Below are 144,179 nucleotides of genomic sequence, written 5' to 3' on the forward strand. Positions count from 1 at the left end.
TTGCATGATCCTACAAAACATCAAAATGCAACCTTGTCACATCATGTATTAAGAATCAGCAATTTGGAACTTAATAGAGTTAGACAGTAGATTTTACCTGAAGCATAGTCAAACTTTTTGATTCTATCTTCTTTCAGATCTTTCAGATACTTAGGGCAACTTCACTTCCAATGTCCCTTCAAATGGCAGTAGAAACAAATGGCTTCTTTTGCATTGGCACATGAGACAATCATAGACTTAGCTTTTCTCTTTACCATTTGGTCAATCGGGTTAACTATGGCCGATCCCTATCTATTGGGAAGAGAAATATTTTCTGGACTTCCAATGTTACCATTGTCAATGTCCATGGAAGTTTGAGAAGTAGATCCTCCAATCCAATTTTCTTTTCCAGTGCACCAAATCATTGCTGATTCGGTAGCAACAAGAAAATAGGTAAGATCAATAAGGGTCATGTCGTGGTCTGTCATATAGTAGTCCTTAATGAACTCACTATATGACTCGGGGAGTGATTGAGGAACCCAGTCAACAACCAACTTCCTTGAGACAACGACACCCAATACTCTCAGACTGTCAATATGTGACTTCATCTCCAAGACATGAGCACACACAGGTCTTCCATCTTGATGTTTCATTGCAAGTAGGGATTGAGTGACCTTGAATTTTTCAAGTCCTCGAGCTTGTGGGTTAGGAAGAATAATTGGAGGAGGTGGAGGAAATGAAGTATGATTTCCACTCCCACGATCCAACAGTGGGACATCATCTTCAAGAGGAGAGCTTATTCCAAAAGATTTCGGAAGACCATAGTTGTCTGAACTAGACATCTACACGGGAGAAATTCAAGTTAGTTGATTTAAGTCCTTAATATAACACCCAAAATGAAATATTAAGGCTAGGACCCAATACAATATTCTACAATTCGGAAGAGTGATGTCGTAATCCAATTGCAAAATATTTGAAGGTAGGTAAATGACGATTTACCAATTTCCACCATCAAAAACGAAATTGATAATTAAGTATTAAATGGATTGAAATTCCTATATCCTTTGAGATTCATTGAAATTTTCAATGGCATGTTTAAATCTCGATCGTGCCCTTCAAGTTTGTGACTGGGATGCCGAGGATCACAAACAAGGTGTGAATAACCATGCAAATGTGCTTGGTACTCTTAATGATACAAAACACCTAGTCAATGTGCCGGTTAACCATACATGCTCCATTGATCTATGATTAACATTAAGCTACTCTTTTCTATGCACTGTCAGTCCCAGATTAGTGTGCTGGTTAACCACACACGCTCCACTAACGACTTAACAAGGTGCAAAGGGCAATCTCATGGGTTAGCACCAAATTCACATTTTTCCTAAAGTAACTAAGATTGAGAATTTAATAAAAGTTTAGTTACTTTATAGTTATCATTATACTTTTAATGAAAATTAATGTCCTGTCAAACCCGTTCGACTACCGACCCTCCACCAGTCAAGGAAGCGGTGGGTGAGAGTGGACACCCATTAAACTGCCATTTTATAGGCAGTAACCTTATAACCCCCCTTATAGACCGACTTCGTGAACGAAAGCTACTAATGATAAGACTGACTTTGTTCTTATATATATATATATATATATATATATATATATATATATATATATATATATATATATATATATATATATATATTAAACCTATAATATTATAATAGTATAAGGTTTGAATTTTAAACTTTTAAAATTCTAGGGTTTGGAATTAAATGTTTCAAAGTGAGACTTTACATTTACAAATTCCAAAACTTGAGGGCAAGTTTTAAAACTTGTCAAAACTCTTGGAATTTCATAACTTATGAGTTTAATAAAGGTTTTATGAAAAGGACTCTTGAATTCCATAACTTGAGGACAAGTTATGGAGTTCATAAAAAAACATTTATGAAAGACCTTTCAAGTTCTATAACTTGAGGACAAGTTATGGAAGACTTAAAGCCAGTTAAGATGAAATATAAAAATGAGACTTTTCACTTTCCATAACTTGAGGACAAGTTATAGATTTCATCAAAACATTTAGATCAAATATTCTAACTAAAAAAATCAAACAATTTGTCTATGATATAGATTAAACTCATAAGTCAAGATAATCCACATCAACTATTTACAAGAAATTAGTCTATCATATAAACTAATACAAATCTTGAAACTATGACAATTATCTTTTAATTGGACAAGCATGATCATTACCATATGAAAAAACACATTTCATGGTTCAAAAAACAGTTTGGGGTAATGACCATAATCCAATTTCTGGCCAAAAGTCGAAAATCTGCCCACTGGAGCACCAACTCGGCGTGTACATGAACTGGACTCCTCTAGTTGGCCATTTAAAGAAGGGACTCGGCGAGTCACCCAGTGGACTAGGTGAGTTCACTGGGCAGAAGGCAGAAAATTCGATTTTTTTACTTTGAAAAACAATAAAACATCATGTATAATAGAAAACAACCCTAGTCTCTGATACCACTGATGGGTTTTGGTATACTACAACATCTTATGGTGCATATACAACCCTAAATTCTTTGGATCTATGTTTTCTCTAATTATACATGCACTATTGTTTCCAAAGCATTAAGCCTACAACTAGCATACAAAATGATGTAATCAACATAAAAGAGAGTTATAGAATTACCTCTTTTGTTGTAGCTTGTAGAACTTCTTGAGTTTGGCCTTTAAGAACTTAGTGCCCCAAGTGTTTCACCTCAAATGGAATCACAACACACCTAGGACAAAGAATGACTTTTGAGAGAGTTTCTTCCACTCAAATCGGCTATAGTGACTCCAAGAACACTAGTGTACCATTTTGGATGCTAAGGGGCTTCTTATATAGTATGGCAAGATTAGGGTTACATCCATGTAAACACTAATGCCCATGACCTTTCATATTGCCTAGGATCCATGGGTTAAACCTCCGTGGACTATCCATGGACTACCATATTGGTTTAGCCCATCCTAAATAACAATTGGCCCAGATTATAAGAATCATTGATTTACCAAATCAATCCCCATATATTTAATTAGTCTCTTTTAATCACAAAATTAATTCCAAAATAAGTCTTGATCAATACTAATTAAATCATATGATTTCATATTAATATATTAGAACTTATAATATATTAACAAATCATAAATAACCTCTTCTCAAAAGTCCATCCTATCAAATTGTCTAGGTGATATGCAACCCAAATAGACCATGCTACTCTCGGGTCAAGTACATACCAATTATAGTTATGGGCTTAGACACCTAATCCAACAGATCATTGGTGGTTGTAGGTGTTGGTGTTTGGAGCCGTGTTTCAGGAGTTTGATATTTCAATTCCGATCGACATTGTGAGGTGAGTTGTCCTCAATATACTAACAGGTTCGAAGGCACCAATGCCGACCCTTTTCGGATTTGTATCCGGGTTTATTGCATGATGATATTCTTAGTGACCTGTTAGGTCGATATCTTGGTATATAGGATGATCCTATGTTAGTGACCTGTTAGGTCGGTATCCTGGTATATATGATGATGTTATGATTAGTGATCTGTTAGATCGGTTTGACTGTTTGTATATGCTAGCTAGAGTTCGATATGTATACGTGTTGATTGTTATATGTGGAGTTGGGTTGAGTCGGACCTACTTTGTGCTGAAGGCCAACAGACCCAGGGCGAACCGGATAGACTGCAGACCCTAGGGGCATATCAGTCAGGCCAAAGTCCCGGAGAACGGTCTAGACAGGCTGAAGGCCGGGGTGGGCGGACCATACATGTTGAAGGTTCTGAGAGTGGGCCAGATAGAATGCAGGCTCAGTAGGAGGCAATCCAGTCGTAATGTAGTCTCTATATGCATGCTGTTTATTTGCTATGATATGGTTATGTTGTATGACGTTGGTATTTTGGGGAACTCACTAAGCTTCGGCTTATAGTTTTGGATTTTGTTTCAGGTACATCGGATGATCGCGGGAAGTAGAAGGCGTGATCATACACCTCCTTGAATTTTTATGATTTGATTTATGGGATACTCTGATATAAAATTATTTTGAAAACATTTTGTAATAAATGATGGTTTTCGAACGTATGAAAAAGTTTTAAATTGGCTTGAATTTTATGGATGTTACATGTGATGGGTTTTTGTATACTACAACATCCTATGGTGCACATACAACCCTAAATACCTTGGATCTATGTTTTCTCTAATTATACATGCAAATGTGTTTCCAAGGTATTCAGCTTGTAACTAGCATGCAATTTGACATAAACAATACAAGATACTAGATATGGTAACATACCTTTTATGTGGCTTGAAGTCTTGATGTATTTGATGTTACTAGAAAGACTTTGGCCTTTAAGAACTTAGTGCCCCAAGTGTTTCACCTCAAATGGAATCACAACTCACCTAGAACAAAGGTGATTCTTAAGAGAGAAACTCCATGCACAAAAAACCACCATGAACTCCAAGAACATTTCAAGTGTATATGGGTGGAGATTTTAGATCATGGTGCATGTATTTATATGTGTGGATTCCAAGGGTCATGGGTATAACCCAAATCCATACCCATGGGTTTTATGATCCATGGTTCATGTGGCCCAACTCTTTATGTATCCATACATAAACTTGTTGGGTTTTGAGCATTCTAACACTTCCTAAGTGTACATGCAACCCTAATAAACCTTGGATCTATGTTTGTCTAAGGTACATGCAAAATATTATTTTCCAAGGTTTATAACCTATCTAGCATGGCATGGGGTACTTTTAAACATAAAATAACTAGATGAATTACATACCTTTTGTTGATTGTTGATTCCTTGGAGTTTGAGAGCCAAGCACCAATAATGTGAATGCCTCAAATGGAAATCACAAATCACCACAAACTTGGAAAATGTATGAGAGAGTATACTAACTCTTAGATTTCAGCCACCACTATTACACACACACTAGGGTGTTATTTCATGCAACATGAGCTTGTTTATATAGTGTGCATGGTTAGGGTGAAACCCTAATAACCCATGTCTTTTCCTTTCCAAGGATCCATGGGTTAAAAGCTCCATGGATCATCCATGGACTTCCACATAAGCTTAGCCCATTAACAAATGAGTATTAGCCCACACCATATAAATATAATAGCCCATGATTTAATTAGTCTTCCTTTTAATCACTAAATTAATTCATAATTAATTCAAGATTAAAACTAATTAAATAACATGACTTTATATTAATATATTATAACTTATAATATATTAATAAATCATAAGTATACAATTCTCATAAAATTATCCATAAACAGTTTGGGTGAAGTGCAACCCAAATGGACCATGCCGGGTCGGGTCAAGTATATACCAAATAAGTTATGGACTTAGACACCTTATCCAACAGTCTCCCACTTGGATAAGTCTAATAACTGTATTTGCGTATGTTACTTCTGGAACCAACCAGCAATCGTAGCTCTCGAAAACTCTGTTGAACTATGAAGCGCCATTTTAGATAAGTGATCATATAATCCTCTGTTCTCATGATATCAGCCGGACAAATACATGGAACAACGTCGTACTTATTGTCCAGCAGTTTGTGTCTCGATTTCCGATTTGTTTGACAAAGAACTAAATTGAACACATCAACTAGGTTCTGACCGGGCCCGGTACATAGGTCAAAACAAAATCATCGAGGGGCCCAGATATCGCTTCTAATCCTCCAAGGACTAGAAGGAACAGATAAACTTCGACTCATATACTTGTTTCTACTACTTGTTGAATTATACACAAAGGCACGTTTTATAACATCAAGTTACTGATGCGTTTACGTGCAATCAATGCACAACCAACTCATAGGTAACAACTCATATCTCTAGGTTTGAAGACTTATATGATATTACCGTCTCACGATCACTCAAGATAAATTCCATGAAGTGATACAAGTGAGCGTGGGTTAATTCCAATACTCATAACTTATGAGTACTCATGAATGTTGTAGCAACCATTTCTATGTCTAAACACGTTTAGCCATCTACAAACTCGATTCTTGACAGTCTTAATTCATACCTACTTCCAACATATGAACAACTGTGGAGTGTTTAAATAACTTAGTCATTCGGAAAGAATAACCTAGCTATTCTGGAAGTCAAAACATGCAAAGTGAAACACAATAATAATCGAATCCAATATGGTCTCAGAACCCTTTTGAATATAAATAGAACCACCTTTTATTTATCACCATATTGATTACACATTATTCATTGTATAATGTTTCAAATAATCAACTTAATACTTGAACAAAAACAACAGTTGTCCCATGCACCTAGCATGTACACTTTGTTTTTCTAAACAATAGTTATGCCATACTCCAAGTATGCACACTATGTTTGTGTATGATCTTTACTTTGTGAAATAGATCATTTGAACATGATTCCAATGATGCTCATTTCACAATCCCAAATCCTTATTGTAAATGTAAAAATTCCTAATTCCTACCATTTACAAAAAAACTGTTAGATTTTAAACTTTTATGCAATGTTCCTCTTGTAATGATTATGCACAAAGTCACAAAACTTGTCAACAGTCATTACAGAGTATTCCAAAGGAGATCAACTCTATGGAAACGAAGTCTCATATTCAAAGTACATTGCTTTGAACATCCTTCTTGCACTAAGGTTTTCTAATCTTACACAGATTGAATAACTTCCACCTATGGAGAAATTTCCATAGTCCCATTTTGACTATCACTTCCGAACAAGAGTTACCGCTTTTCAGAATATGTCAATATGGTCCTTTCCAACAATTTATATCCTACTTCCAACTGTCCCCGAGCAACCAATCTTTGGAGAACCTTAGATTGTCCTCGACAATTGCTTAATCACTTTAGTCATATCCAATTCTAGACTTTTCCCTTATTAATGCCCTAAGCATTTGGAAAATTTAGAAAGGATAAATATTATAGCACATGAAATCGATCCTATATCCGAAGCATATGGGACACGATTCATGATGTATTATAGCACATGAAATCGATCCTATATCTGAAGCATATGGGACACGATTCATGATGTCTCACATAAAGACATGATACTAGACCAGTCTTTTGCTACAATAAGGATGAATATTATAGCACATGAAATCGATCCTATATCCGAAGTATATGGAACACGATTCATGATGTCTCACATAAAGACATGATACTAGACCAGTCTTTTGCTACAATATTTTTTATTTGCCATGTTTTCAAAATTTAACTATGAAGAGGGATGCCGTAATCATAATCGAATTTTGATAACGCAATATATATAGAATTTCTTTAAGTTGAACCATTCCAACATAAAATACATATATATATATCCTTGACTAAAGATGATTAAAAACTCAATCTAAGCTTTTAGAATTGAAATGAAGTATAATTTCCTCTCCCTTAATTATAGCAAAACAACTTTTTCAACCCCTACAACTTTACGAATTGACACTTTTGTTTTCTATAATTAACATTGCTAACTTGCAACACTAAACATAATAATCATGCTCCCACTAACATGATGATTATCAGCATAACACTTATGCTCCCACTAGCTCTGACATATTTCCAGAAATCAGCTGGACTCCTGAAATTTAGATTCGTACACCCTTTCTTAGATAGCTCACATGTGTGTCTAAACAATTTCCAGAACTATGAAAAGGGATGCCGTAATCATAGTCTTAATTGTTTAGACCTTTGCCATTTCTCACAAGTCCATGTTAGTGTGCCGGTTAACCACACACGCTCCACTAACGACTTTGAGAATGAAAACATCACAATTGCTATCTACTTAAAATCTTCTTAGTGAAAGCATTTCCTCACCATCATTTTCATGAATCGGAGAGAAACCTTATGACACTTAGATTTTATAGTGTATGAGTTTCTATCCATGTGAATTTGTCAAAACCATAATCACAAGACAAGGTTAGTGACAAATTAGCCTTACATGGATTGAACTTGTTCAATCTTAATTTCTTGTCACCTGGTAGCACAAGGCCCACCAATGCTTCCAAGCTGTTATGCACACAGTTTAGAACTAACAAAACTCATATGCATAGTCAACTTAATAGGAACAGACACAGAAACAAGAATTATGTCAACTTAATAGGTTGCAAACCTTAAGTCGTGTGCTAGTGATAAAAATCAGGTTTTACTCTTGATATCCTGAAATCCTTTCAGGATCTTAAAGACTCCCACTATCCTCTTGACATATAATTTTCCCTAGTCAAGGACCATTCCTTGCCAAAACAAATATTCAAGGAATAGTGCGGACTCTTATCAAGATAAACACTTCACACAATTGGTCTTAGTTGGTCTTTGTCTTATCCAAGACATCACAACTTACCAATTTCAAATGTACAGGAGTAGAAAACATTTTACACTACATTTGATAAGTGTTTTAAACCTTACTTTATGTCACTCAATGTTACAATCTTGGAGTATTACTCTAAGAATTGTTTTTGGAACGAAGTATGATTCATCTTCTTGATTTTAACCAATCCAACAATTCATGACTCCTCTTCTTAGTCATAACAATGCACTAAGATGTCCTTAGAGTATGAATTTGTGATATGGTTTCATAATCATTAAGATGATCATAAAACATGATACTAAAGTACTCTCCTATCTTTTCAGATTTGAGAAACTTCTATCTTTCTGCCTAATTTAATTTTTCTCATCCGTTCTGCCATACATTGAAACCTTTCCAATGTCACAGAATTATACTTAACCTTATAAGTATAACCATATTTACTAATCACGACGAATCGATCTTTGTGATGGACCTTGACCAGCACACACCCAGTGTACCTAATTCCTTAGTCCTTCAATTGCCTCATATATGCATGTGATCAATGAATTAGTCTCAATTTTACAAAGATGAAAATTCTCATTCATCATACAATACAACTTGTATGATTCCAAGTTTCTGTCCAACTGAAGCTTGGGTGATGAGAACCTTTCCTCATTTGGTAAATTCAGACACTACCACAAATGAGAGAACCAAACTCATATTTCCATTATTGCTAGAAACATACATACATCAATTTTCCATAAATGCCATTGTAAGGGGATATAATATAAAATAAACTAAACTAAACTTTTATTTCTTTATTAAAATGCGGAAAAATATTCCTTACAATGCAACTTTAATGAAAACTATGCTATTACATATTTCTTAGCAATCTATCATAACTTTTAAGTAGTGGCTCAAAAATCCGATCCTCGAACCATGCGATAGAAATCCATCTTCGTGATCAGATTCAACACACTCTTCTTTTAACCTTCCTTTTGCTCGATCCTGCTAAACATCAAGATGCAACCTAGTCACATCATGTAATAAGAATCAACAATTAGGAATTTTAACAAAGTTAGATAGTGGACTTACCTGAAGCCGAGTCAAACATTTTGTCTCTACTTGCTTTCAAACATTTCAGGTATTCAGGGCAGCTTCGCTTCCAATGTCCCTTCTCATGACAATAAAAACATATAGACTCTTTGGGAATGGTACACGAGACAATCACAGACTTAGCCTTTCCCTTTACCTTTTCGTCAACCGGGTTGACCAAGGCCGATCCCCTTCCATTGGGACAAGAAAGCTTTTCTGGACTTCCAATGTTACCATTGTCCATGTCCATGGAAGTTTGAGAAATAGATTTTCCATCAATATTTGCTTGACCATTGTGCCAAATCATTGTTGATTCAGCAGCAACAAGCAAATAAGAAAGATCTATTAGGGTTATGTCAGGATCAGTCATATGGTAGTCTTTAATAAACTCACCATACGACTCAGGAAGTGACTAAAGAACCCAGTCAACAGCGAACTTCCTTGAAATAACAGCACCCAACATTCTCAACCTGTCAATGTGTGACTTCATTCCTAAGACATGAGTGCACACAGGTCTTCCATCTTTATGTTTCATTTCTAGTAGAGCTTGAGTGATCTTGAACCTTTCAAGTCTTTGGGCTTGTGGGTCAGGGAGAATAAATGGAGGAGGTGGGGGGAGTGAAGCATGATGTTGAGGGACATCATCTTCAAGAGGAAAGCTTGTTTCAAGCGATTTGGGAAGATCATAGTTGTCTGAACCAGACATCTACAATGGGAGAAAATCAAGTTAGTTGATTCAAGTCCTTAATATAACACCCAATATGAAATATTAAGGCTAGGACCCAACACAATATTTTATAACTTGGAAGAGGGATGCCGTAATCCAAGCTATAAAATATTTGAAGGTAGGTGAATGACGATTCACCAATTTCCACCATGAAAAACGAAATAATTTATTAGGTTTTAATTGGATTTGAAACTCCTAGATCTTTTGAGATTCATTGAACTTTTCGATGGCATGTTTCAATCTCGATTGTGCCCTTCAGGTTTTGTGACTGGGATGCCGAGGATCACAAAACAAGGTGTGAATAACCATGCAAACTCACTTGGTACCCTTAATATTATCACCTAATCGATGTGCCGGTTAACCACACACGCTCCATCGATCTATGATAAACATTAAGTCACCCTTCGTGATCCTTACTAGTGCAAGTTAGTGTGCCGGTTAACCACACACGCTCCACCAACGACTTGGTAAGGAACAAAGTGTGAATTTCATGGGTTAGCACCATGTTCACATTTTTCCTAAAGTAACTAAGATTGGGAATTAATAAAAGGTTTAGTTACTTTATAATATTCATTATACTTTTAATGAGAATTTAAAGTCATTGTCCTACCCGTTCGGCTAATGACCCTCCACCGATCAAGGAAGCGGTGGGTGAGAATGGACACCCATTAAGTTGCCATTTTATAGGCAACAACCTTATACCCCCCTTATAGACCGGCTTCGTGAATGAGGCCTACTAACGGTAAAACGACTTGATCTTATACATATATATAATAATTAACCATTAATGTTATAAATAGTATAAGTGTTGAATTTTAACTATTAAAACTCTAAGGGTTGGAATTAAAGTTTATTAAAGTGTGTGTAACTTTACAAATTCCAAAACTTGAGGATAAGTTTTTAAACTATTCAAAACTTTTCATTTCATAACTTATGAATTAAAGGTTCATAAAAATGAAGACTCTTCATTTCCATGTAACTTATGTGTTTTAAGTGTGTGTTTAAAAGAAGTGACCTTTGGATATCCATAACTTGAGGACAAATTATGGACTCCATTAAAACACATAAATGATCAAGAATTAATCCTAAACAATTCAGCAAATAATTCCTATCATCTTCTAAATTCATAAGAACATGAACATGATCATCAAAGTTTCAAGAATTATATGAACACATACAAAGCATGAAATTTTGGTATAAGCTATTGTAAATGGATTAGAACAACCATTACACCAACTAAAACAAGTTTTAAAACACCAAAACAATTTAGGGTAATGTTTCTAGTCCATTTCCAGCAGCAAAAGTCGAAAATCTGCATTCTGAGGCTCCTACTCGCCGAATGCACGAACCTACTCGGCGAGTAGGATGAGTTTACACATGAACTCGGCGAGTCCCCCCATGGACTCGGCGAGTTCATCAGTCAGACAGCAAAAAATCGACTTTTTATCACTATTTTGCATCAAGTATCAAACAAACAAGCCTAGACTCTGATACCACTGTTGGGTTTTGAGCATTCTAACACTTCCTAAGTGTACATGCAACCCTAATAAACCTTGGATCTATGTTTGTCTAAGGTACATGCAAAATATTATTTTCCAAGGTTTATAACCTATCTAGCATGGCATGGGGTACTTTTAAACATAAAAGAACTAGATGAATTACATACCTTTTGTTGATTGTTGATTCCTTGGAGTTTGAGAGCCAAGCACCAATAATGTGAATGCCTCAAATGGAAATCACAAATCACCACAAACTTGGAAAATGTATGAGAGAGTATACTAACTCTTAGATTTCAGCCACCACTATTACACACACACTAGGGTGTTATTTCATGCAACATGAGCTTGTTTATATAGTGTGCATGGTTAGGGTGAAACCCTAATAACCCATGTCTTTTCCTTTCCAAGGATCCATGGGTTAAAAGCTCCATGGATCATCCATGGACTTCCACATAAGCTTAGCCCATTAACAAATGAGTATTAGCCCACACCATATAAATATAATAGCCCATGATTTAATTAGTCTTCCTTTTAATCACTAAATTAATTCATAATTAATTCAAGATTAAAACTAATTAAATAACATGACTTGATATTAATATATTATAACTTATAATATATTAATAAATCGTAAGTATACAATTCTCATAAAATTATCCATAAACAGTTTGGGTGAAGTGCAACCCAAATGGACCATGCCGGGTCGGGTCAAGTATATACCAAATAAGTTATGGACTTAGACACCTTATCCAACAAAACTTAGTCCAACATGGATCATAAGCCCAACACATATAAATATAACTAATTACCATAATTAGTCCCCATAGATTTAATTAGTGTCTTTTGATCACTAAATTAATTCCAAATTAATTCTTGATCAATACTAATTAAAACATATGATTTCATATTAATATATTATAACTTATAATATATTAACAAATCATATATAACCTTCTCTCAAGAGTCCATCCTAACAAAATGTCCTGGTGTTATGCAACCCACATGGACCATGCTACTCTCGGGTCGAGTACATACCGATAATAGTTATGGGCTTAGACATCTAATCCAACGGTCTCCCACTTGGATAAGTCTAAAACTATTATTGCAAGTACGACTCCAAAATCCCGACTAGCAATCATAGCTCTTAAAAGCCGCTGTCAAACTCTGACTTGGTCAATGACGTGTCCATTAGATATGGGATCATCTATTCCTCCATTCTAGATATCATATGGACTGAGACATGGATTATAATCATACTCTCTGTCCATCTGTTTTTTCCTGATTTCCGATTTGTGACGACCGACTAATTGAATGTGACAACCCAGAACTTTTATCATGTATAATTGGTCAATCATATCAATATTTAACTCAATTTTATCATCATTTAACACCGATTAAGGGTCTAATCAAGCGCTCTAAGCCTCGTACAATCAAAGTTTGGGTCCTAGGTTGAATAATACCAAGTCATAGTACAAGATTCAGGCCATACACCCTCTTGGGAGGAGTGTACGGCCGTACACATGGGTGTGCGGCCGCACACCCACCCCTCAACTGTACACCTTCCTCTATATATAGGAGGAGACCCCTTCATTCATTCTTTTCCCCTTTTGGCTGCACACTACTTTCTCTCTCTAGAAACTTCATCCAAGAACACTCTAAGGGCCTCAAAAACGTGAAGTACTTCATCATTCAGCTTGTTATACTGGTAAGACACCTTGATCTAAGCCTAAAACTCTTTATGTTCTTTGTGTTCCTCATCACTTGAAGGTGCACGGCCGCACACCTTCATAAGGTGGCCGTACACACCTTAAAGACCCTCCAAAGTTAGAGTTTGACCCCCTATCTTCTAGTTGGACTTGGTTTGAACCTTAAAACACTGGAAAATCGACTTTTGGAGCATAAATGAAGAGTGTACGGCCGCACACCCCAGTGTACGGCCACACACACACTCTGTATGGCTGCACACTCCTGTGTGCAACCGCACACAAATCCTGGCCGCACACTCTGGCCGCACACGCACTCTAATGGCCATACACCTTCCTCGTTCGATCATTTATGGCTCCGACACTTAGTTCAAAGCATTTCCAAATCCTTAGGGTGGTTTCCCGTCATGTTTAGTCATGAAATACCCTAATTCTAATACACATATGTGTTACTATATGTTAATAGGATCCACTTACGTACGAAACATCAGTTGACACTCAGCACTCGTAACCGATCGTACACCCGAATTCTACGTTAAACTGTGAGTTCATACCCCTACTCTTTTATAAGTTTTTATAACGTTTTCAAGGGGGGAATACAAGCCAAACATAAAGGTTTTCACAACTTAAAAACTGATGCAATTACAATGGTTTTACGTTAAACATGTAGATACTTTATCCCTTTTGTAAAATGCGGAGCATAAGGGCGTTTTCTAAACATAATTGCATAGTTTTCAGAATAGTACATGAACACAACTTACCAATCAAACTATAATAGGTATAGTTTGGGGATTTCATTACCGGTTTTACAGAATCAAACTCCATGCAAAGTCAAACATAAAAACTATGACGGATTTAGTTTATCCATACATATAACAAGAGTATGTTACTAAATAATTATTTTGTGTATAATTATTTATATTCTACAACATATACAACGATTTCGAACTCGAGAACAACTAAACTACACGTAAACTAGTTAATACCGGATTGTGAGACTTATCTTCGTTATGCCCTTCGGGGTACCAATAAATCATCTCCGTTAGTATAACCAGAATCTCTTGGAGGGAGAGCGTGGAATTTGTGAATAAATCTATTCGGGATTGACAATCCCACACCTGAACTGTTAGCTACAGTCAGTCGGGCATGCCTGGGGTGACAAATTTTGTAATCGTACGACGCCTGAAGAAACGTCAAGGAGGTCACAGGTCATATTAGTATGGTTATACGACTCACAATAAGTATAAATTGTAAGGTCCTGAAAAGGATCTTTACCAATGATCAAGCAACAAACAATCACAGTAGAAGAAGAAGAAGAAAAGAAATCGAGATTGCACACGTTTATATTCAGAAAAACGTCAGGTACAACTCGATGGAACACTCTGTAAACGCAATGGTATCAACAACCACACATAGACCTGCACCTCCACTATTTATACTAGACAGGACCGCAAACTGGGTTTACGACCGTAAACTAGGTTTACGGCCGTAAACGTGTTTACGGTCGTAAACTCTGTTTACGGTCGTAAACACACTTTCCAACCGTAAACACCTAAACAACTTACAAAATGTATTACAAACTTATACTGAAATATTACATTGAAATCCTAGACCAAACCATTAACTATACCCTTCAATCTCCCCCTTGGTTTGGTGATAGCTTGGACTCAGCTTTTGTCGACCACCATCACATCAGATTTTCCCATAGCTCCGTTCCACATCTCTTTCTCGATAATCTCAGCAACCATCGAAGTGTACTCCTTTGCAGCGGACTCAAAAAGTTCTTCAGCCATCACGATCTGATGAATGGAGAGATGATGTATATCCTACTTGCCAAATTGAAGCAAATCCCTCTTGTCATACAAACGGATACAATCGTCTTTAAGCTTGATGACAGCAAAAGCAGTAGATTCATCGAACACCCAGTATAGCATAGATGCGAGAGATCCATCTGGATAATTTTGAAGAACGGGAATCTGCTTAACTTGAGCAGTAGCGGGCCACATTACTGACCGAAGTGGCTGACTTGTTTTAGGATCAATGACGCTAGGCTAAATTTTAATGATAGACTCTGCAGTCTTCATTGAAGGGAAGCCCTTAGCCACTTGATCTTCCAAAAATGCCTTCAAACTGAGTCGCCTTGGGATTGTTTGATGGATTTGAGAAAGGAGCTTTAGACAGCTCCGTAAGATCAATCCTAGTAAAGGAATGAAAATTGTGAGCATCTTTGAATAATTCAGTATTGCCGCTCTTTCTTCTCACCATAAACATATTCATAGTGTCATGGAATCCCCACGAGATGATTCCTGACCTATCACCATAAACGTCTCTGAAACGATGTTCGCCCAGATCCGTAACGGTGATCTGTGGTTCATCCCAGGGGGCATGATGATCTACGCTCCTTTTGAATAGAAGTTGACCCTTTTCAGCTGACTTGGCCAATTTAGCACGCTTCAATGCCACTACACTCGGAGCCTGAGCTGGTTCTTTTTCAAAATGGTTAACAACGGTGGTCGTTCTTGTAGGTTGTGGAACTATGGGAATATCTTGATCAGGAAGATAGATCTTCGGCTCGTCAACGGATGACTTGAATTTGTCGCCAAACTCTTCTTCCAGCTTCTTTTTAAGATCATAGTAGCTGGCGGTTAGTAAGCCAAAATGTGTCTGAAGATCCGTAATTTGCTTCGTCTTCAGAGCTTTATCTTCGATAAGTTCGACCACTTGAATATTGAGCTTTGTATTTTCAGTCTGAAGGTCTGCGACCTTGATATCCAGCTCAATATTTCTCTGATCTAAATCAACATTCTTCTGATTCAGTGCATCGATCTCCTTCTGAAGTCCAAGTATTGAAGGATTCTCTTCTCCTGAGCTGCTACCCCCAATAGAAATTCCTTTGCCACGTGAGGGAGGCGTTGAAAATTGTTCTCTGGCCAAATGCCTAGCTAGCCTCAAAGAAGCAGCCTCATGCTCTGGCCTGGGAGGAGAGAAACTTGTGGGGAAGGAAGAGCCACCAGCTTCATAGAAGGTACTAGGACCTTCACTGACAGGTTCAGATGAAACGATAGCAGGAGTTGTTGTTGGTGGAGTTGTAAAACTTTGAAGTACACCCGAGTCAAGAATTCCCTGTCTAGGGTCAAGTCTTCGTCTTTTGGTGGGAGGTTGAGAGGTCTGTGTGGTTGGGTGATCACTTTCCAATGGCTCAGATGTCACACCCCGGCCATCGGCAGAAACACCGGGCAGTGTAACGTCATTTCTCGTATCATAGTTATCAACTTCCTGAAAACACATGCAATTTAAAAATACGTCAACATAAAGTTGGTGAGTCCACAGGTTTTGACTCCATATAAAAATAATACATTTTCCAAGTTCAAAAGTATAGTTTTGAAAGTATCATTTTGACTCTCCAACATTTAGTATATATATCCTAGGTATAAATTTTTACTTACCAAATAAATAGTTTACCTATAATTCTCATATACTATGAATATAAGTGTTTGTAATTCCATACAAACGAAAGTTGCTACGTGTAAATCTATTTCAATTCTATACGAGTAAAACCGCTATGTATAAATCTATTTCAATTCTATACGAGTATGTGTGTTAGGTATAATTATCTACTTAATATACAAGTAGTACCTAGGGTATAAGTAGGGGGAAACTTATACTTAACATTAATACTTGTATAACGACAAAGTATAATGCTTCTAACAATTTGCTACCATGAGTCCGTAACCGCTGCTTGACAACAAAACCTCTAACAGAACAATACACTCATGATTTACCATGAGAAACAATACACTCATGATTTACCATGAGAAACAACACCGCGCGCTTCATCGACGCCGGAATAAAAATAAAAGAACGAATCGTCACTCGCTTGTCTTGGGTTGTAACTAACAACCACGAGTGGGGTAGTCAACCCGTATCTTATTCATACACGACTTCCTCGCTCACACGAGATTAACGGTTACAGGTCAGAGGACTTCCACTAAGATCCCCAATCTTAGTTGATGAATAAGGTAGCTCATGTAGACTTTGACGGCTTCCTATAGCTCTAACAACAAAAGCATTTTCATGTCTAAAACCCTAAGTCACTAGACTATGCTTTTAAACATTACTCCTAACTTCAAGATCTACATTAGTACACTACTATAACAATAACATACTAACAACTTTACGATAGTTCTATAATTTCATATACGAAATAACTATATCCCGGTTATTATAACTATCTACGTTGATACTAATATACTATCATATAGACATAATAATAACGTATATATAATATTTAGCATGCGTTTTCTCCCGAAAACATTAAAAGTGGGTTCGTGAAACTCACCCTAGTAGCGTGATATATAGAATCTAAACGGACAGAAGCTCGTCGTAGTGAGGCTCGGGAAGGGAAACGGCCTTCAGAAACGAGAGAGAAAGAAAGTAGAAGGTGTAAGGAATGAAATGGTCTTGATCGCTATTTATAGGGTGTTCTGGGCCATTCCACGTCGTGGCATACCTAGGGTCACGTCGTGGCCATCCATGAGTCACCCCGTAGCTTCAACACATGTTTTCTAGCCCCGATTAGTGTCCCAGACACGTTTCACGTCGTGGCCTTAATTGCCACGTCGTGGCTTAAGGCAGCTAGGGTTTCTTGCCACGTGTCATGCTCTAAGACAACTGCATCTTCGGAAGGTCATAACTTTTGCATACGAACTCCGTTTTTGACGTTATTTATATCCACACGTAGCTAATTCCGAGTAATACAACTCTCTATTAGGTTTCAATAGCTAATTCTAAGCCTATTTTAAATTCCTCATATTATAGAGATTTTATAGTGTTCGGTTTATCATAACTTCTTCACGCGAAGTCAGATTTAGATGTTCTCTATATTTTTGGAATCGTATGGACGTATACTTTGATTTATACTATAAAGTATGTATGAAAGTTCATAATTTAACATGAATTACATAGTAAGTTTATCACATTACTAGTTTAACAAAATCACATTACATGATTGGCATAATCACATGTGATTGTTATTGACCTAATTTTGACGGGTGTTACATTCTCCCCCCGTTAAAATAATTTCGTCCCGAAATTTATCTTGTGGATGGGGTTTTGTTAAATAGTTGGGGGTATTATTCTTTCATCATATCTTCACATTCCCAAGTAAATTCAAGTCCTCGTAAAGAGGTCCATTGAACTTTCAGTATGGGAATACGGGTTTGTTTTAATCGTTTAGCGTATCGATCCATGATTTCGACAGGTTCTTCTAAAAATTTGAGTTTGGTGTTGACTTGTATCTCGTAGAGAGGTACAACATGAGTGTCATCGAATAGACATATTTTGAGAGTTAACACGTGAAAAACATCATGTACATTGCTTAGCTCTTAAGGTAACATGAGTTGGTATGCGACATAATCAATTCTTGCTAGAAAAGGTCCTATATACCATGGGTTTAGTTTGCCCCGTTTCCTGAATCGAATTACGGCTTTCCAAGGAAAGACCTTCAACATTACTTTATCTCCAACTTGGAATTCCAAAGGCTTACGTCTTACGTCAACATAGCTCTTCTGACGATCATGTGCTGCCTTTAATTGATCCTTAACTTGCATGATCTTTTGAGTTGTCTCGTGGATTATTTCTGGTCCACTACGTAAGGTATGTCCTGTACATTCTCTGGCCATCTGCGTATCTCAATCTTCTGCCCAACACACTGGGGAACAATATTTTCGTCCATAAAGAGCCTCAAAAGGTGCAGCCTTGATGCTGGTGTGATGACTATTGTTGTAGGAAAACTCAATTAACGGTAAATGAGTATCCCACGCATTTCCAAAGTCTATTACACAGGCTCAGAGCATATCTTCTAAAGTCTGAATGGTCCTCTCACTCTGACCATCAGTCTGTGGATGGTAAGCTGTACTCATGTCTAGACGTGTTCCTAAGGATTTTTGTAGAGATTGCCAAAATCGTGAAGTGAATCTACTATCTCGGTCAGAAATAATAGAATTTGGAACTCCATGCAATCTGAAAATTTCCTTAAGATAAACTCTAGTCAGCTTCTCCATCTTACCATTCTCCTTAATTGGTAAGAAATGGGCGGACTTAGTCAATCTATCGACTATTACCCAAATAGTGTCGAACCCACTAGGAGTTTTGGGTAACTTAGTGATGAAGTCCATTGATATCTACTCCCATTTCCATTCAGGTATTTCCGGTTGTTGAAGTAAACCTGAAGGCTTTTGATGTTCTGCCTTTACTCTAGAACAAGTCAAACATTTGCTCACATAAGTAGCAATTTCGGCCTTCATGTTTGGCCACCAATAATGTACTTTTAAATCTAAGTACATTTTGTTAGAACCTGGATGCACGAAATATCTGGACTTGTGGGCTTCTTCTAAGACCAAGTCCCTGGCTCCACCGAACTTAGGCGTCCAAATTCGGTTCATCGCGTTCCGTCATGTTTTTGTATAAGTTGCTTTTCCATTCCTCGCAAAGCTTCGTTCTTGATGTTTTCTTCTTTTAGAGCCTCAAGTTGAGCTTCTCAAATTTGTGCGGTAAAGTTAGAATGGATAGTTATAGTTAATGCTCGTACCCGACGGGGTTTAATATATTCTTTCCGGCTCAAGGCATCTGCTACCACGTTTGCCGTTCCGGGATGATAATGAATCTCACATTCGTAATCATTCAACAATTTGACCCATCTTCGTTGTCTCATATTAAGATCTTTTTGGTTGAAGATGTGCTGGAGACTCTTGTAGTTGGTAAAAATAGTATACTTAGTACCGTATAAGTAATGTCTCCAAATTTTTAGTGCAAAAACTACAGCTCCCAATTCAAGATCATGGGTAGTGTAATTATTCTCATGCACCTTAAGTTGTCGTGATTCATAGGCGATAACTTTTCCTCTTTGCATCAACACACATCCCAATCCTTGATTTGATGCATCACATTATACGAAGAAATCTTATGTTGGTGTCTTTGGTACTTCCCAAATCTTGGTTGCTTCAATCTTGGAGGGATAGGCATGAATCCCTTTGTTGCGAACCACATGCTCTAAAAATTTGTACCTCTCTAATCCAAAATTCACATTCTGAGAATTTGGCATACAATTTTTCTTTTCTTAGTAGTTCCAAGATTATTTGCAAGTGTTGACCGTGTTCTTCCTTGGTTCGTGAATATATCAATATATCATCGATAATTACTATCACGAATTTATCCAAGTACGGTTTGCAAACACTATTCATGAGGTCCTTGAATATTGTTGGAGAGATGGTCAATCCAAAGGCATAACTAAGAACTCTTAATGACCATATCGAGTCCTAAATGTTGTTTTCGGAACATCGTCTTCTTGTACTCCGAGGTGATGGTATCCTGATTTAAGATCTATCTTGAATCTTCTAGAATCTTCGGGTGTTTTAGTCTATCAAACACCGTATCCAAATTTAGTTGTGCATCGGTGTGACCAAAATTAAACATAGGTGATCAGTCTACGTTTAGTTGTGGTTCGTACCATGTACAATAAAACTCGACTAAGGAGTTTGACCTAAAACATTGTGTTGAATTCTTATAGAGGGTTTGGGTTTTCTACGTTTTTGGGTTATACATGTGTTCTCATCGCGGGACTGAGTTCATACATAACTCTATATCTTTGTGTTTGTTATGTTCATGGGTATTATTAATTATTGTTTGTTACTTTAGGTCTAGCTGATAAGGCACCGGCCAGTCAGGACAGTCGGTGGGCAGGATCATTTTAGCATATAGCCGTTCTGAAATCTAGCAACCCAAATCGACATGTCTATCCTTGTCACCGCTCCCATAAGTAGTCCTTCAGTAGTATAATTTAATAATACTTTTTATTTGTAGGTTAAGGGATATACCTAAACCTAACAGAGTAAGCCCTAAACTATAGTCGTGCTTTCGTACGAAAGTACTAATTCACTATAGTTAATAGCTCTGATACCAATCTGTCACACCCCGGCCGTCGGCGGAAACACCGGGCAGTCTAACGTCATTTCTTGTATCATAGTTATCAACTTCCTGAAAACACATGCAATTTAGAAATACGTCAACATAAAGTTGGTGAGTCCACAGGTTTTGACTCCATATAAAAATAATACATTTTCCAAGTTCAAAAGTATAGTTTTGAAAGTATCATTTTGACTCTCCAACATTTAGTATATATATCCTAGGTATAACATTTTACTTACCAAATAAATAGTTTACCTATAAGTCTCATATACAATGAATATAAGTGTTTGTAATTCCATACAAACGAAAGTTGCTACGTATAAATCTATTTCAATTCTATACGAGTAAAATCGCTACGTATAAATCTATTTCAATTCTATACGAGTATGTGTGTTAGGTATAATTATCTACTTAATATACAAGTAGTACCTGGGGTATAAGTAGGGGGAAACTTATACTTAACATTAATACTTGTATAACGACAAAGTATAATGCTTCTAACAATTTGCTACCATGAGTCTGTAACCGCTGCTTGACAACAAAACCTCTGACAAAACAATAAACTCATGATTTACCATGAGAAACAATACACTCATGATTTACCATGAGAAACAACACCGCGCGCTTCATCGACGCCGGAATAAAAATAAAAGGAACGAATCGTCACTCGCTTGTCTTGGGTTGTAATTAACAACCACGAGTGGGCTCGTCAACCCGTATCTTATTCATACACGACTTCCTCGCTCACACGGGATTAACGGTTACAGGTCAGAGGACTTCAACTAAGATCCCCAATCTTAGTTGATGAATGAGGTAGCTCATGTAGACTTTGACGGCTTCCTATAGCTCTAACAACAAAAGCATTTTCATGTCTAAAACCCTAAGTCACTAGACTATGCTTTTAAACATTACTCCTAACTTCATAACATTTAGGCAGTATAACAGCTATATCTTGGAGTAAAACCAGGTTTTATATTGACCTAAAACCAATAATAACAACATATAACGTTCCTAGTTTTATCTTGACATAACACTATCAATAGCAATACTAAGTTTTATCTTAACATAAAACTAACAATAACAACATATAACATATCCAGTTTTATCTTGACATAAAACCAATAACAACAACATATAACATACATGGTTTTATCTTGACATAAAACAAATAAGAACAACATATAACATACATGGTTTTATCTTGACATAAAACCAACAATAACAACATATTTATCAATTAACATATAGAACTTCCGAGTATAACTCTGAAACTATATCGCACACATAATATATATAGAATCCTAAGTATAACTCAAGATCTACATTAGTACACTACGATAACAATAACATACTAACAACTTTACGGTAGTTGTATAATTTCATATACGAAATAACTATATCCCGATTATTATAACTATCTACGTTGATACTAATAGACTATCATATAGACATAATAATAGCGTATATATAATATTTAGCATGCGTTTTCCCCCAAAAACATTAAAAGTGGGGCTGTGAAACTCACCCTAGTAGCGTCATCTATAGAATCTAAACGGACAGAAGCTCGTCGTAGCGAGGCTCGGGAAGGGAAACGGCCTTCGGAAACGAGAGAGAAAGAAAGTAGAAGGTGTAAGGAATGAAATGGTCTTGATCGCTATTTATAGGGTGTTCTGGGCCATTCCACGTCGTGGCATACCTAGGGTCACGTCGTGGCCATCCATGAGTCACCCCGTAGCTTCAACACGTGTTTTCTAGCCCCGATTAGTGTCCCAGACACGTTTCACATCGTGGCCTTAATTGCCACGTCGTGGCTTAAGGCGGCTAGGGTTTCTTGCCACGTGTCATGCTCTAAGACAGTTGCATCTTCGGAAGGTCATAACTTTTGCATACGAACTCCGTTGTTGACGTTCTTTATATGCACGCGTAGCTAATTCCGAGTACTACAACTCTCTATTAGGTTCCAGTAGCTAATTATAAGCTTATTTTAAATTCCTCTTATTATAGAGATTTTATAGTGTTCGGTTTATCATAACTTCTTCACGCGAAGTCAGATTTAGATGTTCTCTATATTTTTGGAATCGTATGGACGTATAATTTAATTTATACTATAAAGTATGTATGAAAGTTTATAATTTAACATGAATTACATAGTAAGTTTATTACATTACTAGTTTAACAAAATCACATTACATGATTGGCATAATCACATGTGATTGTTATTGACCTAATTTTGACGGGTGTTACATCAGAAGTAGGTAAAACAACATCAAGGGGGAATCCCTAATACTATCACCATAGGAATTGCTATTTCCGCCGTTGGATTGGTAGGAGGAGGCGTGGCTTCGAGAACGTCTTCATTTTCCCTTGTCTCTGTTGTTGGATGAGCAACTTCATCGACATTGTCAAGCAACGTGTAGAGGCTTTCACCGGTCATGAAGCCTTCATTACTACCAAAATTCTAAGGAATTTCGTCCTTATCGAACCCTGTGAGATCGAGGCCTTCGTACAAATCAGTATTCGTTCCGCTTTTCGAAAACCCCTCGTTATAATCTCCTTGGACCTGAACAAAAGTCAGTTCGTGTTCCTCAGCTACTTGTGCATTAAGTGCTGGATTTTCTTCGTCATCATGATCTGACGCTGTGATGACATCTTCAGAAACAACTCTCTCGGAGGAAGTAGGCTCAGATGACATCTTGTCTGAAGTTCCAAGAGATTCGGAGGATTCATTAATCTCAGCAAATTTTCCGAATTTCATCAGAGGATGTAATCCTTGGAAGAAGACTTTGCCCTTGCGATTTTGCTTAAGAAGACCAATAGTGTGGGGACCCAATGACTTTATGTCTAATGTGTCTCCATCTTTGACCATCTCCGGGAATTGATTGTCAACGAACAGCTGAATAAACCTCGGATACAGCAAGAAAGAGTCTCTAGTCTCCCGAGATATAGCATTGATGTTTACCAAAAAGTCATCCAGAATGAACTTTGAGAAGTTGAATTTGATGCCGGCAGCCAGTGAAACAATTGCTCCTGTGTTCCTGAGCGAGATTTCATCAGCTCCTGATCTCCTACCCGAGATACAGCTCACGAACACATGCGCTAAGAATCGCCAGTAGGGTGGAAAAAGCTTTTTCACCGTGGGAGGGTAGATTCCCTTATATCCTATCCTTTTGAGAATCTTTTGTACATCATCAATCCCAATTTCAGTAGGAAAATCGGGATGATCATCGATCAGCAATGTTTCTCTGATATACTGCTCAGTGATTATAATCTTGCATCCTTTAACTACAGCTTTAACGGCGATCACCCCATTATCTTTTGACATCTTGGCCATCTGCCAGAACTCCGTGACAATCTTCTGATGAATGACTGGATTCACAGTGATGGCAAAGGCCAGGCAGCACTCTCTTAGTCTGTAGATCATTGATTTGAAATCTCCATGAGCAACAGGAGGGTCATCCAGTACAATTACTAGGTTATGCATGTCAGCAAACTTAAGACTCGCCATTGATCTGCACTAAACCAGGCCAAGTAAGAAAACAAAGTGTTTAAACAATTAAAGCTTTAAGTTTTCTTAATTAAAAAATTTTATTTTGGCCAAAAGAAAAAATTATTTTGATCAAAAATTGGAGTTTACGGTCAAACATGGTCAAACTTGAGTTTACGGTCAATATTGGTCAAACAATAGTTTACGGTCCGAAGTGGGTTTACGGCCGTAAACCCATTGCAGTGGTCACCTGACCGTAAACTGAGTTTACGGTCGTAAACACAAAGGGAGTTTACGGTCGTAAGCTCAAAAAGAGTTTACGGTCGTAAGCACAGCCGTAAGCCCTCCCCAAACCGTAAACCCTGCCCAAACCGTAAACCCCGACGAACACAAGAACTTCGATTAATCCTCCAGTTTCAGTCGAATCGATGAACAAACAGCTTTTCCCCAGTTGGTTTTAGCATACCTTCGAAGTGGACTAACTGATTTCGCAAAATCTCACAAAAATTTTCGAGGATGAGAGAGAGTAGAGGGAGTGTTTGCGGCCGCAAGGAGAAAAGGGAGGTGAAAAGGGTTTACAACAGTAAACCCCACCTTTTATACCTTCTTAGAGTTTAACTGTCTCCCACACAGTATTATGCACAATCCAAATCCCGATTAAATTTTCAAAAATAAAACTTTTTGAGGATATTAAAATAAAAGTAAAATTAAAATTAAACTAAAAATAAAATAAACTAATTTCTAAAATTTAAGAATTAAAAGATTTAAAAATTAAATTTTTGACAATTATAAAAATAAAATAAAATAAAATAAAATAAAAAATAAATAAAATTAAGAATAAACACAGACAAAATTTATCTCAAGAATCACTGAAAATTATCTTGTGATACTGGGATCAAAGTTGTTAGACAGCCTTAATCCACTTGTCGGTACCTTCTATCTTCACGTCTTTGTCTGGTCGATCGCCGATATTGTTGTCCACTTAAACACGAAAAATTGTGACAAAATTAGAACATACTATTAGTTATAAGACAAAGTGATCCTAAGTTCCTAGAAACTATTTCTTAAGGATCATTAAGCTGACGACGACCAGGGATATTGTTGTCCACCTAAATTGAGCAGCGAGATCTATAGACAATCTGTAAGTGTTCAATTTTTTAATTATACTAGAACATGGTTCCCGCTTCCTGATATGCTCCAGTAATCAAGGACTTCCAAAATACTCCTTACATCGGGTGAGCAGACAATTATTGAGAGAGAAGATAGATTTAGAATGCATATGTATACACCCAGGTCGGATCTCTTCCAATCACGCAGAGGGTGAAACATATGACTAACTGAAGTTTTAGAGGGATTGAGAAGTAGAATGGTGCATATACTGTGTACCAGGTCGGATTGTGAGTCACGCAAAGGAGACAGTATATGGCTAACAGATAGAAAGAATTGCATAGATAGAAGATGCAGAGAAATAGACTTGCATATGTTACAGTCCAGGTCGGATCTCTCGATCACGCAGAGGAAGCAACATATGACTAACAGACAGATAGAGAAAAAAACAATTTTCTACAGACCTAATTCATCGGAATTTACCAGTCACCCATCAATACCAGAATTAAGGACAGAATCCGCACATCGAGGAAAAGTTAATCCACGGTTCCAGGTACGGGTTCTTTTAATGTGACCAGTAGATTCCCATATATATCTCCCTGCTCAACCTATCCAAGCGTCGTATTGTCAGGCTAAACGGATCTAACTAGGTCAAGATTTGTCAAGTCTATGAATTCCTTAAGTTCAACTCTGCCTAGTCATGTCCATTTAGAATCTTTCGTGCCTACCAACGCATCAAACCCAGAGCATAGACCCTTCAATTTTGGGTACATTACGCAGACTCAGATTGCCTGTTATCACTTGATAATATCACTTCCCAGTACTATATCAACAAGCAAAACTATAAGCGATAATATTTTTGATTTTTTCTGAATTTTTAATGTTTTTGGATTTTTGATTGTTTTCTGAAAAAAAATAAAACAGAAGCACGATGTTTTTGGATTTTTAATTTTTCAATTTTTTTGTTTGATTTTTGTTTATTTCTCCCCCTAAATTTGTGCATGGGTGAGAATGAAATGACTAAAATGCGCAAATTTAAAACTAACCTAACCTAAAATAAAAATTTAATCCTCAAAACGAATCATTTTTACAAATCCCACAAGCACATCGAATCGAGCTTTGTTAAAAGGCTTGGTGAACATATCCGCCACATTATTGGCCGTGGGAACCTGTTCTAACCGGATGAGCGAGCGCTCATAACAATCTCTGATAAAATGAACTTTGATATCAATGTACTTGGTTTTGGAATGTTGGATAGGATTTTTAGTAATCTGAATTGCGGCCTCATTATCACAGTGAATTGGGGTTTCTAGATAGTTCAAACCGTAGTCCAACAGCTGATGTTGGATCCAGATAACTTGAGAACAGCAAGCAGATGCAGCAACGTATTCCGCTTCTGCTGTTGAGGTAGAGATGGTATGTTGTTTCTTGCACTGCCACGACACCAGCCTATCTCCAAGGAATTGGCACCCTCCTGATGTTGATTTCTTGTCAAGGTCACAGCCTCCATAATTACTGTCAGCAAAAGCATATAAATCAAATTCAGAATTCTTCGGATACCAAAGACCCAATTTTGGGCTGCCTTTGATATATCTAATGTCACACCCCCAAACCAAGGATGGCGGAAACGTCCGGGGGTGGAGGACTTCATGTATAGTATCATAACAACAATTGTAATAGTAATTGAAGCAAACACAACCAACATATATATAATTGAAAAAGTGACATCATTGTATCAATTACATGTTTACGAATCAATTACAATATGTTGACAAAATATGAAATAGTAGACGCCTTAGCGCCCCATCCTCAAAAGCACTTGGTTACCTGTTTAATGATTTCCTGAGAATACAAGTTGTTTGAAAAAGTGTCAACAAAAAGGTTGGTGAGTTCATAAGCTTTTGTTTGGTATTATTAAAAGCCTTTCATTTGTAAAAGTAGTATTTGTGTTAGAAAATCCAATATTTTCCTTAATGTGTAAATGTAGTCTTAAACCCAAAGACCGAAATGTACAAGTAATTTGTCATATTTATAGTAAAACAATGCAAGTTTAAATCGACATAAACTCGTTAAATTTTAATGAAGTTCCCGTAAATTCCAATGTTTATTAATACTTTATGTGAGTTTATTATAACCATACTATGACCAAGGTTGCCTAAAACGACGTTCTTCAGGCGTCAGAAATGTTATGACATTTGTCACCCCAGACCTATCGGTCTAACTGTTGCATGTAGTTTAGGTGTGGGTTTGTCAAACCCAATATAGATCTATACACAAGTATCACGCTCTCCCTCAAGGAGACTCTGGTTACAATACAGGACTTAATGGTAATTTGAAGTAAATGTCTCACAAAGTCATTAACGGAATTACGTGTTATGAAAACTTGGTACCGTATGGTCGTACCTTGCTTAATGAAAATATCCTTTGTATAAATGTACCCTTTTTAAATGTATGTGTTATGTAATGTATCATAAACTATACCTATTATAGTTTATCAACCAAGGGTAGTACGTAGTAATGTATGCAAACTATTCAAAATAGTTTATTAAATGTTTGAATGTATCGGTTGTACTTTGATTATAATCACTTGTTATTCTTTATATTTTATATGTCCAAATCCATTTGTAAACTGATGTGTGTCTAAATATTAAGATAAAATGTCATATATTGCAATAACATATAATCACATAAAGATATACACCTTGCTCAACATGTTACAAGGTGAAATGAAATTGACAGCAACTTTTCGTTGAATACAGTTTCTGTTACTGTTCTTAGAAAATTTATAGAAAAATCATCAAAGCTCTAAATCCAAATCCGCAAATTTTGAGAGTTTGGAATATGAGTCTAGTTTGTTCGTAAATTTTATCATGATTTTTAGTGATCTCTAACAGAGGTGAAAATGTTCATAATCACAGACTGGTCCAGGTTTGCCTCTGAAATGACAGGCAGTTTTGTAAAAATCACCATAAATTGTAGAACAATCATATGGAGATGTGCAAGTACCCATTTCAAAGCTAAGAGTTTGAACTACTTGCACCTGGAATAGTTTTGAAAACTAAAATATTTAAGTTGACCAAAACAGTCCGTGATTAAAGTCCATCTTTTCTGATGTAATCTGTTAGAAAAAGTTTAATTGTGTTCTTGATGATTTTACTTGTATTCCCCCCTTAAAACTTAAGAAAAACATGTAAATGTAGGGGTATGAACTCACCTTATGTGGTTTCAGTAGATGAAAGTGAGAGAGAGGAAGTATTCAACCCAAGAACACTAAGAAGATGTCTTGATGATTCGAGAATCTAACACCGAATAAGATGGAATTTGTGTAAGATATCAATGATTTGAGTAGAATGGAGTGTAATAATTATATGAATGATGAAGATACTTACTAATTGAAGAAAGAAATCCCTGAAGAAAGCCTTGAAGTTCTTGAAGTTGAAAGAAAAGATGAGAGAATTTTGGAGAGTGTCCTTTGGTTGCTAAGTGTAGAATGAAAGAACTTTATGGAGAATGAGGAGAGAGGATCAATCCTCCAGCTATTAGAACGTGGGAAGAGCTGGAGATTGGGTGTAAAGGTCCACTAAGGTGACAAGGAGTAGTGGAAAGAGTGGCTAATCATAGAGTGAGGTGGTGGTGGTTTGCTTTTGCCATAAATTAAGGAAAAGCAAATATTCCCTCAATAATTAGTTCAACCACTAATTCTTTTAATATATTTTTATAAAAACCCTGGAGATTTATATATTTTGGGGCCTTAGTTTATAAAATAAAGTTTTGGGTGAAAATTCCACGTTAAAATAATGAAAAACGGAGTTAAAACGAAGTCGTAGTCGAAAACCGGGAAAAAAAGCTGAATCTGCGAAGTTGCTCGGTCCTGGGCCGAGGTTCGGACCTGAGGCTTCGGACCTGAGGCTTCGGTCCTGAGGCTTCGGTCTGAGGCTTCGGTCCTGAGCATTTCAGTCCGAGGCTTCGGTCCTGAGCAGTTCGGATGCGAGGCTTCGGTCCTGAAGCTTCGGTTTTGGGTCCTTAAGGCTATTTTACCCGTTTTTACCCCGTTTCAACTGGTTTTTGACCCGGTTAAGGGTCGTGATGACCCGAATGATTACAAAAAGTTAAAGGAACTTTTGAGAGAGATTTGGGAGAGATTTCTAATAGAGAGAGATTGAGTGAAAGAGATTGAGAGAGAGTTCTTTTGAGACCTTTTTGAGTGTTTGGCTTTGAAACGCAAGGTCCGTAAACCCCGTTAAGCCATGATTTAGTGTCCTACACAATCCCGATGATTGTGCAATAGTGTTTTATCGCTTTGGTTCGTTGTTTAGCACTGTTAAGGCTAAGGAAAATCAAACACAAGAATTTTCCAAATGATGTTTTCTCATTAAAATAGCGAATTGTACAGTGATTACATAACGTAAACCCTAACATACAAGGGTTATTGGAGTTGACCGGTTTGACTTGTTGACTTTGTTTGACTTTGACTTGACCGAAATTTGACAGTTGTCACATCATCCCCCCGTTATAAGGAATTTCGTCCCGAAATTTTCATTTTGACTGGGATTTCAAGAGTTTGGGAAGAGATGTGGATACTTTTGTTTCATCTGATCCTCGCGTTCCCAGGTGAATTCGGGTCCTCGTTTAGCGTTCCAACGGACCTTCACGATGGGAATACGACTTTGTTTCGTTTGTTTGATTTCCCGATCCATGATTTCGACTGGTTCCTCCACGAAGTGGAGATTTTCGTTAACTTCGATTTCGTCGAGTGCTATTACGAGTGTCTCATCAGACAAACACTTCTTTAGGTTCGACACATGAAATGTGGGATGTACTTTGTCGAGTTCCTGAGGTAATCGAATTTTGTATGCTACTGGCCCAATCCTAGCAAGGATTTCGAATGGCCCGATGTACCTTGGATTTAGTTTCCCGCGTTTGCCGAATCGTATCATTCCTTTCCAAGGGGAAACTTTTAGTAGTACTCGATCACCCACCTGGAATTCCAAGGGTTTGCGTCGTATGTCTGCGTAACTCTTTTGCCGATCGCGAGACGCTTTCAGTCTTTCTCGAATTTGAACGATCTTTTCTGTGGTTTCCCTTATGATTTCAGGGCCAGTGAGGGTGCTATTAGAGACTTGCCCTCTAGCTAGCTGTGTATCCCCCACCTCAGCCCAACACAGGGGTGATCTGCATTTGCGACCGTAAAGAGCTTCGAATGGAGCGACTTTGATGCTAGTATGATAGCTGTTATTGTAGGAGAATTCGATAAGCGGCAGATGGGTATCCCATGCTTTACCGAAGTCTATCACACAAGCTCTTAACATGTCTTCCAACGTTTGAATGGTTCGTTTGCTCTGTCCGTCGGTTTGTGGGTGGTAGGCCGTACTCATGTCAAGCCTAGTTCCCAATGATTTTTGTAGAGACTGCCAAAACCGTGAGGTAAATCTACTATCTCTATCGGAGATAATGGATATCGGCACACCATGGAGTCGTACAATCTCTCTGATGTACGTTCTAGTCAGCTTCTCCATCTTGTCGGTTTCTTTTATCGGTAGGAAGTGTGATGATTTGGTCAATCTGTCTACGATTACCCATATGGTGTCAAGCCCGCCCGATGTCTTAGGCAGCTTGGTTATGAAGTCCATGGTTATTCGTTCCCACTTCCACTCAGGTATATCCGGCTGTTGTAATAGCCCGGATGGTTTCTGGTATTCGATTTTGACCTTGGCGCAAGTCAGACACTTGCTCACATAGGTAGCAATCTCAGCTTTCATGTTCGGCCACCAGTATAATTTCTTGAGGTCCAGATACATCTTATCTGACCGAGGATGGATGGAATATCGAGTCTTGTGTGCTTCATTCATGATGACGTCTCGGAGTCCACCGAACTTCGGTGTCCAGATTCGATTCATGAGATAACGTACTCCATCATCCTTGACTTCTAAGTTTTTATCCATTCCCCTTAATGTCTCTCCTGCCACCTTTTCTGGTTTCAAAGCTTCTAGTTGAGCTTCCTTGATTTGTATGGTCGTGTGGGAATGGATCGTCATTGTTAAGGATTTTACTCGGCGGCCCGAGTACTCCTTCCTGCTTAGAGCATCAGCCACTACATTGGCCTTGCCCGGATGATAACGAATTTCGCACTCGTAGTCATTCAGCAACTCTATCCATCTCCTCTGTCACATGTTGAGCTCTTTCTGATTGAGGATATGCTGAAGACTTTTGTGATCAGTGAAGATAGTGCATTTCGTGCCGTAGAGGTAGTGTCTCCAGATCTTCAAAGCGAATACCACTGCTCCTAATTCCAGGTCGTGCGTAGTATAATTAACCTCGTGCGTCTTAAGTTGTCTTGATGCATACGCGATAACCTTCCCTCTCTGCATGAGCACACATCCGAGGCCTTGATTCGAAGCATCACAGTACACTACGAAGTCCTCGGTTCCCTCTGGGAGAGACAAGATCGGTGCGCTGCATAGGGCTTGTTTTATCGTTTGGAAAGCAGTTTCTTGTTTATTTTCCCACTTGAATATCACACCTTTCTGCGTCAAGGTGGTGAGTGGTTTCGCAATCTTGGAGAAGTTTTGTATAAATCTTCGGTAGTAGCCAGCAAGCCCAAGGAATTATCGAATTTCGGTTGGCGTCTTGGGTGCTGACCAATTCTCGATTGCCTTGATCTTGGAGGGATCCACATGTATGCCTTTCTCACTTACCACATGTCCAAGGAAATCCACTTCTCTAATCCAGAATTCACACTTAGAGAACTTAGCATAAAGCTTCTCCGCTCTTAGTGTCTCTAGCACTTGGCGTAGATGTAGGCGATGCTCTTCTTCGCTTCGCGAGTAGATCAAGATATCGTCGATGAATACGATTACAAACTTGTCTAGGTAGGGTCGACACACTCTATTCATTAGGTCCATGAATACCGCAGGTGCGTTTGTTAAACCGAAGGACATCACCACAAACTCGTAGTGCCCATAGCGAGTTCTGAATGCAGTTTTGGGAATATCTTCTTCTTGAACTCGTAGCTGATGGTAACCTGACCTTAGGTCGATATTTGAGAAGAAATTTGCTCCTTGGAGTTGGTCGAAAAGGTCGTCGATTCGGGGTAGAGGATATCGGTTCTTGATGGTGAGTTTGTTTAGTTCCCGATAGTCGATGCACATGCGAAAGGATCCGTCCTTCTTCTTTACAAAAAGGACTGGTGCTCCCCAAGGTGAGAAGCTTGGTCTGATGAACCCTTTGCTCAAAAGCTCGTTCAACTGACTGGACAACTCTTGCATTTCTGTTGGTGCGAGGCGGTATGGAGCTCTGGCTACGGGGGTAGCTCCGGGTATTAAGTCAATTCTGAAATCGACTTGTCGTGCGAGTGGTACACCAGGAAGATCTTCTGGGAACACATCCGGGAAGTTACACACTTCGGGGATGTCTTTGATGTCTTTCACGTCTTGTTTCTTGTCTACTACGTGGGCCAAGAAGGCGTGGTACTCCTTCCGGAGATACTTTTGGGCTTTGATGCATGAGATGATTTGTAAATTCGCACTAGGTTTGTCACCATAGATGAGAAGGGTTTCATCATTTGGTAGATTGAGGCGAACGGCCCTTTCGTAACATAGAATGTCGGCACGGTGAGGAACTAACCAATCCATCCCGATGATTACGTCGAAGCTTTTTATGGTGACCGGCATCAGGTCAATTTTAAATGTATGGTTGTCTAGAGTGAGAGTACACTCTGAGTATATATCGCTAGTGCGTTCTACTTTCCCATTTGCCATTTCTACTACATAAGTATCCTTTAGTGATTGGGTATTTTGTTCAAGTAATTGTTTATATTGGTGGCTCACGAAACTCCTCTCCGCTCCACTATCGAATAGTACGCATGCATAAGAGTTATTGAGGAGAAACGTACCGGTAACCACCGTGGGATCCTCGACTGCTTCCCCATGTCCTATTGCCAGGACTCTTCCTACTCCACCAGCATTAGGGGCTTGTGCTTTGGGGCAGTTTCTTTTGAAGTGACCTGCGTCTCCACAGTTGTAGCAGGTTCGGGTTGCCCCCGTACTGGCGACTTGGTTGATTGGTCGAGCCGGCGCTTTACAGAAACGAGCAGTGTGCCCCTTCCTGTCGCAGTTGTTACAGTGCATCTCCCTACAAGCACCATTGTGGTGAAAGTTGCACTTGTTGCACTTGGGTAGGGTTCCAGCATATGGCTTCGGTGGTGCAGTAGTGGCAGCATTAGTGGCAGCATGGACAGCAACAGTTTGTTGCTTCTTAGCGGGGTCCTGTGCTGGTTGGCTCTTCTTTTGGTTCCAGAACTTCCTTTTGTTGTTTCCCCCTTTTGATTGATCATTGGTGGTGGTTGTAGTATTATGACCGGCTCGGTGGTCAACAAGTTGTTGTGCCAGTTCCCTGGCACTGTCAAAAGTAGTTGGCCTTGAAGCCAGGACACTACTTTGCACTTGGGGAGACAGTCCCCAAAGGTATCGCTCCACCTTTTTCTCCTCCGGAGTAACCATTGTTGGGCAGAGGAGAGCCAATTCATTGAATCGGGTGGTGTAGGTTTCAAGGTCGGAGCCCGTCATCCTGAGGTTCCAAAGTTCTTGTTCCAGCTTTTGAATCTCACCTCTCGGGCAGTACTCCTTCATCATCGACGTTTTTAGTTCTGCCCAGGTTATGGAGCTAGCCACTTCGAGAGTAAGTGAATTAATCCGGCAGTTCCACCAAGTAAGGGCCCGGCCGGTGAAAGTGAAGGCTGCGAACATAACTTTGCTCGCTTCGGGGCAAGAGCACACTTGAAAGACTACTTCAGTCTTTTCAAACCATTGCATTAAAGTGATGACTCCCCCGCTCCCATTGAAGTTGTCGGGTTTGCCATTGGTGAAGTCTTTGTAGGAACACTCTCTTGCACGCCACGTACTGTCTCCGTGGTTAGAGTTTGTAGCACCCGATCCAGAACCACCAGCTCCGTTTGTCCCTATCTATGATATTGCGGCCGCTACGGCTGCTGTTACTGCAGCCTGGAACATCGCAGGATCAAACTGTGGAGGCAGCGGCGGAGGAGGTGTTGTTGTGTTGCCGGAAGGTCTTGGTCTTCTCCTTGGCGGCATGGTTCTGTCATAAGTTGTAAACCAATGTACTTTTAGTAAAAGTATATTTATAGGAAGAGAAATCTTTTATACATAAAGTATATTATTACGTTGTTTTCCGGTATGTTTACGATACATACAATTTTATACTTTTAATTGACCCAATACATTGGGTTATGAGGTAAAATGAAAGTATAAAATATTTTATTTGAGTTTCCTTGTTTCCAAGTATATGACTGTTTGTAAAAGTTTCACATATACTAATTTAGTCGGGACATAATTAATATATTATATTTTAAAATGATCTTTATCGGTTACTTAATTAGTTGCAAAGTGCATACCAGTCATATGTGATTAAGATATAATAGTCCTTCGAATAGATGACCCTAACTCCAAGACCACAACCAAACAAGGACAGGAAGTGAAACAAAGATACATAAATTCTAAGTCTATAGCATCTTAGTTACATATGACCTTAGCGCATCCACTTAGCAGCTATTGATCTATAAATAAAGACCTATTTAATTCTCAGATAATTTATTATAGTAACACAAAATACTCCTATAGTATTTGTAAATGTTTAGTTTTGAGTTCTTAAAGTATCCTTTGTAGTCTGTTATTAGGTTTGTTAGATTTGTTGCCCATCCTGACCATCCCCCGGTATATGCAAGTCAATTCCCGGACAGATATAGTTGATCAGGCTATATCCTTCCCAGATTCAATCCACATATACTAAGGCATACTCAAAATGTTCAACTCTTCTTCTTTTGCGTTATATTTTCGCTAGTTATGATACCATGCGAGCATGTAATGTATGTATGTATACTTTAATCAAGAAAATCATTTATTTTCTAAGAGTATATTTATTTGAAAAATGCACAAATCAGAGACTATTAGTCCCAATTGTGTTTATAGTTTGTATATCTTATGTGGTTTGATATACTTAATTCACTATAAACTGTGCTCTGATACCAATCTGTCACACCCCCAAACCAAGGATGGCGTAAACGTCCGGGGGTGGAGGACTTCATGTATAGTATCATAACAACAATTGTAATAGTAATTGAAGCAAACACAACCAACATATATATAATTGAAAAAGTGACATCATTGTATGAATTACATGTTTACGAATCAATTACAATATGTTGACAAAATATGAAATAGTAGACGCCTTAGCGCCCCATCCTCAAAAGCACTTGGTTACCTGTTTAATGATTTCCTGAGAATACAAGTTGTTTGAAAAAGTGTCAACACAAAGGTTGGTGAGTTCATAAGCTTTTGTTTGGTATTATTAAAAGCCTTTCGTTTGTAAAAGTAGTATTTGTGTTAGAAAATCCAATATTTTCCTTAATGTGTAAATGTAGTCTTAAACCCAAAGACCGAAATGTACAAGTAATTTGTCATATTTATAGTAAAACAATGCAAGTTTAAATCGACATAAACTCGTTAAATTTTAATGAAGTTCCCGTAAATTCCAATGTTTATTAATACTTTATGTGAGTTTATTATAACCATACTATGACCAAGGTTGCCTAAAACGACGTTCTTCAGGCGTCGGAAATGTTATGACATTTGTCACCCCAGACCTATCGGTCTAACTGTTGCATGCAGTTTAGGTGTGGGTTTGTCAAACCCAATATAGATCTATACACAAGTATCACGCTCTCCCTCAAGGAGACTTTGGTTACAATACAGGACTTAATGGTAATTTGAAGTAAATGTCTCACAAAGTCATTAACGGAATTACGTGTTATGAAAACTTGGTACCGTATGGCCGTACCTTGCTTAATGAAAATATCCTTTGTATAAATGTACCCTTTTTAAATGTATGTGTTATGTAATGTATCATAAACTATACCTATTATAGTTTATCAACCAAGGGTAGTACGTAGTAATGTATGCAAACTATATTCAAAATAGTTTATTAAATGTTTGAATGTATCGGTTGTACTTTGATTATAATCACTTGTTATTCTTTATATTTTATATGTCCAAATCCATTTGTAAACTGATGTGTGTCTAAATATTAAGATAAAATGTCATATATTGCAATAACATATAATCACATAAAGATATACACCTTGCTCAACATGTTACAAGGTGAAATGAAATTGACAGCAACTTTTCGTTGAATACAGTTTCTGTTACTGTTCTTAGAAAATTTATAGAAAAATCATCAAAGCTCTAAATCCAAATCCGCAAATTTTCAGAGTTTGGAATATGAGTCTAGTTTGTTCGTAAATTTTATCATGATTTTTAGTGATCTCTAACAGAGGTGAAAATGTTCATAATCACAGACTGGTCCGGGTTTGCCTTTGAAATGACAGGCAGTTTTGTAAAAATCACCATAAATTGTAGAAAAATCATATGGAGATGTGCAAGTACCCATTTTAAAGCTAAGAGTTTGAACTACTTGCACCTGGAACAGTTTTGAAAACTAAAATATTTAAGTTGACCAAAACAGTCCGTGATTAAAGTCCATCTTTTCTGATGTAATCTGTTAGAAAAAGTTTAATTGTGTTCTTGATGATTTTACTTGTATTCCCCCCTTAAAACTTAAGAAAAACATGTAAATGTAGGGGTATGAACTCACCTTATGTGGTTTCAGTAGATGAAAGTGAGAGAGAGGAAGTATTCAACCCAAGAACACTAAGAAGATGTCTTGATGATTCGAGAATCTAACACCGAATAAGATGGAATTTGTGTAAGATATCAATGATTTGAGTAGAATGGAGTGTAATAATTATATGAATGATGAAGATACTTACTAATTGAAGAAAGAAATCCCTGAAGAAAGCCTTGAAGTTCTTGAAGTTGAGAGAAAAGATGAGAGAATTTTGGAGAGTGTCCTTTGGTTGCTAAGTGTAGAATGAAAGAACTTTATGGAGAATGAGGAGAGAGGATCAATCCTCCAGCTCTTAGAACGTGGGAAGAGCTGGAGATTGGGTGTAAAGGTCCACTAAGGTGACAAGGAGTAGTGGAAAGAGTGGCTAATCATAGAGTGAGGTGGTGGTGGTTTGCTTTTGCCATAAATTAAGGAAAAGCAAATATTCCCTCAATAATTAGTTCAACCACTAATTCTTTTAATATATTTTTATAAAAACCCTGGAGATTTATATATTTTGGGGCCTTAGTTTATAAAATAAAGTTTTGGGTGAAAATAATGAAAAACGGAGTTAAAACGAAGTCGTAGTCGAAAACCGGGAAAAAAAGCTGAATCTGCGAAGTTGCTCGGTCCTGGGCCGAGGTTCGGACCTGAGGCTTCGGATCTGAGGCTTCGGTCCGAGGCTTCGGTCCTGAGCATTTCAGTCCGAGGCTTCGGTCCTGAGCACTTCGGATGCGAGGCTTCGGTCCTGAAGCTTCGGTTTTGGGTCCTTAAGGCTATTTTACCCGTTTTTACCGCGTTTCAAGTGGTTTTTGACCCGGTTAAGGGTCATGATGACCCGAATGATTACAAAAAGTTAAAGGAACTTTTGAGAGAGATTTGGGAGAGATGTCTAATAGAGAGAGATTGAGTGAAAGAGATTGAGAGAGAGTTCTTTTAAGACCTTTTTGAGTGTTTGGCTTTGAAACGCAAGGTCCGTAAACCCCGTTAAGCCATGATTTAGTGTCCTACACAATCCCGATGATTGTGCAATAGTGTTTTATCGCTTTGGTTCGTTGGTTAGCACTGTTAAGGCTAAGGAAAATCAAACACATGAATTTTCCAAATGATGTTTTCTCATTAAAATAGCGAATTGTACAGTGATTACATAACGTAAACCCTAACATACAAGGGTTATTGGAGTTGACCGGTTTGACTTGTTGACTTTGTTTGACTTTGACTTGACCGAAATTTGACGGTTGTCACACCGAAAAATCCTTTTGACAGCAATAATATGTGAAAGCTTAGGATTAGCCTGATATCGAGCGCATTGACAAACTGCAAACATGATGTCGGGACGACTTGCAGTAAGATACATCAATGATCCGATCATCGATCTGTAGTGTGTCTGATCTATGGATTCGCCATCAATATCTGTATTCAGCAGGGGTCTTTCAGCCATTGGTGTCGATGTAGGTTTTGCGTCTTGAAAGCCGAACTTCTCAAGAATATCCTCCACATACTTAGCTTGATGTAGCAGGATTCCGGTTGAATTTTGTTTGACCTGAAGCCCCAGAAACATGGTCATTTCACCCAGTGAACTCATCTCAAACCGCTTTTTCATCACACCTTCAAACTCTTTACAAAGCTGTGGACTGGTAGACCCGTAGATAATGTCGTCAACGTAGATCTGGACTAGTATATGATCATTACCAACATGCTTGATGAAGAAAGTTTGATCAATAGTGCCGCGAGAGTATCCATGCTCGAGCAAGTGCTTTGTTAGAGTCGCATACCATGCTCGAGGAGCTTGATGTAACCCGTACAACGCCTTGTCCAACTTGTAGACATGATTAGGAAACTTTGAGTTAACGAACCCAGGGGGTTGATCAACATAAATTTCTTCCTTCACCTTGCCATACAAGAAGGCAGTCTTGACATCCATTTGGTAGACCGTGAAGTTCATGTAGGAAGCATATGCGAGAAAGATACGAATAGCCTCCAATCAAGCCACGGGAGCATAAACCTCAGTATAATCAAGACTCTCAACTTGTCGAAACCGACGAACCACCAACCTTGCTTTATTGCGTACTATTACACCAGAATCGTCCTGCTTGTTACGATAGACCCAACGCGTGTCAAGAGACCTTTTGCCCTTTGGTAACTCAACCAATTTCCAAACCCCGAGCTTTTCAAACTGATTTAGCTCTTCATGCATCGCATCTACCCAGCTGGGCTCATTCAAAGCCATGTCAACGTTCTTGGGCTCTATTTGAGATATAAAGCAAGAGTAGAGACATGCATTAACATCTCCACTCTGACTTCTGTTTTTAACTCCATCGCCCAGCTGTCCAATGACGTTATCGATCGGATGATCGCGTTGAATTCATGAAGGTATGTCTTGGCTGATATCATTGAGTGAAACAGGAAGAGTGTGGATGTTGAAACTGTTGGATTAGGTGTCTAAGCCCATAACTATAATTGGTATGTACTTGAATTGATAGCAGCACAGTCCTTTTGGGTTGCCCTCAACCTAGCAACTGGACAAGGAAATTATGAAAGGAGAGATATTAATTTATAAGATTAATAAATTAATACATATACATATATATAAATGATTTATTAATATGTTAATGGATTAATATATTAATTAGAAATCATTATGTTTAATTAATTGTTAGCCAGAAATTAATCAGAATTGATTTTGGGGTTAAAAGAATTAATTATAAGGTGCATGGACTAGTTTGCAATTATCTAATAGTTGAGTGGAAGGCTCTAGAACCCCCTTGGAAGAGGGTGGACGAAATCTTTAGGGGAAACCCTAATAATTTCGTCCATAGGGGCTTGGATAAGGCCCTTGGGTTTGCTTAGGCCCTAAGCAAAGGATAACTAGGGTTTCCCTTAAACCCTAGATCCCTCAGCTATATAAGGAGCCTCCTGGTTCATGTTTTTGGTACTCTTTCTTTTGAAGAAACCCTAAGGCCGAGATTTTGCATACTCCCTCCCCTCTCTCTTCTTCTACTTTCCTTCTTGCTAGTTTGGGTGTGATTCCATTAGAGGCATTACACTTGTGGTGCTAAAGCTTCCAAGAAGATCAAGATCAAGATCAAGGGAATATCAATTGTTTGATATAACAATTGAAAGGTATGTAAACCCTAAACCCTAGTTTGTTAATTTCGAAATTAGCCTCTCTCCTCTAGGGTTCTTGTTTTGCAATTCAAAGTTGTATGTTCAATAGTTAAAACATAGATCCAAAGTAGGTTGCATGTGAACTTAGGAATTGTTTCTAGTTTATTTGTTGTACCTAAAACCCATCAGTGGTATCAGAGCCATTGATTGTTTTAAATTGAATTGCTATAATAGTTGAATTGCAAATTAGGGTTTATAGCCATTAAACCCTAAAGGCCAAATTTTCGCAATTAGGGTTTTGGATTGAAGGGTTTTCGAAAACCCTAGCCTCCAAAGAACCCTAATCGAAATTAGGGTTAGGGTTTTGAAAACCCTAGCCTACTCCCTTGTGAATTTCGAAATATGCTAGAGGATAACTAGGGTTTCTTGTTTTGGATAATTGTTACTTAATTAGATTAATTGGATAATTATCCTTACCCTATATTTTCCAAATTTAGAGGGATAAGGATTAGGATTAAATTAATGGATTAATTTAATTAGATAATCCTTACAAGATTTAATAATTTGATTAATAGTTAATTAAAAGATAAATATTAAATCTAGTTAATTGGTTTATTTAAATTTAAATTTAATAGCTTAAATTTCGAAATTTATAAACCCTTGAAGTTTTAAAATGTTTTAAAACACACCTTATATATATATTATAATTAAAAGTTTAATATTATATATGTATAAGAATATGGTCAGTCAAATCGCTAGTATGCCTCATTCACGAAGCTAATCTATAAGGGGGGTATAAGGAAACTGCCTATAAAATGGTAGTTGAATGGGTGTCCACTCTCACCCACCGCTTCCTTGATTAGTGGAGGGTCGTTAGCAGAACGGATTTGATAGGACAACTACTTCTCATTAAAAGTATAATGATATTAAAGAAAGTACTAGAACATTATTTTCAAAATCCCAACTCTAGTTACTTTAGGAAAAATGTGAAAAGTATGCTAATCCATGAAATTGCACATTATGCTTTATTGGTCGTTAGTGGAGCGTGTGTGGTTAACCAGCACACTAAAAGGCACTAATAAAGAGTAGTAATGGGTATCTCACAATTGTCATTTTGATGGAGCGTGTGTGGTTTACCAGCACATCAATAGTTAATGATAAAGACAATGAGGTTACCAAGCACATTTGCATGGTTATTCACATCTTGTTTGTGATCCTCGGCATCCCAGTCACAAATAGAAGAGCATAATCTGAGATCAAAACATGCCATTGAATAGTTTCAATGTATCTCAAAAGAATTAGGAATTTCACTTCGTTTGTTTCGTCTGATGGTGGAATTGGTGAATCGTCATTCACCTACCTTTATGAAATTTGCACTTGGATCTCGGCATCCCATTTCTAAGTTGTGAATCTTCATAGTTGGATCCTAACCTTGATATTATATCTTTGGGTTATTTTATTAAGGTATCTTGAAATCTAACTAAAACTTTCTTTCTTTTCAGATGTCTACTCCTGGAAACACTTCTGCTTCGTCCTCCTCCAACCAAAACTTCTATTTGCTCAATATATGCTCCAAAGTCGTTATGGATGGTTCAAACTATAACGATTGGATGCGCAACATCAAGATGGCTCTTCGTTTCGAGAACAAAGAATATGTTCTTGAAAAGGAGCTCAAAGAGCTTGATGAGAATGAAGCTACTCCTGAAGATCTTGCTGCCTACAAGAAACATTACGATGATGCTACCAAAGTGGCATGCATCATGGTGGCAACTATGTCCCCAGAACTGCAGAGGTACTATGAGGACTACTGGCCTTTCGAGATGAACAAGGACCTTATGGAAAAGTACCATAAGCGAGCTCGTCAAGAAAAGTTCGAAGTAGTCAAGTCACTCATGGCTTGCAAGATGAAAGATGGGGAGTCGGTTGTGTCACATGTGCAAAGAATGCAACGCTACATAGAGCGTTTGGTCAAGCTAAATATTCACTTTGATGAGGAATTTGCCATTGACATGGTCTTGAACTCACTTCCTGAATGTTATGGTCAGTTTATTCTAACTTACCATTTGAACAATACTGAGCAGACCTTGGCCCAATTGCACAACTTGTTGCAGACAGCTGAGGCAGGGATGAAGGGTAAAAGTATACCCTCCACACCTACGAGTGCCCCTATTTTGGCTATTGGACAGGGAAAGGGGAAAAAGAGGAAAGGTCCTCCCAAGCAAAACTGGAAGAGCAAGGCTCAAGCTGGGTCATCTAGTAATGGCCCAAAGGCTAAGCCCAATGGTTCCACTCCCCATGTTTCTGATCCAAAAGAGGCAGTTTGCTTTTACTGCAACCAAAAGGGGCATTGGAAGAGATCTTGCCCACAATATCTGCAAGATATCAAGGATGGCAAAGTGAAGCCATCTTCGGCAGGTATTTACACTATTTCTGCTAATAACTCATTATCTTCTCGTTCATGGGTCCTTGATACAGGATGTGGTTTTCATATCTGTTCTGATTTGCAGGGTCTAAAGGAAAGTGAGGAGATAGAGCGAGGAAGGATAAACCTGATCATGGGAAACAGAAAGTCTTCACCAGTAACCAAGATCGAAGTTTATCAGCTTCTGCTTAGTAATGATGTTAGATTAGATTTAATAAATTGTTGCTATTCGTCTGAGATGACGAGAAACATTATTTCATTTCATGCATTGTTCAGACAAGGTTTTACATATTCTTTTAATGATTTGAATGGTTCAATTTCTGTTTATAAGAATGGTGTTTTTATGTTTGAAGCTTTGCCTTGTAATGGTGTGTATGAAACAGTGACTTGTGTTGATAGCCTAGGAAATAGTGTACTTAATATTGACTTGTCTAATAGTGTAGACAAGGCATGCTTGTGGCATTGTCGTCTTGGACACATTAACAGGAAACGCATAGCCCAACTCCAAAAGGATGGAGTGTTGGAATCATTTGACCTAAAGTCAGATGATATGTGTGAATCTTGTCTTTTGGGAAAGATGACAAAATCACCATTCACAGGGTCTTGTGAAAGAGGTGAAGGTCTGTTGGATCTCATACACACGGATGTGTGTGGGCCCTTCAGATCAACTACAAGAGATGCTAATCGATTTTATGTGACTTTCACTGACGATTATAGCAGATATGGTTATATCTACTTGATCAAGCATAAGTCAGAAACTTTTGAAAAGTTCAAAGAGTTTAAGCATGAAGTCGAAAATCAATTAGGCAGAAAGATAAAGATACTTAGATCCGATAGAGGCGGGGAGTATCTTAGTATCGAGTTTAACGACTATCTGAAAGAATGTGGGATAGTCTCACAATTGACTCCTCCTAGGACACCACAGTTAAATGGTGTAGCTGAGAGGCGCAATCGAACCTTGTTAGACATGGTTCGTTCTATGATGAGTCGGGCTTCGCTTCCTATTCACTTCTGGGGGTATGCCTTAGAGACAGCCGCCCACATCCTCAATCTTGTCCCTACAAAGAAGGTTGCCAAAACACCTCACGAAATGTGGACAGGGAAAGTTCCCTCGTTAGCACATATTAAAGTCTGGGGTTGTGAAGCTTTCGTAAGACGAGAGACTCACGACAAGCTAGCAGCTAGAAGTGAGAAATGTGTTTTCATTGGTTACCCAAAGCAGTCTTTTGGATATTTGTTCTACAGGCCTAGTGAGAACGTGGTCTTTGTAGCACGAAGAGGAGTCTTTCTTGAAAGAGAGCTCATATTCAAAGAGGACAGTGGGAGCACTATTGACCTTGAAGAAATTCAAGAGTCAGCCAATGAAGGAACCTTAGATGACACTAGCACTCAACCAGAGGAAACAGTTCCTGTTGAACCAATTGATAACTCATTACCTCTTAGAAGATCCACTAGGGTGAGTGTGCCACCTGAGTTGTATGGTTTTCATATTACTTCAGATGGTGACACATTCATAAGTGACAGAACACTGGTAAACTTAGATGAACCAGTAACTTATAAGGAAGCAATGGCAGGCCCAGAGGCTTCCAAGTGGAAAGAGGCAATGGACAGCGAGATTAAGTCCATGTATGACAACCAAGTTTGGAATTTGGTTGATAGTGCACCAGGTCGCAAGACAGTTGGGTGCAAATGGATCTTCAAGAAGAAGACATACATGGATGGGAATGTGCATACATTCAAGGCTCGACTGGTTGCAAAAGGTTTTACTCAAACCCCAGGGGTTGACTATGATGAGACTTTTTCGCCAGTGGCTAAGATTAAATCTATTAGGATATTGCTCGCCATAGCTGCCTTTCATGATTATGAAATTTGGCAGATGGATGTCAAAACTGCTTTCCTTAATGGGAAGTTGGCTGAAGATGTTTACATGAGTCAGCCAGAGGGTTTTGTTGATGCAAAGTTTCCCAATAGAGTGTGCAAGCTTGAGAAATCCATTTATGGATTGAAACAAGCATCTCGCAGTTGGAATCTTTGCTTCCATGAGAAAGTCAAAGAGTTTGGTTTCTCTAGAAGTGAAGATGAGTTTTGTGTGTATATCAAGGCTAGTGGGAGTATAGTAACTTTTCTGGTGTTATATGTCGATGACATATTACTCATTGGTAACGACGTTCCAACCCTGAAAGAAGTTAAGTCTTGGCTTGGAAAGTGTTTTGCCATGAAAGACCTTGGAGAAGCTGCCTATATTCTTGGGATTAGAATATTGAGAGATAGAAAGAAGAGACTAATTGGACTTAGTCAGAGCACATACTTGGATAAGGTACTAAAGAGGTTTAGTATGGAAAATTCCAAGAAGGGAGAGCTACCTATCCAGAGCAATACCAAATTGAGTAAGACTCAATGCCCAAGTACAGATGTTGAAATAGATGACATGAGTCATGTACCTTATGCTTCCGCTGTCGGATCGATCATGTACGCTATGACATGTACTCGCCCTGATGTGGCATTTGCTTTGAGCATGGTCAGTCGCTATCAGGGAAACCCAGGTAGAGCTCATTGGATAGCAGTTAAGAATATACTCAAGTATTTGCGAAGGACAAAGGACTGGGTCCTTGTGCTTGGTGGCAGTGATACTTTGAGAGTAGATGGTTACAGTGATGCCAGCTTTCAGACGGATAGAGATAACTTCCGTTCTCAGTCGGGCTGGGTGTTTTTACTGAATGGAGGAGCAGTTACTTGGAAGAGTTCCAAGCAAAATACGGTGGCTGATTCTACTTGTGAATCAGAGTACATAGCAGCAAGTGAAGCGTCGAAAGAAGCAGCTTGGTTGAGGAACTTCATCGGGGATCTCGGAGTTGTTCCAACCATCCAGGAGCCTATGGAACTGTTCTGCGATAATGAAGGAGCGGTTGCCTTGACAAAGGAACCGAGAGATCATGGTAAGACCAGACATATCGACAGAAAGTACCATTTCATCAGACATAGAGTAGAAGAAGGCCATCTTATAGTAAAGAGGGTGTCATCTGAAGATAACCCAGCAGATCCTCTCACAAAGGGTCTAAGTAGGGCTAAGCATATTCACCATGCTCGAAGCATAGGACTGAAAGATGATATTAGTTTTAGTAGTTAGATTAGTTTTTGAAACTTGTAACAAAGTAAATGTAATTGAATTTTGGTGATTAAATAATAAAGTATTATTTATAAGTTTGGCTACTACCTTTTGTCAATTGTTTATTATTGTGTTTCATTTTTGCATGTTTTACTTCCCGAATAATGAGATTATTCAAACTCCACAGTCGCTCGTACTCTTGGAAGTAAGTAGTGAATTAAGACTGTCATGAATTGGATTGCAGATTGTCTAAGGATAGACATGGCAATAGAATTGCTGCAATGTTCATGAGTACTCAGAAATTGAGATTTGAGTATTGGATAAACCCTCGCTCAGAGTATTACTTCATGGAATTCATCACGAGTAATACTGAGACGATAGAATCTCATAATCTTGAAACGAAGATATATGAGTTGTAATTTACAAGTCGGTTGTGCATTGGTGATACGAAAACGCATCAGTAACTTGGTGTTATAAAACGTATTGTCATGCATAATTTGATGAGTAAAAGATACAAGCATATGAGTCAACGTTTATTCGTTCCTTTTGCCTTAACAGGAAAAGCGATATATGTGGGCCCCTCGATGATTTGGTGTTGACTTATGTGCTGGGCCCAGCCAGGACTAAATTGATGTGTTCGATTAGAAGTCCTACATCATCACAAATCAGGAATCGGGAAACATAGATTCTGGACAAACAGATTGATTACATTCCATGTCTTTTGTCTGGGGATATCAAGCAGAACGAAGGGTTATATGATCACTTATCTTAGGACACGTAACTGACTGGGTCAGAGTTCGGCAGCAACTTTTGGAAGCTACAATTTGCTGGTCAAATTTAGAAGGCATACTAGCAATTATAGTTACAGACTTATCCAAGTGGGAGACTATTGGATTAGGTGTCTAAGCCCATAACTATAATTGGTATGTACTTGAATTGATAGCAGCACAGTCCTTTTGGGTTGCCCTCAACCTAGCAACTGGACAAGGAAATTATGAAAGGAGAGATATTAATTTATAAGATTAATAAATTAATATATATATATATATATATATATATATATATATATATATAATGATTTATTAATATGTTAATGGATTAATATATTAATTAGAAATCATTATGTTTAATTAATTGTTAGCCAGAAATTAATCAGAATTGATTTTGGGGTTAAAAGAATTAATTATAAGGTGCAGGGACTAGTTTGCAATTATCTAATAGTTGAGTGGAAGGCTCTAGAACCCCCTTGGAAGAGGGTGGACGAAATCTTTAAGGGAAACCCTAATAATTTCGTCCATAGGGGCTTGGATAAGGCCCTTGGGTTTGCTTAGGCCCTATGCAAAGGATAACTAGGGTTTCCCTTAAACCCTAGATCCCTCATCTATATAAGGAGCCTCCTGGTTCATGTTTTTGGTACTCTTTCTTTTGAAGAAACCCTAAGGCAGAGATTTTGCATACTCCCTCCCCTCTCTCTTCTTCTACTTTCCTTCTTGCTAGTTTGGGTGTGATTCCATTAGAGGCATTACACTTGTGGTGCTAAAGCTTCCAAGAAGATCAAGATCAAGATCAAGGGAATATCAATTGTTTGCTATAACAATTGAAAGGTATGTAAACCCTAAACCCTAGTTTGTTAATTTTGAAATTAGCCTCTCTCCCCTAGGGTTCTTGTTTTGCAATTCAAAGTTGTATGTTCAATAGTTAAAACATAGATCCAAAGTAGGTTGCATGTGAACTTAGGAATTGTTTCTAGTTTATTTGTTGTACCTAAAACCCATCAGAAACCTCCATCATTTGCTGATTGATCCACATTAGATGAATATGCTACAAACTCATTAGCAATTTCTTCAGGAAAGAGTAGTTCCATAAAAGTTGGATTGACAGCGGAAGCATCTCTAGACATGAACTCTCTTTCAATAGGGGTAAGAGGTGTAGCATCGGCATCAGGAGTTCCATCTTGAACTTTAGACTCTGGACTATCAAGTCGATCAGATGACTCCCCCTGAGGTGGAGCAGAGGACTCCCCCTCAACCGTTGGAGGTCTATAAACAACTTCTTTGTCTTCGTCTTCAGAAACAATCTTTGAACCAGAAGAGGATCCATTTGAGCCATCTGAAGACACATTTAAGGATTTGAAAAGCGATGTGTAATCAAATAACCAGTCAGGACCCACTCGAGCGTCTGTTTCATTCTCTTCCAACCAACGCACGTCATAGGATTCAACAATCTGCTTAGTCTTCTTGTTGTAAACCCTATACACGGTGCGCGCAGCATACCCTATAAAGTAACAATCATCGGCTTTGGCATTGAATTTAGGGTTGGATTCCAGATGAAGAAGGGTGCAAGGGCAGCCAAATACACGGAAATGGCTGATTGAAGGCTTGTGTCCATAGAGAATCTCATACGGTGTCTTCATCTGAGCTTTGTTGATTAGAACACGATTCTGCACGTAGCAAGCAGTGTTAATCGCCTCGGCCCAAAAGAAAACAGTTACTTTTGAATCACAAAGCATTGTCCTTGCAGCGTCTTTTACAGTTCTATTTCTCCTTTCAGCAACGCCATTTTGTTGAGGCGTGTGAGCAGAGCTGTATTGATGCACGATCCCGTTTTCTGCGTAAAAATGGTCAAGAACCGCATTCTTGAACTCAGTTCCATTGTCAGTACGAAGCGCCTTCACCTGGTTGTTGGTTTGCTTCTCAATCATCACAATAAACTTCTTTATCAAATGAGCAACTCCAACTTTGTTGGATAAAAAGAAGACCAACGTAAAACGAGAGAAATCATCGATCACAACTAAACAGTACGAACTTCTGTTGATGCTCAGGACGTTGACCGGACCAAATAAGTCCATATGCAATAAATGGAGCACCTGACTGATTGAGTTGACTTGCTTCGGTAAGTGTGGTTTTCTATGATGTTTTCCTTGGGCACATGACACACACTTCTCAAATGTAATAAAATCTCTCACAGGTAAGCCTCGGACCATCTCATTCTTAGCAAGGTGATTCAGGTTTTTCGCGTTAGCATGACCGAGTCGTCGGTGCCACAACATTGCGTTTTGTTCGGAGACATTTGAAAATAGGCAAGTGACTTGTTCAGGGATGTTACTGTTCATGTCAATAATGTAAGCATTCCCATCCCGCTTATATTTGATGAGAATCCACTCTTCCGGGATGACAATGCCTGGCTTGAGAATCATGCATCCTTTATCGGTAAAATGGGTAGAATAGCCTTTGTCGCAAATTTGGGAAACACTCAACAAGCTGTGCTTTAACTCGGGAGCAAAGTTGACATTCTCAAAGCTTAGCACTCCATTTGTAACAGTTCCTCTCTGAGTGATCTTGCCACCATCTCCGCCCGCGAAGGAAACATACCCCCCATTAAAAGATTGAATGTCGCTCAATTGGGAGATGTCTCATGTCATATGCCGGGAGCAGCCGCTGTCGACGTACCAAGGACGGACGACATTCCTCCGCAACTGTCCCTGCAAAATGAGCGAGATCATTTAGATTTGGGAACCCAGGTCATCACTGTCCTGGGTTTCCTTTTCGTTTTCTCTGATTTATCTTTTAATGATTTCAAATTAGGATCCTCATTCCTAATCACTTCAGAGGATGTAGATGATGGATTGGAAATTGATTTGGGCATCCAATGATATTTAGGTTTTACAGTATTCTCAGGTGGTTTTGAAATAGGTTTCTTATGAGTTTGCACTGAGCCTCTAGATGTTCTACCAGAAGTGGTTGAAGATCCAGAATTGCTTTTTGACGAAACCGATCTAGGCGGAGCCTTCTTCAGTTTTGGCAAACTATTTTGAGCTTTGTTAGTGAAAACCTTTTTATTCTTTTGAAAAACAGCCCTTTTTCTGCTTCTATTATCTTTCCAATCATCATTTTGAGAACGAGTTCTTGAGGATTTTCTAATTAAAGACCTTCCTCCAGATTCTTTCTCTCCTCTTGGTGACATATAGTTCACAAAGATCCTATTTTGACAATTCCTAGCTATATGACCACCAACACCACAATTAAAACAAATCTGTTTATTATTTGAACTTGTACTACATTTCTCAGATTTATATTCTTGACAGACACTCTTACTCTTCTCAGAAGAACATACATGAGAAATAGATTGTGAGATAAGTGAGGGTGCCTCAGACGGTGTGACTTGTGGAATTGATGGGTTTTCATGAGAATCACAAGCATCTGAATTACCAAAAAACTCATCAAACATATCAAAGAAATTAAGTTCAACAGTAGCAGATGTGCAAACATCACATGAAACATTATCAGTCTTAACATCAGAAACACAAACATTTTCATTTGAAACAGAAATATCAGAATTAGAAACAAAAACAGAAACAGAATCTCCAGCTTCACGCTTTGCCTGATCTAATGGTTGATCTGCAGGGGTTGATACTGATATGTATGATTATAAGGAGGAGGTACACTATCATATCCTAAACCCTTTGACTGATTTCGTTTGAACTGCATGCAGTGATCAATCATGTTGGCAACTACCTCGCTTGATCCATCAAATTTTCTAAAATCAAAATTTGCAGTTTCAAATTGTCTTTTCAATGTATCAAGCTCGGTAATTAACTCATCATTTTGTCTCTTAACATAATCATAAAGTTCACATTTTTCACTGTATTCTGTTTGAATTCTCTTAAAGTCCTTTATTTTTGTCTCTAACTGGGCCTTAAGGGGTTTCTGTCCTTTCCTAAGTTGATAGCCCTCATATCTAAGGTCCTCTGCTTCTCTACGTAATAGTTGAATTTCATCATGAAGAATTTTAACATATTCATTACAAGCCTGAGAACAAGATGGTAGATTTACCTCACTTTTCCTGGGCTCGGAAGTAGAAGACACCATCAGAGCAAACTGCAGCTCCATCATTTCTGCTTCGGGATCAGCTGCATCATTCTTCAAGGAAGCATCATCAATCTGAGCTAGGTGAGCATTTTCTGGCCCTGAAATATTCAAAGTCTGAATCTGGTCCTCCCAGTCAAAAGACTGAGCGACCATAGCACTTTCACCATTAACCGCAGCCCTGCACGGTTGTTTCCCACTGCAACTATCGTCCTGTTGTTGTTCGTCCTACGATCTGGCTTTGGACACTCACGAGCAAAATGACCCGGCTCATGGCAGTTGAAACATCACAGCATTCCCTTGTTAAATCCCACCTTCTTGTCAGCATTCATGCCCCAGTTGCTCTTCCCTGTCTTCTTAGCAAACTGCTTGGCCCTGAAAACAACCATAGCAATCTGCCATTTGATGTCCATCTCTTCCACGTCTTCAGGATGAATCTGATCTAGGTCAGGAAATGACAGCTGAGGTGGAAGATCTCCAGCCACAAAAGCATTGTAGCAGTTAATAGCCCAGTGGCTAGAGCCAGATTTTCATCAGTGTCTTTCGTGTTTGAGGAAGAGGCTACAACTTGCACATTTGGATGGGGAACAGCTTGTGGAGTGACAAATGGCTGGCTTTGAGAATGAGGAATGGATGATGCAGCAACAAAGGTATGAATCTGAGGTTGTTGAGCAGCAAAAGCTTGACCTGAGGAAGTCATGATTGATGAGAGAGCATTGTTGGATGAGATTCCAAGATTTGCAGTAGAGTACGAGTTCACATGGTTTATTTCTCTCTGGTTGTCATCAATATCACAAGCTTTGATGATCTCCATGATTTCAGCAAGAGTGAGGTGATTTAGATCCTTGGTCTTCTTAATCACAACAACATTCATTCATGTCCCATGATCTGGGAAGAGCATTCAGAAGCTTCTTGTTAATTTCTGACTTGTTCAAGAAAATCCCAAATATGTTCATGTCAGTGGTGAGAGTTGTGAACCGCTGCAGCTGAGCCTCAAGTGTCTCTCCTAGAGTGTAGTTGAACATATTGAACTTTTGTCTCAACATGTCCTGGCGACTCTCCTTCATATCTTCATTGCCCTCATATACCTCAATTAGGGCTTCCCACAAATCCTTAGCTGAAGTATACTCTCGGAAACCTTGAGCAATATTAGGAGATAATGCCATGGTTAGAGTGGCTAAAGCCCTTTCCTGCTCTTCAACTTTCTCAAACTCCTCATCAGTGTAGTTTTCAACAGCCATGTCAATCACTTGGCCTCCGACTGTCATAGTGATTCTAACTGGGCCTCTAAGAATGCTTCTCCAGACTTTGAAATCCTTCATTTTAATGTATTTTTCAATTCTATACTTCCACTCAGGAAAACCATCTGCAGAAATTAATCTTGGAATACGCGTAGTAGTGCCCATGACAGTATCAAGTTCGTGAAAATGATTTTGACTTTGAGATTCCATTTGAAATTAAAGCAAATTAAAGTCACAAAAGTGTTTACGGTTGATGTTGATGATATTACGACCGTAAACTGTGTTTACGGTTGAAGAGTTTACGACCGTAAACTTGGTTTACGGTTGGGCTATTTACGACCGTAAACTGGGTTTACGGTTGAGCTGTTTACGATCGTAAACTGAGTTTACGGTTGAGCTGTTTACGGTTTGTACGTTTACGGTTTAAGCGTTTACGGTTAATGAAGCTTAGTTTACGGTTGTTGAAGATTTACAGTTTACGGTTCTTCAAGATCTTGAGTTTACAACCATAAACAGGGTTTACGGTAGGCAGTAAACTCCCAGAAGGTCTTCAAAAACACGTTTTTGCAGAAGATTCAGTTCCTTTAACCACGAAAATACTAAAACCAATCTCAAACGATAAGAATATCAGTTTAAGCAGCCCAAATCTCGATTGAATGAAGCTTTGACACCGGTTTTTTCTCTGATACCAATTGTAAGGTCCTGAAAAGGATCTTTACCAATGATCAAGCAACAAACAATCACAATAGAAGAAGAAGAATAAAATAAATCGAGCTTGCACACGTTTATATTCAGAAAAACGTCAGGTACAACTCGATGGAACACTCTATAAACGCAATGGTATCCACAACCACACATAGACCTACACCTCCACTATTTATACTACACAGGACCGCAAACTGGGTTTACGACCGTAAACTGGGTTTACGGCCGTAAACGTGTTTATGGCCGTAAACTCTGTTTACGGTCGTAAACACACTTTCCAACCGTAAACACCTAAATAACTCACAAAATGTATTACAGACTTATACTGAACTATTACATTGAAAGCCTAGACCAAACTATTAACTATACCCTTCATAAACTAACCTTTGTTTACGGGATTTCTTTCTTCAATAGTTTTATTTTAACTAATGAAACTACTTATCTACTTACTGGAGGGTATTGCAGGGAATTAACTCTTGATTTTATTTGAATAATAAAACTACTTACATACTGGTAGTAGCCAAGGCTTACCAAACAAAACATACCTTATTTACTGGCGGTAGCCAGGCTTTTCAAACAAAACAAACTTTTCATACAGTAATCAACAAACATGTTAGAAAATATTGGATTTTCTTGGGAAGCATGCATACTAATTTCAAAACTCGATAACGAAGGTTTTCGTTAAAAACGATATTTGCTTATAATGAAAATGAGTAAATTTTACAAATTTAGTGACTAGTTTCAAATACAAAAAAGCTTATGAACTCACCAGCTTTATGCTGATACGTTTTCAAAACCGCTTGTATTCTCAGGACAACAATAGACAGGTACCCATGCCAGCTTTTGGAGAAGACGGAGCATTATGGAGTCTCATCTTTATCTTTTGCTACTTTTCAATATACTGATATGTACAAACTATGTTTTCAAACAGATGTAAATATTCATATTGTAATGTAATGGTTGTGTTTACTTTGATTGATATGATACGATTGTTGTGATACTACGTATGACGTCACCCGCCCCCGGACGTTTCCGCCGTCCGTTCCGACGGTTCGGGGGTGTGACAGATTGGTATCAGAGCTATTGTTTATAGTGAACTAAGTATACCGAACCTTACATGGTATACAACTATAAACACTAAGGGGCTACAGTGCTCTGAACTAAAAGTATACTTTTCAAAATATAAGTATTTTTACAAAAAGTATACAAGTATACCTACGTACCAGAAACAGTATCATGGGAAGAACAAAACAAAAGTATTTGGATGTTGAACACTGCGGTTAAACCTGGGCAGTTATGTAATCATGTCTAGGATCAATATAGCCTGATCAACTATATTCATTCGAGACATGACCAACATGTGCTTGGGAGTGATTGTTGTGTTGCAGCAGGCCTAAAACTTACATAATATCCATACAACAAGACATCGATAGAACAAACTTAAAATACTATAGGAGTATTTTACTAGAGTCAAATTCATTGCAGAAATTCACTTCCAAGTGTTGCTACTCATTCCTTTGAGCGATAACTTATTTTCATTGGTAGTCTTTCCTTGCTTATCGCTTAGTAGAACACTCCAGCTATCATAATGAGATATAATTTTTGCTTCATATCTCTTGATTCGATTCAGAGGACTTACCATCCTCTTCTTCCTGATCATTTTTAGAACAAGATGCCTCCAAAGAAATGACCCAACAGAAAGAACAACAATCCTCCAACGGATCTAGCTCTTCCACCTCCTCAGTTCGATCCCGCTATGTTTCAGGCGGCTGTTACTGTTGCTGTGGCTGCCGCGATGTCACAGATAAATCCTGGTGGATCTGGCGGGCCGGGAGGTGGTACACATCCTGAAGGGAGTCAAGGGCACCATAAAGAGTTCTCCTATAAAGACTTTATGAATGCAAAAGCCACATCTTTCGACGACACTGGAGGTGTTATTGCCCTGACTCGATGGTTCGAAAAGATCGAGTCCATTTTTGAAATTTGTTCCTGTTCTGAAGCCAACAAGGTGAAATTCGCCGCTTGCACTTTCACCAACAAAGCATTGACCTGGTGGAATGGCCTGGTCAAATCCCTAACCCTGCCGATAGCAAATGCTATGGGTTGGGAGAGCTTGAAAGAGCTCATGCTTGCTGAGTACTGCCTACGGGGCGAAATGCAGAAACTGGAGCACGAACTCTCTAACCTAAAGATGAAGGGTTCCGACATTGCTTCCTACACTTCTAGGTTTGAAGACCTAGCACTTCTCTGTCCGGGGATGGTTACCCCGGAAAGCAAGAAGATTGAGAGATACATCTGGGGATTGACGCCCCCAGCTGAAGGGAATGTCTTGGCTGCCAGGCCAACCACTTTAGACAGCGCCAAGTGCCTAGCGCAGACTCTCATAGATCACAGCGTTGATCTTGATAAAGTGACAGCCAGTCCTGAACCAGCTACGGGTGGTGGTGAGAAAAGAAAGTTCTGGAAGCAACGAAAGGGCCAGTCTTCGCAGGATCCCTCAAAGAAGCAACATACGGTGGCAGTTCACGCTGCTACTACTCCTGCCACTGTCCCTGCCACTCAAGCACCTACCAGTAGGTATACTGGTACCCTCCCTTGGTGCAGTAAGTGCAATTATCATCACCACATCCCCAGCCCATGTAGTGAAATGCTCTGGAACAACTGTGGTAAGAAGGGCCACCTGACTCGAGGCTGCAGAAACCCAGTCCAACCAACCGATCAGGTCTCTGGAGCAGGTGTTGGTCAAGCCTGTTATGGCTGTAGGGAAGTCGGGCATTACAAGAGAAACTGCCCCAAAGCAGCAACGACCGGCAACACAGGGAGAGTGCTATCTATGGGGCAAGAGGAGGCCGTTGCTGACCCTACCGTTGTCTGTTGGATTAGTGTCCAAGTCCATAACTATTTTGGTATGTACTTGACCCGATTATGAGCATGGTCCTTTTGGGTTGCCTTCACCATAGCAATATGTAGGATGAATTAAGGAGAGAAAGGTTTAATTATGATTTATTAATATATTATAAGAATAATATATTAAAGGAGAAATCATATTGTTTAATTAATATTAGTCAAGAATTAATTAAGAATTAATTTTGTGACTAAAATAGATTAATTAAACTTAGGGGACTGGAATTGTAATTATAGGATAATTGCAATTGGGCTATGGATCACCTTGGAATAATAGGTTGGACGAATTCTATGGGGAAGCCCATTAGAAATCGTCCAAGGCATGTTCCAGAAGGGGCCCATGGGCTGCTTAGGGCTTAAGCAGTCAAATTAGGGTTTCCTTGTTGGATAACCCTAATAGCCTAAGTATATAAGGAACCCTTGGGCACCAAAAACGTGGCTAACACTTGGATTAGGGTTTCCAGCCGTTTTTAGTGCCTCCTCTCTCTTCTCTCCTTCATCCAATTGCTTAATGGTGTTTGTGACTCCATTAGAGGTGCAACACTTGAGGCACTAAGCTTTCTGAAGCAAATCAAAGCAAGGAATTGATTGTTATTACTATATAACAATCAAAGGTAATTACTAAACCCTTATTTCGGTTCTTATATGATCGATCTAGGGTTTATAGATTTGGATTATCAATTGCATGTTCATTAGACAAACTAGATCCAAAGCTATTAGGGTTTGCATGTACACCATAGGATTGATGTATTGCTTGAAACCCATCATTTTCACGGGTACGTTCCTCCTCGATAACTATTATGCATGCATTCTTTTCGATTCTGGTGCAGAGAGAAGTTTTGTTAGTCATGCATTCAAACATCTCCTCAAATGTAATCCCCAACCGCTAACCGAAACATTTACCGTCGAGATGGCCAACGGTGAGAAAGAGAGCACTAATGACATATTCATAGGATGTACCCTTACCCTGAACAATCATTCCTTTCCTATCGATCTTATGCCAATCTCCATAAAAAGCTTCGATGTCATCATCGGTATGGATTGGTTGAGCCCCAATCGTGCTGATATCCTTTGTTACGAAAAAGCCATCCGTCTCAATCTTCCCTCCGGAGAAACCCTCATGATTTATGGCGATAAACTCAGTTCAAACCTCCGTATCATCTCGTGCATCAAAGCCCAGAAACTTATGCGAAAGGAATGCCATGAATTCCTAGCCCATGTTGTTAACGAAAAACAGGAAGTTAAAGACCTTGAGAGCATTACTGAAGTCTGCAACTTTCCTGATGTCTTTCCCGAAGAGCTTTCGGGAATCCCTCCCGAACGTCAAGTCGAGTTTTGTATCGACTTAGTCCCCGGAGCTACCCCCGTAGCCAAATCTCCATATCGCCTAGCCCCAGCAGAAATGCAAGAGTTATCCAGTTAGCTCAATGAGCTGCTCAGCAAAGGATTCATCAGACCGAGTTCCTCACCCTGGGGAGCCCCGATCTTGTTCGTAAAAAAGAAGGATGGATCCTTTCGGATGTGTATCGATTATCGAGAACTGAACAAGCTCACTGTCAAAAACCGTTACCCTCTTCCTTGAATCGACGACCTCTTCGATCAACTTCAAGGTGCCAGCTACTTTTCGAAAATAGATCTAAGATCAGGGTACCATCAGCTGCGAGTCCATGAGAGTGATGTTCCTAAGACAGCATTTCAGACTCGATATGGTCACTACGAATTCGTAGTAATGCCCTTCAGTCGACCAACGCACCGGCAGTATTCATGGACCTGATGAATCGGGTGTGCCGTCCTTTCCTGGATAAGTTCGTCATCGTGTTCATCGACGATATATACTTGTGTATTCCAGAAGCGAGGAAGATCATAAACAACACTTGAGGTTAGTGCTGGAAACTCTGAGGGCGGAGAAGCTGTACGCGAAACTCTCCAAGTGCGAATTCTAGATTCGAAAAGTAACCTTCCTAGGTCACGTGGTAAGCGAGGAAGGCATTCATGTGGATCCCTCAAAAATCAAAGCGATAGAGAATTGGTCAGCACCGAAGACACCCACAGAAATTCGTCAATTCTTGGGTCTCGCTGGCTATTATCGCAGATTTATCCAGAATTTCTCCAAAATTGCCAAACCCTTGACCACTCTGACTCAGAAAGGCGTACCCTTTTGTTGGAGTGAAAAGCACGACACTGCGTTCCAAACATTGAAGTGGGCCCTAGGCAGCGCACCTATATTGTCTTTGCCCGAAGGTACGGAGGACTTCGTTGTCTACTGTGATGCATCCAATCAGGGCTTGGGCTGTGTGCTAATGCAGCGAGGAAAAGTTATTGCTTATGCCTCGAGACAGCTGAAAGCACACGTAGTCAACTACACAACACACGACCTGGAGTTGGGAGCAGTGGTATTCGCATTGAAGATATGGAGACATTATCTTTACGAAACCAAGTGCACTATCTTCACTGACCATAAAAGCCTGCAGCATATTTTGGACCAAAAGGAGTTGAACATGAGAAATACGCTACCATCCCGGCAAGGCCAATGTGGTGGCAGATGCCCTCAGCCGGAACGAATGCTCAGGTCGCAGTGCAAAAGCACTAACTATGACTATCCATCCCCACTTATCCGCACAAATTAGAGAGGCTCAGCTGGAAGCCCTAAAACCAGAGAACGTGTCGGATGAACTCTTAAGAGGAATGGATAAGAACCTAGAGATCAAGGGAGATGGAGTCTATTATTTCATGGACCAGATTTGGACCCCAAAGTTCGGTGGTTACAGAGAGATTGTCATGAACGAAGCTCATAAGACTTTATACTCCGTTCATCCAGGTTCGGACAAGATGTACCTCGATCTCAAGAAACTATATTGGTGGCCAAACATGAAAGTGGAGATCGCTACATTCGTGGGCAAGTGTCTGACTTGCGCCAAAGTAAAGATCGAATATCAGAAGCCCTCAGGTCTACTCCAACAGCCGGAAATACCCGAATGGAAGTGGGAGAGGATTACCATGGATTTCATTACCAAATTACCTAAATCTCCCAGTGGTTACGACACCATCTGGGTAATAGTCGATCGATTGACCAAATCCGCTCTTTTCCTGCCGATCAAGGAAAACTTCAAAATGGAGAGACTCACGCGGATCTACATCCAAGAGATAGTTAGACTGCACGGTGTGCCTGTGTACATTATCTCCGATCGAGATAGTAGGTTCACTTCGAGATTTTGGCAGTCCCTACAGAAAGCTCTTGGAACTAAGCTGGATATGAGCACAGCTTACCATCCTCAGACAGATGGACAGAGTGAGAGAACCATCCATACTTTGGAAGACATGTTGAGAGCATGTGTCATCGACTTCGGAAAATCATGGGACACCCATTTGCCCTTGGTCGAATTTTCCTACAACAACAGTTACCATACCAGCATCAAAGCTGCGCCTTTCGAAGCTCTCTATGGCCGCAAGTGCAGATCCCCTCTGTACTGGGCTGAGGTGGGTGACACACAGTTAGCCAAGGGGCAAGTCCCTGACAGCACTCTCACTGGTCCAGAAATCATCCGCGAAACCACCAAAAAGATCGTACAAATCCGAGAACGACTGAAAGCCTCACGAGATAGACAAAAGAGCTACGCCGATATACGACGAAAACCCTTGGAGTTCCAGGTTGGAGACCGTGTTCTGTTGAAGGTCTCGCCCTGGAAAGGCATGATACGCTTTGGAAAGCGTGGAAAGCTGAATCCAAGATACATAGGACCATTCAAGATCCTTGCTAGGATCGGTCCCGTGGCATACAAACTCCGTTTACCTCAAGAGCTTAGTAACATTCATCCTGTCTTCCACGTCTCGAACCTTAAAAAGTGCTTATCCGACAAGACTCTTACTATTCCCCTCGATGAGATTGAAATCAACAAGAACCTCAACTTTGTGGAAGAACCAATCGAAATCATGGACCGGGAGGTCAACCGAACAAAACAAAGTCGCATCCCGAAAGTGAAGGTTCGCTGGAATGCCAAGCGGGGACCTGAATTCACTTGGGAGCGTGAAGATCAGATGAAACAGAAGTATCCGCATCTCTTCCCAAATTCATGATTTGTATACTATGTTCAAATTTCGGGACGAAATTCCCTCTAACGGGGGGATGATGTGACAACCCGGAACTTTTATCATGTACAATTGGTCAATCATATCAATATTTAACTCAATGTTATCATCATTTAACACCGTTTAAGGGTCTAATCAAGCGCTCTAAGCCTCGTACAATCAAAGTTTGGGTCCTAGGTCGAATAATACCAAGTCATAGTACAACATTCGGGCCATACACCCTCTCGGGAGGAGTGTACGGCCGTACACATGGGTGTGCGGCCGCACACCCACCCCTCAACCGTACACCCTCCTCTATATATAGGAGGAGACCCCTTCATTCACTCTTTTCCCCTTTTGGCCGCACACTACTTTCTCTCTCTAGAAACATCATCCAAGAACACTCTAAGGGCCTCAAAAACGTGAAGTACTCCATCATTCAGCTTGTTATACTGGTAAGACACCTTGATCTAAGCCTAAAACTCTTCATGTTCTTCGTGTTCTTCATCACTTGAAGGTGCACAGCCGCACACCTTCATAAGGTGGTCGTACACACCTCAAAGACCCTCCAAAGTGAGAGTTTGACCCCATATATTCTAGTTGGACTTGGTTTGAACCTTAAAACACTGGAAAATCGACTTTTGGAGCATAAATGAAGAGTCTACGGCCGCACACACACTCTGAATGGCCGCACACTCCTATGTGTAACCGCACACACATCCTGGCCGCACACCCTGGCCGCACACGCACTCTAATGGACATACACCTTCCTCGTTCGATCGTTTATGGCTCCGACACTTAGCTCAAAGCATTTCCAAGTCCTTAGGGTGGTTTCCCGTCATGTTTAGTCATGAAATACCCTAATTCTAATACACATATGTGTTACTATATGTTAATAGGATCCACTTGCGTACGAAACATCAGTTGACACTCAGCACTCGTAACCGATCGTACACCCGAATTCTACGTTAAACTGTGAGTTCATATCCCTACTCTTTTATAAGTTTTTATAACGTTTTCAGGGGGAATACAAGCCAAACATAAAGGTTTTGACAACTTAAAAACCGATGCAATTACAATGGTTTTACGTTAAACATTTAGATACTTTATCCCTTTTGTAAAATGCGGAGCATAAGGGGAGTTTTCTAAACATAATTGCATAGTTTTCAGAACAGTACATGAACACAACTTACCAATCAAACTATAATAGGTATAGTTTGGGGATTTCATTACCAGTTTTACAGAATCAAACTCCATGCAAAGTCAAACATATAAACTATGACGGATTTAGTTTATCCATACAGATAACAAGGGTATCTTACTAAATAATTATTTTGTGTATAATTATTTATACTCTACAACGTATACAACGATTTTGAACTCGAGAACAACCAAACTACACGTAAACCAGTTAATACCAGATTGTGAGACTTATCTTCATTATGCCCTTCGGGGTACCAATAAATCCTCTCCGTTAGTATAACCAGAATCTCCTGGAGGGAGAGCGTGGAATTTGTGAATAGATCTATTCTGGATTGACAATCCAACACCTGAACTGTTAGCTACAGTTAGGCGGGCATGCCTGGGGTGACAAATTTTGTAATCGTACGACGCCTGAAGAAACGTCAAGGAGGTCACAGGTCATATTAGTATGGTTATACGACTCACAATAAGTATAAACTAACCTTTGTTTACGAGATTTCTTTCTTTAATAGTTTTATTTTAACTAATGAAACTACTTATCTACTTACTGGAGGGTATTCCAGGGAATTAACTCTTGGTTTTATTTGAATAATAAAACTACTTACATACTGGTAGTAGCCAAGGCTTACCAAACGAAACATACCTTACTTACTGGCGGTAGCCAGGGTTTTCAAACGAAACATACTTTTCATACAGTAATCAACAAACATGTTAGAAAATATTGGATTTTCTTGGGAAGCATGCATACTAATTTCAAAACTTGATAACGAAGGTTTTCGTTACAAACGATATTTGCTTATAATGAAAATGAATAAATTTTACAAATTCAGTGACTAGTTTCAAATACAAAAATGCTTATGAACTCACCAGCTTTATGCCGATACGTTTTCAAAACCGCTTGTATTCCCAGGACAACAATAGACAGGTACCCATGCCAGCTTTTGGAGAAGACGGAGCATTTTGGAGTCTCATCTTTATCTTTTGCTACTTTTGAATATACTGATATGTACAAACTATGTTTTCAAACAGATGTAAATATTCATATTGTAATGTAATGGTTGTGTTTGCTTTGATTGCTATGATACGATTGTTGTGATACTACGTATGACGTCACCCGCCCCCGGACGTTTCCGCCGTCCGTTCCGACGGTTTGGGGGTGTGACATTGAACAAATCAAATTAGTCTATGCCCGACCGAGCACTTACATTTGTCATCACTAAATCATCGGGGGGCCCACAGATATCGCTTTTGTCCCTCTAAGGGTAAAAGGAATGGATAAACTTTGACTCATATGCTTGCTCTATATACTTATCAAATCACACACAAAAATGCATTTTATAACACCAAGTTACTGGTGCGTTTTCACATAATCAATGTGTAACCGACTTGTAGACTGCAACTCATATCTCTTGGTTTGAAGAAGATAAGATATTATCGTCTCATGATCACTCGTGATAAAATCCATGAAATGAGTCAAATGAGCGTGGGTTTAATCCAATACTCGAATCTCATTCCAGGAGCACTCATGAACACTGCAGCTATGTCTAGGCCACCTAGACAAACTACAGACCCATTCATGACAGTCTTGCCTCAATACCTACTTCCAAAGTATGATTGACTGTGGATGGTTTGAATAACCTAGTTATTCGGGAAGTCAAAACATGCAAAGTGAAACACAATAATAATACTAATCCTATATGGCCCAAATACCTTTCAGTCATATTGATTACCCATTATTCACTGCAGCTATGTCTAGACCACCTAGACAAACTATAGACCCATTCATGACAGTCTTGCCTCAATACCTACTTCCAAAGTATGATTGACTGTGGATGGTTTGAATAACCTAGTTATTCGGGAAGTCAGAACATGCAAAGTGAAACACAATAATAGTACTAATCCTATATGGCCCAAACACCTTTCAGTCATATTGATTACCCATTACTCACTGTATAATGTTTCGGATAATCAACTTAACTCTTGAATTAAAACAATAGTTATGCCATGCTCCAAGCATGCACACTATGTTTACCTATGGTCCTTTCTTTGTGGAATAGATCAATTGACAGCACTTCAATGATGCTCATTTCACAATTCTAAATCCTTATCGTAAATGTAAGAATACCAAATTCTTGCCATTTACCGAAATCTGTTAGATTCTAAACTTATATGCATTGATCCTCTTGTAATGGCTATGCACAAAAGTCACAAAGACTTGGCAACAAACATTACAAATTATTCCAATGGAGATCAATTCCATGGAAACGAAGTCTCACATTCAAAGTACATTCCTTTGAACATCCTTCTTGCATTAAGTTTTCTAATCTTACAAAAATTTAATGAATAACTTCCACTTATGGAAACATTTCCATATTCCCATTTTGACTATCACTTCTGAACAAGAGTTATCTTTTTTCAGAATATGTCAATATGGTCCTTCCAAAATTTACACCATACTTCCAACTGTCCATGAGCACCCAATCTTTGGTAAACCTCATATTTTCCTCGACAATTGCTTAATCAGTTTAGTCATATCCAGTTTTAGTACTTCTTCCCTCTTAATGCCCTAGGAATTTGTGAAAAATTAGAACAGATGAATATTATAGCACTTGTAATCAATCCTATATCCGAAGCATATGGGACACGATTCATGATGTCTCACATAAAGACATGATACTAGACCAGTCTTTTGCTATAATATTTATTTTTCTATTTTGCCATGTTCTCATAATTCAGATGGTGAAAAGGGATGTCGTAATCATAATCGAATTTTAGAACGAAAATAATGTAATTATGACTAAATTTGATTAAAAACTCACAATCTAAACTTTTAGAATTGGAATGAAATATAATTTCCTCTCCCTTAATTATAGCAAAACAACTTTTCAAACCCTGCATCTTTGCAAATTTGAAACTTTGTTTTCTATAAGTAACATTGCTAACTTGCAATACTTAACATAATAATCATGCTCCCATTAACATGATAATTATTAGCATAACACTTATGCTCCCACTAGCTTTGACATGTATCCAGAAATCAGCTGGACTTCTAGAAATAAATACTTTATTGACTTTCTTACCAAAGTTCAGATTTCTGATACGAGATGCTTTGATAAGACTTTATCAAAATCATACACCTTTTCTTAGATAGCTCACATGTGTGTCTAAACAAATACGAAGAGGGATACCATAATCATAATGTTTAGACCTTTTTCCATTCTCACTAGTCCATGTTAGTGTGCCGGTTAACCACACACGCTCCATTAACGACTATGAGAATGCAAATATCATAATTGCTATCTACATAAAATCTACTTAGTGAAAGCGATTCCTCACCATTATTTTCATGAATCAGAGAGAAACCTTATGACACTTAGATTTTTTATGGTGTATGTGTTCTTATCCATCTAAATTTGTAATAACCATAATCACAAGACAAGGTTAGTGACAAATCCATACTATATGGACTGAACTTGTTTAATTTTAACTTCTTGCCACCTGGAAACACAAGGCCTACCATTTCTTTCAGGTATTTATGCAAACAATTGAGAACTCATAGAACCCACATGCATATACAACTTTAACTAGAATGGGCACATAAATAAGAATATGTCAACACGATAGGTTACAAACCTCAAGTCGTGTGCTAGTGATAAATAACAGGTTTTATTCTTGATTAGTTCTTGAAACTTGTTCAAGATCTTTAAGACTCCCACTGACCTCTTGATATATAATATTTTCTTGTCAAGAACCATTCCTTGACAAAACAAATATTCAAGAGTTAGTGTGGATTCTTATCAAGATAAGCACCTCACTCAATTGGTCTTAGTTGGTCTTTGTTTTATCCAAAAACATCACAACTTACCAATTTCACATGTACAAGAGTAGAAAACATTTTACTCTACATTTGGCAAGTGTTATAAACCTTCTAAGGATTATGTCACTCAAGTTACAATCCTGGAGTATGACTTTAAGACTTGTTTTGGAATGAAGTATGATTCATCTTGTTGATTTAATCATTTCAACAATTCACGATTCCTTTTGTTAGCCAAACAAATGCACTAAGATGTCCTTAGAGAATCAATTGTGATATGGTTTTATAATCACTAAGATAATCATAAAACAAGATACTCAAGTACTCTCCCATCTTTTCAAATTGGAGAAACTTTTATCTTTTTGCCTAATTTGATTCTTCTCTTCCGTTCTGCCTTACATTCAAACTTTTCCAATGTATCAGAATTACACTTAAACTTGTAACCATAACCATATTTACTAAACTTTAGTAAATCATGACGAATAGTCTCATCCATCTTTGTGGTGGACCTCACCAGTACACAACCAAGTGTACCCAATCTCCTAGTCCTTCACTTGGCTCACATATACATGTGAACAAGGAATTAGTCTTAATTTCCCAAAGATGAAAATTCTCATTCGTCACAATACCAGTTGCATGATTCCAAGTTTCTATCCAACTGGAACTTGGTTGATGAGAAGCTTTCCTTATTTGGTAAATTATGACACTACCACAACCGAAATAATCAAATCGATTTTCCAATATTGCTATTAACAACAATTTTTTCACAAATGCCCTTGTAAGGATATTTAAAATAAATAAAATTAAAACCTTTTATTTTATTTTAAAACTTGCGAAAAAAATACTTATCCTTACAATGAAAATGCATATGAAAACAATGTTGTTATTTATTCCTAGGCAATCTATCACGACTCTTAAGCAACAACTCAAAATTCTGATCACCGAACCATGCGATCGAAATCCATCTTCGTGATCAGAATCAGCATATTCTTCCTTTAAGCTTCCTCTATTTTCTTTGATTCTCAAAACATCAAAATGCGACCTAGTCACATCATGTAATAAGAATCTCAAAATAGGAACTTAATAGAGTTAGATAGTGGACTTTACCCGAAGTAGAGTCAAACGTTTTTACTTTACCATCCTTATGATCTTTCAGGTAAATAGGGCAGCCTCACAACCAATGCCCCTTCCTTTGGCAATAGAAACATATGGACTCTTTGGGAATGGTACACGAGACTATCTCAGACTTAGCCTTTCTCTTTACCATTTGGTCAACCGAGTTGACTATGACCGATCCCTTTCCATTGGGAAGAGAAAGCTTTTCTGGATTTCCAATGTTACCATTGTTAATATCCTTGGAAGTTTGGGAAGTCGATCTTCCAATCAAATTTGCTTTACTAGTGCTCCAAATCATTGTTGATTCAGCAGCATCAAGCAAATAAGTAAGATCATTAAGGGTCATGTCATGGTATGTCATATAGTAGTCCTAAAGGAACACACTATGTGACTTAGGAAGTGATTGAAGAACCTAGTCAACAACCAACTTCCTCAAGACTTTGACACCGAACTCTCCCGGCTTGTCAATATGTGACTTCATCTCCAAGATGTGAGCACACATAGACTTTGCTTGCCAATAGGGCTTGAGTGACCTTGAACTTGTTGGTTAGGGAGAATTATTGGAGGAGGTAGAGGAAGTGAAGTATGATTTCCAGTCCCATTAATGCACAATAAAGGGATTAATCTTTCACCTTGATTGTCATGTGGGATATCGTCTTCAATGGGAAGGCCTTTTCCAAAAGGATAAGGAAGACCATAGTTGTCTGAACTAGATATTTATGAGGGAGAAATTCAAGTTTAGTTGATTTAAGTCCTTAATATAACACTCAATATGGAATATTAAGGCTAGGACCCAACACAATATTTTATAACTTGGAAGAGGGATGCCGTAATCCAAGCTACAAAATATTTGAAGGTAGGTAAATGACGATTTACCAATTTCCACCATGAAAAACGAAAAAGAATTTTAGGTCTTAAGTGAATTGAAACTCCTAGATCCTTTGAGATTCATTGAACTTTTCAATGGCATGTTTAAATCTCGATTGTGCCCTTCAAGTTTGTGACTGGGATGCCGATGATCACAAACAAGGAGTGAATAACCATGCAAATTAACTTGGTACACCCAATTTACAACCACCTAATCAATGTGTCGGTTAACCACTCACACTCCATTGATCTATGATTAACATCGAGCTACCATTTTCCACGCACTGTCAGTCCCAGATTAGTGTGTCGGTTAACCACACACGCTCCACTAACGACTTAACAATGTGCAAAGTGCAATTTCATGGGTTAGCACCAAATTCACGTTTTCCTAAAGTAACTAAGATTGGCAATTAATAAGGTTTAGTTACTTTAGATTTATCATTATACTTTTAATGAAGGGAGAATTGGAGTCCAGTCCTACCCGTTTGGTTAACGACCCTCCACCAGTCAAGGAAGCAGTGGGTGAGAGTGGACACCCATTAAACTGCCATTTTATAGGAAGTAACCTTATACCCCCTTATAGAAAGACTTCGTGAATGAGGCCTACTAACGGTAAGACTGACTTGCTCGTATACATATATATAAATATTAAACCTATAATATTATAATAGTATAAGGGTTGAATTTTAAACTCTTAAAATTCTAAGGGTTTAACTAGGAATTAAAGTACTCATGGGCGCGGGGGGGGGGGGGGAGTTTACAAATTACAAAACTTGAGGGAAAGTTTTGAACAATTCAAAAACTTTTCTATTCCATAACATAGGATTTTAATGTAGGATTTAAAACCTTTAATGAAGAGACTCTTGAACATCCTTAACTTGAGGACAAGTTATGGAGTTCATAAAACTATTTAAGAGAAAATGGCTCTTCATGTTGTGTAACCTATGGCTTTAAAGAAGATTTAACACAAAAAACTTTTGGTTTTCCATAACTTGAGGACAAGTTATGGAATCCATTAAAAAAACACCAAGATCATCAATTCAACTAACAAGCATGTCAAGAAAACTATGATCTAGATTAAACTCATATGAACAAGACAATTCACATCAAACAATTTTCATGTAATTAGCCTAACCATTAAACTACTACAAAACATGAAACTTTTGACAATTATCTTTTGAATTGGATTAGAATGATCATTACCACATCAAAAACAGGTTGATAAGTTCAAAAACAGCTTAGGGTAATGATTCTAGTCCAATTCTATCCTTAAAAGTCAAAAATTTACACTCTGGGCCTCCTACTCGTCGAGTGTATGAACCTACTCAACGAGTAGGATGAATTTGTTCATGGACTCAATGAGTCCCTCAGTGGACTCGGCGAGTCCACAGTCCAGACAGCCAGAAAATTGATTTTTTCAGCAATTTGCATCAAGTATAATTGAAAACAAGCCTAGACTCTGATACCACTGATGGGTTTTTGTATACTACAACATCCTATGGTTCACATACAACCCTAAATACCTTGGATCTATGTTTTCTCTAATTATACATGCAAAGGTTTTTCCAAGGTATTAAGCCTATAACTAGCATGCAATTTGTCATAAACAATACAAGATACTAGATAGGGTAACATACCTTTTATGTGGCTTGAAGTCTTGATGTATTTGGTATTGCTAGAAAGACTTTGGCCTTTAAGAACTTAGTGCCCCAAGTGTTGCACCTCAAATGGAATCACAACTCACCTAGAACAAAGGTGACTCTTGAGAGAGAAACTCCATGCACCAAAAACCACCATGAACTACAAGAACATGTCAAGTGTATATGGGTGGTGATTTTAGATCATGGTGCATGTATTTTTATGTGTGGATTCCAAGGGTCATGGGTATAACCCAAATCCATACCCATGGGTTTTATTATATATGGTTCATGTGGCCCAACTCTTTATGTATCCATACATAAACTTGGTCCAACATGGATCATAAGCCCAACACATATAAATATGACTAATTACCATAATTAGTCCCCATAGATTTAATTAGTGTCTTTTGATAACTAAATTAATTCCAAATTAATTCTTGATAAATACTAATTAAAACATATGATTTCATATTAATATATTATAACTTATAATATATTAACAAATCATATATAACCTTCTCTTAAGAGTCCATCCTAACAAATTGTCTTGGTGTTATGAAACCCAAATGGACCATGCTACTCTCGGGTCGAGTACATACCAATAATAGTCATGGGCTTAGACATCTAATCCAACAACAAGTTGGTATCAGAGCCTTGGTTCGAGTGAATTAGAGGAACACTCGTGTGAATCTAGTCTCAAACCAAGGAAAAGATTTTCAAATGGTTTTCAAAATACTAAAGGAGGATGCAGAGTGTATGATCAGGCTGAGCGAGTAAGTAGACCCCGAAATACCATACATATAGTTGATATTATGATATGTTAAAACAACATGGCAGTTCTAGGACAGGGATCTTCGGGAATTGCATGATAGAATTTCCAGATCATATGATTCTTGGTAGCCTAGGGTTTTGTAATTCCCGTGTTTCTAGGCTAGGCATTAATATTGACATGATAGTCTAGGTTAACCTTTGTGACTCATTTTGAAGAAATGAAAAGGAATTATGTGAATATTATGTGTTTTATGTGTTTTATGCTTTATTACTAAGAGTTAATTAATTAAGAATAAAAATGAGCGTCGAAAATAAATATTAGATAAAGCCGATATCTATTAAGAAAGTTGTAGTGGTCGTGACAAGGATTACGGATATATAAAGAATGTCGAAATCCGAGTTATAACGAAGAAGTTATGACCTGTTGAAGTTTCACGACAAAACCGGCACGGTGCTGAATGTCGTAAAAAGTGAGTTTTTGATAAACTACTTTTTAGCCTTATTGATCTAAACGAAACTCGTAGTGTTCGTTAAACCGAGAGTAGGTATAAAAAGAACACCCAAATCTGACTTCGTATGAGGAAGTTACGATTTTTCGAAGTTTCAGCTTAGCAGTAGACAGCTAAAAACACGAATTTTAGATCAAGTGATTTTTAGCCGGCACAACCTAAACGAGAATCGAAGGTCTCGTAAATAGTAGCACAACGGTAAAAAGTCTGACGAAAATGGACGTCGGATGAAGAAGTTATGAATTTTTAACGGATTTCCTGTCCCGGTCTGTTAAAAATAATAATATAAAAATTAAATTCAAAATTAGCCGATGAAGTCTAAACGGAAGTTGTAGAGCGTAATTTTACCTACGTGTGCATATAAAGAACATCAAAAACGGAGCTCGTATGCGGAAGTTATGGATTTTAGAAGTTTTGGCACGAAAAACTAGAAAAATCCCCAAAACCGAGGAATTTCACATAGGTGGACTTCGGCCACGTGTCCTCGCTTAGAACATGCCACGTGTCCGAAAATGTGCTGAGTCATCCGAGCTGTTGAGCTGATCCGAAGTGGTCCAGTGAGAAGGCGACACGTACCCTCTTCCCCCTATAAGTAGAAGGTTGCGGGCCTTCTCGGATATTTTTAAGGAATTGCCACTTTTAGCCTCTTTCTTCATATTTTCTTCATTTTAACATCCTCCGAAGCCCTGGTATCAATTATAACCCCCAAAACACGTCCCGAAGTGCCCGAAGACCCGGAAAAATCTTTCTTTTCAGTTTCGAAGCCCGACCCTCGCAGAGCCCGGTTTCTAAATAAAACTCCCGATTTTATTAGAAACGAACGTTTTAGGAAACGACTTGCTGCCCGATTATCATCGAATCATGTGAGTGTGTAGTTACTTTCACCTTACACATAGATATGAAGTATTTTACATAAAATGCGTGCTGTGTGAATATATATTGTTTGTTTATTTGAGATGGGTGTTGAAGGAGTGATTTATACAGGTTTTTAAATAATTTAAACTGTGTATTTATTTTTATCTACGAAAAATGTTGGGTAAAACATGGGTAGATTAAATAGTGGGTTTGATGAAAGGTGAGTTGGATAGATGAGATGATCAGTGATAGAGATCATGAGTTGAGAGTGAGTGGTGAAATGAGATCATGAGTTGATAGTGAGGGGTGAAATATGAGAAAAGCCCTTACCCAAACGTTGGCGTGAGTGGTGCAATATGAGAAAAGCCCTTACCCAAACGTAGGCCCCCGTCATTCAGAAGAGTATGGATGATAACCATGGACTATTCTAGATGGTTTGTGGAACACTAGCAGGCCTGCAACCTGTAGGTGTATGAACTATATGTTCATTTGTTGTACTCTAAAAACCCATTGACATGTATTGCAGGGGGGAATACCTGTAAATAATACTGTCGATAAATGAGAGCTATGGACTTAGCACATGTTGAATAAACCTTGGCAGTTATGGACTTAGTGCCCGTTGTATAAACCCCGGTGACGATTTGACTTCGTGTCTATTCCTTATGAAGAATCCTTAGGAAGGAGTGATAGTTGATTCTTAGGGTAAACCCTTAAGAACTAAATAAGATAATGGGGTTGGGGTAATTCGGTTGATTGATTGATGTTTAAGCATATTAAATTATGTATTGTGGGTTGAAAACCCTATATGCTCACCAGGCTTCCAAGCCTAACCCACTCAGCTGTTTATATTACAGGTAGAGGACACCGAGCATAGTCGGATGATGATGATGAGTGATTTTTGGATTATAGCCCAGTAGTTATAAATAACAGATGTAAGGCTTATAATGTCTTGTTTATGCTTTTGATCTGTATCGGAACATGACATCCCGAGGTTTTGATATAAAAGGAAATTATATATTTCTTAAAGAAAGGTTTTGACAGACTTTTATCATGTATTGTTTTGGGGACCAATTCCGTAACATCTTTTAAAAAGATTTCTCTAATTTTATTTTAAAAAGCATAAATTAAATCGGTCTTTTCTGGTCGAGAAATTAGGGGATGTCACAGTTGGTATCAGAGCATTAGTTTAAGCGAACTAAGAAATTGTAATATTTCTAGACTTAAACTTAGAATGCTAAGTGATGATTGTGAGATGAGTGTCTACCATAATTTAGACACGAGCACTAGTTTATTTTAGGAAAGATGCCTAAAGTGCTTTTATGTGCTAAATGGTATATGTTTGCCATATATGCCATTATTTGTTCGGATCTATGGTCTGTTGCCGACCGGACCTGGAAACCTTATGTGTGTAGGATTCTAAACGTATGATTACGATATTAGAACTAACATATAAACGTTTCGGAGTAATAACAAAGATTTAACGTCTATCGAAAATAAAGATCTAAATTCACCTACGATTGGTGTATAGATCGAAATGGCAAGTACGCAAAGTGAATTCGGAAACGATAATCTGCAGCCTGAGCCAATCACGATGACTGGGGTGCAGGCGATGGTGCATACGATGTTGGATGAACAGATGGAAGAAACAAAATGTTTACTTCAACAAATTAAGGATGAACTTACTGTGCCAGTATGTCAGGCATATGTTCTTGAGGCAACTATCAGGGTTGCTAAGTCTATTGAAGAAATGATCAATGACAGGACCGCCAACAAGGTTGAATTTGACATGTTGAGAGAAAAACTTGGAGACACACTTGAACAAACGTTAGAACAAGTGGATTGCAGAATAGTTAATCTCGAAGGATCTAAAAGCTCAACAATAATATTAATAAGTTATAGTTAGATAGTTAGAGAGTTAGTTGCGGAAAAGTAAAGAAATAGAAATGACAACAATTGTTATATCAAGTATACACATAAGTTGATTCATAACAAGGAATGCATTCAAACCAAGTTAATAAGGAAGATCAAACTTAGTGATTAAGTCACAGAAGACTTGCTCTGGAGAGAGGTTATAATCAGTTATGTTCTAGGAAGAATTGAGAGTAAGAAGGGATGAGAAATAAGATAGAGAAATAGAAAAGATAACTTAGAGAAATGTATTCAGAATAGATGCATGACTTATCCGTGTTGAATACAAGAGAATGAGCTCTTATTTATAGAGACTCATGAAGTACACTAGATTACATCTCTATGAGTAGCCATGCAAGGCATACTGGATAATAGAGTGTATTACAATAAAGACAAGTAAAGTAATCTAGCTAAGTGACTGCGGTAGGAAGAGACTCCGGTTGCGGTTGCTGATGAAGAAGCTTGACTGCGGGTGCTGTATGGCTGCGGTAGCAGAAGAGGTTGCGGTGGCTGAAGTTCAAGAGGGTCACTTTTTATGATTCAACATGACAAAAAGAGGAAATTTGAGGGGTCTTCAAGGCCCAAAAAAAGCAACATATCCTCAAAGTCTGGCAAAAGTAGAGGTAAAGGAAAATGGTGCGGGAAGTGCAAAAATAAACACTCTGGGAATTGTGACGGGAAGGTGAAGTGCTTTAGGTGTGGAGAAATAGGGCATTACGCCAATCAGTGTACGATTCTCAAGGGGGTGTGTTATGTATGTAAGGAAGAAGGTCATATTTCTAAGAATTGTCCGAAGAACAATGAAGTAACAAGGCCAAGTGCACCGCCAACGCCAAGGGAATTTCAGAATATCCTTGACGAAGCAATTAATAACACTAGGAAGTAGAAGTAAAGACTTGATACCTGAAGATCAAGTTACGAAGTAGTAATGTGAATAGTAACAAGTGGTTTAGCCTATTAGAGGCATAGTATAGGGTAAACTTGAACCTTTGTGTAATCGTTTCAAGGAAATAATATAAACCCTGGTTTTGTCATCTGATGACTGGCATGGTTGGTGTAATTCTTGAAGTTGTCCCATCGTCTGGAATTTCCATCACCAACCAAGTTGAAGTAGAATTGATGATTGAAGATACGCATGTAAGAAGTCCTAGTAGAGTCTAGGAAATTTTTTTGATTAATTGGACACATTCGTATGTGTTAAATTGTTTTAGGACTTGGGGACTGCGAGACAGTACTTGGGACGAGTATGAGTAGGTGTGAATAGTAGTAGAGATCTATACTATTGGAAGCACAGGACTCACACTTGGATCAGGGAAAGTCACAAGGTTACCAAGGAACTAGTAATTGATTTCGTCTTATTCTAGTCTGTCGTTACCATCGTTTCCGTAACGACTAAGAAGATGATTGTTATTCCGACCTTAGAGGTCATATCGAATCGAGTCCGACTAAGATGAGTGTGTCACGTGGTTCCGGGAACCAAGTTCGATGTAGCATTTGACTTAAGCCAAATGATTGAAGTGAAAGATGATCAAAGCGATCAATAGAAGTATCGCACTCATTGTTAAAGAAGTTGGCAGTTAGAAATGATACATGTTGAACTGTGATTGTATCACATTAGAACATGAAGGTAGGTATAGTTTGTTCTGAAATTTGTCCCTAGGAGATCTGAGTCTAAGTAGTGCATTATACAATGAGAGATCATTAGAACATGACCCATCGGTATGTTACAATAAATGAAGGAAAATACTTATTCTAAGAAGAAGAAGGAGTCCTCAATAAGGATTTATTTTGTAACTCGAAGGTTACAATTGAAAGTCCTACGGAGATCTGAAGCTTTTTAGGATTCGTCGGATATTACCGAAGGTTTATCCAAGGCTTTTCTTCGATCGCGACTCCATTGACAGTTTTGACCCACAAAGGAGCTGTTTATACTTGGAATGAGAAGCATAAGGAAGTTTTGAGAACTTAAAGAAGACATTGTGTGAAGCACCGATTCTTTCATTACCTGAAGGAGTTGATGATTTCACATTTTATAGTGATGCCTCTGGAGTTGGTTTAGGTTGTGTTCTGACGCAAAGGGGTAAAATGATAGCGAATGCATCGAGGCAATTGATGGAGCATGAAAAGAACTACCCCACTCATGGTCTGGAGTTGGCAGCGGTACTATTTGCCTTAAAGATATGGAGGCATTATCTTTAAGGTACTAAGTGTAAACTTCTCACTGATCATAAGAGTCTTCAATATCTCTTTAATCAGAAGGAATTGAACATGAGGCAACGACGCTGGCTAGAATTACTCAAGGACTACGACTGTGAGATACTTTACCACCCTGGTAAAGCAAATGTTGTTGCTGATGCTCTCAGTCAGAAGGTAAATCTTGAAAAGAAAAGGCCAAGAGCGTTGAGAATTTAGGTTGTCTCGACAATTGTGGAAAGTATAATGAAAGCTCAGGAAGAAGCTTTAGAGAAAAATGACCGACAGGAGGAACGTTTGGGAAAAACGTTGGTGTTGATACAAACGGTCAAGGATTGAAGTTATTCAAAGATAGGATTTGGGTATCTAAGATGGGAGGAGTAAGAGGTCTTCTGATGGAAGAAGCTCACAAAACCATGTACGCGATTCATCCCAGCAGTACGAAAATGTATAGGGATCTAAAAACCCTATTACTAGTGGCCGACGATGAAGCTCGATGTTGCTAAGTATGTGGCCGAGTGTGTAACTTGTGCTAAGGTTAAGGCACAACATCAGAAACCGTATGGGGGTTTAGAACCTTTACCTATACCCATGGGTAAATGGGAGGACATTACCATGGATTTTGTGACTAAACCGCCCAGAACAAGGAACGGTCACGACATGATTTGGGTGGTCGTTGATCGCTTCACTAAGAGTGCACATTTCATAGCTACCAACGGGAAATGGTCTATGGATAAACTTGCGAATTCTTAGGTGAAGAAAATTGAGAGGCTTCACGATGTTTCGTTAACGATTATATCTGATCGTGACAGCCGTTTTACTTCAAGGTTTTGGAGGAGTCTATAAGTGGAATTGGGTACCAAGTTGTGTTTGAATATAGCATACCATCCACAAACCGATCGTAAGAGCGAACAAACAATTCAAACATTAGAGGATATGCTGAGAGCATGTACCCTGGAATTCCAAGGTAACTGGGGTAAACACTTACCTTATCACGCTTTGTATGGGGAAAAGTGTCGAATGCCATCATGTTGGCTGGAAGTTGGGGAAAAGCAGTTTATGGGACCCGAAATAGTCCATCAGACTGCTGAAAAGTTGAAAGTGATAAGGGAAAGGATGTTAGCTGCTCAAGAGAGCTATGCTGACAAGAGAAGACAACCAATATCATTTGAAGTTGGAGATTCGGTTTTACCTAAAGTCTCGCCGTGGAAGGGACTTATAAAATTTAGTAGAAGGGGAAAGTTGAGTCCAAGGTTTATTGGACCATTTAAAGTTCTTCAGAGGATCGGGAATCAAGCTTACAAGCTAGAATTACCGGAAGAACTAGAGGGTATTCATAATACCTTTCATGTGTGTTAATTGAGAAAGTTCACGAGAGATGTGCCTGACATAATTCCCATTTCTGAATTAAGGTTGGATGAAAACAAGAGGTTAATGGAAGAACCTGAGGCAATCATTGACCGTAAAACTAAAAAGTTGTGACGCAAGATGGTTGATTTAGTGCTTGTGCGTTGGAAACATACAAATGAGCCAAATCTCACCTGGGGAAAACGGAGAGTGACATGATGAGTCGCTACCCGTATTTGTTTGCTGATGTGTGATTCCGGGGACAGAATCATTCTAAGGGGAGAGAATTTTAATGCCCGTGTTTCTAGGCTAGGCATTAATATTGACATGATAGTCTAGGTTAACCTTTGTGACTCATTTTGAAGAAATGAAAAGGAATTATGTGAATATTATGTGTTTTATGCGTTTTATGCTTAATTACTAGGAGTTAATTAATTAAGAATAAAACTGAGCGTTGAAAATAAATATTAGATAAAGCCGATATCTATTAAGAAAGTTGTAGTGGTCGTGACAAGGATTACAGATATATAAAGAATGCCGAAACCCGAGTTATAACGAAGAAGTTATGACCTGTGGAAGTTTCACGATAAAACTGGCACGGTGCTGAATGTCGTAAAAAGTGAGTTTTTGATAAACTACTTTTTAGCCTTAGTGATCTAAACGAAACTCGTAGTGTTCGTTAAACCGAGAGTAGGTATAAAAAGAACACCCAAATCTGACTTCGTATGAGGAAGTTACGATTTTTCGAAGTTTCAGCTTAGCAGTAGACATCTAAAAACACGAATTTTAGATCGATTGATTTTTAGCCGACACAACCTAAACGAGAATCAAAGGTCTCGTAAATAGTAGCACAACGGTAAAAAGTCTGACGAAAACGGACGTCAGATGAAGAAGTTATGAATTTTTAACGGATTTCTTGTCCCGGTCTATTAAAAATAATAATATAAAAATTAAATTCAAAATTAGCCGACGAAGTCTAAACAGAAGTTGTAGAGCGTACTTTTACCTACGCGTGCATATAAAGAACGTCAAAAACGGAGCTCGTATGCGAAAGTTATGGATTTTAGAAGTTTTGACGCGAAAAACGAGAAAAATCCCCAAAGCCGAGGAATTTCGCATAGGTGGACTTCGGCCACGTGCCCTCGCTTAGAACATGCCACGTGTCTGAAAATGTGATGAGTCATCCGAGCTGCTGAGCTGATCCGAAGTGGTCCAGTGAGAAGGCGACACGTACCCTCTTCCCCCTATAAGTAGAAGGTTGGGGGCCTTCTCGGATTTTTTAAGGAATTGGCACTTTTAGCCCCTTTCTTCATATTTTCTTCATTTTAACATCCCTGAAACCCCGGTATCAATTATAACCCCCAAAACACGTCCCGAAGTGCCCGAATACCCGGAAAATTTTTCTTTTCGGTTTCGAAGCCCGATCCTCGCAGAGCCCGGTTTCAAAATAAAACTCCCGGTTTTATTAGAAACGAACGTTTTAGGAAACGACTTGCTGCCCGATTAGCATCCAATCATGTGAGTGTGTAGTTACTTTCACCTTACACATAGATATGAAGTATTTTACATAAAATGCATGCTGTGTGAATATATATTGTTTGTTTATTGGAGATGGGTGTTGAAGGAATGATATATACAGGTTTTTAAATAATTTAAACTGTATATGTATTTTTATCTACGGAAAATGTTGGGTAAAACATGGGTAGATGAAATAGTGGGTGTAATGAAAGGTGAGTTGCATAGATGAGATGATCAGTGATAGAGATCATGAGTTGAGAGTGAGTGGTGAAATGAGATCATGAGTTGATAGTGAGGGGTGAAATATGAGAAAAGCCCTTACCCAAACGTTGGCGTGAGTGGTGCAATATGAGAAAAGCCCTTACCCAAACGTGGGCCCCTGTCATTCAGCAGAGTATGGATGACAACCATGGACTATTCTAGATGGTATGTGGAACACTAGCAGGCCCGCAACCTGTAGGTGTCTGAACTATATGTTCATTTGCTGTACTCTAAAAATCCATTGACATGTATTGTAGGGGGGAATACCTGTAAATAATATTGTCGATAAATGAGAGCTATGGACTTAGCACATGTTGAATAAACCTTGGCAGCTATGGACTTAGTAGTAACAACGTAAATTTTCAAAACAATTTTTTCATTTTTAAATCATACTTTCAATCGCACGATAATCACAAAACATAATGTGTCAACTGTGTCATAACATAACATGTCCCAGAATCTCAATAACATAAACTCTATAAGTGTGTATGGATCATGTCGGCGCCTTCCATATGTCTCAGGGGACTTCCGTCCCCAATCCTGGTAGACCTTCCGGTCCTACCCGTGTTGACCTTCCGGTCCTTAGCCTCCTGACCTTCCGGTCCATATCAACCTGATCTTCCGGTCCTTAACATACATAACATACATAGCACATACATATCACATAACTGCATATAGCACATATATCATAGCCTACAAGACCTTCCGGTCACACATAGGTACCCTTCCAGGTACAGTATATTGAGAAGACTCACCTCAATGAAGTCGGATAACTCTCGTGCTCAACGTCCCGACCTAGCCTCCTCCTATTATTCAAATAACATTCCCGATCAATATTCTCTCATATCCTCGTCTCTACAGATTGGGTAGAAGGCCATTCTACCCTTCCCTGACTCTTCTGAATCAGTCTTGACCAGAACCCTAAGGTCAATGAAAGTCAACGGTCAACTTTGACCCGACTCGTCGAGTGCACATGGGCAACTCGGCGAGTCCATGCGGGTCCTCTGTATCCTTCAAGACTCTCTTGGCTCGTCGAGTCATCCTTCCACTCGACGGGTTTCTCCTGTCATGAATTGCGGGGCAACCCCGACTTGACTCGTCGAGTCCACTTATGGACTCGGCGAGTTGCCTCCATGTTCATCCTCAAATGACCTCCTAAGGTCAGATCTGCTTTCCTAACCATCAGATCTACCCTTCAAGTGCTCAAATGTCACGTAAAGGTGCAACCTTTACGTGCATGCAACCCACATCAAGTCATAAATGGAGAAATAACTCTAAAAATGGCAACCTAGTCCGCAAACTCTCATTTGCTTGCATAAAGCTGAGGGATAGTGACTCTATGGACCTCTCATGGTCCAGATCTGATGTCATTAACACAAAGGGGACTTCATACTCACTAGATCTTACATAAAATGGTGGTAAAAACCCTAAAATCATGAAATCTATCATATCAACACGAAATAGAAAGGATTATGCCTCCATAGATGAACTCTCAAGATGATTAGCCCAGATCCAAGCTCCCTTCACGCTCTAGATGGGTGTTTCCCTCTTCCTTCTAGCAAAACTACACCAAAAGTGATGTATTAACCTCTTCTTGCTCTCAACTCTCCTACTGCTCTCTCTAGGGTTTCTCTGGGGTGTATTGGTCGCAAATGGAGGCCATAAAGGCCTTTAAATAGGGCACAGGCCCGGGGATTTAGGGTTTCACTTAACAGCGCGGACTCGTCGAGTCCACCCTTCCCGACTCATCGAGTCCGTTCATTAATCCAGTCAGCACACGCGCTCCTACTCGACGAGTCCACGCCTCAACTCGTCGAGTCCTTCATTAAATCGGACAAGGAATGCGCGATCCTACTCGGCGAGTCTGAGCGCCTACTCGCCGAGTCTCTCCCTAAAACTCAAGACAAATACTTAAAATAAGATACCTGGGAATCCGGATGTTACATTTCTCCCCCACTAGAATCAGTCTTCGCCCTCGAAGTCTTGCTCCGCAAATAACTCTAGATGGTGCTCCCGCATCTCCAACTCTGGCTCCCAAGTCAGCTCGGACCCTCTCCGATGTTGCCACTGGACCTGCACCAGGGGCACCTCCTTGTTCCTCAGAACCTTGATCTTCTGATCCACAATCGCCACTGGCCTCTCAACATAATTCAGGCTCGCATCCACCTGACTATCTCCCAATGGTACCACTGCCGACTCGTCGGCTATACACTTCCTCAACTGAGACACGTGGAAGGTATCATGAATCTGGCTCAGCTCCGCATGTAGCTCTAACCGATATGCTACCCTGCCCACCCTCACGGTCACCCTGAACGGACCGATGTATCGGGGCCCCAGCTTGCCCCTCTTCCTGAATCGGATCACTCCTTTCCAAGGAGACACCTTCAGGAGTACGAAGTCTCCCACCTGGAACTCAAGCTCGGATCGTCGCCTATCCGCATAACTCTTCTGACGACTTTGAGCCGTCAATAACCTCTGTCTAATCTACTGTATCTGCTCTGTCGTCTGAAGCACTATCTCGGTGCTACCCATCACGCTGCCCTACCTCTCCCCAGCAAATGGGAGTCCGACACGTCCTCCCATACAACAACTCGAAGGGAGGCATACCTATTGGGTTTTAGGTATAACAAATAAACTAGAAAACAATTCCTAAGTTCACATGCAACCTACTTTGGATCTATGTTTTAACTATTGAACATACAACTTTGAATTGCAAAACAAGAACCCTAGAGGAGAGAGGCTAATTTCGAAATTAACAAACTAGGGTTTAGGGTTTACATACCTTTCAATTGTTATAGCAAACAATTGATATTCCCTTGATCTTGATCTTGATCTTCTTGGAAGCTTTAGCACCACAAGTGTAATGCCTCTAATGGAATCACACCCAAACTAGCAAGAAGGAAAGTAGAAGAGAGAGGGGAGAGGGAGTATGCAAAATCTCGGCCTTAGGGTTTCTTTAAAAGAAGGAGTGACCAAAAACATGAACCAGGAGGCTCCTTATATAGCTGACGGATCTAGGGTTTAAGGGAAACCCTAGTTATCCTTTGCTTAGGGCCTAAGCAAACCCAAGGGCCTTATCCAAGCCCCTATGGACGAAATTATTAGGGTTTCCCCTAAAGATTTCGTCCACCCTCTTCCAAGGGGGTTGTAGAGCCTTCCACTCAACTATTAGATAATTGCAAACTAGTCCCTGCACCTTATAATTAATTCTTTTAACCCCAAAATCAATTCTGATTAATTTCTGGCTAACAATTAATTAAACATAATGATTTCTAATTAGTATATTAATCCATTAACATATTAATAAATCATTTATATATATATATTAATTTATTAATCTTATAAATTAATATCTCTCTTTTCATAATTTCCTTGTCCACTTGCTAGGTTGAGGGCAACCCAAAAGGACAGTGCTGCTATCAATTCAAGTACATACCAATTATAGTTATGGGCTTAGACACCTAATCCAACAGTCTCCCACTTGGATAAGTCTGTAACTATAATTGCTAGTATGCCTTCTAAATTTGACCAGCAAATTGTAGCTTCCAAAAGCTGCTGCCGAACTCTGACCCAGTCAGTTACGTGTCCTAAGATAAGTGATCATATAATCCTTCGTTCTGCTAGATATCCCTAGACATAAGACATGGAATGTAATCAATCTCTTTGTCCAGAATCTATGTTTCCCGATTCCTGATTTGTGATGATGTAGGACTTCTAATTGAACACATCAATTTAGTCCTGGCTGGGCCCAGCACATAAGTCAACACCAAATCATCGAGGGGCCCACAGATATCGCTTTTCCTGTTAGGGCAAAAGGATCGAATAAACGTTGACTCATATGCTTGTATCTTTTACTCATCAAATTATACATGACAATACGTTTTATAACACCAAGTTACTGATGCGGTTTCGTATCACCAATGTATAACCGACTTTGTAAATTACAACTCATATATCTTCGTTTCAAGATTATAAGATATTATCATCTCAGTATTACTCGTGATGAATTCCATGAAGTGATACTCTGAGCGAGGGTTTATCCAATACTCAAATCTCAATTTCTGAGTACTCATGAACATTGCAGCAATTCTATTGTCATGTCTATCCTTAGACAATCTGCAATCCAATTCATGACAGTCTTAATTCACTACTTACTTCCAAGAGTACGAGCGACTGTGGAGTTTGAATAATCTCATTATTCAGGAAGTAAAACATGCAAAAATGAAACACAATAATAAACAATTGACAAAAGGTAGTAGCCAAACTTATAAATAATACTTTATTATTTAATCACCAAAAGTCAATTACATTTACTTTGTTACAAGTTTCAAAAACTAATCTAACTACTAAAACTAATATCATCTTTCAGTCCTATGCTTCGAGCATGCTGAATATGCTTAGCCCTACTCAGACCCTTTGTGAGGGGATCTGCTGGGTTATCTTCAGATGACACCCTCTTTACTATAAGATGGCCTTCTTCCACTCTATGTCTGATGAAATGGTACTTTCTGTCGATATGTCTGGTCTTACCATGATCTCTCGGTTCCTTTGTCAAGGCAACCGCTCCTTCATTATCGCAGAACAGTTCCATAGGCTCCTGGATGGTTGGAACAACTCCGAGATCCCCGATGAAGTTCCTTAACCAAGCTGCTTCTTTCGACGCTTCACTTGCTACTATGTACTCTGATTCACAAGTAGAATCAGCCACCGTATTTTGCTTGGAACTCTTCCAAGTAACTGCTCCTCCATTCAGTAAAAACACCCAACCCGACTGAGAACGGAAGTTATCTCTATCCGTCTGAAAGCTGGCATCACTGTAACCATCTACTCTCAAAGTGTCACTGCCACCAAGCACAAGGACCCAGTCCTTTGTCCTTCGCAAATACTTGAGTATATTCTTAACTGCTATCCAATGAGCTCTACCTGGGTTTCCCTGATAGCGACTGACCATGCTCAAAGCGAATGCCACATCAGGGCGAGTACATGTCATAGCGTACATGATCGATCCGACAGCGGAAGCATAAGGTACACAACTCATGTCATCTATTTCAACATCTGTACTCGGGCATTGAGTCTTACTCAATTTGGTATTGCTCTGGATAGGTAGCTCTCCCTTCTTGGAATTTTCCATACTAAACCTCTTTAGTACCTTATCCAAGTATGTGCTCTGACTAAGTCCAATTAGTCTCTTCTTTCTATCTCTCAATATTCTAATCCCAAGAATATAGGCAGCTTCTCCAAGGTCTTTCATGGCAAAACACTTTCCAAGCCAAGACTTAACTTCTTTCAAGGTTGGAACGTCGTTACCAATGAGTAATATGTCATCGACATACAACACCAGAAAAGTTACTATACTCCCACTAGCCTTGATATACACACATAACTCATCTTCACTTCTAGAGAAACCAAACTCTTTGACTTTCTCATGGAAGCAAAGATTCCAACTGCGAGATGCTTGTTTCAATCCATAAATGGATTTCTCAAGCTTGCACACTCTATTGGGGAACTTTGCATCAACAAAACCCTCTGGCTGACTCATGTAAACATCTTCAGCCAACATCCCATTAAGGAAAGCAGTTTTGACATCCATCTGCCAGATTTCATAATCATGAAAGGCAGCTATGGCGAGCAATATCCTAATAGATTTAATCTTAGCCACTGGCGAGAAGGTCTCATCATAGTCAACCCCTGGGGTTTGAGTGAAACCTTTTGCAACCAGTCGAGCCTTGAATGTGTGCACATTTCCATCCATGTCTGTCTTCTTCTTGAAGATCCATTTGCACCCAACTGTCTTACGACCTGGTGCACTATCAACCAAATTCCAAACTTGGTTGTCATACATGGACTTAATCTCGCTGTCCATTGCCTCTTTCCACTTGGAAGCCTCTGGGCCTTCCATTGCTTCTTTATAAGTTACTGGTTCATCTAAGTTTACCAGTGTTCTGTCACTTATGAATGTGTCACCATCTGAAGTAATATGAAAACCATACAACTCAGGTGGCACACTCACCCTAGTGGATCTTCTAAGAGGTAATGAGTTATCGATTGGTTCAACAGGAACTGTTTCCTCTGGTTGAGTGCTAGTGTCATCTAAGGTTCCTTCATTGGCTGAATCTTGAATTTCTTCAAGGTCAATAGTGCTCCCACTGTCCTCTTTGAATATGAGCTCTCTTTCAAGAAAGACTCCTCTTCGTGCTACAAAGACCACGTTTTCACTAGGCCTGTAGAACAAATATCCAAAAGACTGCTTTGGGTAACCAATGAAAACACATTTCTCACTTCTAGCTGCTAGCTTGTCGTGAGTCTCTCGTCTTACGAAAGCTTCACAACCCCAGACTTTAATATGTGCTAACGAGGGAACTTTCCCTGTCCACATTTCGTGAGGTGTTTTGGCAACCTTCTTTGTAGGGACAAGATTGAGGATGTGGGCGGCTGTCTCTAAGGCATACCCCCAGAAGTGAATGGGAAGCGAAGCCCGACTCATCATAGAACGAACCATGTCTAACAAGGTTCGATTATGCCTCTCAGCTACACCATTTAACTGTGGTGTCCTAGGAGGAGTCAATTGTGAGACTATCCCACATTCTTTCAGATAGTCGTTAAACTCGATACTAAGATACTCCCTGCCTCTATCGGATCTAAGTATCTTTATCTTTCTGCCTAATTGATTTTCGACTTCATGCTTAAACTCTTTGAACTTTTCAAAAGTTTCTGACTTATGCTTGATCAAGTAGATATATCCATATCTGCTATAATCGTCAGTGAAATTCACATAGAATCGATTAGCATCTCTTGTAGTTGATCTGAAGGGCCCACACACATCCGTATGTATGAGATCCAAAAGACCTTCACCTCTTTCACAAGACCCTGTGAATGGTGATTTTGTCATCTTTCCCAAAAGACAAGATTCACACATATCATTTGACTTTAGGTCAAATGATTCCAACACTCCATCCTTTTGGAGTTGGGCTATGCGTTTCTTGTTAATGTGTCCAACACGACAATGCCACAAGCATGCCTTGTCTACACTATTGGACAAGTCAATATTAAGTACACTACTTCCTAGGCTATCAACACAAGTCACTGTTTCATACACACCATTACAAGGCAAAGCTTCAAACATAAAAACACCATTCTTATAAACAGAAATTGAACCATTCAAATCATTAAAAGAATATGTAAAACCTTGTCTGAACAATGCATGAAATGAAATAATGTTTCTCGTCATCTCAGACGAATAGCAACAATTTATTAAATCTAATCTAACATCATTACTAAGCAGAAGCTGATAAACTCTGATCTTGGTTACTGGTGAAGACTTTCTGTTTCCCATGATCAGGTTTATCCTTCCTCGCTCTATCTCCTCACTCTCCTTTAGACCCTGCAAATCAGAACAGATATGAAAACCACATCCTGTATCAAGGACCCATGAACGAGAAGATAATGAGTTATTAGCAGAAATAGTGTAAATACCTGTCGAAGATGGCTTCACTTTGCCATCCTTGATATCTTGCAGATATTGTGGGCAAGATCTCTTCCAATGCCCCTTTTGGTTGCAGTAAAAGCAAACTGCCTCTTTTGGATCAGAAATATGGGGAGTGGAACCATTGGGCTTAGCCTTTGGGCCATTACTAGATGACCCAGCTTGAGCCTTGCTCTTCCAGTTTTGCTTGGGAGGACCTTTCCTCTTTTTCCCCTTTCCCTGTCCAATAGCCAAAACAGGGGCACTCGTAGGTGTGGAGGGTATACTTTTACCCTTCATCCCTGCCTCAGCTGTCTGCAACAAGTTGTGCAATTGGGCCAAGGTCTGCTTAGTATTGTTCAAATGGTAAGTTAGAATAAACTGACCATAACATTCAGGAAGTGAGTTCAAGACCATGTCAATGGCCAATTCCTCATCAAAGTGAATATGGAGCTTGACCAAACGCTCTATGTAGCGTTGCATTCTTTTCACATGTGACACAACCGACTCCCCATCTTTCATCTTGCAAGCCATGAGTGACTTGACTACTTCGAACTTTTCTTGACGAGCTCGCTTATGGTACTTTTCCATAAGGTCCTTGTTCATCTCGAAAGGCCAGTAGTCCTCATAGTACCTCTGCAGTTCTGGGGACATAGTTGCCACCATGATGCATGCCACTTTGGTAGCATCATCGTAATGTTTCTTGTAGGCAGCAAGATCTTCAGGAGTAGCTTCATTCTCATCAAGCTCTTTGAGCTCCTTTTCAAGAACATATTCTTTGTTCTCGAAACGAAGAGCCATCTTGATGTTGCGCATCCAATCGTTATAGTTTGAGCCATCCATAACGACTTTGGAGCAGATATTGAGCAAAGAGAAGTTTTGGTTGGAGGAGGACGAAGCAGAAGTGTTTCCAGGAGTAGACATCTGAAAAAAAAAGAAAGTTTTAGTTAGATTTCAAGATACCTTAATAAAATAACCCAAAGATATAATATCAAGGTTAGGATCCAACTGTGAAGATTCACAACTCAGAAATGGGATGCCGAGATCCAAGTGCAAATTTCATAAAGGTAGGTGAATGACGATTCACCAATTCCACCATTAGACGAAACAAACGAAGTGAAATTCCTAATTCTTTTGAGATACATTGAAACTATTCAATGGCATGTTTTAATCTCAGATTATGCTCTTCTATTTGTGACTGGGATGCCGAGGATCACAAACAAGATGTGAATAACCATGCAAATGTGCTTGGTAACCTCATTGTCTTTATCATTAACTATTGATGTGCTGGTAAACCACACACGCTCCATCAAAATGACAATTATGAGATACCCATTACTACTCTTTATTAGTGCCTTTTAGTGTGCTGGTTAACCACACACGCTCCACTAACGACCAATAAAGCATAATGTGCAATTTCATGGATTAGCATACTTTTCACATTTTTCCTAAAGTAACTAGAGTTGGGATTTTGAAAATAATGTTCTAGTACTTTTAATATCATTATACTTTTAATGAGGAGTAGTTGTCCTATCAAATCCGTTCTGCTAACGACCCTCCACTAATCAAGGAAGCGGTGGGTGAGAGTGGACACCCATTCAACTACCATTTTATAGGCAGTTTCCTTATACCCCCCCTTATAGATTAGCTTCGTGAATGAGGCATACTAGCGATTTGACTGACCATATTCTTATACATATAATATTAAACCTTTAATTATAATATATATATATAAGGTGTGTTTTAAAACCTTTTAAAAATTCAAGGGTTTATATAAATTTCGAAATTTAAGCTATTAAATTCAAATTTAAATAAACCAATTAACTAGATTTAATATTTATCTATTAATTAACTATTAATCAAATTATTAAATCTTGTAAGGATTATCTAATTAAATTAATCAATTAATTTAATCCTAATCCTTATCCCTCTAATTTCGAAAAATAGGGTAAGGATAATTATCCAATTAATCTAATTAAGTAACAATTATCCAAAAACAAGAAACCCTAGTTATCCTCTTAGCATATTTCAAAATTCATAAGGGAGGAGGCTAGGGTTTTCAAAACCCTAACCCTAATTTCGATTAGGGTTCTTTGGAGGCTAGGGTTTTCGAAAAAAAACCTTTGATCCAAAACCCTAGAAATCGAAAAATTGGCCTTTAGGGTTTAATAGCTATAAACCCTAATTTGCAATTCAACAATTGTAGCAATTCAATTTAAAACAACAATGTCTCTGATACCACTATTGGGTTTTAGGTATAACAAATAAACTAGAAAACAATTCCTAAGTTCACATGCAACCTACTTTGGATCTATGTTTTAACTATTGAACATACAACTTTGAATTGCAAAACAAGAACCCTAGAGGAGAGAGGCTAATTTCGAAATTAACAAACTAGGGTTTAGGGTTTACATACCTTTCAATTGTTATAGCAAACAATTGATATTCCCTTGATCTTGATCTTGATCTTCTTGGAAGCTTTAGCACCACAAGTGTAATGCCTCTAATGGAATCACACCCAAACTAGCAAGAAGGAAAGTAGAAGAGAGAGGGGAGAGGGAGTATGCAAAATCTCGGCCTTAGGGTTTCTTTAAAAGAAGGAGTGACCAAAAACATGAACCAGGAGGCTCCTTATATAGCTGAGGGATCTAGGGTTTAAGGGAAACCCTAGTTATCCTTTGCTTAGGGCCTAAGCAAACCCAAGGGCCTTATCCAAGCCCCTATGGACGAAATTATTAGGGTTTCCCCTAAAGATTTCGTCCACCCTCTTCCAAGGGGGTTCTAGAGCCTTCCACTCAACTATTAGATAATTGCAAACTAGTCCCTACACCTTATAATTAATTCTTTTAACCCCAAAATCAATTCTGATTAATTTCTGGCTAACAATTAATTAAACATAATGATTTCTAATTAATATATTAATCCATTAACATATTAATAAATCATTTATATATATATTAATTTATTAATCTTATAAATTAATATCTCTCCTTTCATAATTTCCTTGTCCAGTTGCTAGGTTGAGGGCAACCCAAAAGGACTGTGCTGCTATCAATTCAAGTACATACCAATTATAGTTATGGGCTTAGACACCTAATCCAACAATACCAATACTCGAATGGTGGCTGTTGTTGTAGGAAAACTCAGCCAACGGTAAGTACGTGTCCCAACTTCCCCCGAAGTCCAACACACATGCTCGAAGCATGTCCTCAAGTGTCTGAATCGTCCTCTCACTCTGCCCGTCCGTCTGGGGGTGGTAAGCGGTACTGAAATGCAGCCTTGTACCCAACTCTTCATGGAACTTCTTCCAGAACCTGGAAGTGAAACGCACATCTCGGTCTGACACAATCGAGATCGGCACTCCATGCCGCGATACCACCTCCCTCACATACAACTCTGCCAACCTCTCAGCAGAAGAGCTCTCACTGATAGCAAGAAAATGCACGCTCTTCGTCAGCCGATCGACGATCACCCAAATTGCATCGACACCCCTCGCGGTCCTCAGCAATTTGGTGATGAAATCCATAGAAATCTATTCCCACTTCCATTGGGGAACCTCAAGTGGCTGCAACTTGCCATGCGGACGTTGGTGCTCGGCCTTAACCCTGCGATAGGTCAAGCACCTCTCAACAAACCATGCTACATCCCTCTTCATACAGGGCCACCAATAGTCATTCTTCAGGTCCAAATACATCTTAGTGGCCCCGGGATGGATCGAGAACCTCGATCGGTGTGCCTCCTCCATCAAAGTGGTGCGCGTCCCGCCTGCATACGACACCCAAATCGGACCCTGAAAGGTTATAAGCCCACGACTATCGGTAACAAACTCAGGCACCTGCCCAATCACCCGCTCTCTCTTGCGGTTCTCCGGTCTCACGGCCTCCGCCTGGGCCTTCCGAATGGTGTCCAACACCGGAGTCATCACTGTCAATCGCATACAAGTGTCTCGAATCGGGGCACTCTCCGCCCTACGACTCAGCGCATCAGCTACAACATTAGCTTTGCCCGGGTGGTACAGGATCTCACAATCGTAATCCTTTACCACGTCCAACCATCTCCTCTGGCGCATATTCAGGTTGGGCTGATCCATCAGATACTTCAAACTCTTGTGGTTCGTGTATATGGTACACCGAACCCCATACAGATAATGGCGCCAGATCTTGAGGGCGAACACCACTACCCCCAACTCCAGATCGTGGGTGGGATACCTTGTCTCATGAGGCTTCAGCTGCCTTGATGCATACGCTATCACATGCCCCCTCTGCATAAGCACCACACCCAACCCCGATATCGATGCGTCACAATTCACCACAAAATCCTCCATCCCTTCCGGGAGGGCTAACACAGGGGTTTCGCATAACTTCTGGCAAAGTGTCTCAAACGAGGTCTGCTGCTCTGGACCCCATGAAAAAGCAACACCCTTCCGGGTCAACCTGGTGAGAGGCACGGCGATCTTGGAGAAATCTCTGATAAATCTCCGATAGTAGCCGGCCAATCCTAGAAAGCTCCTGATCTCGGTGGGTGATCTTGGCACCTCCCACCTCATAACCCCCTCAATCTTGGCCAAATCGACCAAAATCCCATTCTGGTTGACGAGATGCCCCAAGAACTGGACCTCCCGTAACCAGAACTCACACTTGGAGAATTTGGCGTACAGCCTCTCCGATCTCAAAACCCTGAGGATCTCCTTCAAATGCTCCTCATGCTGCACTCTAGACCTCGAATACACCAGTATATCGTCGATGAACACGATCACTTAACGATCCAACATCGGTCTGCACACCCTGTTCATGAGATCCATGAACGCTGCTGGTGCATTGGTGAGCCCGAAAGGGATCACCACGAACTCGTAATGCCCATAACGAGTCCTGAACGCCGTCTTCTGGATATCCTCATCACGCACTCTCATCTGATGATATCCAGACCTCAGATCAATCTTGGAGAACCAAGACCCTCCCTGCAACTAATCAAACAAATCGTCAATCCTCGATAATGGGTAATGGTTTTGACCGTCAACTTGTTCAACTCCCGGTAATCAATACACATCCGGTGTGAACCATCCTTTTTCTTGACAAAAAGGATCGGCGCTCCCCATGGCGAGCTACTCGGTCGAATAAACCCTTTTCCCAGCAGCTCCTGAAGCTGCGAGGATAACTCCTGCATCACTGGCGGCGCAAGGCGATAAGGCGCCTTGACGATTGACGCTACCCCCGGAATCAAATCGATGTGAAACTCCACATGCCTCTCGGGAGGCACACCAGGCAACTCCTCAGGAAACACATCCGGGAACTCACGCACTATCGGCACATCATCAACCGAACTTGGCCCCTCGGCGGCCACTCGTGAGTCCATCACATATGCCACAAACCCGCTACAGCCCTGCTGTAAACTCTGCCTCGCTCTGGCGGCTGAACAAAACGCCGACCCAGATCGGGTACCCTCGCCGTACACCGTAAGTACTCCCCCACTAGGGTCTCGTATCGTCACCAACTGTCGCTCGCAGTCTATGACAGCCCCAAATCGGCTCAACCAATCCATGCCCACTATGACACATATGTCCCCCATTGCAATCGGGACTAGATCTATCGGGAACTCAACACCGAAGATCTAGAGTACACATCCTCGAATCACATCCGTAGCATACACCGCTCGCTTGTCAGCTATGGAAACTCGTAGAGGTCGACTCAACGGATCTCGTCGGCTACTGATGTGTCGACTAAACGCTATCGACACAAATGATCGACTCGCACCCGAGTGAAATAACACTAAGGTAGGTACAGAACTCACAAGAAAAGTACCTACGCATATCACAATATAAGCACAATATCTCAACTCAGCATAAATAAATAAAGAATACAAACAAGCCACTACATCGGGCGCTGCGCGGACCTCCTCCGCTGTCAACTGGAAAGCTCTCCCACGAGCCTTCGATGCCTCGGCCTTCGCTGGCCGAACCTCAGTAGCTCTATCAGCAGGTGCAGATCCCTGATGTAATTGCGGGCACTCGGCCTTCCGATGGCCAGTCTGGTTGCAATGAAAGCAAACGATAAATCCCTTGGGGAAATCCTTGGCGATATGCCCCTCCTTGCCACATCTGTAGCAAGCACCCTCGACAGACCCCATCATGTCCCTTGCCGCACTTCCCACAAGTGCGGCCCTTCTGGCCTCCAGATCTGGTATCAGCGGACTTGGCCCGCTTGGCTGCCGGCTGAGACTGTGCCAGCCGCCGATCTATCCTCTGAGACTCGGCCTCCTCCCTGGCCTGAGTCTCCAAATCAATCTCCCTCTTCCGGGCATTTTCCTGGAGCTCAGCAAATGTCCGGTAAGTCGAGTTCGACACGAACTCACGAATGTCCCTCCTCAAAACGCCCAAATACCGGCTCATGCGTGCCTGCTCAGTAGACACCTACTCAGGGCAGAACATCGCCCTCTCATGAAACTTCCTGGTAACCACAGTAACAGAATCGGTACCCTGCTTGAGGGTCAAGAACTCCTGAACCAACCGTTCCATCTCCACTGGGGGAACATACTCGTCTCTGAACATAGTGGTGAACCTCTCCCAGGTCACCTCTGAAATCTCCGCAAGAGTGAAGCTTGCCGTCACGAACTTCCACCAATCCTTCGCCCCCAAGCGAAGCTGGTTCAGCGCGAACCGTACTCTCAGATGCTCCGGACATGAACACGTATAGAAGCATCCCTCAATATCAGAAATCCACCTCATCGCAGCGATCGGATCCTGCGTCCCGTCAAACTCTGGTGGCTTCGTGTTGCTGAACTCTCGAAGCAACAACGAGTCACCTCCCTGAGGTCTGGCAGCAGCTACTGCTGCAGTAGCTGCAGCAGCCGCAGCCTCAGTCACCGCTGCATACCGCTCATCAAAAGTCTCAATCAATGTGGTCTTGATAGACCCAAATATCTCCGGAATCTCGGCTCGAATCGCCACAGCCACCTCATCGTGGATCATCTGACGAAGCTCCTCGTCACTCACGCCGCTCGCCTCAGGTCTGTGTCGTGTCCCAACCATGATGCCTCTGAAATACAACATAACAATATCAGAGACTCGCTCGAGCATACTCGCACTCGATAACTCAATCCTACTCGTTCCTTAGTACCCAAAGGATTCTTACTTAGAGTGCGCACTGCTCCGGTGTCTTCAGTAGTACGGGCCCTATACTACCGTCCACACCGCATCAGTATTCACCCTAAGTCCTCCTCCTTGGATCCCAGATCACAAGTACCCTATATCTCACTGGCATAGGCTACCCTTCGGTAGACCTCTCATCAGCTCCTCACTGCTACCTACTCGCTCTCAAGCATCACATAGCAGCAAAATCCTTCCTAGGCTAAGGCATCACAAATCAGGCCACTCTAGTCCTAATATGAATACCTAGCCTACTCTAGCATGCATATCGTATCATAACGTATCTCATAACACATAATGTAAGGGTATTTTGGGAAATCACCGTTCAGGCACTGGCTGATCGTACACACTGCTCCCTTTTGCCTTTCTCAAAATCTTTTACTTTCTTAGAAAAATTGTTTATTTTATGAAAACCTTTCTTTATTCCTCAGTTTGAGTTCAGGTTCATCCGAAGATGCACCAGAATCCCTCAAACCAAGGCTCTGATACTAAGTTGTAACAACGTAAATTTTCAAAACAATTTTTTCATTTTTAAATCATACTTTCAATCACACGATAATCACAAAACATAATGTGTCCACTGTGTCATAACATAACATGCCCCAGAATCTCAATAACATAAACTCTATAAGTGTGTACGGATCATGCCAGTACCTGAAACACATAATGTGTCCACTGCGATCAACGCTAGTACCTGAAACACATAACACAACAACTGTAAGCATAAATGCTTAGTGAGTTCCCCAAAATACCACATACCACACATACGCCTTTCAAGGCCATAACTCTGTAGGATCTTATGAAACATATGTCTCAGGGGACTTCCATTCCGAATCCTGGTATACCTTCCGGTCCTACCCGTGTTGACCTTTCGGTCCTTAGCCTCCTGACCTTCCGGTCCATATCAACCTGACCTTCCGGTCCTTACCAAACATAACATACATAGCACATACATATCACATAACCGCATATAGCACATACGTCATAGCATACAAGACCTTCCGGTCACACATAGGTACCCTTCCAGGTACAGTATAGTGAGAAGACTCACCTCAATGAAGTCGGATAACTCTCGTGCTTAACGTCCCAACCTAGCCTCCTCTTATTATTCAAATAACATTCCCGATCAATATTCTCTAATAGCCTCGTCTCTACAGATTGGGTAGAAGGTCATTCTACCCTTCCCTGACTCTTCTGAATCAGTCTTGACCAGAACCCTAAGGTCAACGAAAGTCAACGGTCAACTTTGACCCGACTCGTCGAGTGCACAAGGGCGACTCGGCGAGTCCATGCGGGTCCTCTGTATCCTTCAAGCCTCTCTTGGCTCGTCGAGTCATCCTTCCACTCGACGGGTTTCTCCTGTCACGAATCGCGGGGCAACCCCGACTCGACTCGTCGAGTCCACTTATGGACTCGGCGAGTTGCCTCCATGTTCATCCTCAAATGACCTCCTAAGGTCAGATCTGCTTCCCTAACCATCAGATCTACCCTTCAAGTGCTCAAATGTCACGTAAAGGTGCAACCTTTACGTGCATGCAACCCACATCAAGTCATAAATGGAGAAATAACTCTAAAAATGGCAACCTAGTCCGCAAACTCTCATTTGCTTGCATAAAGCTGAGGGATAGTGACTCTATGGACCTCTCATGGTCCAGATCTGATGTCATTAACACAAAGGGGACTTCATACTCACTAGATCTTACATAAAATGGTGGTAAAAACCCTAAAATCATGAAATCTATCATATCAACACGAAATAGAAAGGATTATGCCTCCATAGATGAACTCTCAAGATGATTAGCCCAGATCCAAGCTCCCTTCACGCTCTAGATGGGTGTTTCCCTCTTCCTTCTAGCAAAACTACACCAAAAGTGATGTATTAACCTCTTCTTGCTCTCAACTCTCCTACTGCTCTCTCTAGGGTTTCTCTAGGGTGTATTGGCCGCAAATGGAGGCCATAAAGGCCTTTAAATAGGGCACATGCCTGGGGATTTAGGGCTTCACTTAACAGCGCGGACTCGCCGATTCCACCCTTCCCGACTCGTCGAGTCCATTCATTAATCCAGTCAGCACACGCGCTCCTACTCGATGAGTCCACGCCTGAACTCGTCGAGTCCTTCATTAAATTGGACAAGGAATGCGCGATCCTACTCGGCGAGTCTGAGCGCCTACTCGCCGAGTCCCTCCCTAAAACTCAAGACAAATACTTAAAATAAGATACCTGGGAATCCGGATGTTACATTAGTGCCCGTTGTATAAACCCCGGTAACGATGTGACTTCGTGTCTATTCCTTAGGATGAATCCTTAGGAAGGAGTGATAGTTGATTCTTAGGGTAAACCCTTAAGAAATAAATAAGATAATGGGGTTGGGGTAATTCGGTTGATTGATTGATGTTTAAGCATATTAAATTATGTATTGTGGGTTGAAAACCCTATCTGCTCACCATGCTTCCAAGTCTGACCCACTCAGCTGTTTATATTACAGGTAGAGGACCCCGAGCATAGTTGGATGATGATGATGAGTGATTTTTGGATTATAGGCCAGTAGTTATAAATAACAGTTGTAAGGCTTATAATGTCTTGTTTATGCTTTTGATCTGTATCGGAACATGACATCCCGAGGTTTTGATATAAAAGGAAATTATATATTTCTTAAATAAAGGTTTTGACAGATTTTTATCATGTATTGTTTTGGGGACCAATTCCGCAACATCTTTTAAAAAGATTTCTCTGATTTTATTTTAAAAAGCATAAATTAAATCGGACTTTTTTGGTCGAGAAATTAGGGGATGTTACAGGTTTTCCTTATATGAAATTGACATCATTATTGTAGTCGCTTAGTGTATGCATCATACTTGTACATAATTAGGATCTTATAGCTTGAGAATGTTTGGTTTGGCCTTATTTCATATTCTTTTTTGATGATGGGCTTAGGGTAGGATCAGATATTCGAATGTCTATAGGGTCCAGCATTATGTATGACTAGCATACACAAGTGCTGCGATGAGGGAGCACTACCCAGAGTTGTTTTTAGATGCAGCAGACTTCGGGGATGAAGTCTAAGACAAGTAGGGGAGAATTGTAACGCCTGATTCCTGGTATGCACTTAAATTATTTATTTATTATTTTTGGAAGGGCTACTCGACGAGTTGGTGGCCCTAACTCGTCGAGTAGAAGGCAGATTTATTGGGTTATGAGCATAACATCATTCCTATGGAGTTCATGCAACCCTAATTGATTTGATCTAGGTTTTTCTAAGTAAACATACAACATTGAATACCAAAGCAATAAACCCTTATTGACTAGCATACAAATCTGAAAAACACATATGATTAGGGTTAGGAAGTTTACCTTGATTGTTATGTAGCAATAACAATCACAATCCTTCATGATCTTGACTTATGAAAGTTTAGTGCCTCAAATGTTGCACTTCTAATGGAGCCACAAACACCACTAGCAACAAGATGACTTAGTAGAGGGTAGCAAATCGGCTAGGGTAACACCAGGAAGCATGGGGGACGAATTCCTTAGACTAGGGGTCTATTTGTACTTATAGCTGCTAGGGTTTTTAGCTGGAAACCCTAATATGACTGCTTAAGCCTTAAGCAGCCCATGGACTCCTTCTAGAATATCCCTTGGACGATTTCCTTATGGGCATCCCATAGAATTCGTCCAACCTATATTCCAAGGTGATCCATCAGCCCAATTGCAATTATCTTATAATTACAATTCCAGTCCACTAAGATTAATTAATCTCTTTTAACCACAAAATTAATTCTAAATTAATTCTTGATAAATATTAATTAAACAATATGATTTCTCTTTTAATATATTATTCATATAATATATTAATAAATCATAATTAATCATCTTTCTCCATAATTCATCCTATCAGTTGCAATGGTGAAGGCAACCCAAAAGGACCATGCTCATAATCGGGTCAAGTACATACCAAAATAGTTATGGGCTTAGACACCTAATCCAACAAGATTATGCATGGGTTTTAAGTGAGCTGCTCGACGATTCAAAGTCTTGACTCGTCGAGTAGAATAGCCTGGATGAAAACCCTAATCTTTAAGGCTTACATCTTATCTAAGCATCATATCTGGCCTCCACCCCAGTCTCTATCACCTCCAAACCCTAATCAACCTTGAGAGATCTTGAGCCATTTTCTTGCCATTTTTGTGATTTAAAGCTAGAAGAAGGAAGAAAGGACTTGGAGTTGCAGAAGGAAGGCTGAAGATCCAGAGATTATGACTCATTTCTGACTTGATAGAGGTATAAAGATTATACCTTGACTTCTATTCACTTAGATCTTCATTTGAGCTTGTATATTGTCACTTTTGGTCCATTTCCAAGGTCATTTCCGAGATTTGAACTCTTGGGGATGTAAGGACTTCAGATATGGGCACTCTTGAGCTTTAGAAGCTGAAAGTTGCCACCTTTATTCAGCCATGGCCCTATTCATTGACTTAGACCTCCATTTTAGCTTGTGGTGGGTGTTTTAGCCTCATAACACCATGCACACATGTAAAGTTGGAAACTTTATGTGTAATGCTAGTCTAAGGAGTCCATATCTATGAGTTGGAAGCATTGGAATTGATTAGAATCGACTGTAGGGATTTGACATTTGGGGACTCGACGAGTTGTTCTTGTGACTCGGCGAGTCGGGTCGTGGACCCCTAACCATTTTCTGGTTTTGAGTGAAACGGTTGAGTCTAGGAGATGACTCAGTGAGTTGGGCAAGATTAGGACTCAGAAACTGAAGAGCTTGATGAGTCCAAGGAGGGACTCGACGAGTTAAAGTCGATGTGTCCGGATTTTATGTCAGGAAGAACTCGACGAATCTGGGAAGGGACTCGACGAGTTGACTTGGTTGACCACGAGTCTGAGTAGAACATGAACTCACCGAGTTGGGAGATAACTCGACGAGTTGGGGTTGACTGGGAGTTGACCTTGACTTTCACTTTGACCAGGATGTTGACTTTGACCAAGAGTAAAATAGTCATTTTACCCCGAGAACGATTATCAGATATTTGACTAAGTGTTATTGTGATATTGATAGTCGGGGAGTCGTTGGAGCAGCTATCAGATATTCCTCACCGCGAGATTTTGAAAACATCTTTGCGAGGTAAGTTTTCTCCTGTAGGAACGGGTTTAAGGCACCAAGGCCGACCCGTTTAGATAGTAGTAGTTCCGGACCGCGGTCCGATGCCGAGCGGGGTCCGAAGTAGGTCTATATGTTTTCGGATCTCGATCCGATGTCGGGGCGGTCCCGAGGAATGCTTGTGTGCTTGTATGCTTGATGTCTTTGTGATTCTTGCACGTGTTTGTTATGTGTAATGTGTTTCGGGCTCAGGTCCGATGTCGGGGCAAGCCCGGGGAATGTCTATTTAATATGTTATGATAGTATGTTCCGGACCGGTTCGATGCCGGGGGGGTTCCCGATGAATGTTTACATGCTAGTATTATGTGCTTATTGAAGGGTTTTCAGCATTCTAACACTCCTATGGTGTACACGCAACCCTATAAACCTTGGATCTATGTTTTCTCTATTATACAAGAAAATATTTGATATTCCAAGGTTTCATCCTAACTAGTATAATATGAAGCAACTATACTACAATAATCTAGTAGAATGGCGTACCTTTTGATGTTGTAGCTTGATTCCATGGAGCTTAAGAGCCTAGTGCCTCAAGTGTGACACCTCAAATGGTTCACACAACACCAAGAACCCTTGGAATAACTAGAGAATAAGGATACATGCACCATCTCGGTTTTGCCCTCTTCTGTATACACACTAGTGCACATTTCATGAACTAGGAACCTCTTTATATAGTGTGGAGGATTAGGGTTACATTCATGTAAACCCCTAATACCCATGACCTTTCATTTCCATAGGATCCATGGGTTAAACACTCCATGGACTATCCATGAAAGCTTAGCCCAACCTAAATGAACTTGGCCCACCACATATATAAGAGTCCATATTTAATTAGTTCCTTTTGATCACTAGATTAATTCTAAATTAATTCTTGATCAATACTAATTAAATAATATGATTTCATATTAATATATTAGAACTTATAATATATTAATATAAATCACTAGTATCCTTTTTTCTCATTTTGTCTATCCAATTGTTCCGATGCCATGCAACCCAAATGGACCATGCCAAATCGGGTCAAGTACATACCAATTATAGTTATGGACTTAGACACTAATCCAACAGTCTCCCACTTGGATAAGTCTAAAACTATTATTACGTATGACTCCAAAACACGACTAGTAATCGTAGCTCTTAAAAGCTGCTGTCGAACTCTGAAACAAATCAATGATGCATCCATTAGATAAAGGATCATATATTCCTCCATTCTAGATATCATGTAACGACGTAAATTTTCCAACAAAAATTTTCATTTTTAAAATAATGTAAAACACATATCACATCTTTCCAAAAATCTCAAGTAACCATTATCTACAAAAACTTTCAAAACATTTATTCAAAATCCCAGGTCATCACTCCTTCTTGATGCAGGTGTACTATCATGCTGGTGCCTTCCCACGGTCCTCGGAAGTACCTGAAACACATAACACACAACACGGTAAGCATAAATGCTTAGTGAGTTCCCTAAAATACCACATACAGCTCATTAGCCACTCGAGGCTGTAACTCAATAAGACCCTCTGGTCAATGTGTCTCAGTGGGACCCTCCGGTCCCATAACTCAGGTTGGATCCTCTGATCCCTCTACTCAAATGTCAAATAAACATAGCATACATATCACAAGCAATAATAGAATAACTCAATACAAATAACATGATATCTTAAACACAGAGTATGCACATAAGACCCTCCGGTCACACGTAGGTTATGTTGGTTTAGTGTCTAAGTCCATAACTATTTTGGTATGTACTTGACTCGATTGTGAGCATGGTCCTTTTGGGTTGCCTTCACACTGGTGACTAGACAGGATGACTGTTGAGGAGAGAGGCTGGTTTATTGTTAAGAATAATAAATTGGGGTATAAATATGATTTGTTAATATATTGTATGAATAATATATTAATTTGGAATCATATTATTAATTAGTATTTAATCAGAAATTAATTAGGAATTAATTTCGGGATTAAAGGAATTAATTAAAAGTAAAGGGGCTGTTTTGTAATTATTTGATAGTTGAGACTTTTGGCTATTGGATCACCTTTATTAAGGCTTGAACGAAAATCCTAGAAGGATCTAGGAGTTTTCGTCCAAGGGCTTAAGGAAAGGAGTCTATGGACTTGCTTAGGCACTAAGCTAAGGGATTAGAGTTTCCACCTTGAAACCCTAGCTAGCCTCAAGTATAAATAGCACCCTAAGGCACTAGAATTCGGCCACCCCTTGGGAAAACCCTACTAGATCCGAATTTTGGAGCTTAGTACCCTTCCTCCTCTCTCTCATATTCATCCTCTCACTCAAAGTGTGTTTGTGAGCCATTAAAGGTACTACACTTGTGGTACTTGCGTTCAAGAGCTAAGGAAACTCAAGGATTTAGTTGTTATTACTATATAACAACAAAAGGTATGTATTCTATTCTCCTATGTCAATTTCGAAAATAGTAGATGCATGCTAGGTTTCCTTTTGTGTTCATAAAGTTGTATGTCTAATAGTGAAAACATAGATCCAATTAGGGTTGAATGCACACATAGGATTGTTTGGATAAAACCCATCAGTGGTATCAGAGCCTTTGGTTTTTGTTTTCAATTAGATTTGATACAAATGTATGAATTTGACAAATTAGGGTTTATGGCTAATAAACCCTAGGGCTTGGATTTTCGAAATTAGGGTTACAAAACCCTAGTTTTCGAATAGTATTAGGGTTTCCCAAACCCTTTCCTTAGCCACCAAGATTTCGAAATTAGGGTTGTCTAACCCTAGGATTTCGAAATTTGCCTTGTCCCCATGATAAGATTCCCAAATTTTATGGATTTGGATAATGCCATATCTTGTAATTATCCCTTAATTGGTTAAATGGATAATTAAAGATCTTTTGAATTATCCCATCCCAAATTTTCGAATTTTAGGTGATAAAGGGATTAGGTTAAAATTAATTGTTTAATTTAATAGATTATCCTCCAAGATTTAATAATTTAAATTAATTTTTTAATTAAGATAATTATTAAATCAAAGTTTTAATATTTAAGATTTTAAAATTAAAAGGTTTTAATTTTCGAAAAATTCGAAATATGATTAAAACCCTAGTATTTTGAAATGTTTAAAATACACCCTTATACTATTATAATATTATAAGATTAATAATTATATATATGTATAAGATTAAGCTAGTCTTACTGTTAGTATGCCTCATTCACGAAGCCGATCTATAAGAAGGGTATAAGGTTATGGCCTATAAAATGACCGTTTAACGGGTGTCCACTCTCACCCACCGCTTCCTTGATTGGTGGAAGGTCGTTAGCCGAACGGGTAGGATAGGGCAACTAATTCCTCATGAAAAGTATAATGATTAATAAAGTAACTAAATGCTTTTATTAAATTCCCAATCTTAGTTACTTTAGGCAAAAGTGAATTTGATGCAATTCCATGAAATTACACTTTGTACCCTTGCTAAGACGTTAGTGGAGCATGTGTGGTTAACCGGCACACTAATTGGGTTCTAAGCAAAGGTGGCAAAGGGTGACTCGATGTTTGTCATAGTTCGGTGGAGCATGTGTGGTTAACCGTCACATTGAATAGGTGACTGTAACATTGAGGGCACCATGTATATTTGCATGGTTATTTACACCCTGTTTTGTGATCCTCGGCATCCCAGTCACAAATCGAGGGGCATATCGAGATTTAAACATGCCATTGAAAAGTTAAATGAGTCTCAAAATATCTAGGGGTTTCCAATACATTTAAAACTTAACCTTCTTTTTCGTTTTTCATGGTGGAAATTGGTAAATATTCATTTACCTACCTTCAAATATTCTGCAAATTGGATTACGACATCCCTCTTCCAGTTTGTAGAATATTGTGATGGGTCCTAGCCTTAATATCTCATTTGGGTATTTTATTAAGACTCAATCAACTAACTTGAATTTTCTCCCGTTTTATAGATGTCAAAGTCTGACAACTATGGTCTTCTTGAATCCGTTGGAAAAAGTTTTCCACGTGAAGATGATGTTCCACGATTGGATTGTGGAAATAAAATTCATGCTTCACTTCCTCCACCTCCTCCAATAATTCTCCCTGACCCATGTGTTCAAAGATTTGAAAAGTTCAAGGTCACTCAAGCTCTATTGGCAATAAGACACAAAGATGGAAAGTTTGTGTGTGCACACGTCTTAAAGATGAAGTCACACATTGACAGGTTAAGGATGTTGGGTGTCGATGTCTCAAGGAAGTTGGTTGTTGACTTGGTTCTTCAATCACTTCCCGAATCATATGGTAAGTTCGTTAGAGAGTACTATATGATGGACCACGACATGACCCTTATTGATTTGACTTATTTGCTTATTGCTGCTGAATCAGAAATGATTTGGCGCACTGGTCGAGCAAATTGGTCTGATAAATCAATATCCCAACCTTCTACGAGTAATGACAACATTGGAAGTCCAGAAAAGTCTTCTCTACGTAAGAGAAAGAATGAGTTTGAGATAGTCCTGTGTGCCATTCCAGAAGAGTCCATATCTTTCTACTGCCAAAAGAAGGGGCATTGGTTACGAAGCTGCCCTGACTACCTGAGAGATCTAAGAGATGGGAGAGTCAAGATGTATGACTCTGCTTCAGGTAAAATCCATTATCTAACTCCATTAAGTTCCTATTTGGAGATTCTTAATACATGATGTGATAAGATTACATTTGATGTTTTGAAGGATCGAAGAAAAGAAAGGAAGCTTAAAGGAAGGAGCGAGTTGAGTCTAATCGCGAAGAAATGGATTACGATCGCATGGATTCGATGATCGGATTTTTGAGCTGCTGCTTAGAGTTATGATAAATTGGTTAGGAATATGTAATAGCATAGTTTTCATTTGCATTGTAAGGATATACTTTTTCCGCAATAAAATAAATTTTGATTGTATCTGTAAGTCCCTAATCTGCTTGTGTATCAATCAGATCCGTTTGATGGTGCGGAATCCCAATCAAACGGATGATGTCAGATCAAATAGAAGAGAAGGAGAAGAAGAAGATGATGAATCTTGTATGTATTGATATGAATGAAGATCTGGATACAAGATTCACACACACTAACACACACTTGTTCTTCTCTCTAGTTTCTCTCTCTAGAACACCTTCATATGCACACACTTAAGCTCCTCTAGTGTTTATCCTCTACTCCTTACCTCTTACACCTATATTTATACATAAGAAACATGGGCTTGGTGAACATGGGCCGTAAATGGGTTTACGACCGTAAACGGGTTTACGACCGTAAACACCCATTGGGCCGTAAACAGGGTTTACGGTCGTAAACCTGTTTACGGCCGTAAACACTGAGCTGTTTACGGTCCTAGACATAAAATTACATTTTCCTAGAAAAGCAAAGTATAAACCATATTTTTGACCCAACAATCTCCCCCTTGGTTTATAGCTTTCTTTTCTTTTCTTAAATGACCCAACAAGCTCCCCCTAAAAAGTAGCTGGCTTTCTTGATAATCTTCATTGGGAGCTTTGGCTTCAGCTTTAATCTTCGAATTCTTCACAGCTTCAAGATGAACATGATGAATCTTCAATAATTGACTTCATCTTGAGCAGTTGGGCATTTCTTCAGAATTTGGCATTGAACGCACATTGGGTGAGGAGGCTTGACGTACTGATTCTTGAAAGATAATGCTTTCAGTTTGAGAATCTTCAGATAGAACATCAGAGAGAACTAATCTTCTGGATCACTTCAGCAGGTACAAGATAGCAGCAGACAGATTGAGGAGGCTTCAATGCAATGTATCACATAATCTTCAATTGCAGCTTCACCTTGCTTCTGGGGTTGAAAGATTGAATGTCAAAAGAATAATCTTCATTTCTTGCTCCTTCGAATGAGAATTCTTCGATGATCACGGATGAAGCCTTGGCTCAGAAATTTTTGATTCAGTCTCCATGAGTCTCATCTACACCTGAATTCACTTTTCAAGACAAAACAAAACTAAAAGAAAATTTAGCACACAATATTTTTGGGTTTTTCATATTTTCTGAAAAAGAAATAAAACAGAAATAACACTATTTTTGGATTTTTTTAATTTTCTGATTTTTGTTTGTTTTTTTTTTTTAAATTTTAATTCTCCTCTAATATTTAAATTAGAAGAAACTATGAACAAATTTAACAAAAATAAAATGCTATCTAACTTTAAGAGTGATTTGGGATCAAAGTTTTTAGACATCCTTTATCCGTTTATCAGTACCTCTCCCTTCATGAATAGATCTGGTCAATCGCCGGTATTGTGGTCCACTTAAACACGAGAAATTGTGACAGAATTAGGACATACTATAAGTGACAAGACAATGTGATCCTAAGTTCCTAGATAATATTCCTTAAGGACCATTCAGCTGACGACGACCAAAGATATTGTTGTCCACCTAAATTGAGCAGCGAGATCTACAGACAACCTAGTGATTGTTCAATTTTTAAATGTACTATAACCTGTTTCCCGCTTCCTGACATACTCCAGTAATCAAGAACTTCCAGAATACTCCTTACATCGGGTGAGCAGACAATTATTAAGAGAGAAGATAGATTTAGAATGCATATGCTATACACCCAGGTCGGATCTCTTCCAATCACGCAGAGGGTGAAACATATGACTAACTGAAGTTTTAGAGGGATTGAGAAAAAGAATGATGCATATACTGTGTACCAGGTCGGATTGTGAGTCACGCAAAGGAGACAATATATGGCTAACAGATAGAAAGAATTGCATAGATAGAGGGTGCAGAGAAATAGAATTGCATATGTTGCAGTCCAGGTCGGATGTATTTCAATCACGCAGAGGAGGCAACATATGACTAACAGAAAAAAAGTAAGAAAATAATTTCCTACAGACCTACTTTATCGGAATTCCCCAGTCGCCCCATCAATACCGGAATTAAGGACAAAGTCCGTACATCGAGGAAAAGTTAAACCACAGTTCTAGATACGGATTACTTTAATGTGACCGGTGGATTATCATGTATATCTCCCTGCTCAACCTATCTGAGCGTCGTGTTGTCAGGCTAAATGGATCTATCTAGGTCAAGATTTTTCAAGTCTCTAGATTCCTTAAGTTCATTAATGCCTAGTCAAGTCCATTTTAATCTCTCGTGCCTACCAGCGCATCGAACACAGAGCCTAGACAATTCAGATTTAGTCCCTTACACAGATTCAGATTGCCTGTTATCACATGATTATATCACTTCCCAAAACATCTCCCTCAAGCACATTCCATAACCAACATATTTTTTTTTTTGATTTTTTGATTTTCTAATGTTTTTGGATTTTTTAAAATTTTCTAATTTTTGTTTTGTTTTTATTTCTCCCCCTAAATTTGTGCATAGGAGAGAAACGAAAGTAAATGCGCAAATTTAAAGTATCCTAAAAAAATTAGTCTTTAAAGCGAATCAACTTAAGAAAAACTCAGGAGTATAGAGAAGAAAACTCAAACCGTAAGTCACCGATTGAATTTGCATCCAGAAGGTCTGAGAACAGCACGCGTAATCTCAGAACAGATCCAAAAATTCTTCACATCGTTAAGCACTAACCCCATGAGTGATCTCTTCCTTTCTTCCTTTCCCGCAAAGGACACATACTCCCAAACAATGTTCTGAGTGTTGTACAGTTGAGAGATGCCTCCTATCATGTGCCTGGAACAGCCACTACCAACAAACCGAAGTATGATGATATGGCTCCATAGCTGCTCCGACACAGAGCGAGATTAGTTGGTCTTTGGAACCCAGTCCATTTTAAAACTGGTTTAACCTTTGTCATCCTTGCATAGTACTCTCTCCCATGACATGTCCTGCTTATCACAAACAGAAGATGTAGAAATATTATAATCGTTAGAAGATTTGGGAGAGTGAGCCTTTGGAACCCATTTGTAGTTGGGTTTAACCCATTTCTTTTTCGATCTGATGGGTGGCTCGGTACTTGATTTTGAACTTGATGTCGGCCGTTGAGATGACTTTGATTTTGGCTTCACGGGAGCATATCTTGGATTTGGCTTCTTGGCCGACATTCCCTTCTTGCCCTTGGGATTCGGATTCTTGGCCTTGTGGGATTGATTCTTTGCCTTCTGTGCGTTCCAGTCGCCATTGTCTGAACGTGACCTTGAGGGGTTTTTTTGGAGTATCTCCCTCTTGGTGCGTTCTGCCACCCTTGTGTATAGTAAGGAACATATGCGCAATTAGGACAATTTCTGGCAATGTGTCCAGGTGTTCCACAGTGAAAACATGTCTTTTTCTTCACTGTGAAGTTGTTTCTTCCTGCCCCTGGTGGCGTAACCTTGCCTTGTTTCTTGCTTTTCCCACACGCACAGTTGCAGCATGCATTCTATTTAACTTGATTTGGTGGCCTGTATTTCTCAACAACAGGTTGATCAGAAGCAACTGAGTTCGAAGCAACAGATTCAGAGCTCAAGGAGATGTTGGTTTGTTCGGTGGTGTTTTCCTTGTTCTCATCTTCTGCTACTTTACCTGCATATGAAGTAGATGTGCTAGAAACAGGAACATCTGTATTTTCAAACAAATAATCAAATATGTCAAAAAAATTTAACTCAACATGATCCGATGCAAAAGCATCAAAGGAATCACAAGATGTATCATCAACTTTAATATCAGAAACAGAAGGTTGTTCATTGGAAACAGAAACATCAGGTTCAGGCTCAGTTTTGTTATCAGAAACAGATCCTTCAACTTTGTGCTTTGACTGATCTAAGGATTGATCTACAGGGGAAGTAGAAACGTTAGTACTTTCAACATTAATGGTTTGTTGTTCATTGGAAACAAAACCAGATGGCTTGCCATAAACCATGAATGGTTCGTTGGCAATCTCATCCTTGGATAGGGGTTGATACTGATATGTATGATTATAAGGAGGAGGTACACTATCGTATCCTAAACCCTTTTGTTGGTTTCGTTTGAACTGCATGCAGTGATCAATCATGTTGGCAACTACCTCGCTTGATCCATCAAATTTTCTAAAATCAAAATTTGCAGTTTCAAATTGTCTCTTTAATGTATCAAGCTCAGTAATTAACTCATCATTTTGTCTCTTAACATAATCATACAGTTCACATTTTTCACTGTATTCTCTCTGAATTCTTTTAAAATCTTTTATTTCTGTCTCAAACTGGGCCTTAAGGGGTTTCTGTCCTTTCCTGAGTTGATATCGTTCATATCTCAGGTCCTCAACTTCTCTTTTTAATAAATCAATTTGTTCCCGAAGAAATTTAATTGTAGTTTCACAAGATTGAGAACATGAAACTTTATTGACTGGAACGTTTGAAGAACATTGTTTTTTAAAAAAAATATGCCCTTTGACTAAAAACTCATAAGTCAACCTCAAAAGTCAAATTTAAAAATTCAAACTCAAAAGTCAAACTTGAAAAGTCAAACTTAAAAGTCAAACCGAAAAGCTAAATTTGAGAATTTAAAAGTCAAACGAGAAAGTCAAAGTTTAAAGTCAAATGTCAAACTTGAAAGTCAAAGTCAAAATTTTAAGGTCAAAAGTTAAAAAATAAAGTCAAAAACTAAAAACTAAATTTTTGGATTGAAAATGGAATTTTAAAATAAAGAAAATTGATTTTTGGGTTAAAATTGTCAAATTGCGAAATTATGAACCAAGAAGGGAGTCTTTAAGAATAAAAAACGGGAGTTATTGAACAACACGGATGCTAGAAGAGTTGGTAAGGCGCTGGGTAATTTTCGGAGGAGGCCCGGGTTCGATTCCTGGCACCTGCGAGTCGCTTCTTATTTCTTTCAGATGCGCGTGCGAGGAAGAGGGTTGTTGGACGAGACTCCTGAACTAACACGTGCGAAGTGCGAGGTGCGAGACCGAGGCTCCTGAACGAGGCGAGGTGCGAAGCGCTGATGCGAAGCTTACTGCTGCTGAGCCGGCTTCCCTAGCCGTTCACCGAGCCGAATTCCGAGCCGAGGCCGCAAACTCCGGCGAGCGTAAACCGCCGACCGTAAACTCCGGCGACCGTAAACTCCGGCGACCGTAAACCGCCGACCGTAAACTCCGGCGACCGTAAGCACGTTTACGGCCGTAAACTCCGGCGACCGTAAACACGTTTACGGCCGTAAACTCCGGACCGTAAACCCTTCAAAGAACGTAAACACAACTTCAGATCGCGAAAAAAACGACGTTTTTCACCATTTTTGCTCCAAAACTCGATCAAAAACTCGTTTTTATAAAAAACGCGAAGAACAAACCCCCCCTAATTTTCAGAGATCTATCCAAAAACGCAAGAATCTTTCCAAACTAAGATCAAATCGGCTCTAGATCTGACAAAATTGACTGATACAATCCTAGCTCTGATACAACTTGTAAGTCCCTAATCTGCTTGTGTATCAATCATATCCGTTTGATGGTGCGGAATCCCAATCAAACGGATGATGTCAGATCAAATAGAAGAGAAGGAGAAGAAGAAGATGATGAATCTTGTATGTATTGATATGAATGAAGATCCGGATACAAGATTCACACACACTATCACACACTTGTTCTTCTCTCTAGTTTCTCTCTCTAGAACACCTTCATATGCACACACTTAAGCTCCTCTAGTGTTTATCCTCTACTCCTCACCCGTTACACCTATATTTATACATAAGAAACATGGGCTCGGTGAACATGGGCCGTAAATGGGTTTACGGCCGTAAACACCCATTGGGCCGTAAACACTGAGCTGTTTACGGTCCTAGATATAAAATTACATTTTCCTAGAAAAGCAAAGTATAAACCATATTTTTGACCCAACAGTATCTTATTTATAGTTCCTTGCAATGGCAGTTGTGAAAATTGGTGTCTGTGTGTTTCTATTATAAGCAATATTAAATGGATGTGATTCTTAGTTATGTTATTTATGGTAATGTCATAATTTTCTAAGTAAGGAAAGATTCCCATCGCCCAAGTATCAATTGGACAGAAGCTTGGAATTATATGATTTTAATCATGTGATGTATGGAAATCTTGGTACTTAGAAATTTTAAGGCTAATTCCTTGACAAAGAGTCAAGTGAAGGACTAGGAGATCGAGTTCACAATGTTGTGCACTGGTCAAGTCCACCATAAATAACAATAACATTATTCGTCATGATTTACTAAAAGTCTAGTAAATGTGGTTATACTTACAAGATTAAGTGTAATTCTGAATCATTGAAAAGTTTCAATGAATGGCAGAACGAATAAGTAGAATCAATGAAGGCAGAAAGATAAAAAGTTTCTCCAATCCAAGAAGAAGGGAGAGTACTTTTGTATCTTGTTTTATGATCATCTTGGTAATCGTAGGAACCATATTACAATTCATCCTCTAAGGTCACCTTAGTGCACTAGTTTGGCTAAGAAGAGGAATCGAGAATTGTAGTGGTTAAGTAAATAAGATGTATCGTACTTCATTCCAAAATCAAGTCTGAAAGTCATACTCCAAGATTGTGACTTGAGTGACATAATCTTAAGTAGGAATGTTCTTACACTTGCACATTTTGGTAAATTGTGATGTCTTGAATAAGACAAAGACCAACTAGTACCAAATTGTGTGTAGGTTTTGTCTTGATATAGACACACACTAACTCTTGAATATTTGTTTTGTCAAGAAATGTTTCTTGATAAGAGAATCTAATATGTCAAGAGATCATTGGGAGTCTAAAGATCTTGAAAAGTTTCAAGAACTAATTTAGAGTAAACGTGCTGTTAATTACTAGCACACGACTTGAGGTTTCTAACCTATCGTGTTGATATATTCTTGTTTCTGTGCCATTCCAGTTTAGTTAACTATGCATGTGAGTTCTATGAGTTCTCAATGGGTTGCATAGGGGCAAGGCACCTTGATCAATGGAAAGTACATTGAAAGGTAGGGGTGAGCTGCTCTATAACTTGGAAGCAATGGTGGGACCCTTGATGGAAAGAAATTAATAACGGACAAGTTCGATCCATAAGAGTTTGGATTTGTCACAATTATTGTCTTATGATTATGGTTATGACAAATTCACATGGATAGGAACACATACATCACAAAATCTGAGTGTCATAAGGTTTCTCTCCTTCATGAAAATGATTGTGAAGAAACGCTTTCACTAAGAGAGATTTTGAAGATAGCATTATGTAATTTGCATTTCTCAAATTCGATTATGATTATGGCATCCCTCTTCATAGTTCGAATTGTAGGAAATGGTAAATGGGTCTGAACATTTTAGACTTATTGTTATAAGTTCTAAAATTGTTTAAACATACATATGGGTTATCTCAAGAAAGGTGTATGAGTTCGAGAAGCTTTGATAAAAGCTTATCGAAGCGTCTTGGTTTCAAAAATCTGAACTTTGGTAAAGAAAGTCATATAAAATTAAGATTGTGTTCTCAAATTTGATTATGATTATGGCATCCCTCTTCATAGTTCGAATTATGAGAACATGGAAAATAGAGATATTATAGCAAAAGACAGGTCAAGTATCACGTCTTTATGTAAGACATTATGAATCGTATCCCATATGCTTCGGGTATAGGATCGATTGCATATGCTATAATATTCGCGTGTTCTAAAATTTTCCAAATGCCTAGGGCATTAAGAGGGAAAAAGGATTGGAACCATATATGACTAAAAGTGGTTAATCAACTGTCAAGAGGACAATCTAAGGTTCGCCGATGATTGGTCGCTTGTGAGCAGTTGGAAGTATAGTAATGGAAGGACCATACTGACATTATTATTATTAGATATGATGATTTGTCATATGGCAAATATGGAAATGTTTTCTTATTGGGAGTTGGACATTAAGAATCTATATGTCTAGATTAGAAACTTTTATGCAAGAAGGATGTTCAAAGGAATGTACTTTGAATGTGAGACTTCATATCTATGGAATTGTCTTGCAACAATCTCCAATAGATGACTTTGTAATTTCATTGGCAAAGTCTTTGTGACTTTGGCGCTATGACATTACGAAAGGATTGTTGCATAAAATGTTAAAATCTAACATATTCTATAAATGAGTGTGATTGAAAATGTTATTCAATTATACTATTTCACAAAGTAAGGACCATAGGTAAACATAGTGTGCATGCTAAGAGCATGGGACAATTGTTGTTATAATTCAAGTAATAAATTGATTACCCAAAACATTATACAATGAATAATGTGTAATCAATATGGTGATTAAATAAAATGAGTTTTATTTATACTCAAAAGTTTGGAGCCATATTGGGTTCGATTATTCTTGTGTTTCACTTTGCATGTTTTGACTTCCTGAATAATAAGATTATTCGAACGTTCCACAGTCGCTCATACTTTGGGAGTAGGTATGAAAGAAGATTGTCATGAATTGGTTTGTAGATTGTCTAAAGTGTATTAGACATAGCAAAGGTTTGCTGCAACGTTCATGAGTGCTTACGAATATGATTTGAGCATTGGATTAAACCCACGCTCACTTGGATCGCTTCATGGATTTTATCACGAGTGATTGGTGAGACGATAATATCTTATATTTTTGAAACCGAGAGGTGTGAGTTGTATCTTGCGAGTCGGTTACACATTGATAATATGTAAACGCACCAGTAAATTGGTGCTATAAAACGTATTGTTGTGTGTGATTCGGTGAGTGAGTACAAGCGAGCATTGAGTCGAAGTTTATCTGTTCCTTTTACCCAAAGTGGGATAAAAGCGATATATGTGGGCCCCATGATGATTTAGTGATGACACCTAAGCGCTTGGCCAAGTTGATGTGTTCAATTGTAGTCTGTTGTCAGTTGTCGTAAATCGAGAAATCGAGAAACAACACATAGACTAAGAGAATGTTTTCAATCCATGTCTCACGTCTATACGATATCAAGAATGGATGAATATATGTCCCTTATCTAAAGGACACGCTTCTGATAAGATCAGAGTTGACAGCGGCTTTTGAAAGCTACGATTGTTGATCAGGTTCTGAAGTCATACGCAGAATAGTTAATAGACTTATCCAAGTGGGAGACTGTTGGATTAGTGTCTAAGTCCATAACTATTTTGGTATGTACTTGACTCGATTGTGAGCATGGTCCTTTTAGGTTGCCTTCACACTGATGACTAGACAGGATGATTGTTGAGGAGAGAGGCTGGTTTATTATTAAGAATAATAAATTGGGGTATAAATATGATTTGTTAATATATTATATGAATAATATATTAATTTGGAATCATATTATTAATTAGTATTTAATCAGAAATTAATTAGGAATTAATTTCGGGATTGAAGGAATTAATTAAAAGTAAAGGGACTGTTTTGTAATTATTTGATAGTTGAGACTTTAGGCTATTGGATCACCTTTATTAAGGCTTGAACGAAAATCCTATAAGGATCTAGGAGTTTTCGTCTAAGGGCTTAAGGAAAGGAGTCCATGGGCTTGCTTAGGCACTAAGCTAAGGGATTAGAGTTTCCACCTTGAAACCCTAACTAGCCTCAAGTATAAATAGCACCCTAAGGCACTAAAATTCGGCCACCCCTTAGGAAAACCCTACTAGAGCCAAATTTTGGAGCTTAGTACCCTTCCTCCTCTCTCTCATATTCATCCTCTCACTCAATGTGTGTTTGTGAGCCATTAGAGGTACTACACTTTTGGTACTTGCGTTCAAGAGCTAAGGAAACTCAAGGAATTAGTTGTTATTACTATATAACAACAAAAGGTATGTATTCTATTCTCTTATCTCAATTTCGAAAATAGTAGATGCATGCTAGGTTTCCTTTTGTGTTCATAAAGTTGTATGTCTAATAGTGAAAACATAGATCCAATTACGGTTGCATGCACACAGAGGATTGTTTCTATAAAACCCATCAGGTTACCACTCAAGGTAAGTATAGTGAGAAGACTCACCTCGCGACTAGTAGGAAATAGGTACATACTTGATAATCCGGAGTAGCCTTCACCTAACACATTAAACGAGCATCTCAATTAATAACACATTTTTACACTTTCCAACTATAGCCCTCTTTGCTCATTCTCTAACCCTTGGGATGGGTAAAAGACCCTTTTACCCCTCCAGATTTCCCCAAAGTTCCTAACTCACCCACACACGAAGTCAACAGTCCAGGTTGACCTGACTCGTCGAGTTCACCCATGTGACTCTCCGAGTCCAATCGTATTTCTCACTATTCTCACCGGGATTCACTCAGCTCATCGAGTTGACCCCCAACTCAACGAGTTATCTCTGGGTCCATGGTACTGGGTCGAACCCAATCCGACTTGTCGAGTCATCTCATAGACTCGGCGATTCGTCTCCATTGCATCACTCATATGGTCTCCTGAGGTCAGATCTGAAACTCTAACTCATAGATCTGGCCTTCTAGCATCCAAAAGTCACATAAAGGTCTGAACTTGGGGTTCATGCATGGTGTATATTGCTCTATATACCATTATGACTCCATTAAAGCTTCATAGCTTCAAAGCTCCAAGGTTAATCACTCATGGATTCCTACTTTCTGGTTCTCTGGACCTCACAAGGTCCAGATCTATAGAATAACTCAGAAAAGGGTTTGGATGCACCCAAAACCCCATCAAAATGGTGATACAATCCCTAACTTCACAACCAAAGGAAATCTATTCAATCACAAGGAAGGCAATAGCTTATACCAGATCTGAGGCTTGAATAGAAGATTAACCTAATCCACAAACTCTCCTATGAGATCCTAGCAACACCCTTGATCTTCTTCTCAAAGAAATGACCTCAAATTAGCTTCTTTCCCCCTCTTGCTCACAAATGACTCTAGGGTTTATCTCAAGGGACGAATGGCACCGATGGGGGGTGTCAAGGACGCTATAAGTACCTTTAAATAGGCCCCGGCCCAAGAAAATTAGGGTTTCTACCTCCAGCGCTGACTCGTTGAGTCAGCTCATCGACTCGTCGAGTCCACTCATTAATCCTAGTCATCAGCTGCAACCCTACTCGACGAGTTAAGGCACCAACTCGTCGAGTCCATCCAAAATTCTCAACTTAAACTATTGAAATAATATACCTAGAAAAACCGGATGTTACAATTCTCCCCCACTAGAAATAGACTTCACCCTCCAAGTCTTGTTCCGCAAATAGCTCCGGATGCTGCTCCCGTATCTTTGTCTCCGGCTCCCAAATCAAATCGGATCCCTTCCGATGCTGCCAATGGACCTAAACCAGGGACACTTCCTTATTCCTGAGGACCTTCATTTTTCGATCCAAAATTGCAATTGGCCTTTCAACGTAACTCAGGCTTGCATCCACCTGAATGTCCTCCAGAGGTACAATTGCCGTCTCATCTGCCACACACTTCCTCAATTGGGACACATGAAAGGTGTTATGGATCTGACTTAGTTCTACGGGTAGATCCAGCCGGTAGGCTCCTCTGCCAACCCTGGCAATTACCCTAAAAGGACCAATGTATCGGAGCCCCAGCTTGCCCCTCTTTCTGTATTGGATCACCCCCTTTCCACGGGGATACCTTCACGAGCACAAAATCTCCAACGTGGAACTCCAGATCAGAGCGTCGTCTATCCGCATAACTCTTCTGGCGACTCTGGGTCGTCAGTAATCTCTGTCTAACCTGCTGAATCTGTTCAGTCGTCTTGAGCACTATCTCAGTGCCACCCATCACTCTCTATCCCACCTCTCCCCAACAAATAGGAGTCTGACACCTCCTCCGATATAAGAGCTCGAATGGAGGCATACCTATACTCGAATGGTGGTTGTTGTTGTAAGAAAACTCAGCCAAAGGAACGTATGTGTCCCAACTTCCTCCAAAGTCCAAGAGACAGACACATAACATGTCCTCGAGCGTCTGAATCGTCTGCTCGCTCTTTCCATCTGCCTGCGGGTGGTACGCGGTACTGAAATGCAGACGCGTGCCCAACTCCTCGTGAAGTTTCCCCCAGAATCTGGAGGTCAAACGCACGTCTTAGTCTGACACTATCGAGACCGGCACCCCATGCCGAGACACCACCTCTTTCACGTAAATCTCAGCTAATTTCTCCACCGAAGAGCTCTCACTAGTAGCAAGGAAGTGAGAACTCTTCGTCAGTTGGTCCACGATCACCCAAATCGTGTCGACTCCCCGCGCAGTCCTCGGTAACTTGGTGATAAAGTCCATGGAGATCTGTTCCCACTTCCACTGGGGAATCGCCAGAGGCTGCAATGGACTATGTGGACGTTGGTGCTCTACTTTGACCTGACAGCAGGTCAAGCGTCTCTCAACTACCCACGCAACATCCCTCTTCATACAGGGACACCAATAATCCCTCTTCAAGTCTAAATACATCTTAGTGGCCCCGGGATGGATCGAGAATCTCGACCTGTGCGCCTCCTCCATCAATACACGTCGAGCTCCACCCGTATAGGGCACCCAAATCCGCCCTCGGAAGGTTATAAGCCCTCGGCTATCCGTTACAAACTCGGATACCTGCTCAATCACCCACTCCCTCTTGCGGTTCTCTGGTCTCATGGCCTCCGACTGGGCCTCCCGGATGGTATCCAAGACTGGAGTCATCACCATCATCCTCATACATATATCTCGGATCGGAGCACACTCTGCTCTACGGCTCAGGGCGTCAGCTACCACATTAGCCTTGCCCGGATGATATGAAATCTCGCAGTCATAATCTTTCACCACATCCAACCACCTCCTCTGCCTCATATTCAGGTTGGGCTGATCCATAAGATATTTCAGACTCTTATGGTCTGTGTATATGGTACACCGGACTCCGTACAGATAGTGACGCCAGATCTTGAGGGCGAACACCACCGCCCCCAGCTCCAGATCGTGGGTAGGATATCTCGTCTCATGAGGCTTCAACTGCCTCAATGCCTATGCTATCACGTGCCCCATCTGCATCAGCACTGCACCCAATCCCGATGTAGATTCATCACAGAAAACTACGAAGTCCTTCACTCCCTCGGGGAGGGCTAACACTGGGGCTTCACACAATCTCTGGCCAAAGGTCTCAAATGAGGTCTACTGCTCGGGACCCCAAACAAAAGCAACACGTTTCCAGGTAAACCTGGTGAGAGGAACTGCAATCTTGGAGAAGTATCTGATAAATCTCTGATAATAACCGGTCAGACCCAGAAAACTCCTGATCTCGGATGGAGATCTCGGTACCTCCCATCGCATAACTGCCTCAATCTTGGCCGGGTCGACCAATATCCCATTCTGATTAACGAGGTGCCCTAGGAACTGGACCTCTCGTAACCAGAAATCACACTTTGAGAACTTGGCATATAGCCTCTCCGATCTCAAAACCCCCAAAACTTCTCTGAGATGCTCCTCATGCTGTTCCCTGGACCTCGAGTACGCAAGAATGTCATCGATGAACACAATCACCGACCGATCCAACATGGGCCTGCACACCCGGTTCATGATGTCCGTGAACGCTGCCGGTGCGTTGGTGAGTCCAAAAGGCATCCCCACGAACTCGTAATGCCCATAACGAGTCCTAAAGGCCGTCTTCTGAACATCCTCATCGCGAACCCTCATCTGATGATAACCAGACTTCAAGTCGATCTTGGAAAACCAAGACGCACCCTGCAACTGATCGAACAGGTCATCGATCCTCGGGAGTGGATAACGGTTCTTCATCGTCAACTTGTTCAACTCCCGGTAATCAATACACATCCGGTGTGAACCATCCTTTTTCTTGACAAAAAGGATCGGAGCTCCCCTCGGAGAGCTACTCGGTCTAATGAACCTCTTCCCTAACAGCTCCTGGTGCTGAGAGGATAATTCTTGCATCTCTGGCGGCGCAAGGCGATAGGGTGCCTTGGCAACAGGTGCCACGCCTGGAATCAAATCAATCCTAAACTCCACCTGTCTCTCAGGTGGCAAACTCAAAAACTCTTTGGGAAACACGTCCTCAAACTCATACATAATCGGCACCTCGGAAATAGAACTCAATCTCTCAGCAGTAACCCGCGTATCAATCGCATATAAAACATACGTCATGCATCCCTGCTGCAAACTCTGTCTTGCTCGGGCAGCAAAGCAGAAGGCCGACTCAGGCCTAGTACCCTCACCGTATACCCTAAGTACTCCCCCACTAGGGTCTCGTATAGTCACCAACTGCCGCTCGCAGTCTATCATGGCTCCAAATCGGCTCAACCAGTACATGCCCACAATGACACAGACATCACCCATAGCCATCGGTACTAGGTCTATCGGAAACTTGACACCAAAAATCTCCAGAGTACACCCTCGAATCACGTTAGTGACAAAAACCGCATGCTCCTCAGCTATGGAAACCCTCAGAGGCCGACTCAAAGCCTCACGCCTAATGCTGATGTGGCGACTAAAAGCTAGAGACACGAAAGAGCGACTCGCACCCGAGTCAAATAAAACCAAGGCAGGTACATAATTCACAAGAAAAGTAACTATGCACGGTATGAAATAAGTACAATTATCTCAATAAAATCATAGAAAAGAATAAGTTACATACCAGCCACAACGTCAGGTGCTGCGCGGACCTCTTCCGTTTTCAGCTGAAAGGCTCTCCCACGAACCCTCGGCGTCTCGGCCTTCACAGGCCGACTATCAGTAGCACGCACCAAAGCTGCTGCAGATCCCTGTGCTGACCCCTGCACGAGCTGAGGGCACTCGGCCTTACGGTGGCCTGTCTGGTTGCAATGGAAGCAAACCGAGAATCCCTTGGGGCATTCCTTCGCCATGTGCCCCTCTTTGCCACACTTGTAGAAAATCCCATACGACATGCACCCTTGTGGCTCTTACCGCACTTGCCACAAGTGCGGCCCTGCTGGCCCCCAACTCTAGCATCAGCGGGTTTGGCCCGCTTCGTCGCTGGATGCGACTGCACTGGTCTACGGTCCCTACCCCTGGACTCCTCCTCCTCTCTGGTCTGTAACTCAAGCTCGATCTCTTCCTCCTGGCATTGGCCTGAAGCTCGGATAATGTCCTGTATGATGAGTTCACCACGACCTCTCGTATATCCCTCCTCAGTATGCTCAAGTATCGGCTTACATGTGCCTGCTAAGTGGGCACATGCTCAGGGCAGAACATCGCCTTCTCGTGAAACATCCTCGAGATCTCAGTGACTGACTCTGTCTTCTGCTTGAGAGACAGAAACTCGTGTGCCAACCGCTCCCTCTCCACCGGGGGAACGTACTCGTCTCGGAACATTTGAACGAATTTCTCCCATGTCACTGCAGCAAGGTCTGCAGAGGTGAAACTAGAGGTCACAAACTTCCACCAGTCCTTCGCCCCTAAGCGAATCTGGTTCAGCGCAAACCGAACCCTCAAGTGATCTGGACACAAACATGTATACAAACACCCCTCAATATCAGATATCCACCTCATCGCAGCGATCGGGTCCTGAGTCCTGTCAAAGTCTGGTGGCTTCGTGTTGCTAAACTCCCGGAACAACAACGAATCACCTCCCTAAGGTCTAGCAGCGGCGATAGCTGCAGTGGCGGCAGGAGCAGCAGCCTCAGTGACAGCAGCGTATCGCTCGTCAAATGTCTCGATCAAGGTGGTCTTAATAGACCCAAACATCTCAGGAATCTCTGCTCGGATGGCTGCAGCCACCTCCTCATGGATGATCCTCCGTATCTCGTCATCACTAGTCCCGCTGCCTCCAGGGTTGTGGCAATTCCCTACCATGATGTCTCTGAAACATAACACAAAATTTGTCAGAGACTAGCTCGAGCAGACTCACACTTGTTCCTTAGCTTCCTAAGGATTCTTACTTAGGTTGCATACAGATCAGTTGTTTTCAGTAGTACGGGCCCAATACTACCTTCCACACCCGGCCTGTAGTCACCCTAAGTCCTCCTCCTAGGATTCTAATTTCCAAGCACTCTACCTCTCTCAATACCATACTATTCTCATCTCAGATCTCTTACTCTAAATGCTCCTGCCCTCTACTCTTATTTGCATATACTCAGAGCACATAGCAAATAATCAATATTCCTAAGCTAAGGCATCACAAGTCAGGCACCCTAGCCCTATGATATGGAATACCTAGCTTATTCAGCATGCATCACTATTATTTCATAAGTTATCTCATAACACGAGTAAGTACGTGAGGGTATTTTGGGAAGTCACCGTTCGGGCTCTGGCTGATTGTACACACTGCTCCATCTCAATTTCCCTTAAAACTCTTTCTCTTTTAGAAAACTCTTTTCTTATTGAAATTTTTTCTCAAATCCTCAGTTTGAGTCCAAATGTACCCGGAGGTGCATCCGAATCCCTCAAACCAAGGCTCTGATACTAACTTGTAACGACGTAAATTTTCAAACCAAATTTTTCATTTTTAAAATAATGTAAAACACATATCACATCTTTCCAAAAATCTCAAGTAACAATTATCCACAAAAATTTTCAAGACATTTATTCAAAATCCCAGGTCATCGCTCCTTCTCGATGCAGGTGTACAATCATGCCGGTGCCTTCCTACGGTCCTTGGAAGTACCTGAAACACATAACACACAACACGGTAAGCATAAATGCTTAGTGAGTACCCCAAAATACCACACACAGCTCATTAGCCACTCGAGGCTGTAACTCAATAAGACCCTCTGGTCAATGTGTCTCAGTGGGACCCTCCGGTCCCATAACTCAGGTTGGATCCTCTGATCCCTCTACTCAAATGTCAAATAAACATAGAATACATATCACAAGCAATAATAGAATAACTCAATACAAATAACATGATATCTTAAACACAGAGTATGCACTTAAGACCCTCCGGTCACACGTAGGTTACCACTCAAGGTAAGTATAGTGAGAAGACTCACCTCGCGACTAGTAGGAAATAGGTACACACTTGATAATCCGGACTAGCCTTCACCTAACACATTAAACGAGCATCTCAATTAATAACACATTTTTACTCTTTCCAACTATAGCCCTCTTTGCTCATTCTCTAACCCTTGGGATGGGTAAAAGACCCTTTTACCCCTCCAGATTTCCCCAAAGTTCCTAACTCACCCACACACGAAGTCAACAGTCCAGGTTGACCTGACTCGCCGAGTTCACCCATGTGACTCGCCGAGTCCAATCGTATTTCTCACTGTTCTCATCGGGATTCACTCAGCTCATCGAGTTGACCCCCAACTCAACGAGTTATCTCTGGGTCCATGGTACTGGGTCGAACCCGATCCGACTCGTCGAGTCATCTCATAGACTCGGTGAGTCGTCTCCATTGCATCACTCATATGGTCTCCTGAGGTTAGATCTGTAACTCTAACTCATAGATCTAGCCTTCTAGCATCCAAAAGTCACGTAAAGGTGTGAACTTGGGGTTCATGCATGGTGTATATTGCTCTGTATACCATTATGACTCCATTAAAGCTTCATAGCTTCAAAGCTCCAAGGTTAGTCACTCATGGGTTCCTACTTTCTGGTTCTCTGGACCTCACAAGGTCCAGATCTATAGAATAACTCGGAAAAGGGTTTTGATGCAACCAAAACCCCATCAAAATGGTGATACAAGCCCTAACTTCACAACCAAAGGAAATCTATTCAATCACAAGGAAGGCAAGAGCTTATACCAGATCTGAAGCTTGAAATGAAGATGAAACTGATCCACAAACTCTCCTCTGAGATCCTTGCAACACCCTTGATCTTCTTCTCAAAGAAATGACCTCAAATTAGTCTCTTTCCCCCTCTTGCTCACAAATGACTCTAGGGTTTCTCTCAAGGGACGAATGGCGCCGATGGGGGTGTCAAGGAGGCTATAAGTGCCTTTAAATAGGCCCAGGCCCGAGAAAATTAGGGTTTCTGCCTCCAGTGCTGACTCTTCGAGTCAGCTCATCGACTCGTCGAGTCCACTCATTAATCCTAGTCATTAATCGCGACCCTACTCGACGAGTTGAGGCACCAACTCGTCGAGTCCATCCAAAATTCTCAACTTAAACTATTAAAATAATATACCTGGAAAAACCGGATGTTACATATAATATGGACTGAGACATGGATTAAAATAATTCTCTCTGTCCATTTGTTGTTTCCCGATTTCCGATTTATGACGACCGACTAATTGAACAAATCAAATCTGTCCAGGCTTGGCCAAGCACTTCGGGGTGTCATCACTAAATCATCGAGGGGACCATAAATATCGCTTTTAATTCTCCAAGAGTAAAAGTAATCGATAAACTTCGACTCATATGCTTGTTCTACTACTTGTTGAATCATACACAAAGGCACATTTTATAACATCGAGTTACCAATGCGTTTTCGTACAATTAATGTATAACCAACTCATAGTCAACAACTCATATCTCTAGGTTTAAAGAATATAAGATATTATCGTCTCATGATCACTTGTGATAAAATCCATGAAGTGAGTGAAATGAGCGTGGGTTTAATCCAATACTCAGAACTTACGAGCACTCATGAATGTTGTAGCAACTCTTGCTATGTCCAACACCTTAGACATCTACAAACCCAATTCATGACAGTCTTGCCTTAATACCTCCTTCCAACGTATTATCGACTGTGGATGGTTTGAATAACTTAGTCATTCAGGAAGAATCACCTAGGTATTCTGGAAGTCAAAACATGCTAAGTGAAACACAAGAATAATCGAATCCAATATGGTCTCAGAACTTATGAATATAAATAGAACACCTTTTATTTATCATCATATTGATTACACATTATTCATTGCATACTGTTTCAAATTATCAACTTTATACTTGAATTAAAACAATAGTTGTCCCATGCTTCAAGCATGTACACTACGTTTTCTAAACAATAGTTATGCCATACACCAAGTATACACACTATGTTTTTCCAAACATTAGTTATGCCATACACCAAGTATGCACACTAAGTTTGTCTATGATCTTTACTTTGTGAAATAGATCGATTGAACATAATTCCAATGATTCTCATTTCACAATCCCAAATCCTTACCGCAAATGCAAGAATTCTAAATTCCTGCCATTTACCGAAATCTGTTAGATTTTAAACTTATATGCACTGATCCTCTTGTAATGATTATGCACAAAGTCATAAAGACTTGTCAACAGTCATTACAGAGTATTCCAATGGAGATCATTCCATGGAAAGGAAGTCTCAAATTCAAAATACATTGCTTTGAACATCCTTCTTGCATTAAGTTTCCTAATCTTACACAGATTAAATGAGTAACTTCCACCTATGGGAATATTTCCATATTCTCATTTTGACTATCACTTCTGAACAAGAGTTGCCTCTTTTCAGAATATGTCAATATGGACCTCTCTAAAAATTTACACCATACTTCCAACTGTCCCTGAGCAACCAATCTTTGTTACACCTTAGATTGTCCTCGACAATTGCTTACTCAAATTAGTCATATCTAGTTCTAGTACTTTTTCCCTCTTAATGCTCTAGGCATTTGGAAAAATTTAGAACAGATGAATATTATAGCACATGCAATCGGCCCTATATTCGAAGCATATGGGACACGATTCATGATGTCTCACATAAAGACATGATACTAGACCAGTCTTTTGCTACAATATTTTAATTTCTATTTGTCATGTTCTCATAAGTCAGATTATGAAAAGGGATGCCGTAATCATAATCTAATTTTAGAACGCAAATAATGTTCCCATATATAGAATTTCCTTATGTTGAACCATTCCAACATAACATTCATATATATACTTGACTAAATTTGATTAAAATCTCACGATCCAAGCTTTTAGATTTGAAATGAAGTACAATTCCCTCTCCCTTAATTATAGCAAAACAATTTTTCCCAATTGAAACTTTTGTTTTCTATAATTAACATTGCTAACTTGCAACACTTATTATAATTATCATACTCCCACTTGCATGATGATTATTAGCATAACACTTATGCTCCCACTAGCGTTGACATGTACTCGGAAATCAGCTGGACTTCTAGCAATTAATAGTTTATTGACTTTCTTACCAAAGTTCAAATTTATGATACGAGATGCTTTGATAAAACTTTATCAAAGTTACACACCTTTCCTTAGATACCTCACATGTGTGTCTAAACAATTTTTAGAACTATGAAAAGGGATGTCGTAATCATAGTCTTAATTTTTTAGACCTTTGCCATTTCTCACAAGTCTATGTTAGTGTGTCGGTTAACCACACGCGCTCCACTAACGACTTTGAGAATGCAAATATAACAACTGCTATCTACTTAAAATCTACTTAGTGAAAGCTTTTCCTCACCATCATTTTCATGAATCGGAGAGAAACCTTATGACACTTAGATTTTATGGTGTATGTGTTCCTATCCATGTGAATTTGTCAAAACCATAATCACAAGACAAGGTAAGTGACAAATCCAAACTTATATGGATTGAACTTGTTCAATCTTAATTTCTTGTCATCTGGCAGCACAATGGCCTACCATGTCTTCCATGTTGTTATGCAACCAATTGAGAACTCACAGAACTCATATGCAAAGCCAACTTTAACTGGAATGGGCACAGAAAAAGGAATATGTCAACACGATAGGTTATAAACCCCTAGTCGTGTGCTAGTGATAAACAACAAGTTTTATTCTTGATTAGTTCTTGAAACTCTTTCAGGATCCTTAAGACTCCCACTGTCCTCTTGACATATAAGACTCTCTTGCCAAGAGCCATTCCTTGACAAACAAATATTCAAGAGATAGTGCGGATTCTTATCAAGAAAAACACTTCACACAATTGGCCTTAGTTGGTCTCTGTTTTATCCAAAACATCACAACTTACCAATTTCAAATGTACAAGAGTAGAACACATTTTACTCTTACATTTGACAAGTGTTATAAACCTTATTTAAGATATGTCACTCAAGTTACAATCTTGGAGTATGACTCTAAGAATTGTTTTGGAATTAAGTATGACTCATCTTCTTGATTTAACCATTTCAACAATTCATGATTCCTCTTCTTATCCATAGGAATGCAGTAAGATGTCCTTAGAGGACCAATTGTGATATGGTTTCTTAATCATTAAGATGATCACAAAACATGATACTAAAGTACTCTCCCATCTTTTCAGATTTGAGAAACTTTTATCTTTCTGCCAAATTTGATTATTCTCATTCGTTCTGCTATACATCGAAACTTTTCCAATGCTTCAAAATTATACTTAAACTTGTAAGTATAACCATATTTACTAAACTTTAGTAAATCATGACAAATAGTCTTTTCTATATTTTGTGGTGGACTTGATCAGTGCACAAGAATGTGTACTCGGTCCCTTAGTCCTTCATTTCACTCACATATTCATGTGAACAAGGAATTAGTCTTAATTTCCCAAAGCTGAAAGTTCTCATTCATCATACTATACAACTTGCATGATTCCAAGTTTCGGTCCAATTGAAAACTTGGGTGATGAGAATCTTTCCTTATTTGGTAAATTTAGACACTACCACAAAAGAAGGAATAAAATTCATATTTCCATTATTGCTAGAAACATACAAACATGAATTTTTCATAAATGCCATTGCAAGGAGATATAATAAAATAAAATAAAATTTTATTTCTTTATAAAATGCGGAAAAACTTTTTCCTTACAATGCAACTTTAAATGAAAACTATGTTATTACATATTTTCTAGCAATCTATCATAACTCCTAAGTAGTAGCTCAAGAATCCGATCTTCGAACCATGCGATTGAAATCCATCTTTGCGATCAGATTCAGCATACTCTTCCTTTAAGTTTCCTTCCCTTTGGTTGATCCTGCCAAACATGAAAATGTAACCGAGTCACATTTTGTATTAAGAATCAACAATTAGGAACTTAACAGAGTTAGATAGTGGATTTACCTAAAGAAGAGTCAAACTTTTTGACTTGACCTTCTCTAAGATCTTTCAGGTAGTTAGGGCAGCTTCGCAACCAATGCCTTTTCCTTTGACAATAGAACCATATGGAATCTTTGGTAATGGTACATGGGACTATCTCAGACTTAGCCTTTCTCTTTACCATTTGGTCAACCGAGTTGACTATGGCCGATCCCTTTCCATTAGGAAGAGAAGGCTTTTCTGGATATCCAATGTTACCATTGTCAATGTCCATGGAGGTTTGGGAAGTTGATCTCCTAATCAAATTTGTTTTACCAGTCCTCCAAATCATTGTTGATTCAGCAGCACCAAGCAAATAGATAAGATCATTAAGGGTCATGTCATAGTCTGTTTCATAGTAGTCCCAAAGGAAACTCACTATGTGACTTAGAAAGTGTTTGAACAACCATGTAACACCTGGTTTGATTTTGAAAGGTTTTATGCATGGACTCGGCAAGTTGGGAGATCAACTCGTCGAGTAGGGTCGTCGTATCATGGAATGCGGGACGGGACCGACTTGGCGAGTCAAAGGGTCGACTCGGGGAGTCCGAGCTGTATAGAGAAAACCCTAAATTTTGGGGTTTGCCCCTATGTAAACGGCATTATACGCCTTTGTTGTGACAACCGTCAAATTCTGGTCAAGTCAAAGTCGAACTAAGTCAACAAGTCAAACCAGTCAACGCAGTCAACCCTTGTATATTAGGGTTTACGTTATGTAACTACTGAACAATTCGCTAATTTAATGAGAAAACATCAATTGGAAAATTTGTGTGTTTAATTTTCCTTAACCTTGATAGTGCTAAACAATGAACCAAAGAGATAAAAACACTATTGCACACTCATCGGGAGTGTGTAGGACACTAAAACATGGCTTAACGGGGTTTACCGACCATGCGTTGCGAAGCCCGACACTCAAAAAGGTCATAAATGGAATCTCTCTTAATCTCTTTCACTCTATCTTTCTATATGACATATCTCTCCCAAATCTCTCCAAGTATGTGAAATCTCTCCCAAATCTCTCTCTAAATGAGAAATCTCTCCAAGAATGTTAAATCTCTCCCAAATCTCTCCAAGAATGTGAAATCTCTCCCAAATCTCTCCAAGAATGTGAAATCTCTCCAAGAATGTCAAATCTCTCCCAAATCTCTCTCAAAACCTCTCTTGATCTTTTCGTAATCAATTGGGGCGTCCCGACACTTGACTTGGTGAAAAACCATGCGAAACGGGAAGATACCTTGGAAAATAGCCTCTTAGGGCCGGAGCCCTTCAATAGGGATCAAACCCTCCTTGAACCGGAGTCTCCTTGAGGAGCTGCGGCCATCTAGCCGCAGCCAGCAGCCGCCGACCGCAGCCACCGATCGCAGCGGCATGGAGCCCGCATCCGATGTTCGCTTCCGGTTCTCCTGACTTCGGACCGCAGCCTCTTAACTTTGGACCGCAGCGCCTTCCTTCTGCATCCGCGACTGAGCTCCACTTCGGGTCCACTTCAGCGACCAAGATCGGAATCACCTCCTGACTTTGGATTTTGCGTTTTTCTACCCGGTTTTCGACCCCGACTCAGTTTTAAGCCCGTCTTTAATTATTTTAACGAGGGATTTCCACCCAAAACTTTATTTTAACATATTAAGACCCATATGTCTTAATTAATCACGTTTTAATGCAAATCTTATCCAAGATTTAGTGGTTGGAGTAATTAAGGTGGAGTGTTGACCTTGCTTTACTTTATGACACAAGCAACCCCCCCCCCTCACCCACTCTATGGCCAGCCACTCCTCCCATCCTACCTTGGTCATGTCAATGTACTTTCTCATCATTTTTCAGCCATTATCTCGTCCAAAGAGCTGAAAGACTCCCACTCTCTCTCTTCATTTCACTCACTTCGCTCATTTCCACCAAAGATCAAACACAACTTTTCTCTCCAACTTTCTCTCTCAATTTCGGGATTTCAAGGTTGATCATCAAGTTTTCTTCCACTCTTGGTAAGTATAACTCATCCTCCTTGTGATTATTACACTTCATTCTACTCAAATCATGGGTTGCTCACACAAATTCCATCCCTTTGGTGTTAGATTCTCGAAATCTTCAAGGCTTCTTCAAGTGTTCTTGAGTTGAACACTTCCTTTCTCCATCATCCATCTTCTGAAATCACTCAAGGTGAGTTCATACCCCTACATTTTCTTGTTTTCTTATGTTTTAAGGGGGGGAACACAAGTTAAAACACTAAGAACACAACTAAATTCTTCTAACAGCTTTCATCATAAAAGTTGGACTCCATTCACGGACTGTTTTGGTCAACTTAACCATCTTTGTTTTCAAAACTGTACAAGGTGCAAGTAGTTCAAGTTCTTAGCTTTAAAATGGCTACTTGCACATCACCATAAGATTTTTCTACAATTTATGGTGATTTTTACAAAACTGTCTATCATTTCAAACATCAATCCGGACCAGTCTGTGGTTATGGACTTTTTCACACAAGTTGGAGGTCATTAAAAATCATAATAAAATTTATGAACAAACTAGATTCATTTTCCAAATTCTCAGAGTTTACGGATTCTGATTTGGACCTTTGATGATTTTTATACAAATTTCCTAAGAACAGTAATAGAAATTGTTAACAACAGAAAAATGCTATCAACTTCATCACACCTTGTAACATGTTGAGCAAGGTGTATATCTTTATGTGATTATATGTTATTGCATTATATGACATTTTGTCTTAGTATAAGGACATACAACAGTTAACAAATGGATTTTGCTAGATAAAGCATAGAAATAACAAATTGTTATAATCAAAGTACATCCATTACATACAAACATTTGGATAAACTATGTTAAGTATAGTTTACATTCATTACTACTACTACCCTTGTTTTGATAAACTATAATAGGTATGGTTTATGTTTCCATCAACACAACGAACACATTTCGGAAGGTTTTATTCCCACAGAAAAAGGCTTTACACTCATGCACACCACACGTAAACTTGTTAACTTAAATTGTGAGACAATCTTCTTAGTACTCCTAGAGTACGGTTTAAAATTCCTGGTAGTTATAACCAGAGTCTCTTGTAGGGAGAACGTGATAGTTGTGTATAGATCTGTATTGGGTTTGACACCCCACACCTTGCTGTTAGCTACAGTGGGACCTGCAGGTCTACGGGTGACAAATGTCATAACAATTTTCGGTGCCTGAGAAACGCTGTGGCAGGTTCATTCAGTCATAGTATGGTTATAGCGACTCACATAGGGAGTTAACAACACATAAAGTTTACGGGAATTTTTATAAATCAAAAGGGGTTCTATGTCGATTTAAAATCACTTTTATTATCAATAAGTACGGATATTACTATACACTTTCAGTCTTGGTATTTAAGTCTACACAACGTCCATTACGGGATTTTCTCAACTTAAAAAGGGTTTTATGCCGATTTAAAACCACTTTTATATCTTTAAGTATGACAAATACTTGTTTATTCTAGGTCCTGGTATTTAGGACCACATAACTTTTATAAGGAAAATATTGGATTTTTCTTGGTAACATACAACTCATTACAAAGATCGGTTTTCAAACTCTTACTATCAAAAGCTTATGAACTCACCAACTTAATTGTTGACATTTTTTCAAAACTACTTGTATTCTCAGGAATTCAGGGAAACAGGAAATCAACAGCGTTTTGAGGATGGGACGATAAATCGTCAAACAGTTCATTTTGTCATCATAATGTAATTGATTTGAATCATGTAAACATATTCTTTGGTGTAACTTTTCCAATTATATTTATGATTGGTTGTAATTACTTTGAGCACTATTATACTCGTTGTTGTGATACTATACATGAAGTCCTCCACCCCCGGACGTTTCCGCCATCCTTGGTTTGGAGGTGTGACAGATTGGTATCAGAGCATTGTTTATAGTGAACTAAGTATATCAGACCACATAAGATATACAAACTATAAATGCATTGGGACTAAGGTCTCTGATTTAACATTTTCAAATAACTATACTTTTAGAAATACAAAGTTTCTTATATAAAGTATACGTGCTTGCATTCATACAAAAATCAGTGTCACAATGACAAGAACAAAAGTATTACGATTGTTGAATATCACAAATAAGCTTGGGGATGTATGGTCAGTCCTGGGAATGGCATAACCTGATCAACTATGCTGGTCCGAGGAGTGATTAGCATATGCCCAAGAATGGTTGTGATGTGGCAACAAGTCTAAAAACTTACCAACACTACCACAATGAAATACCATAGGGGTATTTGGTGTTACTATAATTACTTATCTGAGAACTAAATAGATTTTTATCAATAGGTCAATAATTGCTTAGTGGATATATTAAGTATTATATGTATCCAGGACGTCATAGACTTAGAATCTGTGGATCTTTGCTTTACTTCCTGTTCCTCGTTGGGTTGTGGACTTAGGGTTAGGGTCGCTTATTCGAAGGTCTATCCTGTCCCGAATACATACAACTAGTATGCACTAAGCAAGTATTGAAGTATCTGATAAAGATCATCTTATAATTATCTGATTAGTACGTCTACTTAGTTATTTCCTATATTCCCTTCTCTCGCGTAGATATCATGGCTGGATTCCATCCCCACGACGACCCGTACTACCCTAACCATGGCAATGCTGGATGGCTCGGAGAGGAGCCAGAGAATGATCACCCAATCCCTGTGGATGGTCACCAAGCTGAAGGCTTTGCTGATAGTTCTGACTCCGAACCTGAAGTGGAGAACCTACCCCGATAGATCTTGTTCCGAATCCTAACCCTCGTCCGGCTTTTCAAATCCCGACGCCTCCTTGGGTAGAGAGCTTGGAAACCTGGAGCGAAGAGCAAGACCAACCTATGCCGTTTAATGGATACCGAAGCTTCTACAACATAAGCGAAGGAAGCTCGGCAGACAGAATTCTTCCAATTCTGGTCCGTAGAGTTGCCCGAAACGAGATTCAGGGCAGAACAGCTCTCCATTGTATCGCAGAGGTTGATGCAAATGCAAGAATGCATACAATCCGCACCAATCGCCTTGAGCACACTCGTGGAAAATCTGAGAGAGACCATGAAACCCTGCTGCAAGCACTGACTGAAACACGAGCCAGAGTCATAAAACTCCGAGTACGCCAAAGGGTGTACGAAAGGCACATGCTTGATATGGAGCGGCAACTGGCTGAACTGAGGGTTCACCAGAGGGATGACCGCCGCCAGTAGTAGATGCCTTACTTTCTTTCCCTGTTAAAAAAGGAATCGTTTTTCCTATCTATGTCCTATGTGGCATTCTCTATGAAACTATCTTGTACTGTAAGTACTTTTAGTTAGGCCCTTAGGCGGCCAAAACTTTCCTACTCCGTATGTGATGTAATACCATCTACAAGGACAATTTTCCCAAGCTTGTTACATCTTAAACATCAATGACATTGTCAGTCGGCTAAATTCTATGTCACTCTTTGTTCAAATACTTCCATCATACTATCATAGGAGTCTATCTGAAACCCACTCTAGTCAAGTTGTTGGACTAGGGTAATTTAGCTCCGGGATCATTCCCAATTCTCTTTCAAAGGTTGGATCAAATTTCAAGGTTTCACTTGGATACAGAACTACTAAAATACATGAGTTTATCATAAATAGGTTCTCATTATGAAATGTTTTCAGAACACCATAAAACAACCGAAATACGTTACAAAATGAACTAAGATAAACTTAGTTAGAAAACTCACGACGTATAGCCATTCTAAAAAAAAAGTCATTATCGTCTCACCTTTAAACATTTTGGAGGAAAGGTTCTTTCTTCGTAGACCTATAGGGTGCGATCCTACGAGCACTAATACACCGGATCCCATCAAAACTCCTCAGCTAAGTGTGTTTGGGCAAACATGATCCCTAGATGAGTAAAGCCTAACGCCAGTATGAAACCTACTTTTACCCACTACCATAACTCCATCTCAGGAACGTTAGCAGAAACACTAAGAATAGTACAGCAATGTGCAAAAATTTATATATGTGAATATAAATCGTAAGAATGCACTTGAGATAATTATCCCCACTCACGAAGTCGTTTTTCATCATGAAACAGAGCTATGTCTTCACCAAGAGGCAACCAACCAACTAGCAAGACGCCAACCCTGCAGATAGACTCTGCTACTTTTCAAGCTGCAGTCACGGCAGTCGTGGCAGCTGTCATGGCGCAGCTCAATGCTAACCACGCCAGCAGGCACAGAGATGGTGTCAGAAATACTAACCGCATTAACAATCAAGAACACCAGCGGGCGTCTACCAACGAACATGCCTCAGGCCACAAACCTACGAACAAGAAGCGAAAGTTTTGGAACAAAAAGGAGCGCAACCAATCTCAAAGACTCGCTAAAAGACAACAACCCATGGCCACCCCTACAATTACAACAGCAGTCGCGACACACGCCTCGGCACTAGCCACAAGGTCTGTCACCCAAACACCGGCCAGACCATATGAGGGATCACTTCCAAGGTGTAACCAGTGTGGCTACCATCACACAGGAGCTTGCCGGATTTTACACTGTAACAACTGCAATAGGAAAGGACATACCGTCCGTTTCTGCAAGGCCCCGACTCAGAACATCACTTCAACCACCAATACCAAGGTAAGTCCAGTGTGCTTCCTATGTAGCGAAACAGGACACTTCAAGAGAGACTGTCCGACTGAGAAGAACGACGGGGGAGCCAGAGGAGTGTGACAGACTAACCAGCAAGAGTAACAAAGAATCTTACTAGGACTTTTGTAATGTTCCCGACGACAAAACGTTTAAGTACCATATGTTTGTAATGAATTTGGTATGCTTGCTAAAATCACCGTCATTCTAAAAGTAGTTAAAATACTCTCTCGTTCAAATCAAACCAAAGACACTCATATATGACCTTAGGATCATTACCTGTAAGCTGTGATGACATTGTACATACATAGGGGTTAATTATAATCAAAATACTAAAGACTTGAAACAAATAATTCCATCCTGACTCCTGTTCCATGTCTAGTAGTGGGATTAGGGTGGAGCCACCCACTCGACGATTTCACCAATATCAAATTTCATACGACATGCATATACCGCTCGATCATAGAGTGACCTGTCAGAAATCATGATATAAAGTATCTAAGGCGTTCGTAGTAACAGACTCATAAACTGTTTAAAACTAGTGCAACTAGAGTCTGATCTTTTGCGAGACCCCGTCAGTAGAGGGACCCTCGTGCTGCGTATACTTGTCTTTTGTAGTATACATAGTTCGCAACAATAGTCTTGTAGTAAATCTATGGTACTGTAACTCTGTTAAAAGTTGCACAATTGTGTTTTGTCTGTAACGCCTTTATGATCGAATCTAGTGCCTTTATTTCCAACTGACTCCGATTTTTATCATACGACTGGAGTCCATCCGATCCTCACAATACCAGTTTCGTGCGTAAATCTCTTCCTCCGAAATCATCTTTCTAGCGAAGCCGTCATTCCAGAACTCCGAAGTACTCATGCGTAGAGTACCTCAGGTTTCTTATCCTTTCCGAAGAAACCTCAACAAACCTCCCCGAAGTACCACTCGGGCGGTACGTCAAGTTCAATCTAATATGAACTTCAGGATGGAGACTGTCCAAGACTACGAGTAACCGCATCGTCATACGAACAAACTTAGAACCCGGTACGACTCTAGTAACCAGATCGCCCTACAGTCTAACCCCCTACCGAGCTGCAAGAATTGTCAGGTCAAACCTAACGAACTACTCAACAATGGAATTGAAGGACCAAACTTTTCACCATGGAGAGCTCCGGTCTGGTTCTTCAAGAAGAAAGGCAAATTGTTCGTAGGTATCTCGACTTCAGAGGCCCCGACAATATCTCCAGTAGAAATCATTACTATCTGCCTCGCATAGACGAATAGGCCGACCAACCGCAAGGAACGAGGTACCCTTCAGGAATGGACCTGAGATCCGAATATCACCAGTCGCGAGTATTGGAGAAGGATGTCCGAGGACAATCTTCCAAACTCGATGCAGACGCTGCGAGTCCGTAGTAATACCCCTCGGATAGGACCAACCCGCCCGCAGTATTCATGAACTTAATGAATAGGGTACGTCATTCTTACTGGGATCAGTTTGTCATTGTCCTTATAAATGACTTGCTTATCTACCCTCGTAGTAAGAAGGAACCCAAAGAGAGCAGCTACAACAAATCGTGGAAACAATACGATCAGAGAAGCCTTACCCGAAGTTCTCTATATACGAGTTTTGGAATTGAAGAGTCAAATTCCTAAGACACACTATTAGTGATGTGGGAATTCTTGAGGACCCTTTCAATTAATCAAAACCGTTGAGAATTTGTCAGCACCAAAGGCGTCGACGGGAATTCGCCAAAATTCTAGGTCTCGCTGACCTACCGTCTTAGTTCCTTTAGAACTTCCCGCAAATTACGGAACCTCTTACGACTTTGACCCTGGAGGGAGCAACCCTTGACTGGGAAGAGAAGCAAGAGGGAGAAACCTTTAGAACTCCAGAGTGAGAGACCAAATTCCTCTAGAAGTCTCATTCTGGGAAGGCTTAGTACGCTTCGGAAAGCGTGGAAAGCTAAAACCCAAGATAATTAGGCCCTTCGAGATTCTTGCCAGAATCAGCCCTGTAACTCGCAACTTCAATCTACCCCGCGAGCTTAGTAAAGTACATTCTACCCGCCACGTCTCGAACTTGCAGAAGTATCTATCCGACGAGGCTCTTGTAATCTTCCTCGACGAGATCAAGCTCCACAAGAGCCTCACCTTCGTGGAAGAACCGGTCGAGATCATGGATCGGGAAATCAAAAGAACAAAACAAAGTCGTATTCCCATTGTGAAGGTTCGTTGGAATGCAAAACGAGGACCCGAGTCCACCTGGGAACGCGAGGATCAAATGAAACAAAAATACCCGCATCTTTTCCCAAACTCTTGAAGTCCCAGTCAGAATGCAAATTTCGGGACGAAATTCCTTCTAACGGGGGGATGATGTGACAACCGTCAAATTCTGGTCAAGTCAAAGTCGAACTAAGTCAACAAGTCAACGCAGTCAACCCTTGTATATTAGGGTTTACGTTATGTAACTACTGAACAATTCGCTAATTTAATGAGAAAACATCAATTGGAAAATTCATGTGTTTAATTTTCCTTAACCTTGATAGTGCTAAACAATGAACCAAAGAGATAAAAACACTATTGCACACTCATCGGGAGTGTGTAGGACACTAAAACATGGCTTAACGGGGTTTACCGACCTTGCGTTGCGAAGCCGGACACTCAAAAAGGTCATAAATGGAACCTCTCTTAATCTCTTTCACTCTATCTTTCTATATGATAAATCTCTCCAAGTATGTGAAATCTCTCCCAAATCTCTCTCTAAATGAGAAATCTCTCCAAGAATGTCAAATCTCTCCCAAATCTCTCCAAGAATGTGAAATCTCTCCCAAATCTCTCCAAGAATGTGAAATCTCTCCCAAATCTCTCTCTGAATGAGAAATCTGTCCAAGAATGTCAAATCTCTCCCAAATCTCTCTCAAAACCTCTCTTGATCTTTTCGTAATCAATTGAGGCGTCCCGACACTTGACTTGGTGAAAAACCATGCGAAACGGGAAGATACCTTGGAAAATAGCCTCTTAGGGCCAGAGCCCTTCTATAGGGATCAAACCCTCCTTGAACCGGAGTCTCCTTGAGGAGCCGCGGCCATCTAGCCGCAGCCAGCAAGCCGCAGCCAGCAGCCGCCGACCGCAGCCACCGACCGCAGCGGCATGGAGCCCGCATCCGATGTTCGCTTCCGGTTCTCCTGACTTCGGACCGCAGCCTCTTAACTTCGGACCGCATTGCCTTCCTTCTGCATCCGCGACTGAGCTCCACTTCGGGTCCACTTTAGCGACCAAGACCGGAATCACCTCCTAACTTCGGATTTTGCGTTTTTCGACCCCGACTCAGTTTTAAGCCCGTCTTTAATTATTTTAACGAGGGATTTCCACCCAAAACTTTATTTTAACATATTAAGACCCATATGTCTTAAATAATCACGTTTTTAATGCAAATCTTATCCAAGATTTAGTGGTTGGAGTAATTAAGGTGGAGTGTTGACCTTGCTTTACTTTATGACACAAGCAACCCCCCCCCCCTCACCCACTCTATGGCCAGCCACTCCTCCCATCCTACCTTGGTCATGTCAATGTACTTTCTCATCATTTTTCAGCCATTATCTCGTCCAAAGAGCTGAAAGACTCCCACTCTCTCTCTTCATTTCACTCACTTCACTCATTTCCACCAAAGATCAAACACAACTTTTCTCTCCATCTTTCTCTCTCAATTTCGGGATTTCAAGGCTGATCATCAAGTTTTCTTCCACTCTTGGTAAGTATAACTCATCCTCCTTGTGATTATTACACTTCATTCTACTCAAATCATGGGTTGCTCACACATATTCCATCCCTTTGGTGTTAGATTCTCGAAATCTTCAAGGCTTCTTCAAGTGTTCTTGAGTTGAACACTTCCTTTCTCCATCATCCATCTTCTGCAATCACTCAAGGTGAGTTCATACCCCTACATTTTCATGTTTTCTTACGTTTTAAGGGGGGGGGGGGGGGGGGAATACAAGTTAAAACACTAAGAACACAACTAAATTCTTCTAACAGCTTTCATCAGAAAAGTTAGACTCCATTCACGGACTGTTTTGGTCAACTTAAACATTTTTGTTTTCAAAACTGTACCAGGTGCAAGTAGTTCAAGTTCTTAGCTTTAAAATGGCTACTTGCACATCACCATAAGATTTTTCTACAATTTATGGTGATTTTTACAAAACTGCCTATCATTTCAAACATCAATCCGGACCAGTCTGTGGTTATGGACTTTTTCACACAAGTTGGAGGTCATTAAAAATCATAATAAAATTTATGAACAAACTAGACTCATTTTCCAAACTCTCAGAGTTTACGGATTCTGATTTGGACCTTTGATGATTTTTCTACAAATTTCCTAAGAACAGTAATAGAAATTGTTAACAACAGAAAAATGCTATCAACTTCATCACACCTTGTAACATGTTGAGCAATGTGTATATCTTTATGTGATTATATGTTATTGCATTATATGAAATTTTATCTTAGTATAAGGACATACAACAGTTAACAAATGGATTTTGATAGATAAAGCATAGAAATAACAAATTGTTATAATCAAAGTACATCCATTACATACAAACATTTGGATAAACTATGTTAAGTATAGTTTACATACATTACCACTACTACCCTTGTTTTGATAAACTATAATAGGTATGGTTTATGTTTCCATCAACACAACGAACACATTTCGGAAGGTTTTATTCCCATAGAAAAAGGCTTTACACTCATGCACACCACACGTAAACTTGTTAACTTAAATTGTGAGAGAATCTTCTCAGTACTCCTAGAGTACGGTTTAAAATTTCTGGTAGTTATAACCAGAGTCTCTTGTAGGGAGAACGTGATAGTTGTGTATAGATCTATATTGGGTTTGACACCCCACACCTTGCTGTTAGCTACAGTGGGACCTGCAGGTCTACGGGTGACAAATGTCATAACAATTTTCGGCGCCTGAGAAACGCCGTGGCAGGTTCATTCAGTCATAGTATGGTTATAGCGACTCACATAGGGAGTTAACAACACATAAAGTTTACGGGAATTTTTATAAATCAAAAGGGGTTTTATGTCGATTTAAAATCACTTTTATTATCAATAAGTACGGATATTACTATACACTTTCAGTCTTGGTATTTAAGTCTACACAACGTCCATTACGGGATTTTCTCAACTTAAAAAGTGTTTTATGCCGATTTAAAACCACTTTTATATCTTTAAGTATGACAAATACTTGTTTATTCTAGGTCCTGGTATTTAGGACCACATAACTTTTATAAGGAAAATATTGGATTTTTCTTGGTAACATACAACTTATTACAAAGATCGGTTTTCAAACTCTTACTATCAAAAGCTTATGAACTCACCAACTTAATTGTTGACACTTTTTCAAAACTGCTTGTATTCTCAGGAATTCAGGGAAACAGGAAATCAACAGCGTTTTGAGGATGGGACGATAAATCGTCAAACAGTTCATTTTGTCATCATAATGTAATTGATTTGAATCATGTAAACATATTCTTTGGTGTAACTTTTCCAATTATATTTATGATTGGTTGTAATTACTTTGAGCACTATTATACTCGTTGTTGTGATACTATACATGAAGTCCTCCACCCCCGGACGTTTCCGCCATCCTTGGTTTGGGGGTGTGACATTTGTAGCCTCCCTTAGCATCATAAGAGATTGTTTACGGCCGCAAACACTTGGGTGTCTGAAGTAAGAGCTTTGGGGAGCTTAAATCTTGGGGTTGTGGAAGGAATTCCAAGCTTGAAGAATAAGTATCAAGGGGAAAACACTAGATCTAGCATCTAGTTCGTCTTGGGCATTGAATTGAGGTATGAATCTGTTACCTTAAGCCTAGATTCTATTTGAGAGTTGTGACCAACTTTGAGGAAATGAAAGCAAGCTTAGATCTGGACCTATCACAAGGATATGGTTCCAGATCTGGACTTTCTTAGGTCCCAAATATCATAAAGTCTCACCCTTTTATAAGCTTATCCCCTCTCCAAGCATTAAAACCTTGTTTGAAGGTTTTGTTTTGGTGTTATGGCCATGTGAGGTTATGCATGAACGTAAAGTTTGCAACTTTACGTGATATCTTCCCTAGGAGAAATGGATCTGAAGTTTGAAACCTTAAATCCCACTAGAAAGAACCGAATATGTGAGAACTCGTCGAGTCCCTCTGGTGACTCGGCGAGTCGAGAGGGTTTTCTCATTTACGGCCAAGGGTTCACTACCAAGGGTTCACGGTCAAGGGTGTACGGTTGGAGGTTTATGGCCGTGAACATCAAGGAACTCAACGAGTCCCTCGGGTGACTCGGTGAGTCGGCGAGTGAAGCAGGGAACCCGACGAGTGACCGATTGTACTCGACGAGTCAAGGTCAATATGGAATGTTGACCTTGACTATAGAACTTGACTTTGACCAGGGTTGATCCTAAGGGTATTTATGGGATTATGATGCGTTATTTACTCATTGATTATAGGCAGTTTGGGAGGAGCAGCGTGGGATATATCTGACTACAGTTTTCCAGTTCAGCCTTTAAGAGGTGAGTCTTCTCACCATATCAATGGGTCTAAGGCACCAAGGCCGACCCATTTTATGAAATACGGTTATTTATTGAATGTTCGATATGATAGTATGTTATTTACATGGAAGACCACATGGGGGTTCCCGTGGCTTTTGGTATAGGACCTTGGAGGGTTTCCATGGCATCCTAAAATATTTGCTTGTATAGTTTGCATTATGTCTTGTTTGGTAGGAAGACCTTGTGGGGGTTCCCAAGGCAGGAAGACCTTGTGGGGGTTCCTAAGGCAGAAGAGCATGTGGGGGTTCCCATGGCAGACAAAGACCACGTGGGGGTTCCCGTGGCATTTGGTATAAGACCCGGGAGGGTTTCCAGGGCTTCCTTATTTGTCGAATGCATGATTTAGGTGATATATGTAGTGTATGGCTAATTCGATATGTGTTATGTGGTTTGTGTGTGGGATATGCTCTGGGGGACTCACTAAGCATTCGCTTACAGTTTATGGATTTGTTTCAGGTTCATCTGAGTCCAAGGGCAAGGGCAAAGCTTGATGGCGCGGCGTGCACTCTCTCTCAGACGACTTTATGGGACACTCTGATATTTGAAAATAAAGTTGTAATGAATATGGATTGGAAACAATTGTTTTGGAAATTCTTGATTTATGGAAATGTGTTTGGATAATTAAAAACGAAAATTTTCATTGAAAAATTTGGGTCGTTACAAACCAACTTTCTCAAGACTTTGACACCCAACTCTCCCGGCTTGTCAATATGTGACTTCATCTCCAAGATGTGAGCACACATAGACCTTGCTTGCCAATTGGGCTTGAGTGACCTTGAACTATTCAAGAACTTGTGCGATAGGGAGAATAATTGGAGGAGGTAGAGGAAGTGAAGTATGATTTCCATGAGCCAACCACGGGACATCATCTTCATTAGGAAAGCTTGTTCCATGAGATTTGGAAAGATCATAGTTGTCTGAACCAGACATTTACAATGGGAGAAATTCAAGTTAGTTGATTTAAAGTCCTTATTATAACACCCAATATGAAATATTAAGGCTAGGACCCAACACAATATTTTATAACTTGGAAGAGGGATGTCGTAATCCAAGGTATAAACTATTTGAAGGTAAGCGAATGACGATTCACCAATTTCCACCATGAAAAACAGAATAATTTATTAGGTTTTAATTAGATTTGAAACTCCTAGATCTTTTGAGATTCATTGAACTTTTCAATGGCATGTTTCAATCTTGATTGTGCCCTCTCAAGTTTTGTGACTGGGATTCCAAGGATCACAAAACAAGGTGTGAATAACCATGCAAATATACTTGGTACCCTTAATATTTATCACTTAATCGATGTGCCGGTTAACCACACGCGCTCCACCGATCTTATGATAAACATTAAGTTACCCTTTGCCTACCTTGTTAAATCCAAGTTAGTGTGCCGGTTAACCACACACGCTCCACTAACGACTTAAGCAAAGTGCAAAGTGTAATTTCATGTGTTAGCACCAAATTCACATTTTCCTAAAGTAACTAAGATTGAGAATTTATAAAAGGTTTAGTTACTTTATATTTATCATTATACTTATATTTAAGGGAGAATTATAGTCCTTGTCCTCCCCGTTCGGCTAACGACCCTCCACCAGTCAAGGAAGAGGTGGGTGAGAGTGGACACCCATTAAACTGTCATTTTATAGGCAGTAACCTTATACCCCCCTTATAGACCGGCTTCGTGAATGAGGCCTACTAACGGTAAGACTGACTTTGTTGTTATACATTTATATATATATATATATATATATATATATATATATATATATATATATATATATATATATATATTATTAACTTATAATACTATAAAGTATAAGGGTTGAATTTTAACTTTTAAAATTCTAAGGGTTTTACTTGGAATTAAAGTATTCTGTGGAGAAACTTTACAATTTCCAAAACTCGAGGGAAAGTTTTGAACTATTCAAAAACTTTTGGACTTTCATAACTTATGAGTTTAATTAAGGTTTTAAAACCTTTAATGAAGAGACTCTTGAACATCCATAACTTGAGGAGAAGTTATGGAGTTCTTAAAACAAAAGGACTCTTCAACTTTTGTAACCTATGCATTTTAATGGATCTTTAAAAGAAATTACTTTTGGTAATCCATAACTTGAGGACAAATTATGAACTCCATTAAAACACATTTAGATCAAGAATTAACTAACAAACAATTTTGAAAATAATTCCTATGATCTACCAAAACTCATAAGTGTATGAACAATCATATCAACAATTTTAAGAATTACATAAACTCACATAAAACATGAAATTTTGATAACAACCTTGAAATTGGTTTACCATAATCATTACCACATCAAAAACAGGTTTTATAAGTCCAAAATAGTTTAACGTAATGATTCTAGACCAATTCCAGCTTTAAAACTCGAAGATATGCTGTCAGGGGGTCCAACTCGTCGATTGCATGAACCAACTCGACGAGTTGGATGATTTTACACATGGACTCGTCGGGTCCCTTAATGAACTCGGCGAGTCAACTAACCAGACAACATATAGACTTCGATTTTTAGCAATTTGCATCAAGTATAAAAGAAAACAAGCCTAGGCTCTGATACCACTGAATGTTTTTGAGCATTCTAACACTCCTATGGTGTACATGCAACCCTATAAACCTTAGATCTATGTTTTCTCTATTATACAAGCAAACATTTGATATTCCAAGGTTTCATCCTAACTAGCATAATATGAAGCAACTATACTACAAGAATCTAGTAGAATGACATACCTTTTGATGTTGTAGCTTGATTTCATGGAGCTTAAGAGCCTAGTGCCTCAAGTGTGACACCTCAAATGGTTCACACAACACCAAGAACCCTTGGAATAACTAGAGAATAAGGATACATGCACCAACTCGGTTTTTCCCTCTTGTGTATACACACTAGTGCACATTTCATCAACTAGGAACCTCTTTATATAGTGTTGAGGATTAGGGTTACATTCATGTAAACCCTAATACCCATTACCTTTCATTTCCATAGGATCCATGGGTTAAACACTCCATGGACTATCCATGAAAGCTTAGCCCGACCTAAATGAACTTGGCCCACCACATATATAAGAGTCCATATTTAATTAGTTTCTTTTAATCACCAGATTAATTCTAAATTAATTCTTGGTCAATACTAATTAAATAATATGATTTAATATTAATATATTAGAACTTATAATATATTAATATAATCACTAGTATCCTTTTTCTCATTTTGTCTATCCAATTGTTCCGATGCCATGCAACCCAAATGGACCATGCCAAATCAGGTCAAGTATACCAATTATAGTTATGGGCTTAGACACTAATCCAACACTTATGTTGTATGTTTGTTGATATGTTTTTATGTATGTCGAGATCTGCTCGATGCTGGGCAAGGCCCGATGCCGAGTAGTGTTCGATGTCGGGCGGGGCCTGATGCCGGGTGGGGCCCGATTCAGGGAAAGCCTATGTCGAGCTTGACTCGATGTAGCAGGGGCGGGGCCCAAGATATGTTATGTGATATGTGTATGGTATGTGGTAGTTGGGGAGACTCACTAAGCTTCGTGCTTAGAGTTTCAGTTTTGGTTTCAGGTACTTCCACTAGCAAGGGGAAGGGCTCGGGATGATTGCATGGCACACACCATAGTTTTAGCCTGGGATTGTTTAGACTCTGATAATTTTCTCACATGATTTTGATATAGTATTGGACTTGATGTTTTTGAGAGGTATGATTTGTGATTTATTATGATATTGATGGATTATGGTTTTTACTAAATGATTTTAAAAAGAAATTTTTGGTCTGTATTTTTGGGATGTTTCACTTTGTGACTCATGCTTATATGTTTGTATGCTTATATATATGGGGTGAAACTGACACGAGGGTTGATACAAACCCGACACAGTTACAAGCTGCTATATAGAGTCATTATGGACTCGGGATTGATACAGACCCGGGGGTTGATACGGACCTGTCACAACTACAAGCTATTATATAGAGTCATTATGCACTCGGGGTTTATACGGACCCGACACAACATTGTGTTGTTATATTTGTATATATGTTGTATGTGGTATTTTTCAAGAACCCACTAAGCTTTATGCTTACGGTTTATGTTTGAAATGGTTTCAAGTACTTCTGGTTTCAAAAGGAAGGGCCCGACTTTATCGCACTGTATCCCCTGGAAATTTATTCTGCACTAAATGTTTTCGAATTACTCTGATGTTTTGAGAATACTTTTATTCTGATTGTCTTTGAGTTAATGAATGAATGGTTTGACTTATTTAAAAATGAAAATTTTACTCGGTATTTTTCGGACGTTGCAATTAGGTAATTTTCTTTACTTCCTAATTATCCTTAAGGAATAATCTAGAACCCTAAGGAGGCTCCTAATTTTCGCCAACACTAGGAAAGATGTAGAATCCTTCTCTTGTTCAAATATTAAACAATTACAACTTACGTCCTTGCATTTTAAATTAATCAAATTAATCCCAATTTTAATTCTAATTAATTTCTGACTAATTATTAATTAAATAATATTATTTCTAATTAATATATTAATCTCATAATATATTAATAAATCATTTATTACTATTCATTAATCTTATAATAAACTCATAAATCAACCTCTCTCTCAGAATAATAGTTATTATGTCAATTACTAATTTTGAGGGAAACCCAAAAAAGACTCTACTTTTAATTCAAATATATACCAATTTAGTAATTGCTTAGGCAACTAATCCAATAAAAACGCCATGTAGGCAAAGCAAGACGCGCTTTTTGAAGTTGTTATATATATGGTTCATTTCTTACTTCTAACCTCACACCTTTCTCTCTCAACTTTTCCGACACCTTTGAGATCCGATTTTTACTGAGTTTCTGGGATTTCATAGTGAGGTGTTGTCGTGTTGGAAATCATGACAGAAGAAGTATATAACATCGAATTTCTGCTCGCGGAGTTTCTGAGTTTTCACTATAAAACATGTAAGTTGAGTTGCACTTACTATGCTTTTAATGGTAGCTTATATGTGTATATATATATATATATATATATATATATATATATATATATATGTTCATGGTCATTGTTATGAACCTATGAATAAGGTTTATCAGTAATTTAAGTTATAATAATGATTGATCTACTTATGACAGTGAATTCTAGGTAGGATCTTAGTAACATGTTTAAAGTGGATTTCCAAACAATATATTTATATACCAAATGGATCCTACCTCCAATATGATCTTATATGGTCATTCGTGATTTGATAGAACTTAGTATTCCTTGGGATTAATGAGGAATCTGAGATGTTATTAATATAGTCGCGAATAAAATAAATGATGAATGAAACATAATAATATTGGAAAAACAAAAGTTAGACGAAGAGCTAACTTGCCCTTAAAACATTTCACATTTAATCAGGTGAGTGTGTAGTTACTTTATATACAATCTAATATATAATTTATCATAAGTTATATGTATAATCATATATGATTAATAATATATTACACTGCATAATCATATATGATTTTAAAGTCTAATATATGATTAATCATATAAAAATAAAAACAAACATATATACTACAACTATAAAAAAAATATTAAAAGCTAGTTCACGTACCATAAGATATGTTGTTGATCCATAAAAGATGATTATTTCTCTAGGTTGTAAACCTTCTTCATCCTTATCAAACACTCGACAATAAAATCACACCATTCAATGGTACTTAAGTAAGTATCTCTTTTGATTACATAAAATGGATTCAGATTAAATTTTCCCATGCTTGTAGACTCCCAAAATGTATTAATAAATAGAACTAAAAAATTGATTCTAAAGTTGTAATCTATTGCAATGGTCCAAACAATTTCATTTTTTAACTACTTTAATCTCATTTTATCCACATTCCCAAACTGTTTCTTCCACTCAAACATACAACTAGCTTCATGATGTTCATAAATGTAATCCAAGCTTGAAAATAATCTACTACCCAATGGCAATCCTAACATATCATGAACATATTTGGTATTAACACTGACTTGACAATTCTCAAAATCCACATTCAAATTTTCAACATTAAAATGTTCAAGAACAAAAAATCAATCTTCAACGATACATAAATCATCTTCATCCATAACAAACTCCCAAATCCCATAGCCCTAACACACCCCTTCTGCTCTCTATTTAAACATTGAATAACAACCAACAACGACCCGGGTGAATATCTATTCTTCATTGAAGGAAATTCTTTTATCATAACAATTTTTTCTGTTTCTTCACGACTTTAGCTTCTATCTTTGGTTTCTTTGAGGATCCAGGGCATCTCTTAAAATTAGAATCATCTTCATCAGATAGTGGATGTTTCTTAATTACGGTTTTTACCTTCTCCAAAAAAACTTTTTTTCCCTTAACCTTCAATTCTCTTTTGGTTGTTCAATATTTTCTTTTTTAGATTTCCTTGATCGAGTTTCGACT

This window comes from Lactuca virosa, chromosome 3 (assembly GCF_052849685.1).
Source record: "Lactuca virosa cultivar CGN04683 chromosome 3, Lactuca_virosa_CGN04683_v6, whole genome shotgun sequence".
NCBI lineage: Eukaryota > Viridiplantae > Streptophyta > Magnoliopsida > Asterales > Asteraceae > Lactuca > Lactuca virosa.